Here is a 114,701-nt window from a genome sequence, read left to right as displayed (position 1 = left end):
CGGACCTCGCGCACGGAGAAAGCCTCCCTCTCGTTGCGCGGGTCGTGGAGGGGGAGGGGGGTGGGGGGCGTGCGCGACGAGCTAATAAAATGTAATGGAGCAGATGAGCCGTGCTCCGTGGTGCCCTGTAAGCCTGATTCCGAGAGTCGTTTTCGTCGCTCCGTCTCTCTCGCTCCTACTCGGGACGCCCCTGAGTGCGAGAGAGACGGAGCGAGAGAGCGACTGTCGGAGTCAGCGCGCTGCGAGCAGAGCAGCGCGGGCCGACGACCGCCCAGACCGCCACTCGGCTAAGCGATATCGTGGGAGCGCATGCGCAAAACGGAGCGCGGCGTTCGCAGCGGACTCGCTGGTTGAAGCTGATAAAACGAATCCGAATGCAAGGATTCCTATGTGAGGAGTCACTGTTGAAAAAATTCAGATCGACAGTATTCATTGAAACGGTGTGATGGTTCAGTCAGAAAAGGTCGACTCTGAATTCGATACAATGGCGTGTGCCCGCCACCGGCCAACTGCAGAAATGTAGAATGTACCAGTCAGAGGAATCGAACCGAACGTCGCAGAAAAAAAGGTCCGCGTTATTTCTCCACATGGCTCGGTACGCGGCGTTACGTTTGCTGGGAAAGAGCGCGCTGAAATACAGCCGCAAAAAAGGCGAGTCTGTCACGCTCGGACTGAAGAGCTGAAGTGGCCAGGCTGCGGTCACGCGCATCCACGCACTGCCGTGCCGTGCCGTGCCGCGCCGTGCCGCGCCGTGCCGCGCCGTGCCGTGCCACGCCGTGCCTCACCGTGCTGACATTCACCTTTCTGACGCCCGCCTCGCAGTCAGGAGGAGGGGGCGGGGCGCTGCAAGCTCTGCAAGCGAGAATCCTGAACCAGTTGGTATTCCAAGCGCATCTCGCACTCCATATCGGCGGCCGCCTCGTCGGTCGGGCTCCAACTAACCGCCCGCTGCATATGCCACCACCTCCTTACTTTTTGTCGAATTTATTTTATGTCAACGCTTATAAAACTGATAAAATGTTGTCGGGGAGTTGTCAGGACTCGAAGACCAGTCTGCGGGGTTGGTGACCGCTGCCTTAGTGCTCGTGGCCGCGGTGAACTTTGATCTGCGATGGATCTGATCCGATACCTAGCACGGATTTTGAGCAACCTGATCACCGTGTGTGTGATTAAATTTGACTTTTTGTTTAATGTGCTGCAGGAAAAAGAGGACATCAGCACATTCCCAAAATGAAGACGGTGCAACCTTTTCCATAAAGGCACCTGCTCTTCATTTGCATGTTTATGGCCCGGTCAGTCTGACGCCGTTTCGAAACGAATAATTGGAGCTTTACTGCCCGAGCATTCCCACAGGACCAGGACCAGGCCACGGGCCGCCCGTCACCATGGCAACGGCGACGCTCAACGGTCGACCCCTCGGATCCCTCGGATATGCTTTTGAGGAAAAGAAATGCTCTTGGGAAGACGAACTGCTCTCCGTGAAGCGACAAGCGCCGCCCACATTGGCAACCAAACGAGCATCACCTCCCCTCTCGCCCGATGTCGCTGCCCTAGCGCTGGTGGCCGAAATCTGAACTACGACGGCAGTCGAAGAAGAACAGCTGGGCGGGGTATCGCGTGAGTGCTGCCAAATGGCGCTGCACGAGTGCCGAAGTGCCGATTCTTGATATGATGTGAGGTTCTTTTTTATTTCTCTCTTTCACTCTGGTTGAGTGTTGAGCTGTCATGTAAATATGACCGTTTTGTGGGTCGTGCCCTGAACTCTCATGTGTTGTGTTTGAGTGAATGTGTGTCTGCTGGGGGAGGCACCCCTCCAATGGAATTATAATGATCTTTTTGTGTGTCACAGTTCATTGTGATTCTACATTGTTGTCTGCTTTGAGTAAATAAATAGTTCCGTATTGGCAAATACTATTTTGAGTCTACATACTGTATATTTGCAACGCTTTATGTTGCTAATTAGAGTTTTGTTCCACAGTCCCACAGTTATAAAGGGATTATATTTAATTGTTTTGCTTCTGTTTACATGAAGCAATTCCCCAAGCCTTGGTTAATTTTCATTCACGGCGTGAAAACTTCTCTCTTCATTCTAGTGTTTGGTTCAAAACGGAGGGTTGTCTCCCTATTATTTTCAGTTTAGTTTTCCGCCAAAATTAGTTGAGTAATGTGTCTTATGCCAAATTAGCGGAAACATCTAAATTTAGAGGTAGGTATTGTGGTTGATGAATTGTTTTGAGTTATTGAATGCAATTGTTCTGCACTGCAAGAAAAAGTGTGAATAGTACAACAAATGTACAACAAATACTGTACAATAAAAGTACAACAGGGATTGTAGAAAGTACAACGAGAATTGTACAAACCACAACGAGGCCGGGACTGCCCAGCACTCGTCATGCCGGTTCCATTGTACTTTGTACAACAATTGTTGTACTTCGAAAGTACAACAAAAACCTGATAAAAAATTTGCCAGAAATTTGTGTACTTTTGTTGTGGTTTTTTCCTGCAGTGTGCACGGTTCTGTATCATTGTGTTGTTACAGTGTTGGTGCACTAGATGCACATATGGCTTCTTGTGATGATGGTTTTGATATTGTAAGAGAATGCTGCTCTTGGGCAGAAGAAATGCTCGTAAGCAGAAGAAATACTCTTGGGCAGAAGAAATGTTCTTAGGTAGAAGAAACGCTCCGAGGCCGAAGAAATGCTGTTGGGCAACCCAAGGCTGTCCATGGATCCGCTGTGTCGCTTTGCATTCAAGCGATAATGGTAATGACACCGGCGGGCGTCACAAAGAGTGTCCCGAGCCTCATCAGCTGACCGCGGCGTGTTTAATTAAGAGATAAGGCGGTGTGCCTGGCCGTGCCGTGCCGCGCTGCGGAGTGGCGTGGCGTGGCCGCGGTGAGGGGTGTGGTCGGCGACGGCCTCGCGGACACCTTTACTGCGCCGCCCGAAGCCGCCACAGCCGACAACCGCAAGGGATCGTCATCGGAGCCCCCAGCCAAGCGGGCCAGCCAGCGCGGCGGCGTGGCGGCCCGGCCGAGTCGGGCGGCGGAGTAAAACGGGCGGACAAGTTTTACACCTGCTTCACGCCTCACGACGACGGCCCGGCGTGACCCCGCAACCCGCCACACCGCGCCGCACCGCGAAGAGCACCTCGCCGTCGTCAATCGGGTCAAAATAATGAAGATCGAAGCGCGCCGCGGCGTGAGGCAACTGAGATGGAAAAGTCGCCGGTCACGTCGCGGGTTCGAATCCTCGCGCGAAGAGGCTTTTCTTTTTCGCGCGCGCAGATCCGCGCTGACGACACCGCCGGCTCGCCGCGCCACCGGCAGTGGGAAGAGGCTACTTGTTGGGCGGGGCGCGGGGTCGCAGATAACAGCCCGGTCGTTCGTCGCGACCGGTTATTGCTGTCAGATCGGAATCAGGTCAGTTGCATCCAATCGCCGGCAGTGGAGGGGAGGGGAGGGGGAGAGGCCGCGGGCTTTGCCGCGCTCGCAAACCGCGCCCACCTCGCCCACCGCGACGCGCCGAATTCCTGCTAAACAGAATGGTTCTGTGCGAGCCGTAAGGAGACAAAGCCCCTTCGACGGCCACTTCGACGGCCACCTCGACGGCCACTTCGACGGCCACCTCGACGGCTACCCTCGACGACCTCCTCGACGGCCACCTCGACGGCCACCTCGACGGCCACCTCGACGGCCTCCTCGACGGCCTCCTCGACGGCCACCTCGGAGTAGCCACGCTTGTGGCCTGCCCATCCGTCAGGGCGACACGCCAAGGCCCGCGGTGCGAGTCCTGCTCGCAGGCCAACGCTTGAGTGGCACGCGTCGCGCGGCCGCCGTGAAACGTAGACGGCTGATTTGGTTTCGCGTTTCGTTCGCAGGGGCGGGGGAGGCGCCGTGGGGTGGTGGGGCCGGGGTGCGGTGCGGCGCGGCGGGGCGGGGCGGGGCGGGGCAGCCTGACCGCGGCCTAGCTCGGATTGTGAAATGGATGCAGTCCAGTTGCCGCTGTAGGTGTGGAGGCCCCGTAGGCCGTAGGCTGTAGGCCCTGCAGCCGGCTCGGCCAATGGCTCGGCCCGGCCGTTTCGTGTGCATGGTCACGGCGGGTCACGGCTCGCCCCGCCGGGGTGGGGGGCTAATCACGAGCTGCACCGCCCGCCCCACCCCGCCCCACCCCGCCCCACCCCGCCCCACCCCGCCCCACCCCGCCCCACCCCGCCCCGCCCCGCCACAGAGACAAAGAGATGTTCGATTAGGGCGGGCCGCGGCCGGGCCGGGGTCGCCAAGGACGCTCTGATCGCGGCCGGACGCGTGCCCGTCGAGGTAGCCGACGACGACGAGGTGGCCGTCGAGGTGGCCGCTGAAGTGCCCGTCGACGCGGCCGTCTGCGTCTTTCGCGTCCCGCCTGCGGTCTAGAGGGCACTAGGCGGGTGCCTCCGGTGCCTCCGGTGCCTCCCCGTTCCCCTTCATCCGGTCGGCTGTCCCTGGCCGTCGACGGCTAATTCCGTCCGTCGGCTCGACAAACAAGCAAAAACAAGGCGCCGTGTGAGTCTTCCACCCACAGCCGAAATAAAGGATCCGGGACAGTCGAACGCTCCCACCGACATGCAAAACAAGAGCACGCCGACGGCGGCGTCCCGCATGACCTTGAAGCCATGGCCCGCCACGCCCCACCCTGCGGTACCGCTGCTTGCTTAGGTCGTCGCAGAAGTTTGGCCGACATTGGCAACCTCCAATAAATCGACGTGTGTTGGGTAGATGACGAAAATGGAGAGGGTTTGAAGCCACCATCAGGGGTCTAATCCCAGCCATCATAGGGAGCGCAGGGAACTGTTAGTTTGGTTCAGGCCTCGCCTCGCCACTGCTAACTGAGCCGGCGACTTCCCATGCTAGCTGCTGCACTGCAAAGCCTCGGCAAAGCCGCGAGCAACGCCCTGCCGCCGCCCCTTGTTACTCTCTTGTTCGTCCACAAAAATGGTTGGGCAACTAGCGGCGACCATATCTCAACACGGCTTGCACCACGCCGAGGCGACTTCAAACGGCATTCGGGTATCAGAGCGGCTCGCGGCACGGCGGGGCGCGGTCAAGCTGCTCGGAGTGACTTGCGGGACCGTCGCGCGACCGCCGGGGCTGGCGGGGCTGGTGGGCTGGCGGGGCTAGTGGGGCTGACCGAAGAGGAGAGCTGAACATGGTAAACAACGCCGTGCTTCAGAAGGAGAGACGCCATCCTATGTAGGCACATTTTTTCTATGTTCTCGACGAGGTGGCAGGCATTTCCCATCAAATAAGGAGCCCCCCCCCCCGCATGTCGGGGTTCGGTGTGGCAGGGCCGGCAGGGCGCCGGCCGGCCACGCAACGCGACGCAACGCGGTGACACGTGCTTGCGCCGCCGCACGCCGCCTACGTCGCTTGCGCTAGGAAGCATAGAGACTCGCGACCCTGACCACGGCGACGCAAGGCCCGGCCCGGCCTGAGTCGCTTTCGTCGATCTGTCTCTCGCACTCGTGGGGCGTGGCGTATTGGTGCGAGAGAGACAAAGCGACGAAAGCGACTCTCGGAATCAGTCTGCTGCCTCCGACAGGCACTGCACCCGCTGACGCAAGGGATGGTCACCGCCATGCCGGCCAAGCCGGCCATGCCCACACGGCAGCGGGCCCGTCGTATTCGCGACAAATAGAGCAAAGTGATTGGACCGCATTCCGCCCCCACCTGGCGCGGCCAGCCGACGGCCAGCACAGTCACTCTCCGAACGGTGGCGCTCCCTCTGTCTCTCTCGCACTCACGGATCGTGCCGCGAGAGCGAGAGAGTCAGCCGGCCGTTCGCCAATGACGTAACGTCGCGTGGGTTAGGATTAGGACAAGGATTTGAACAAAGTGGCCCTATTGCCTTCGGCCGCCGGGCGGGGCGTGTGTGTTCACGGTGATTGTCATTTCAGGGCGAAATAACGCCTCGAACTGAAGGCCGGCGCACCTCCCCGACGTGGCCGAGGTGGCCGACGCGGTGCAGAGTTACGCGGAATGCGCGGACACGGTCCGTCCTGCAGACTGAGAGTCGCTCTCGTCGCTCTGTCTCTCTCGCACCCACACGGAGCGAGCCATGAGTGCGAGAGAGACAGGGCGACGGAAGCGACTCTGCTGATCCGTCGTCGCGCCGTGCCGCGGCTGCCTCTGGGTGTCGGCTTACACGGCCTGCTCCAGGACGGCGTCCTGGACGGCGTCCCGGACGCCGCCGCGGTTTTAGAGGTCGATTCCCGCGCCGCGATCCGCCGCGCACCAATGACACGCTTGCGACACGGAGCAGATGATGACCCCCTGATTGTCGCACGGCGGTCAATGGCTGCCGCCGGACTGATCTGACCAGGAAGCCCAGCCGGCGTGCAGGCTGTGTCGTGCTGGAACGAGCGTGGCTGTAATGCGAAGTGCAGCGCGGCGCGCGGCGCGCACCCGTGCGGGACGCTGCCAGACCGCCAGCAGACTGACTCCGAGAGTCGTCTCTCGTCGCTCTGCCTCTCTCGCACTCATGGTGCGTTCCGTATACGTGCGAGAGAGGCAGCGCGACGACGGCGACTCTCGGAATCAGTCTGCACACGCTGCCAACCTGAAACCTAATATCGGTCAGTCCATCGGCGCCTAGCCGCGCCGAGCCGCGCTGAGCCGCGCCAAGCCGGTCCCATACAGGCGCCCCTGACGGCCCCGGGGGACGCAACCCCCGTCAGCGAGGTGGACTTATCGGCGGACCGCCATTAAGAGGAACGACTGCCCGAGACCGCTTTAAACGGACGCAACTCTGCCTTCGTTTTGAGATCCTCCCGAAGAACATGCGTCATCACACACATGGTGGAGCTCGTGGTGGAGCCATTGCAATATAGTTCGATTCGAGTCCTATTTGTGGAGGATGAAGCTCAAAATAGGTCTGCGTCGCACCGGCAAGGCAGTCCGCCTGCGAAGCTCGAGATAGGCCGACACGCCGTACACGGGTGCCGACGGGTGGCCTACCTCCCAGGCGATCGGCGGTCTTCAACTTCGATCTTATGCCGTTTCGGGCCGGGAAACAGCCACGCTGGCGCGCCGGTTGTCGGTGTTTGTCGCGAGTCTCGAGGCGAGTCTGGCCTCCATTCCTCCGAGTGACGCTGCAAATTCGCCCGGCGCACGTTGCTCTCAGAATGCCTCTGCACATGCGACGCCAGCAGACTGATTCCGAGAGTCGTTTTCGTCGCTCTGTCTCTCTCGCACCCATGGGTCGTCCCATGTAGCCGTGAGAGAGACAGAGCGACGAAAACGACTCTCGGAATCAGTCTGCAGCAGTCTCCGCTCGGCTCGAATTCGATCCCTCTAATTCGACGGGGGCATCCTCAGGCCGCGCCGCTCCGCGCCGCTCCGCGCTCTCCCGCACTCGGCGGCTTAGTTCAGCGCGTTAAACTTCCTTGCACGGTCCGCCGAGCCACGCCGAGCCCTCGGAGCGGAGGAGCGCCGCGTGCAGGCGGCCGCTGCCTGCCCCGCCCTGCCCCGCCCTGCCCCGCCCTGCCCCCGCCCTGCCCCGCCCTGCCCCGCCCTGCCCCGCCCTGCCCCGCCCTGCCCCGCCTGCCCCGCCCTGCCCCGCCCTGCCCCGCCCTGCCCCGCCCTGCCCCGCCCTGCCCCGCCCTGCCCCGCCCTGCCCCGCCCTGCCCCGCCCTGCCCCGCCCCCGCCCTGCCCCGCCCTGCCCCGCCCTGCCCCGCCCTGCCCCGCCCTGCCCCGCCCTGCCCCGCCCTGCCCCGCCCTGCCCCGCCCTGCCCCGCCCTGCCCCGCCCTGCCCCGCCCTGCCCCGCCCTGCCCCGCCCTGCCCCGCCCTGCCCCGCCCTGCCCCGCCCTGCCCCGCCCTGCCCCCCCCTGCCCCGCCGCCGCGCACCTGTAGTCTCATTCCGCCCTGCTGTCTCTCTCGCTCTCGCGGGCGTGCCGAGCAGAGCCGAGCGGGTGCGAGGGAGACGCAGCGGCCACCTGCCGCTCGGCCGGGCTGCGCCAGGGCTGCGCCGGGCGCATTGTGATGACACAGGCGGGATTTATTGGGCGGCCCGCTCCGAATGTCGGCCGGTGCCTCGGCCGGTTACTTCACCGCGTTGACGGCGGGCATCGCCACGGCACGGCCGCGCCACCATTACCCCCGAATTAAGCTTAATTTTCACTTATGGGCCGGCCGTAACGTGACGGGGCGGCGGTGGCGGCGGGGAAGAAAGGCTTCCCTTTCACTCTCTGCGGCGCGGCGCTCCGGGCTCCGCGTCGTGGGCGCGGCTGGAGGTCACCGCCGCGCCGTCGCCGCGCCAGACCACCGAAACGAAGCGCTGCTTCCTAAACGCGCCGCGCCGTGCCGCACCAATGCCAGGGCCAGCATGAGCGCGCTGCGATAATCAGACGCGTTGCCACGACTCGGCGGTACTACACTCACCACCACCAACCTAAAAAAAATTAAAGAAAAAAATTGGAAGAGCCGAAAACGAGATTATCATGGTAGCCAGCGTAGACAGAGAGGGAATCAATAATACGACTCCTTTCTCCGCGCTCAGTCGGGGCAGGAAGCTGCGTGGCCCTGGCCGGCCGGCCGAGTAGGGCGATGGTCATGTCAATGGCGTTTGAAGAAAAACGTTCACGGACTAGAAGGGGAGGCGGGCCGCGTGGAGGCCGCCCGTTCCTGCTGGTTCATTCCTTCCCGGCACGGCACGCCGGGGCACGCCGGGGCACGCCGAGGCACGGCACCCAGGCGACACGTGCAGTCTTACGCAACGGACACGGATTTCAGACTGTTTCGCTGCATTGTGAGCCAGACGGTCTGTTTGAACCTTACGCTCTTTAGGCTTCTACTTGAGTCAAATTCATAATGGTACCACTGGACTTTCGCCCTTTTCAAGCCATCAATCCATCGGCACCGTCATGAGTTCGACTTTTGATTCGAGTCCTGGCCGGTCCTTGTTCCTGGAGGACGGCCCCTGTCAACGCGAGCGTAGGCGACGCAGCCGGCGGCAGGATTCCAGTGACACACTGACTGCCTGGACGCGGCAGCGAGGCGGCAAGGCATGCGCGAAAATCTCTTTGGCACGCCACTGCGAGGAGCTGCGATGATGAGTTTCCCGCCGTTTGCCGAGCGCTGTTTGCTCTTTCCTGTCCAGACAATGCTCCGGGCGAAAGCCTTCGCCGCCACTACCATCGAAGGCAGTGGGGCGGTCCCACTCGTCTCACGACGCGCCTGCACTGCTAAGAACGAGCGGGGACGACACCCCCGTGGAGGGGGAGCGAGTGGCCGGGGCGCGCGTGTGTGCGTCTAATAAACCACTCGCTGGCTCCAAGTGCGCTTAACGGCCCCGGCCGCTCGGGCACCACTCCGACGGGGCGTGCTGCACCGGTCAGCAAGTCCGTGGCGGGGTTGGGGCGGCCCGGCCGGTCGGCCCGTATGGGGTCCAGGGCGTGGACCGAGCCGTGGACGCCAACAGGGTCACCTGGTCACAAGACAGCGCGGCAGCCAGGCGGCAGCCCCGTTCGGAAAGTCCCAGGCAGTCTCCTGCAATTAGCCGTTGCCTAGCCAGAAATCACTCAACCAAAAGAAGGAGTATTAAACGGTTTGGTCATCAGCGTTGCCGCGCCGAAAAATGATTTTTCGGGACGCCCGGCGGGGATTTTGGCCCCGGTTTGGCGGCTCTTTCGCCACACCGGTATCATTGCGTGCAAGTCGCCGGCAAGTTGGCGGCAACGTGCTACTTGCAAAAAAAAAAGCCGCGGAAATTAAGGACTCAGAAGCCAACGCCAAAGAGTTCCGAGGAAGTGCCTACCATTGGCGTGTCTATGAAGGACCCACGACTGACCAAAGGGGGACTGCGTTAACACAATGGCGGGCAGACCGCCGACACTCGAAGACCCCGGGTGCCACGAACACGAATAGGAGAACGAAAACAAAACACTAATCGGCCGCCAAGGAGCCAAGTCCCAGCATTCTCCCACCCACGCATGCACCTGCCGTCGACCGAGCCGTAGACTGGTTCCGAGAGTCGTCCTCGTCGCTCTGTCCCTCTCGCTTCCCAAGAGGACGCCTCATGAGTGCGAGAGAGACAGGAACGAATCTTCGGCATCAGGCGGCTGCATCGCGGCGACACACGTGACGAGACGTGACGAGGCGTGACGGCGTTCGCCTAATTGAGGGCCTATTGGGTGCAGCGGTGACGCAAGGCGGGCGTGCGTGCCGGAGGAAAGCGTGTCCACCGTGTCACATCCTGCCAGGCCCAGGCCACAGGCCCAGGCCACAGGCCCAGGCCACAGGCCGCACCATCCCGCCATCCCGTCCGGAGCCGAGTCGCGCCGAGTCGTGACTCCCGGAGTCCCGGAGTCCAGCGCAGACCCATTCCGAGAGTCGCTTTCGTCGCCCTGCCCCCTCGCACTCATGCGCCCCGTGTAGGTGCGAGAGAGACAGAGCGACGAAACGGACTCTCGGAATGAGTGTGCTGGGGCCGCGGACAGGCCGCGCCGCCGCCACCGCGCCTTCCGCGCCTCGCGGCCCGCGTCCGGCCGGCCGGCCGGTGACGTTGTCCGGTCCGGCACGCCGGCACGCCCCGGAAAAGGGCAGGTCGCTGGACGCGCGCGACGCGTCGCGGAAGGCGAGGCGGGGTGCGGGTGGGGGCAGAGTAACTTCTTCTCCGCGCCGTTCGCTGTTGTCCGAACTTAGAACGGGTGGTTCAGAAGAGTCGTTTTGTCGCTCTGTCTCTCTGGCACTCATGGGGCTCTCCGTAAGGGTGCGAGAGAGACAGTGACAAAGGTTTTCTGAATCGCTCGGCCGGTCGTGCGAGCCGCCTCGGGGCCCTTCATTTCACCCGAAAGGGGATCGACGCTTTCAAGGTCGTTGCAAGGCCGCCCCGCCCCGCCCCGCCCCGCCCGCCCCGCCCCGCCCCGCCGCGCCACTTACTGCAGTAGCTCGCAGGGCCGGGCACCGCGAGGGCGGAGAAAGGAGCCGCAGAAGGTTTTCGATTTTGACAGCGCAGCCGCACGATAAAAAGGAGAGCGACACGATGACGCACTTCCGCTTCGCAAAATTTGTTTTCGCGCCGAAAATGAAACGCGAAATCAAAATACGGTTCGGCAACGCGGCGGAGATCGCTCTCGTTAGATCGCCATTGTTTGCTCAGGCGTAGTTCGACCCGCGACCCGTGCGGGGGCGTGGCGCGGCGTGGCGCGGCGTGGCGTGGCGTGGCGTGACGCGTGAGCCACAGCGTTGCGTGGGTGCCCCGTTATGTATGATTGTCACTGAGGCCATACGTTGCCTGTCCGCCTTAGCCCGGCCAGCATTCGGCTTGCCATTCGAACGCGGCGAATTAGTGCGCTCACACACACACACACACACACACACACTAACGCGTGCGTGTCATTGAGATCTGGATTAGGGACTCGTGTCGAAAGGGGCTTGCCCAACGCCGCGGGCTGTACTTGAGGGGGCCGCGGAGGAACAACAAAGAGGAAGATGGCAGTGGCTTCGGCCCCTTCGGCCGCGCGCTCGGAGTCCGCCACTTGCTGGTCAAGTCAGGCGTCGTCGACGCCTTCTCTACTTTCGACCCGTTGTTGTTCTGTTGTCGTGTCGCGCTGTCGCGGCTCTGTGTCAACACACGCGTCACACGCGCGTGTCAGAACAAATTGGGAGTTTTCCCACCTCCACTGAGGGTCCAGCTTCGGGTCCCACCCTGGAGGAAAATCAATTTGACCGGTTATGAGTCATAATTATTGCGACCGTCGGGTGCTGCCAAAGTGACGTCAGTGTTACTCGCGGTGCGGCTGTCGCGGCCTGCCTGGCGGCCCAGCCTTTGCCGGTCGGTATGAGTTCCGGTAGCACGCGACGTGACCACCTCTGCTGCCAACCGTCGCGTGGGGGAGGGAGCCCATGAGCCAAAACCACTTTCAATCACGCGAAAACGCTTTTCACCCCATCGGGCGCTGATTCCGAACGGCGGTTTCGTCGCTCTGTCTCTCTCGCCGCACGGGTCGCCCTTCGGGAGCGAGAGAAACAGAGCGAGCCGATCGGAATCCGGTCCACTGCACAGTGGGTCCAGTGGGTCAGAAGACCGGTGGAGGCGGCCGAAACCCCGAAGGCGTTTTGGATGCTCTCCGAACGAGTAATCCTGGTGGGGTCACACGCTCAGTTCAAGTCCGCGACTCTGGCGCTGGAAAGAAGTCAAGAGTGTTGGCCGCGTCCACACTGTCTGGCGCCGCACCGCGCTGCACCGTTTGCCGCCAAACGGAGACTTGAACGCGCGTGGCGGTGCTGAGCGCTCGGCCGGCCGGTCGCTGGTTATCATGGGCCTAATGATGGGCTCGGTGGATCGCGCCTTCGCCCCTCGCCAGCCCTGGCCCTCAGTTTGGAGGTGACCGCCACCACGCCGCCGCCCCGCCGCGCCGCGCCCCTGTCTCCGCGGGCCGGCTAGCCAGCCCGGGCTAGCCCTGCTAGCGCACGGGGACTGGCTGAATTTCCCTTCACTGGTGGGGGCGGCCACGAGGCCCGCGGCCTGCCCGCCGCCCCGGCGCCGCCGCGTCCCCCTCCCCCGTTTATCAGCCAGAGTCCCTGCCAGCCTCCCCCCTCCCCCCTCCAGCGTGGCGCGGTTATAAAGGGGCCCCGGCGCTGGGCTCGGTTTATTCTCGAACGACCGGCCCCGGCCGCCACCGCGTGTGTTGTGCCGTGTGTGTTGTGTGCAGTGACAGTGTGCCAGTGCTCTTGGATCGCAGTGCTCACAGTGCCAGTGTCTGAGGACCGCGCGAGGACCCCGTCGGCTTCGACATGAGGAGTATTCAAATCCAGGTGAGTGGTGACATGGAGGTGGCGAATGTCGTGGAGATCCTCTGAGATGCGCAAGGATTTTCTGGGAACACTCGTGGTCCCACTCGGAGCTCTGTCATGGCGTTTTCGGTGGAAACCCAGAGAGTTAACGCGTTGGACCTGTAGGGTCTTAAAGCCCTTAACTTCCATCCCAGTGCTACGCATGGAGCGGGTACCCTGGTCGCAAACCCAAGTGGCCGTTTGCTCGACTCCGGCTTTGGGACGCCCTCCTCAATTTGTTGAATTCCCCGAATTTCGAGGTGGCCATTTCCCGCCCCCGCCTGGAATGTTTCAAAACTCGAGTTAAGTGCTCCGGCGCAGTAAGAAGACCAAATTGGGATGCCCCATTGAGGACACCACTTCACTCTTCTGAAAAAAAAAAAAAAAAAAGAATCCGTAACAAGCCCGCGGTAATGGCGGGCCCTGAGTCAGCACCCCGCGGTGCAACGCCTCGGCGCGCCGCCCCGCCGCCCCGCAAGGTCGCGTCTAATGATAACTAGAACAATGCCTCGTAAAATTCGGTCACTCTCGGTCAGTCCTGCAGCGAGGGGGCGGGGCGTCGACCCTGCTCCAAATAGCGGAAAAGTGAAACCGAAAACGCGCCCCCGCCGCGCCTCGAACCGCCACCGCATCGGCCAGCGCGATGATGTCATTCAGAACACACAGGCGCATTTGCTTCCGACGACGGCGGCGGGACTCGAACCCGGGCCGCCGCGGACGGGCGGGACGCGAGCGGCCTGGATTAGACTCCCGCCGGCTCGGGTCTCTTTTTCGACGTGTAATTCTGCCTCCAAACAAGTTGCGCTGCCGAGGGAGTGGCCGACGAGGGGCGGGGCGGGGCGGGGCGGACAGGTTGGCGATGTGTTACAGTTACACGCGGGCTGGTCAGGCAGGACCACGGCGACCAGGGGGAGGGGAGGGGCAGGGCGAGGCGTGGGAGGGGGGAGGGGGGCTAGGCTGCGGGCTTGGGTGACGTAACGGCATAATGAGGGAGGGTTCCCGCGCAAAGCGGCAAGGACCAGCCTTGTCCTTCCCTCCCGTGTGCATTCCTGCGTCTGTGTGCGTGCGCCTGTCTGCGTCTGTGTGTGTGTGAAGAGGAAGGCGCGCCTACCGGCTGCGTCGTGTGTGTGTGTGTGTGTGTGAGTGTGTGTGTGAGTGTGTGTGTGAGCCTGCCTGTGTGTCAGTGTGTTGAGGCAGGGCGGAAGGATTTATAGAATACTCACGCCGTCGGTGCGGCTTGTGCGAACAGCGGCGCGTGTTATTCCACGACGAGCCAGGTTGGCAGGGTGGGGGAAGGCTTTCAGACGAACAAAGGTGATTTCATTTCCAGGCAGTGGCGTCGGCCAATCCGAAAGGAGGGACGATGATTGAAAATCGACAAAGGCTGTCAAAGTGGCCGCCGGATTGCGGCAGGTCCTTGAGGGGCGCAGAGGATATTCATGACGCGTGTGTGACGGCGACGCGCGCACAATGCGCTGGTGTGGGCCTCTCGGCCTGCGGGCCTCGGTCGCCTCGGTGGAGCGAGTGGCGCGTTGCCGTGAGCACCGTGGGCACCGTGGGCCAGCAGGCCTGTCCGGAGAGGCATGACTCTCCACTCCGCAGTTCCGGGGACCTCCAATCAAATCGGTCCCGCAGCCGAATGATTCCGAAGATTGTTCAGGGAGGTTTCCGTCCACTGGTGGGAGGCCTCGACCAATCAGAGGCCTCCATTCCTGCCACGACAGGCCCAAAACCTCCCTTGGCACCGCAGGGCTGCTCTTTGAGCAAGCCATCCATCGGCCCCGCCGAGTGTTTGGCGGCAGGCCTACGCGCCGATCGTGCCAAGCCGAGGCGCGTCGTGTCCGGCAAGCAGCCTGCACTGTAATCTTCACACCCCGTCATCTGCATCCATAAACTGGAGCGCGGTGGAGGGGGCCGGGAAGTTCCTCCTCGTTGTTCCTGCTGCCTCACTAATGCCCCGCAGTAGCCTCTGCCGACCCAATTCGAGCATTGTCGGGCGGCAGGCAGGCAGGCTGGCGCAACGCGGCGCGACGCGGCGCGGTTCTCACGGCGGTTCGAGTCCCATTGACACCTTTCTTTCTGGCCCGGCCGGGCCGGCCCATGAGAGCGCTGCCGCGACGCGCTTCCCCGCTTCCTCCGCGACACGTTGTGCTGATAGCGACCCGGCGACGGCCGAGGCGGCGGCCGTGGGACGAGGGGGAGTGCTGCAGGAAGCGGCGAAGCACAGCCTCTCGTTGCATCGCATTGCCGGCCGGCGGACTGGCCATCGTCGTGGGACTCGCAAGCCCGCCGGCCTCTATGACGAGGCGCAGGACATTCCAGACACAAAGACGAAGGGCCCGAGTCCTGGAATCCTGGAACGGCCTGGCGGCCGTGCTGGCGGCAGGGCTGGCGGGCTGGCAGACTGGCAGACACACAGCGCGCAGCAGCGGCGCATGGCGATGTTGAACCGATGACCTCTTGCCGAGGCGCGCCCCCGCCAGCCCGCCAGCCCGCCTGCCCGCCTGCCCGCCACGCGACAATATGCGAGCGGCGAGCCTGGCAGCAACTTCTCTATACATTGTGTGTGTATGTGTGTGTGTGTCGCGGCGGTGACCGCGTTGTGGTCACGCATGTGTGTAACGTGGCGGGGGTCAGCGGCGCGGCGAGGTGCGAGAGGCTGTCGAGAAACACTGGCGTTTCCCAAGCGAGCTGAAGCAGTGCGTCGTCGCGGAGCCTCGTGGAGCGTCCCCTCCCCGCTCCGCCCGCGCCGAGGCAGAGACCGCGCAGTGGGCCAGAAGACCGGTGGAGGCGGACAAAACTCTAGACGCGTTTTGAGCTCCAGAGTCGCTAAATGGGACTCGAACCGAACGTGTGACCCCAATAATGGATTGTTCTCCGAAGGAGGAATCCATTGGTGGGGTCAAACGTTCGGTTCGAGGCCTGTTTAGCGACTCTGGAGCTCAAAACGCGTCGAGAGGTTTGTCCGCCTCCGCCGGTCTTCTGGCCCACGGTGGGCCGCCGAGGACAGTCCCGGTCGTTATTTTCACGTTGTGCCGACTGAAACAACGGCGGCGTTGACGCGGCCGCCCCTCAGACGTCGACCCCGGCGACGGCGTCGCGCCAAAACGGTGCTGCGTCGGCGGAGAAGGCCTGCCCGCGGATGGGGGCGCCGAGGGCCGGCGGCCTGGCCGCGGGGATGCCTCGGCAAACTGATTTATACCGCCCTCGGGCTGGGCTGCTCAAGCCTGGAGGCGGCCGAGGCGATGCGATGCGCTGCTGGTGCGACCCTGATTCGCTTTCACCGTCCTCGGCTGTGCTGTGCTGTGCTGCGCTGCGCTGCGCCGCCGAGTGGACGGGACTGGACTCACCTTTCGAACGCCCCGTTCACATTCACCGCGAGGACGTCTCGCGAGAGCGGCAGCCATCCTGGAAACTGAAATAAAAGGGGGTCTGCGACGGCGAGCCGAGGGCGGCCCTGGCGTTATGCTGGGCCGCGACCCGCCAGCGGACCGGCCTGTTATTGATATTAGATCGATTCTTGATTAGCGCAGTGGCGTGGCGCGCCCGGCCTGCGCCGAGCCCCGGTCGACGGCTCGGCCGGTCCTCGGGGCCTTGGGCGCGGCTCTCGAACCCAAGGCGAGCCTGCATTGTGCCTGCACTGTGAGTCCCAACCGCTCCAACGCACTTATGACGCAGAAAAATCATAACTCGTTGCTCTGCCCCCGGACCGCCGCCAACGCCACGCGGAGCACGGCGATTAAACATGGCATTTTGCAGTGGCGCCGTTACTGCCACGGACCCCAAATTTACTGCCCGACATTTCGTCTTTCGTTTTCTTCCACGCGGCGCTGCGTGGCGGCGCTCTGTGCTCGCCGCGGCCGGCCCGTCCGAATCGTGAAAACAATCTGCCCCTTGCGCAACGGCGGCCCGCGCCGCCCCGCGCCGCCCCCGCAGGGCCAAGGCCAAACATTGTTGTTGAATCGGCCACTTAATGCGTGCTTTTTTTTCGCTGGCCGCTCTAGATTCCTCGGGACCGGTTGGGCGGCGTGCGTACCGCGGCGCGAGGCGAGGCTTGGCGCCCCCGTGCAGTGTTTTCGTCGGCCTGGGAGTGGGAGAGAGAGAGAGAGAGAGAGAGAGAGAGAGAGAGAGAGAGAGAGAGAGAGAGAGAGAGAGAGAGAGAGAGAGAGAGAGAGAGCGGCCGTTCGGACAGTCGGCCGCCCAATTGCGTCAGCCGCCGCCCAGCCCTGTATGCACGCCTAACGAAGTGTCGTCCGATCCGGACTGCACACCGGGAAGCCGAAGCCGAGCCGACGCCGCGCCCGCCACTGCCAGTGGCTTGGCTTGGACCACACTTGCGGCCAGGCCGACGGCCAGGCCGACGGCCAGGCGGGCCACGCCACACCCTGCGGAAGGCATGCCGAGCGGTGCCAAGGGGGCCTCCCGCCTGTCCCGGCCTGTCCTGGCCGTCGACGCGGTGCTGCGAGGGGCCGGCCGTCACGCCCATGCAAGGCGCAAGGCACACTATCGTCAGCTTTCGCCGCCGCCTTGCTTGCCTCTGCTTGCGAAATGGGCGAACACATCCAGTCCTTGAAACGGGCCACAGACCTGCCGGGCTCTTGTTTGTTTTTTCCTCGCGCTCCTCTCTTCACTGCCAATGGCACGGCGGTGCGGCGGTGCGGCGGTGCCGTGTTTGGCGCGTCCTCGCGGACAATGGGAGATAAAGGCTGCCGAACGAGAGTTACGAGCGGCAAGGCCTTAACACACTGCCCCTGCCTGATTGGGCCCAAATGCGCAGTGCGCGGCAATTGCCACTCTGCCACCTTGCCGGCCGCACAGTGGGCCAGAAGACCGGTGGAGGCGGACAAACCTCCACACGCGTTTTGAGCTGCAGAGTCGCCGAACAGGAGTCGAACCGAACGTCTGACCCTGCCAATGGATTCATCGTTCGGAGAGCAATCCGTTGGTGGGGCCGTTCAGTGCGAGTCCCATTTAGTGGCTCTGGAGCTAAAAACGTGTCCGGGGTTTTAGCCGCCTCCTGGGGGCCGCCTGGCAGGCAGGCAGCCGCCAGACAGGCGTGTGTGCCCTGGTGGCCTACCCCGCACTTCGCAGGCGCTATCCGAGGCAGCCGCCGACACCCGCCATTCCGGCCTCTGCCTTCCTCGGACGGGACTCGAATCAAGCCCGCCATGGTGCCTTCAAACGAGGAACCCGTTGGTACCATCACGTTGTTGTTGCCCGATTGGCGGCCGATTTGAGGAAGACAAAGCTAAAACCGTGAGGCGGGTAGACTGATTCAGAGAGTCATTTTCGTCGCTCTGTCTCTCTCGCGCCTATACGGGACGCTGAGTGCGAGAGAGACAGAGCGACGAGAACGACTCTCGGAATGAGTGTGCTGCAGGCTCGCTTCGGCCGCGGATCGTCCGTCACCACGCAGCGCAGGAACACGCTGCAACCCGACTGCCGCTACACTGGACGTGTTGTAACGAGGATCGTGAGCGATCCGCAGCAGGCTCGCAGGCCACAGGCGTGGAGGCCCAGGCCGGCCCTCGCTGCAGCCTGCAGCCTGCATTCTGTTTTGCTCCGCTATCCTGGCCGCGCCGTGCCCGTTCTGTTTTGCTCGGGTGTCCGTGCGCCGCCGCCGTGGCCTACACTGCACAACGCTTGATCGCGCGGCGTCCGCACACGCCGCGCGGCTTTCCCCGCGTTTTTGCCTTTCCTTGTCGCACTCGACGGCGAGATGGCCAAACACCGTAACGAGCGCGAGGCATGCACGGCCCAGGGAGGAAGAGAGTCGCTGTGGGCTGCCGCCTGGTTGCCGAAGGACCGCGTCGTCGCACAGTGGGCCAGAAGACCGGTGGAGGCGGCCGAAATCCTAGACGTGGTTTCGGGCACCAGAGTCGCTAAATGGGACTCGAACCAAAAGTGTGACCCCACCAATCGATTCCTCGTTTGAAGAGCAATCCATTGGTGCGGTCACACGTTCGGTTCGAGCCCCATTTAGCGACTCTGGAGCTCAATACGCGTCAAGAATTCTTGCCGCATCCACCGGCCTTCTGGCCCACTGTGCGTCGGTCTTTCTCTCTCGCACTCATGGGGCGATCCCTGCGGTCGGGAGAGAGACAGAGCGATGAAACGATCCTGGGGAATGGGCGGCATGGTGCTGCTCGGGTCACCCGTTCGCAACCCGCGCGCCAAATAGGAACAATTGGCTGGGTGTCGGGCCAGGCCAGGCCAACAGGCCAGGCCAACAGGCCGACAGGCCGAGTTCGTGGCCGAGGCCCTGCCGCCCTGCCGCCCTGCCCGAGCTCGCGGCCGGCCGGCCGATATTTCGTAAGGCGAATTAATTCTAATAGCCCCTGGCGCCGCATGCCGCAGGGCGCCGCGGGGTGCTGCCGTGCTGCCGTGCTGCCGCTGGGGTCGCCGCGTCTTTGCCGAGTTTTGTGTGTGGCGACTGGCGAGCGGGCCGCGGAGCCGGGCGCGGAGCCGAGCGCGGAGCGGGACTGTTTTGCAAAATCGGGGAACGGCTGGCCTCGCCGTCGTCGCCGGCCCGCTGCATATTTCTCACGACGCGGCAATTATTTTTCGGCGGAGTCCGTTTTCGCTGCTGTCTCTCTCGCACCCGTGCGGGACGCCCCATGAGTGCGAGAGAGACACTGCGAGGAGTCAGGGGGAGCCACGCGTCGGCGGCGTGCCGCTCGACGTCCTCCACGTCGATCGCGAAGCGGGAAGGGCGCCCGGATTTAAATTTACCTCCAAAACGCGCGCAGAAAAAAAGATTTCTCCCAGCAACCTTGCGCGCCGCCGCCGCCACCAACAAGCACGTCAAGGTCTGGGTGGACCACGACGAAGGGAAAAGGGCAGCCACGGCAACGACGTCAACAACCAGCAGCCAGCGTTGTCCTTTGCGCCCCTTTATGTAACGCGGAAGGGCCCAAGCCGGCCGAAGCGGATTGGGTCGTGAGTGGCCGCGCTGACCGCAGGCGATTGTTCTATTGGAGGGGTCACACACACGAAAACCGCAGAGCGCGCAGGGCCGTCTGCCTCGCCCGGCCCCTCCTCGCTTTAATGAGTCAATCCCTCTTCTTTTTTACCGCCGTCTTCCGGCGAGAGAGGCTTTCTCATTACACTGGCCACTGTGTTGTTGTTACGCTGTTAAAAAGATTACTTTCCAAACCGTAATCATTTAGTTTACTGGTTGTTTTTGTCGACTAATGGATGCAGATGTAAACACGCGTGCAGCCCTCAAATTGTTTTAAAATTGTTTTTCTTTATTTTTGTGTGTTTCGAGGAAAATGTTAACAGTGTTGTTTCCTCCCAACTCATCAATTAGTTGGCCGGCTTGGTCACGCGAGCAGCGCCCCGCTTACCCGTCCGCACCTGGCCCGGCTCGGCCCGGCTCGGCACGGCACGGCACGGCACGGCACGGCACGGCACGGCTCTCACTACTACCGGTCGGAATCACTTGCACTCTCGGCCCGTTATTGTTGTTGTTGGTTTTGTTGCTGCTGCTGGTGATGGCGCCGCGCGGCTCCTTCTACCCGCGTCCCGGCCTTGAGGAGGTCGCCGCGGCGCGCCCCGCCCAGTGTGGGCCCCGCCCAGTGTGGGCCCCGGGGGGCTGGCCCTTGGCCTGGCCCGGCTGCCCTGCCTCGGCCCTGCCCACCGCGGGGCGCTGCGAGTCCCGTCCGGTGCCGTCCCCACGCCGCTCGCTGGGTGCTGGCCGATGCTGGCGCTGGCTGTGGCGACACTGCCTTGTCCTAGGTCCGGGACTGCGACTGCTTCCGAGAGCCGTTCCCGTCGCTCTGTCTCTCTCGCTCCTCGACGGCACGCCCCATGAGCGCGAGAGGGACAGAGCGACGAAAACGACTCGCAGTCGGCAGGGGCCTCGTCCGGCACGGATGCAGAACAAGCGGGGCATTGTGCGTCGGCGTGGCGGCACGCTCGATCTGCATACGAACACGGATTTCTCTGTCTCTCTCTGCGTCGGCGCACGGACACGCTCTGCAAAACGTCACGACAAAGTATACAGAACGAAATCGGCATAAATGTATTTTGATGCGAAAACCGAACAAATTAGAATCGGCAGTGGGTGGGAATCGAACCTGAAGCCGTGCGTCACTCGTTGCGCTGCGCGATGATCGATCTGGCGGGTGGACGCTCCTGAAAGAAGGCAGCCCGACACTGTAATTGCGTCGCCATGGGAACGGGGACAACGCACCAGTGCAGCACAGTGCAGCAGCAGGCCAGGCAGTAGACTGACTCCGAGAGTCGCTTTCGTCGCTCTGTCTTTCTCGCACCGAAAGGGACGCCCCATGAGCGCGAGAGAGACAGAGCGACGACATCGACTCTCGGAATGAGTCTGCTGGTGCCGCGGTGTGGCGGTGTCGCGAAGGCGAGGCCCAATCCGCCAATTTATCTGCCTGGGGCACTCCCTGCTGCACTGGGAATGTCTGGGAACCGATCGCCGGATGGGCAGGCCTGCAGGCCGGGCGGCCGACGGCGACCTCGACCCTGGCGCGAGGTGCGCGAACCAGTTAGCTCATACTGCACCCACGTCTCCCACGCGGCACGCGGCACGGCGTGCCGGAAGCACCGCGGCGGGGCGCGGCGGCAGGCTCACTCCGGACAGTGGTCTCGTCGCGCAGCTGTCTCCCTCACTCTCACTGGGCGCCCCCCAGGGGTGGGAGAGAGACAGTGGTCGGAGGCAGCCCGCGCTGCAGGGCGCGGTGCTCACGTCCGACCCCTGGAGCTACGCTGGAGCTGCTGGAGAGAGAGATGGAGAACCGGCGGTGACCTCACGCTAGCCAGCGAGGCGATTGATGGCCAGCGCTCTGTCTCTCTCGCGCCACCACGGGACGCCCCGCGAGTGCGACGGAGACAGTCAGGACGACCCTTGGAATAACGCGGCCCAGGAAGTGGCGGTGGTCTCCTACAAGAAGTGCCCCGCGGACGCGTGGGCCGCCAGGGGCACGCCGCACGCCGACGACGCCAACAATGGCTTGGCGGCGCACTCGCCGGCGACCCTGCATCGCGGCCACCCCTTTTTCCGCGGCCGCTCATGCGTGACGGCAGCACGGCCAGCACGGCCAGCACGGCCAGCACGGCTAGCACGGCCAGCACGGCCAGCACGGCCAGCACGGCCAGCACGCCGCTTAGGGCAGCCAGCAGCAGCAGCCGCCTCCTTTCGAAGGTTCGTTTCGTCGCTCTGTCTCTCTCGCCCACATACGGGACGAGCCATGAGTGCGACAGAGACAGAGCGACGAAACGAACCTTCGGGAGGAGGCGGGAGGCCTTGCGCCTAGATCATCGCGCCGCCGCTGCTGCACCTGGCCACGCCCTTTGTCTTCGTCTCCTTTTCGGCCCACTGAGGCAACCGCCAAGACTGATTCCGAGAGTCGTTTGCGTCGCTCTGTCTCTCTCCCACTCATGGGGCATGCCGTAGTGGTGCGAGGGAGACAGTGCGACGAAAACGTCTCTCAGTCTGCAGGGCAGCAGGTCGACGGCAAGGTGCGGACTGCCGATCGAGAGGCCGAGTGTGGCGGTCGCGTCTCGCAACGAGCGCCATGTCTGCAGACGGGCCTGGCCGGGCCTGACAGGCAGCAGCTCCTTCGCGGGCGGCGCGGCGGCGCGGCCACGCCCGCCGGACCTATCCCGTCCCATCAGTGTACCCGGGCGCCGCTCGCACCATCAGGATGCCGCCCTGACTTTAGCGGGCCCCGAATCCCAGCCGGGCAGCCGAGGCAGGCAGCCGAGGTCGCGGACCGGTACGGCGGCACGGCAGCCACGGTTCACTGAATGAGTGAGTTGTGGGGTCGCGGGGAACACCGCGCCTAACCGCGCCAGCAGCGCCGCGCCCATTCAGCGGGCTGCCTATTGGAGGCTCATTCCGAGAGTGTTTTCGTCGCCCCGGCTCTCTCGCACTCATGGGGCGGCCCGTACAGCTGCGAGAGAGACAGAGCGACGAGAACGAGTCTCGGAATCAGTCTACTGGGACCGCCGCCTTACTCCATGATCGTTTAGTCGCCCTGCCTCTGTCGCACTCATGGGCCGTCCCGTGGCGGAGCGAGAGAGACATGGATCGGGGGCGGCCAGGATAGTGTGGTACACAGGAGCAGGCCGCGTGGGAGGCCGCGGCTGGCGCCTCATAGCGCCCCGGCAAGCCGCCAGAGCCACCCAGGACGTTGGCTCGTTGGCTCACGAGGTAAAGTAGTGGCTTGTTGTGATTGGGCGCTAGCTCCTCCAGCGAGGACCGGTCGTCGAACACGCGCCGCACACACTCACACACTCGCACACACACACACACACACACACACCAACACTAAGACAAACACGTAGCGAGCACACGCGCGGTGGGTACTCGGCTCAGCTAGCGCGGGAAGGTAATTATATTTGCGTTTGAAGCGCATCGGCCGTCCAAATGCCACGCTGCAGCCTGCACTGTAAGGACTGCAGCTGTGCCGAGCTGTGCCGAGCTGTGCCGCTGGATTGGCTGGACGGCTGGCCGCGGTGGCGGTGCTCGCTGGCGGTGCTCGCTGGCGGTGCTCCCCGCTTGCTCCCAATCACATTGCCACACTGCCAATAAAGCAGAGCCAGCGGCGGAGGCCGGAGGCTCGCGGCTTGGCGTCGGCCAAGATTCGCCGTTTAACAGATGGACTAAAAAGCTTGCCGCCTCACTTCCAATTTCGAGGCGATACAGTTGCCGCGTTGGCGGATCCGTCGCGGAGCGGGCCGACGGCATCGCGCCTCCAGTTGCACAACGAGCCGAGTGCGCTTGTGTGTGAGTGTGTGTGTGTGTGTGTCACCTCCTATGCTAGCCCATGCCGGCCTATGCCCAGCTCGTGACCTGCTTTACACACACACAGCCATGCGCGGCGCACTGGAGATACACACGAACACACTCCACGAGTGCAGTGGGCACAGAGAGTACGGCATGCCACGCCTCTCATTCAACGGATCCTTATTAAACCGGAGCGGCACTCACACACACAAAGACGCACGGACCTACGCCAAAACACACCGACGCACCCACACACGCACGCATTCGGAAAGGTTACGGCCGCATCGATGGGCCGGGCGGCATGGCGCCGTCAACGTGGCCGACGACGTGGCCGACGATACGGCAGCGCGTCCGTTCGACGTTTCGATCCGAGCGGAGCAGTGATTGGATTGCATTGTCTGTCTGCTCCGGCCGATGGACGCACAGTAATAATATCCTGGCGAAAAGGACGACGACTGTGCGCGTCGGGCAATGCCAACGACGCACCGCAGCAGCCCCGCTCCAGGCGGATGGCGACTCTGTGTGTGTGTGTGTACGTGTGTGTGTGTTTTCCCTGTCTGGAATGAGCTGCCGGCGAGTGCATATTCCCATGTTGAGCGATGTGCCGCGCGCGTCCTTCACCCGCCGGGCGTGCATATGATGGATGGACGCCGCGGGGGAGGGGGAAGGGGAGGGGGAAGGGGAGGGGGAAGGGGAGGGGCAGTGGAAGGGGTCATGGGGAGTGGGCAGGGATTCGTGCGAACCGCACGGGAGGACTTTAAATATTTCGCGCGCTGGCTTGCGTGTGGCTGAGTCTCGGTTCCCTGGAAGCTGGAAGCGGCGCTGGAAGCGTCAACCCGTCATAGCCGCCCCGCCCCGCCCCGCCCCGCCCCGCCCCGCCCCGCCACGCGCCGCATGCAGCGCAACAACAATCAAACAATTAGCGGGATGAAAGCCTTTCTCCAACAATGCCACCGGCAGCATGGCAGCATCCTCCCTCGGCGGCGCGCCAGCACCGCGGCACGCTCAGGGTCACGCCCCTCCCCCCCTTTGCGACGGGCGCCACGACTCCGCCAAAAACAAGACCACGCCGGCGTGCCGCGTGAGTGCGGCGGCCGAGGCACAAGGCGGCGACGCAGCGACTCGGCATGCACCCTGGAGGAGGCCGTCGAGTCCGGGCCGTGACCAGCCCCACCTTGGGCCGCCGAGCACGGAGCGCAGCGCACCGCGCAGCACGGCGGCGTGGCGGCGTGCGCGCTCGCGCTTGTCCGGGTGCCGCGCGCGTCTCGCGTCCCGCCATCCTTGGCCGGCGTGTCTATCTAATCTATCCATCCGAGCGGGCCATCTCTACCCGCGGGCCACCCGGACCTCCGGGGTGTCGCGGGGGCGGGGCGGGGCGTGGCATTGACGGCTTCGTTAGTTTGGCGACCCCCCGCGGCCTTGGCGCTGTAACTTTACACCTCGAGGCGTCCAGGACCGCGGCGACACCCTCCCCGCCGCGCTCCCCGCCCTGCCCCTCGCCTCCCTTTCGCCGGAAGCGCATCCTTATCGCGGTCCTCGAACAATAGACACTTTGGCGCGGTAAAAGCTTTCGCATCATCGTCGCGGTGCCGCCGCGGTGCCAGTGTAGTGGTGCCAGTGGTGCCACCGGGCAGCGCTCCGCGGCCACGACCACGGCAGCGCGTCGCCGTGGTTACCATAACGTGTGTGTCAACCCGCGAGGGGCGGGGAAGGGGGCTTCATTTGGCCGGCCGCCGTTCAGGAAGCCGGTGTACCCCTTGTGCTGCGCGGCGCTGCAGCACGCGTGAACTCGCTTGGAGGGGGCAGCGTGAATACGGAAGTGGCCGCGAGTACGCCATAGGTTGCCGGCGTGGGACCGCGTCGTCGCGGCACTGTAGGGCCCTACGCTGCTGCCTGCGCCGCCCTGCGCATTTCGTGAGAGCCGGGAGCACGTCGCCGACGGCCGGGAAAAAGCGGATGTACGCAGGACGCAGTCCGCGAAGCCTGGGCAAGCCGGATGCCGGTGCGTGCCCCTGGGCCCCAGGGCCTGGGGGCGATGCGCGGATATCCGCGAGCCTGGAAATAAGGCGAGTCCGACGCTTGTCCATTGGTCCGCGTTCCCAGTGCCTCAGACAAAGGCAGATTTCAGTGGCTGGCTGCAGTGGCTGGCTGCAGTGGCTGGCTGCAGTGGCTATGGCTGCAGTGGCTGGCTGCAGTGGCTGGCTGCAGTGGCTGGCTGCAGTGGCTGGCTGCAGTGGCTATGGCTGCAGTGGCTGGCTGCAGTGGCTGGCTGCAGTGGCTGGCTGCAGTGGCTGGCTGCAGTGGCTGGCTGCAGTGGCTGGCTGCAGTGGCTGGCTGCAGTGGCTATGGCTGCAGTGGCTGCTTGCTTTGGCTGGCCGCGGTGGCTGTGCTCGGAACGAGCGCCCATTTAAAGGCTTTACGTAATCCTGGCCCTTGGTCTAGAGTCTAGTCTGCTCCAGTCCTGGGCCGGCACGTCTGACCCGAGTGATCAGGCCGCACGCCGCGCAGCCGCGCCCCGAGAGAGACCCGCAGTCGCGCAGTCTCAGCAGACTGATTCCGAGAGCCGTCGCTCGGTCTCTCTTGCACCTGTGTGGAACGCCCCACGAGTGCGAGAGAGACAGAGCGACGAAAGCGACTCTCGGAACCAGCCTGCAGTCTCGCCGAGCCCCGCCAAATGAAAAGTTTCCATTTGGACGTTGCAAAGCAGGCCGCGCACCTCGCAGCGCGCTCGCTGAGAGAGAGGGAGAGAGGCCCGCTTTGCATCTGAAACGTCGGGCCGGGCGCAGTCTCGGCACGTACTGTACTGGCTTTCGGTGACTCCACTGTACCGCGTGAGACAAAGCCCTCTTGAGGACCGCGGCACCGCGAGGCACCGCGAGGCACCGCGAGGCACAGCGGGTCCTTGTTGGTCCTTGTTACCGACGGGAAGGAGAAAGTCCAGGCACGCATGCGCCGGGAATGTGCGCTACGCGGTGTACGCGCAGGTGACGAATTTTTCATACCACTCGGCCTTTCGGCGGAGTTGGGAAACGAAGCGCCCCCCACGGCGGGCGGCGGCCACGGCGGGCTGCCCTTACGCGGCGCAGGGCTGGGCTGCCCGGGCTGGCCGCACATCTTCGGTTCGGCGAGCCGGCGTGCCAGCAAACGTGCGTTGGGTTCGGTTCGCATGGCGCCGCGATGCCGCGTGGCTCGGCGTTCTGGTCTCATGGTGCAGAACGGCGATGCAACCGGTTATGAATGCAGAAGGCTGGGAACACGGTGACCCCCGCTGGCGGCGCTGGCGGCGGAGTCCATCAGGCGCCGAGTCGTTACCGAGTGGTCAGTGCGAAGAGCATCGGCGCCGAGTGATGAAAAAAGGCAAGAACCTGCCGGGGATCGAACCCACGTCTCACTCGGCAACGCGTGCTCGTCGGCTCGTTCGTATTCCAGCGGGGTGAGCGATTTGCACGCGGCATGCCGTGCACGAGACACTGCTCATCATAGCGCGAGTGCAATCCGCGAGCTCGGCCATGCCTGCATCGGGCAACCAGCACGGCTTCGCGAATACCAAAACAAGACTTTCTCTCTCGGCCCTCGGTGGGAGTCGAACCCGAGACCGCGCGCGGAGCTCTGTGCGGAACGCGATTTGGACACGGCGGACCGCCATCCGAGCCGCGGCATGGCAAGGCATGGCGAGGCAGAGCTAGGCGACAGCGAGGAAGCGGTATTCGCGACGGTCCACCACGGTCCGCGGGGGGTCCAGTCCGAGGTCCAGTCAGCGTCCCCCGGACGCCCTGCCCTGCTCCCTACATGGAGCGTCGCAGATGTGTGTCCGCCCGTCGGCACCGTCGGCCAGCGACACTTCCTACAGCGAATGGACTGGTTGCGCGACGCGACGCCCAGGAAAGGAAAACAACAACAAAACTTTTTTTCGTGAGTGCAGGACGAGATATGGATCGCTAGCGCGACTTTTCTTTATGACGTATTACTGCGGACCCGCTGCGCTGGAGCGCGATAACCCAGCCTGCCCCGCCCCGCCCGCCCCGCCCCGCCCCGCCCCGCCCCGCCCCGCCCCGCAGGACTCGGCCAAGGACGTCGCGGCCACACTCGGCGCCGCCAACCACCGCTTTGCTTTCCTCCACGACGACGGCGACGTCCCCTCCGTCTCACTTCCGCGACGGCGCGCCGCGGCAGCCCGATGCTATCCACATTCTGGAGCGCGCGGAGCGTGGCGGACTCGCGGCGGACGCGGAGGAGGCCGGCAGGCTGGACGGCGTCCTGGACGGCGTCCAGTGGACACGGAGCCGCATTGTCCGCCCGTTGCCTCATCCTTATGCCATTGACTGGGCCGGCCAGCGCACGCGGCACGCCACGCCACGCCACGCCGCGGCACGTCGCGGCACGACACGCAGCGCCACGCCACGCCACGCCACGCCGCGGCACGTCGCGGCACGACACGCAGCGCCACGCTACGCCACGCCGCGGCACGTCGCGGCACGACACGCAGCGCCACGCCACGCCACGCCGCGGCACGTCGCGGCACGACACGCAGCGCCACGCCACGCCACGCCGCGGCACGTCGCGGCACGACACGCAGCGCCACGCCACGCCACGCCACGCCGCGGCACGTCGCGGCACGACACGCAGCGCCACGCCACGCCACGCCACGCCACGCCACGCCGCGGCACGTCGCGGCACGACACGCAGCGCCACGCCACGCCACGCCGCGGCACGTCGCGGCACGACACGCAGCGCCACGCCACGCCACGCCGCGGCACGTCGCGGCACGACACGCAGCGCCACGCCACGCCACGCCACGCCGCGGCACGTCGCGGCACGACACGCAGCGCCACGCCACGCCACGCCGCGGCACGTCGCGGCACGACACGCAGCGCCACGCCACGCCACGCCACGCCGCGGCACGTCGCGGCACGACACGCAGCGCCACGCTACGCCACGCCGCGGCACGTCGCGGCACGACACGCAGCGCCACGCCACGCCACGCCACGCCGCGGCACGTCGCGGCACGACACGCAGCGCCACGCCACGCCACGCCGCGGCACGTCGCGGCACGACACGCAGCGCCACGCCACGCCACGCCACGCCGCGGCACGTCGCGGCACGACACGCAGCGCCACGCTACGCCACGCCGCGGCACGTCGCGGCACGACACGCAGCGCCACGCCACGCCACGCCGCGGCACGTCGCGGCACGACACGCAGCGCCACGCCACGCCACGCCGCGGCACGTCGCGGCACGTCGCGGCACGACACGCAGCGCCACGCCACGCCACGCCACGCCGCGGCACGTCGCGGCACGACACGCAGCGCCACGCTACGCCACGCCGCGGCACGTCGCGGCACGACACGCAGCGCCACGCTACGCCACGCCGCGGCACGTCGCGGCACGACACGCAGCGCCACGCTACGCCACGCCGCGGCACGTCGCGGCACGACACGCAGCGCCACGCTACGCCACGCCGCGGCACGTCGCGGCACGACACGCAGCGCCACGCTACGCCACGCCGCGGCACGTCGCGGCACGACACGCAGCGCCACGCTACGCCACGCCGCGGCACGTCGCGGCACGACACGCAGCGCCACGCTACGCCACGCCGCGGCACGTCGCGGCACGACACGCAGCGCCACGCTACGCCACGCCGCGGCACGTCGCGGCACGACACGCAGCGCCACGCTACGCCACGCCGCGGCACGTCGCGGCACGACACGCAGCGCCACGCTACGCCACGCCGCGGCACGTCGCGGCACGACACGCAGCGCCACGCTACGCCACGCCGCGGCACGTCGCGGCACGACACGCAGCGCCACGCTACGCCACGCCGCGGCACGTCGCGGCACGACACGCAGCGCCACGCCACGCCACGCCGCGGCACGTCGCGGCACGACACGCAGCGCCACGCCACGCCACGCCGCGGCACGTCGCGGCACGACACGCAGCGCCACGCCACGCCACGCCACGCCGCGGCACGTCGCGGCACGACACGCAGCGCCACGCCACGCCACGCCACGCCGCGGCACGTCGCGGCACGACACGCAGCGCCACGCCACGCCACGCCACGCCGCGGCACGTCGCGGCACGACACGCAGCGCCACGCCACGCCACGCCGCGGCACGTCGCGGCACGACACGCAGCGCCACGCCACGCCACGCCACGCCGCGGCACGTCGCGGCACGACACGCAGCGCCACGCCACGCCACGCCGCGGCACGTCGCGGCACGACACGCAGCGCCACGCCACGCCACGCTCGTGATGAAGGCGGTGGCTGACACCTCGCCACGCCACGCCACGCCTAGTTGACGTCGTCGGCGGGGAGGGTTGGTTGGCGCGTGACGCACATTTGCGCATTAGACACATAAGAATCTTAAGAACGTTTACCCTTTTTTGGCACGATGGTCTCGTAAGTTTTGACAGGGTGCAACGCGCTCGTGCTTTCACTCGCTGGCCGTCCTGGCCGTCGTCCAGACGATCGGCTCATCCACGACGACTGTGTCACACGTCTTGCAGAGTGTGTGTGTGTGTGTGTGTGTGTGTGTGTGTGTGTGTGTGTGTTACTGCATAGCTACGGGAGGCATTTAGCAGCGAAACATTTCAAAGAAAGAAAGAAATGCTGCGGTGTGGCGTGTATTAGAACCTCTGACTGGAGCGGTGGAGGCTGTAATGCTCGTCGGTCGGTATGGTACAACCGCACGATGGGCCGAGCGTGCGTGTGCGTGCGTGTGTGTGCTTGAGCGGCGCTGCAAAGCAGGCTTCTACTTCTCGGTTTGTGGTCTGCTGGGCCGCTGGGCACTGCTCTGGGCAACGTAGTGCGGTATAGTGCGTTTCGTCCGCCCGTTTGTCCGTCTCACTGTCTGCCTGTCTCTGCCTGCTTCTATTTCCGGTCCGTGTGTCTCGCGCTCATACATCGCGTGTGTCATGTGTGCTCCCTGGGGTGGAACTCTCTCTGCACCGCTGGATCGGAGCCCCTGGAAACAAAGAGTGCACATAAACTTGGTTGCAACACTAAAAGGCCGTGGCTAGACGGCTCCTGCGCCCGCGCGCCCGAGGAGCAGCGCGGGCTTGTTCAAAATCTCGGATTCCCCGCCGCGTCTGCTCTTTTCCGGGACGCTTCTCTGGAAGTGGTTAACGCCCCGCTCGTTTCGAAAGCATCCCCAGCGGCGCGTGGCCGACGCAGCCCGCCAGTGGAGTGGACGGGGTGGAGCGACTCACCGGCTGTGCCGCGCGCCGCCGCGTCTCGCCGCGTCTCGCGACCCAGACTCATTTTTATGAGCAAACCAACAACGGCGAAATGTCACGTCATTTCCCTGAATGCGCCTCAAGCGTTCCGTCCCCAGCCGACCTGAAAATGGCGCCCCGCCCCGCCTGCTGCATCATTTTGTTCCTTCCCGCGCCGCCGCCGCGTCGCCTAAAGCCTAATCCTGCTGCATTATTTCCCTGCCCGCCACCGTGACGCCGCCGTTTAGTTAGCGGCAGTTTGGTTTGTTGGTTCGGGGCCGTGCCCGGCCGTGCCGCAAGGCCCGCAAGCCGTGCCGTCGCCTTCTGCTGGGACCAAGGCTGCGACGGAAGCGGGGAAGTTGTGCTCAGCTGCTTAGCCCGACTGCCCCGCCGCTCCGCCGCGCCTGGTTAGTGGACGGCACGGTGTAGAGTCCCTTGCACAGGGTGGACAGGAAGACAGAGACAGGGAGAGAGCGCCCGGGCGGCAGGCCGTACCGCCGCGCACGGCAGCCGGTGGGTTGCCTACACTGCACGGCGGCCGATGTGTTGCCTACACTGCACGGCGGCCGGTGGGTTGCCTACACTGCACGGCGCTCTCGGCGTGTCCCTTCGCGGCAATGTCTGCAATCATGTGGGTCGTGTGTTGAGGCGAGGCCAATCTGATCAAGACGCCTCAAGAGCCCTGCGCACGCTCACCCACACGCACGCAGAGACCGGCGCGGAGAGCCTCCAGCCCGCCGGGATCACGCCGCGACGCTTAAATGTCTGGTAATTGCGACCGTCGTGTCATTGGGGCGGCGTGACGCGGCGCGGCGTGCGTCACGGCGAATATGAATGTAGGCCGGGCTCGTCGCCCTGTCTCTCTCGCGCCTCACGCGGCCGCGCCCTGAGTGCGAGAGGGACAGGGCGACGAGGCTGTTCGGAACGAGCCCGCTGGGCACGGGGCACGCCGAACAGCCCGCGTGCCGCGGCGTGCCGTGTGTGAGAGAAAGAGACGGCGACGGCGGCCCGTGGGAGCGCGTCGGGGCTGCGCGCTGCGCGCTGCGCGTGGACCGGCCAGGCCGAGACCACTCTGTCCACGACTCATAATCACGGCGTGAGGAAACCTCTGCAGTCCGCGGTGCGCACCGGACAGCTCAGCTCGGCCCGCCGCGCCGCCATGCCGCCATACCAACCGCCACCATATCACGCGCGGCAATTTTTTTTCGCCACCACTTTTCTCGTGTCGCAAATCTGGCGTCCTTTTCGCCACGCCGCGCGGCTAATTGTTATTTGGGACAGGCGTGGCGCGTGGCCGCGCGGCGCCGCGTGGCACACTGTGCGCAGGCCGAGGCCGTGCCGAGGGGAAGCAGGGCCTCCATGCCGTGCAGTCGAGGAGGAATGGGAAAAGGGGGAGGCTGATCTTATGACTCGCATTCGCGGCGTGATGGACCAGGCGGGCACACTGTTCGTCACTCCGCCTCTCTCGCACTCATGGAACGTCTCATGTAGGTAAGAGAGAGAGAGAGAGAGAGAGAGAGAGAGAGAGAGAGAGAGAGAGAAAGAGAGAGAGAAAGAGAGAGAGAAAGAGAGAGAGACGGAGCAACGGCACGTTCTAAGTCAGTCTGCGGCAATCCCGCGCCATCCCGCGGCGAGGCGAGGCGGAGCGAGGCATCCCCCAGGCAGGCCCGCCGTGGCCGCCGTGTGTCTGCGTCCACCGTGAAGTAACAACGCAGACGCACTTCTTCTTCAGCTTGACGACTGCCACCAATCGAAGCGACCTACATCGCCGCGGGGCACGCTGCCGCACGCTGCCCACGCAACGCGCCGCGCATCTGTCGGCCGAGACTCACAGAAAAAGGGAGGACCCGGGTTCGACTCGCGCCCCGCCGCACTCCGAGTAAGGCTAAAATGCGTTTCTGTTTTGTTTTGCGCAGGTGGCGGTGGCGCTGCTGGCGCTGCTGGCCGCGTCCGAGGCGCGCCGCGTGCGCGTGTCGCGAGTGCGGCCCGTGGCCGCGGAGGCCGAGGAGGAGCTCGCCGACCAGGACGGGCTCCCGCAGCAGGTGCAGTACTACGCGGCGCCCGACGACCGCGCCGACACCAGGTCCGGGCGCGTGGTGCTGCTGCCCGCCGCCGACGCCCTCAACGGCCTCAGCCCGTCCGTGTACGCGGGCAGGTCGGTGACGCGCGCGCAGGCCCTGCAGCCCGAGGACGCCGCCGTGTACCGCGCCTCGCCGCGCGCCCTCAACGCGTCGCCCGCCATCACGTCCAGGGCGCACGCCGGCAAGGAGCAACACGCGAAGGCAAGTGCAGCCGGGGCGGCCGGACCGGCCGGCGAGAACGAGAGCGGGGCCCCTGGCAAGGTTAGTACGAGTCGGAGTCGTCGGAGTCCGCGGAGGCGCAGCGCGGCGTGGCAGAGGGCGCTTTACTGTGCTTGTTGCAGTGCAGCAGCGGCCGCCCCGCAGTGTGCACCCTGCTCCTGGACGCCGACAAGCGCGACAAGCCAACACGACAACGCGTGCCTTGGTTGCTGCTGTACAGTCCGGGGGCATCCCTGCTGACTGCGTCTGGTGTTGCAGGCCCCGCCCGTCCAGACCATCCGCAACTACAGCAAGGTGAACGATGACGGCTCCTTCACGTTTGGCTACGAGGCCGCGGACGGCAGCTTCAAGGAGGAGACGCGCGGCACCGACTGCGTGGTGCGCGGCAAGTACGGCTACGTGGACCCCGACGGCAACAAGCGCGAGTTCACCTACGTGTCCGGCAACCCCTGCGACCCCAACGCCGTGCAGGAGGAGGAGCCCCTGGCGGGCGCCAAGGACGCCGAGGCCGACTCCGGCGAGGAGAACATCCCCGCCAACTTCCCCAGCCGCTCCCTGCGCCCCACCCTGTCGGCCCGCCCCGCCCGCCCCGCCACCACCCTGTTCCAGCAGAGCTACAACCAGGTGGGCCTCGCTGCCGGGGATCCCGAGACACCACCAACAACATTGCACCCTCACGCTAACTTCTTTGTTGTTTCCAGGACTCTGAGGAGGACATCGACGACGACGACCTGCCGCCCGCACCCGTGCCCACCCGCGCCCGCGTGGTGCGCCCCACCCCCGCCCCCGCGCCCACGCCGTCCCCCGCCCGCCCCCGCCTCATCGTGACGACCCAGAGGCCCACGACGCCGCAGTACCAGTCCCCGACCACGCCGGCGCCCACGCACGCCGTGCGCATCACGCCCAGGCCCTACTCCAGCACCACCGCCGAGCCGCCGGCGACCACCTACCGCCCCCAGGCCCAGCAGGTAGGGCATGGGCCGACCAGGCCGACCCTCGTGTCGAAACAACACGCAGCTTTCCGATTAAAACGGCGCGGCGCGGCGTCGAGGCCGACCCAGCCGCCCCGCCAGGCCAGCAGGCAGGCCAGCAGGCAGGCCGTCAGCCAACGCGGCCAAAAAAAATCCCCACACGTGAGAAAGTGCAAGCGATGCGCCGTGTGTGGTAACGCGCGAGGCGTGATCGGCGCGACATTGTATCATGGCCGTGTGCGTGCGTCAGTGTGAGTGTGTGTGTGTGTGTGTGTGTGTGTGTGTATGTGTGTGTGCGTGTGCGTGAGCGCGTCGCGTGAGTGTGAGTGGCCTGGATGCTGCGGCACGTACGGAAAGTAAATGTCTGCGACCGGTCAGCAGAGCGCGGCAGAGCGGGACCCACGAGGCGCTAAGGACCCACCTGCAGAGCGATTCCGAAAGCTCGTGGTATCGCTCTGTCTCTCTCGCACCAACACGGGTCGGCCCATGAGTGCGACAGAGACGGAGCGACGACACGGGCCCTCGGAGTGGCGCGGCCGCCCCGCAGCCCCGCACGTCCTCGCTACGCTGGCTGACGGCTGCAGCGCCACGCACCGCCGACTCATCACCACGTTGCTTGACCCAGGACCCGGGGGGCTGGGTCCGAACAGTGCCCCATCGCCCTGTCTCGCTCGCACCCACGGCCCCCCTGAGTGTTGCGAGAGAGACCCCCGGCCGCTGCTCGGCCGCCGCGGCGCCGCGGGCAGCGGGCCGCTTCTGCTTGGCACGGCGGTCACGCACGCCACGCGCGATTCAACTTTCACACTCGGGACGTTTGTTTCGTCGCTACCGATGACCCTCGCCTCGGGGATGGGCGAGGTGCAACGCGCTGTGTGGGGCCGCGAGGCTCACGCCGTGAGGCGCCGGGCCGCGCGCGGCCAACGCCGCCAGCCGCTGCTTTTCCTAGAACGAGACGCCCAGCGGACTGATCCGGACTGATCCCGAGGGTCGCTTTCGTCGCTCTGTCTCTTTCGCGCCCATACGGGACGCCCCATGAGTGCGAGGGGGACAGAGCGACGAAAGCGACTCTCGGAATCAGTCTGCTGGCCGATCTAGCACCGCTGCCCCGCGGCCGTGCGGGCATTGGCGGCAGTAGCCGTAATAGCGGAGCGGGCCGCCGCCGCCGGCTTGTCACGCCACGCCACGCCACGCCGCCCCGCGACGCCACTGCTCCAGATACACGTTGTGTCGATAACCGGTTTGGAGTGGAAATTGGACCACTTTTCGGAAACGCCGCATGACGCAACACGTAACGTGCGCGACTGTCGGTTCGTATATCCGTCCGGGTCGCGTAGCGCGGCGCGGCGCGGCGTACTTCAGCACGCAGTTCGCGGCGGTGGCGATGCTAGTCCGTAGCAGACTCATTCCGAGAGTCGTTTTCGTCGCTCTGTCTCTCTCGCACCCATGGGGCGTCCCGTAAAAGAGCGAGAGAGACAGAGCGACAAAAACGACACTCGGAATGAGTGTGCTGCGGGCTGCGCGGCGCTTCGCGGGCTTTGCGCAACGCTGTGGGAACCCGCGCGGCGGCCGCCGTGGCGGTCAGTCGGGCACGACAGTCAATATGTAGAATATGGCATGCTGGACATGGCCGCTGCAGACTGATTCCGAGAGTCGCTTTCGTCGCTCTGTCTCTCTCGCAGTGAAGGGGCGTGCCGTATAGGTGCGAGAGAGATACAGCGACGAAAGGGACTCGGGGAACCAGTCTGCCGGCCGCTGGGCGCGCCTTGCCGTGAGTGCGGGCCGTTGGCGTGGCCGTTGGCCTCCTCCCGCGCGTCCCGCGCCGCCTCATGCTCGTGTCTCTCTGCAGCAGGTGTCCGTGACTCCCCGCCCCACGCCGCTGAAGGCCTACTCGGCCGCCCCCATCCGCTCCAGCACGCCCGGCACCATCGACTTCTCCGAGGAGCTGCGCAAGTTCCAGCTGGACAACAACGTGGTGGCCAGCACCGAGCGCCCCGGCACCGGCATCAAGAGCTCCGACCCCATCTACTCCACCGAGCTCGTGTTCGACCCGCAGTCCGGCCAGTACAACACCGTGGTCTACCAGTCGCTGCCCAAGTCCCAGCCCCAGGACATCAACGCCGTAAGTGTGCTGCCCCGGAGAGAAAGCAAATGACACTAAAAGCGGCCGGGCTCTGAACTCGCGTCTCCTCGCAGGTCCAGCGACACCGCCTGCAGCCCTACGTCGCCCAGCAGCAGCTCGCTCCCCAGCAGCTGCCGCACCCGCAGCTCCTGCAGCAGCAGCCGCAGCCCGGCAGCCTGTACCAGCAGCAGCTGGTGCAGCAGCAGCAGCAGACGCTCCTGCAGCAGAGCCAGCAGCTGTTCGCGCAGCAGCAGAGGCAGCTGCAGCACCAGCGCTCCCTGCAGGCCAGTGCCGCCAGCGCCTACCAGGCGCCGCGCTACCAGCCCGCCCAGCTGCAGCAGGTGTCGTCCACCGCGGCCCCCGTCAGGCTGGCGCCCGCCCCCGCGCGGTATCCCGCCCAGGTGAGTGTGGCCGACCCAACGCACAGTGGGCCAGAAGACCGGCGCCGGCGCGCACCGGCGGCCAAAGCTCCCAACGCATTATGAGTACCAGATTCGCTAAATGGGACTCGAACCGAACGTGTGACCCCACCAATGGATTCCTCATTCGGAGAGTAATCCATTGGTGGGGTCACACATTCGGTTCGAGTCCCGTTTGGCGACTCTCTGGAGCTCAAAACCCGTCCGGGATTTGGACCGCCTGGCCCACTGGGCTACGCCAGGCTACGCGCTGCCGCGCCTCGAAGTGCCGCCCTTGACGGCGTGCGTTGTGTTGCAGCCCGTGCAGTACGCCGCGGCCCCGGGCCACAGCAGCGCCCCGCAGACGCAGTTCTACTACGTGTCGCCGCAGGACGCCGGCGACCAGAGGGCGGCCTTGGCCGCGGGGCAGATCGACGCCTTCCTCAGAGGGCACAACCTGAGCTTCTAAGTCGCGGTGCGCGTGCCGCCCGCGCCGCCGACCGGCCGTGGGTCGCCAAGGACTCCTTGAGCGCGGCGCGGTGCTGCAGTACGGCCGCAGCGTGGCCGCGGCATGGCCGTCGCCAGCGCGTCGGTGTTTTTACTACAAGTCAGAATTATTACTGGACTCGTCGCCATGTGTATATTTAGTTAGTGATATTGCTCCACTGTGCCAGAGACGAACTTGCCTGTGTAAAGAGACCAGCCAAAGACAAAGGTCGGCCTCGCGGCCCTCCAACGACTCGCGAAAATAAAGGAATAGGCGAATCCCTCACGGCCCGGACAAGAGTTGTCTCAGTTCGCGGAGCATCACAACCAAGCGGACTGAAAGGAGTTGACATTATTTTTAAGGCTCCTTGTTAATTCTTTTCAGGGGGCGTGGCGTTGTCTGCGCCCCTTCTCACGTAGTTACCTCAAGAGTAATTAATAATGTTACAATGCGGGAAAACAACTTTCATCTTCGGCGAGTTGAGCCATGAAAAATGGCTATGTACTTTTTTCATTGCGTTTGTTTTTAATTTTTTTATTATGAAAGATTTTTTGGTACATTTTTAGCGAAATTGCCGAAGAGGAACCAGTTGTTGTTTCCCGAATCCCTTCGTACCGTCCACGTACGGACGCCAACGGGTGTGTACCAGCTATATGAACTGACGAAGACGTATTATAACGCACAAACCGCTCTCTTGCACTTTTTTTTAAACACCCCACTGTACAGATACCAAAATGCAGATGCACTTTGTACTCGGGAGTGACTGAGAGCCTGCGTGTGAGAGTGTGTGCGTGAGTGTATGAGAGACTGTCTGAGTGTGCGCGTGACTCTGTGAGTGCCTGGATGAGTGTGAGACTTACTTGTTCGCCGTTGCGTCGGCGCAACGATGCAATGATGCAATGGCGTTGTTTTTACTTTTACAAACTGTATAGATGTTAAGTTAAGACTTTTATAAAATAAAGCCATTATTTACAATTAACGTGCTCGTCTTTTTCTCACACACTCGTTCTCCGTCCCGCCACGCGCCGAGGTATGCGGGTTGCCTATGCAGCCGGTCACAGGCGCGCTGCGTGCCCGCCGGTGCCCGCGTCATACCGGTGCTCGGGTAAACGCTCGAGGTATAAAAAATGAACACGCAATCCTCGTTCTCCTTTTGTATTTGGTATTTTATTACAAAAAGGAAAGCACAACAAGCTAAACAAGTAACAAATTGGCCACCGCTACATTCGAATCTCCGGCCTTGACGCGACCCCAGGACGTTCATACGCCCCCTCGTTACATGAATTGCGAGGGAGCGTTGAAGTGGTGTGGGACAGGTCTGAAGGGCCGAACAATTTACGCTAAACCACTATACATCAAAGTATCAATACACAATGGCAATGTTCTTTTAATGAGCAAAGGTCTACGACAAACATCAACAACATGACTATATAACTCGGTACTACGGGCTAGAGGCGGTCCAGGCGGGCCCGGCAGTCCCCACCGCGGACCCTTGGCTGCCGATGACTAGCAATGACTAGTTGGCCGGAACGTTTGACAAACGGCCGCGTTGGCTTGTTGGCCCGCGCGTGCTTGGCTCCGCGTTCCAGACGCTGCTCCAAGGAGCCTACTCTATTTACAAAACTATGTGGAACATCACACTGTGAATCAACAACGTATATAAAATATATAAGTAAAAGGCAACAGTCTTCGAAAACGACCAAATGGCTGTTTGGTGCGCTTTCGGTTGCGTATCAAAACTAAAATAATATCACTCACAAAAATGAACTGGAAAGCATGAGGCAACTGCTAGCCCGTCTTAACACTAGAAATGTTTTTGATACATACCAACAGTGAATATCAGTTTCTATAGGGCATATTTTACAAGTATTACATCCTAGTTATGGTGCTCCACAGCATAGACTCGCAGGGCAAGTCGTGAATACTTACTAACACGTACTAATCTAATAAAATATTTTTGTCTGTAGGCGTTCCCGAGGAATGATGTAATCCCAACCGTCTCCAGGAATGAAGGTTTTTTATCTATTTTTACAGCCAGCTGACAATTTCTACGTAAATAAATAACAATAGTAACAATCTAAGTGAACACTACCGACTTTTTACAACGATACCAAGGCTGTCGATCTGCGGTAGCCACTGCCTAGGCCGAGCGGCACTTTAGCCTAACTACGACGAAAGGTACACATTAGCACTTTTTCCTAGGTTCTATTCTTTCATCTAGTATTGGTACACGCTATTGGTTCTACCACTTAAAGTATCTGTATTCAATCAACAAATATAACACAAAAAGCGAAACGAAAATCTGAGTGTGGTGCGCTACTGAAGCAGATTAAACGAACGAGTGTGTCGAGCACGCGGCATCGACTCGATCCTGGCCGTCAAGTTGGCCCTCAAGTAAGCCGTCAAGTTGGCCATCAAGTTAGCCGTCAAGTTGGCCATCAAGTTAGCCGTCAAGTTGGCCATCAAGTTAGCCGTCAAGTTGGCCATCAAGTTAGCCGTCAAGTTGGCCATCCAGTTAGCCGTCAAGTTGGCCATCGAGTTAGCCGTCAAGTTGGCCATCAAGTTAGCCGTCAAGTTGGTCGTCACATTGGCCACCCGGTTGGCCGCGTCTGCTCGGTGCACTCCCGGTGGCGATGGGACGCCGCGTCCGGGACGCCTCGCGGCGCGCCTAGACGTCCTCTGGCTCGGCGGGCTCCGCCTCGCACGTCATGAGCCGCAGCCGCACCTCCTCAGGCGACGACCCCACCGCGTCGTGCGGCAGCGACAGGCTGCCGTTGACCGCCATCTGGTGGTCGCGCCACGGCGTCGTCAGGTACCGCATGCGCTGGGCACGAGAGCAGGTTAGTGACTGTTCAAGTTGCTTTTGTAGGTGAATGACGCCTCCGCACTCTGGAGAGGGGGCCAAAACTCTTGACGCGTTTTGGGCTCCAGAGTCGCTAAACTGGATTCGAAACGAACGTGTGACCCCACCAATGGATTCCTCGTTCGGAGAGCAATCTATTAGTGGGGTCACACGTTCGATTCGAGGCCCATATAGCGACTCTGGAGCTCAAAACGCGTCTAGAGTTTTGGCCGCCTCCACCGGTCTTCTGACCCACTGTGCTCCGCCGGGCTCCGCCTCCGCGGCGCTCCGCGGCCTACCTGGCAGAAGGTGCCCGGCGTGGTGAGGAGCTTGAAGGCCGCCACGCCGGGGATCATCGCCACGCTCGAGCCCGCAATCAGCCAGCCCAGCACGTTGGCCCAGGCCGGGTAGATGTAGTCCTCGTACGTCAGCGGCTCGTACCCGATCAGGCCGTACACGATGATGAACTGGAACGAGAGCCAAGTTTTGACAGTGGCGCGGCCGATGCGGGCGAAGCCGGGCAAGGCAGACACCGACGCGGCCTACCATAAGGAACAGCGGCGCGGCGAAGCGCCAACAGAACCGCCAGTAGATGCCGGGGGCGAAGCCGATCATGTCCTTGATGTCGTCACAGAAGCGCTGCGTCCCTGCGCCGCGGAAAGCGATCATTTCGTTACAAAGTCCAGAAGGCTTTCCTGGAGGGTTCGTCGCCTTTGGTCTTGGACTTCAGTTTGCACTCACCGTAAATCCACGAAATGGCGATGGTTTCGAAGAGCACGGCGAACAGCATGGAGTACCCCGCGGCGTACCTATCCAGCAGGTGGAAGAAGTAGAAGCCGCCCTGTCGGAAAAAGCAAATTTGGTGCAAATTTAGAGCCAATATACAGCACATTTAGTGCCAATCTAGAGCCAATATAGAGAAAATTTTGAGAAAATTTATCTCGAAGCAAGGCGTGGCGCCTAATACGCCTAAGCAGTTTTGCACTACTTGCCTGTGAGCAGGACGCCAGCCCCACGATGAAGTACAGCGTGAAGAGGCACAGCACGAAGATCTCCCGGTGCCTGCCGATGAGGGGGAACTCGTCGCTGAGCGCCGTGATGATGGCCTCGGAGCCGCCGAACTGCCAGACAAACCACACAAAGCAACAGGCGCGGTAAGTGAACACCCCCGGCGATACCCCTCGCGCAGCGCGGCGGCGGCGAGCCTCGGCGGCGCTACTCCGGGCGGCGAGACGCCGCGCCGCGAGAGACTCCACCCACCGAGCTGTCCAGGCCCAGCGTCAGCAGCATCATGAAGAAGATGAGGGCCCAGAAGATGGAGCCGGGCATGGTGGAGATGGCGGCCGGGTACACGATGAACACGAGGCCGGGGCCCTCGGTCGCCACGTCCTGGATGTTGCGGCCCGACACCAGCGACATGTAGCCAAGCACCGAGAAGATGACGAAGCCGCTCACGAAGCTGGTCGCCGAGTTGATGAAGCTGGTCAGCAGCGCGTCCCTGAGACGAGAGTCATGGTAAGACGATGGCGTGTATTTCACGGGTTAATATTCCAAAGGGTCGGGACTCACTGGTATACGTTGTTGTGGTACTTGTTGTAGGAGGCGTATGCCAGGAGCACGCCGAAGCCCGGTCCGAGAGAGAAGAACACCTGCGTGGCGGCGTCCACCCACACCTGGAGGCAGAGGGGACGCCGTCAATCCCCCGAGGCTCACACAGAGCGCCCCCTTCGGCCAACCTGACCCAACTGGTCTGGCCTATTTGACCCAGCGAACCGCGGTTTTCAGCCTTTTCCGGATCAGAAGAACCGGAAAACCGCAGCATAAAATTATTGCGACCCCACCGACGAAATTGAAAGCAACTCGTCTGTACAGCTGGATTTGGGGCGCAGACGGCAGACGGCGGGCGGCGTTTGGCGCGCGTCGCCTTCCCGTCCACGTCCATGGGTCCATGACGGCGGCACGGCGGCCGTCCGCGCGGCCGCGCACAATGCTGGCTCCACCGGGCGGCCCATTGTGGGGCTCCTCGTCCTCGCCACCGGCAGCGCCACCGGCAGCGCCACTGGCAGTGGCGGCGCGGAAACAGCGTTTAGGGCGGGATTCATATGCAAAAGTGTCGCACTGTGCCATTCGGCCGCCATTCGCATCCCCTCGCGACGACTAGCGACTCGCAGCGGTGGCCGCGGGCGACTTTCGCAATATGAAGTATGCCGCCTCGGAAATATGAGGCGCGGGCCACGGCCGGGGGAGGGGGAGGGGGTGGATTTACACGGAATATCCATCGCGCTGCGGCGGGCCTCGGCGGGCCGCGGCGTGACCCGCATGCCGAGCGACCTCAACAAGTGGCCCGGTGTGTCTGGGCGCCGTCACGCCGTCACGCCGAGAGGGAGGGGGTAAACGGGACACACCTTTACTTTTATTTTACGATCGCCCTCACGGCGCCTCGGCCGCACCATGGCTGCACGCCGCGCGCACTCACACACCGCGAGTCTGGAGTAGCTAAGCCCCGGAGGGGGTAACGAGTCACTTGCCTCCGGTTTCGTGATGGCCGAGAAGTTGGGGTTGAGGTAGTACTTGATGCCCTCCGCGGAGCCCGGCAGTGTGACGCCCCGCACCAGCAGGATGGCGAGCACGGCGTAGGGGAAGAGCGCGGTGAACCACACCACCTGCCACGCGGAAAAAGTAACGTCGTTAGACACTGCGAAGTGGACCGGAAGAGCGGCACCGGTGGCCAAGCTGTACAGGACTCGAACCGAGCGTGTGACCCCACCATTGGATTCCTCCACTGGTGGCATCAGACGGTCGGTTCGAGTCCCATTTAGCGACTGAGGAGCTCAAAGCGCGTCCGGGTTTTTGACCGCCTCCACCGGTCTTCTGGCCCACTGTGCACTGTGCGCTCCGCGGTGCTCCGCGGCGAGCGCCTGGCGGGTAGGCAGTCCCGCCGAGTGTGCGACGGCAAGCCTGCCGCCCGGGCGCTCGCCGAGGCTCGCCGTCAGCAGTGGCGTTGCACTGACCTTGCCGGAGGTGGAGATGCCCTTCCACAAGCTGAAGTAGCAGATGACGTAGACGGCCAACAGGCACAGCGCCATGTCCCACTTGATGTTGCCCAGGTCGTGGATGCCGTTGGAGTGCTGCAGCTCCAGCACGGCGCGGCTGCAACACGGGGCCGGTGAGGAGGACGCCGTCGAGGCCGACTTACCGGAGTCACGGTGGTGGCTCTGCTCACTTGAAGTACTCGGAGGCGGCGGAGGTGTAGTGGATGGAGGGCGCGTCGTCGCCGGTGCGGTTCGTGGCGGTGGTGGGGGCCGGGGACGTCGTGGACAGGAAGTAGCGGGTGGTGGCCGTGGCCGCGGCCGCGGTGGTGTTGGTGGCGTTCAGGGCGTCGTCCTCCCCGCCCATCCACATGGAGCGCTCCAGCTGCAACACGCAGAACGCCCTCAAGACCCTGACGGGACACACGCTGCCGCACGCTGCAGAGGTGGAGAGGATGGCGTACCGGCCTGCAGTACGGGGTGTTCCAGGGGTTGTCGCACGTGGTCCAGGGCAGCAGCGAGGTGAAGGACGCGAAGAAGAAGCGCAGCGCCCAGGCGATGATCACGTTGTAGTAGAAGTCGACGTAGAAGGCGATCAGCGCGACGGCGTACCCGATTCCTAGCACGGGCACCACACGGTCAGCACACCGGTCTTCGCATTTTTGTCGCACCTTTTCCACTTTTTTTTCTCGCGAAAAATAATTGTTGCCGTGGCTGCAGCAACTGAATGGCAAGGCGGTCACGAAGGCCTCGCCCCTTCAAGCCCAGCCCGGCCCAGCCTGAGAAAGGCACTAGTGCATGCGGGCCAGGGTGTGGTGTGGTGGCGTGGTGGCACGGCGGTGCGCTGGGGCTGGGCGCTTGAGCGAACCGTAAACCAGAAAAATGGGCAGAACACACGACTAGGGCAGCAGAGAATGGGCGCGTATAAGGGGCGAGGAGGGAGAGAGAGAGGGGGAGAGAGAGAGAGAGAGAGAGAGAGAGAGAGAGAGAGAGAGAGAGAGAGAGAGAGAGAGAGAGAGAGAGAGAGAGAGAGAGAGAGAGAGAGAGAGAGGATGTGGCAGTCCTAGGCCCTGGGCCCTGGGCCCTGGGATTGGAAAGAGAATGCACAATGGGCATAAGGCGAGAATACGTAGCGTGGAAGTGGGCGCAGAGCGGTCCCGCTGGAAGAGAGAGAACGAAAAGGGAGAGGGAAGGGGTCCTCACTTATCTCAAATCAATTCTATAGTGGTCCCTGTCCCGCCGCTGGTAGTGCCAGCAGGGCTAGCGGGGCTCCGGCCCACCACCAACATGGGGGGCAGGATGGGCTGCGGGTGGGACGGGAGGAAGCTTCCGGCGCGTCAGAAGCCTCCCCAAGCAGATCGCGGGGGGAGGGGAGGGGTGGACGGAGAGAGACGGGATGAGTGGAGGAATTAGGGGGCGCGACCGAGACAGCGGCCCGCCCAGGGCACCTCGCCGTGCCCGCCGCCGTGTTTACACCGCGAGATCCCAGCGAGAAAGCTGCTCTTCCTTAACACAACCGCGAAGGGGGAGGGGGAGGGGCGGTGCGGCAGGCAGCGGCAGGCCGGAGATGAGCTGGTGGTGTCGGCGTTGACGACAGGGCGCGTGCACGACGCGTGTCTGACGCGCGCACGTCAAGCAGTGCCCGCTCGGCACGTCGATGCCTGTCGAGTCGTGGCCGCCGATTGAGACTTTCAGACGCGGCGTCGTCCCTCGCAACGATCATCGGCCACTCCGCCGTGGCCGCGTCGCCGCGTCGCGTCGCAGTCGCAGGCCGAAATGACGAAATGACGAAATGAAAGGAAGGCCGCCCTTCCGCGAGGTGGCGCTGGAAGGGCTGGAGGGGCTGGAGGGGCTGGAGGGGCTGGAGGCCCGAGGAACGATAATGGTCCGCGCGGGTCAGCTGTTGCTGCTCCCCGCCCCGCCCCGCCCCGCCCCGCCCCGCCCCGCCCCGCCCCGCCCAACCCACCTCACCCTTCCCGCCACGCCTCCCTTCCCCGCCTCAAATCCCGGCCGCCACCGCCTCTCCATCTTCACCCTGGTCTGGAGTTCCTGCAGAACATTGGAAGGCCTTGCCGCGCATCCGGCCCGGCAGCCTTGCCAGAGTGGGGCGCGGCGGGTGGGGCGGGGCGAGGCGGGGTGGGGTGGGGGAAAATCAGAAAAGGGTGCCGCGACATGTCCGAGAGGGAGGCCTCCGCGTGCTGCGCGATGCCAGGACACCGCTACGTTCCGTCGTCCAGCCCGTCTTCCAGCCCGGGCGGGCTGCACAGTGGATTTGCCAGAGGACCGGTGGAGGCGGCCGAAACTGTGAACGCGTTTTGAACTCCAGAGTCGCTAAGCGGGACTCGAACCGATCCTGTGACCCCACCAATGAACTGCTCTCCGAACGTGGAATCCATTGGTGGGGTCACACGATCGAGTCGAAGCCCCTTTAGTGACTCACGAGCTCAAAACGCGTCTAGAGTTTTGGCTGCCTCCACCGGTCTTCTGGCAAGGTCTTCTACCTTTAAACAGGGGCACGATGCGGCCCCAGCAGGTGATGGAGCCCTTGCGGTGGAACTGGCCCAGGGCGAGCTCCATGTAGAACAGCGGAATGCCTCCAATCAGCAGCATGATGCAGTACGGCACGAGGAACGCTCCTGCCAACAGAAACGGACACACATCCATAGAAATGACAAAAGTAGGGATTTAGAGTGTCGCGGGAAACGCCCCCGCAGCCCGGCAGGCAGCAGGGTGATAAAGACTAGCCGGTGTCTGTGTCGGGGTCCCCCTCGAGAGCGCGGCATCAAAGATAGGGCAGCCCCGCTCCCCGCGGTACGCCCTGGTACGCCACGCCCTCACCGCGGTACGCCCTCACCGCGCCTCCCCCTCCCTGCTGAGCCCTTAAGTCCCTCGGCCGGATCGCCGGGCCTCGACCACGCTGCCACGCTGCCAGGCACGGCCACAGCCACGGCCAGGGCCAGCAACAGGGCGGCCAGGGCGGCAGCGGGCCGTGTTATTCTTCCATCGGATTGCGGCCGGCGATAGCCGCAGAGGCCACAGAGAGCACCCCGCGGACTGCAAGGATTGCATGAATGAATTCCACAGCGCGCTGCGCAGGCCCCCGCCCCTACCCCCACCCCCGCCTCCACCACGGGCAGAATTACACCTCGAATCAGTGCCTCGGCTCGGCGGGCTCGGCTGCTGAGCGGGGTTCCCAAAGGTAATCACGGGCAATAGGGGATCATTTCATTTTCCAGACGGGGCCCGGCCGGTCGGCGGGGCAGCGGTGCAAGGCAGGGTTAGATCGGTTAGATTAGGCTGAAGAAGCTCGTCGTCGTCATCGTCATCCTGGAGGGCAGGCGGCGGCCCTGCTGCAGGAATCGTTATCAAGATTGTTACCTAACGTGTCTACCCCGTTCCCCTTTTCCCCGGCCGCCGCGCCGCGTACAGGTGGCGAGATGGATGGTGGGCACGCCCTGGAAGCCCTGGCGCAGGTGCAGGGCGCCGAGGCGTCGCCTCGATATTGCCTACAGCGTCTCCGAGGGCGTCACGGCCGTCAGGGCCTTGAGCGTGTCCACCGCGCGCCGCTCGCCCAGCACCCATCATGGCCAAGACGGCGGGCCGACCAGCGAGGCTGGGCCCTGGCGAGGCCCTGGCGAGGCCCTGGCAGGGCCGTGGTGGAAATGTTGCGGTTGCTTGGTGCTGAATCATACGCCGGGTGACGGGCTGGCGGTGCGTTGCTCATGGTGCTCGGGCGCGGAGCGGCGAGGCCGTGCCAACCCTTCCACTGTGTCGCTGTGCGCCGCACCGGATCAGCCACCATCCATCAGAAGGCCACCGGCGTGGCGCGGCGGGGAGGCGGGGGTGGCGGGGACGGCGGGCAGCCGTAGTTCGGCAAGGTATCCGTCGGCAGGGGCAAAAAGATGAAGGCCACGTCTGTCGGCGACGCTGCGTCAAAAGCCCCCGCGTGTGAAGACAAGGAGGCCCTAAAGGCAGGAGAGGGGAAGTGGTCCCGCCGGCCGCCGCCGCGCTGTCCGGAGAAGGCGCCCCACCCCCACCCCGCCCCACCCCACCCCGCCTCACCCCTCTGAGCCGGCGACTCAAAAGCTCTGCCAGCGGCCCAATTATAGACAGGAAACTGCAGCGCTGCTCCTTTCCCCTCTCGTTGCTCATTCCAGCACGGCACGGCCCGACACGGCACGGCCCAGCACGGCACGGCCCAGCACGGCACGGCCCCATCCCCCGCCGACGTTCGCGGCGCCGCGGCCGCCGAGGCCGTCGCAGGCTTGACGTGTGTTGTGCTCCACAAACTGGCACCTGATTTCCTGCCGGCCCGGCCGCCGCCGCCGCCGAGGTCTGCTAGAAGCTCTGCAGGGAGGCAGCCCTGGAGCAAAGCCCTGGAGCAAAGCCCTGGAGCAAAGCCCTGGAGGTGTTGGGGTGCGTCATCATGCCGCGCTGCCGCGCCAGGCCGTCCACCTCGCCCCCACTGAGACTCACTGGGGGCAGCGGGGCAGCTCGGCTGGTTCAATTTCCTTTCCCGTCTCATTTCTTTTCCTTGATGAAATGGCGGCCCGGCCATGCCTGGCCTGGCCGTGCCCGGCTAGGTGGTGCAAGAGGGCCTCGCCGCGCAGGGGAGAGGTCAGGGAGACGGGGAGGCGGGGTGTGGCCACCAGCCACCGAAGCGCCCTTCATGGAGGACGCGGGGACACACGACATTTCTCTCTGGAAAATCATCATTTGTCTTGCGATTCACTTAGCGATCCCGTCTCTGCGGAAAACCATACCTTCCCTTACCGCGGAGGCACATTCATTCACGACAGTGCGACATACCGAAGACGAGCGTGTGAAGCGCGCGGCAGTACCTGCCGCCCCCGCCCGGCCCTCGCCGTCCCCCGCCTGCCCCCGCCTGCCCCCGCCTGCCCCCGCCTGTCCCCGCCTGCCCCCGCCTGCCCCCGCCAGCCCCCGCCTGCCCCCGCCTGCCCCCGCCTGCCCCCGCCTGCCCCCGCCTGCCTCCGCCTGCCCCCGCCTGCCCCCGCCTGCCCCCGCCTGTCCCCGCCCCCTCACCGCCCCTCCCTCCACTTGGCTCTCGGGCGTGCAGCACCTCTCTCCGGCGCGCTCCGCCGCCACGCCGCCGTGCCGCCCTTTCAAGTGGGCCTCATTCGACACTTTGCTCTTGAAATCGAGTTAGTACACTTTAGCTTTCCGAGTCGGCGGGGTCGGGGCCGTCGGGGTCGTCGGGGCCGCGGGGCTTTGTCCGGCAAGGAGTCTCAAAGTACATTACCGCCGCACCGGCTTGGCTTTTAGGGGCCGGGCCGGCCTGGCGTGCCGGCGGGGTGGCGGCAGGGGGCGGCAGGGGGCGGCACTGCGTGATTGGGGGCCGCCGATACATTGCAAGTCACGCGCCACGTGTCACTCGACGCCAAATCATTTTCCGCGGCCAGCTTCCCCCCCCCTCTTCCCCTGACGATTCGCGATCGCCGGCCCAATTTGGTCCCACCTGGCCGCGCCGCGCTGCCGCCCCGGGCCGTCGTCGATTACCCGCAGACTGACTCCGAGAGTCATTTTCGCGGCTCTGTCTCTCTCGCACCTACAGTGGACGCCTATCAGTGCGAGAGAGACGGAGCGACGAAAACGACTCTCGGAATCAGTCTACAGGAGAGTGATTAGCGCGACGCCATGCGCCGCCGGGCCGCACAGCGCCCGTCTAGACGCCTCCCCCTTTCCCCGGGTTTCATTATATGACGCTGTGCCAATAGTAATTGAATCTCCGTGATGCAGCGCGCCCGAAAAATGAGATGGGGACTGCTGCAGCATGCTCGGCGTGGATCGAGGCCGCCGGCTCCAGACTCCAGCCGATCCGACTGCAGCTCGCTCCAGGACCGCCAGGACCGCCAGGACCGCCAGGACCGCCAGGACCGCCAGGACCGCCAGGACCGCCAGGACCGCCAGGACCGCCAGGACCGCCAGGACCGCCAGGACCGCCAGGACCGCCAGGACCGCCAGGACCGCCAGGACCGCCAGGACCGCCAGGACCGCCAGGACCGCCAGGACCGCCAGGACCGCCAGGACCGCCAGGACCGCCAGGACCGCCAGGACCGCCAGGACCGCCAGGACCCTCTCCTCGCATCGCCGCGTCCCGCCGCCGGCCAGGGATAACGTGATTCCAGGGCGATTATCAGTCCATCAAGGACACCCTGCTGGGGGGGGGGGGGGGGGGGTAGTGCGCGATGGGCTTTGCGTTTACGTGGCTAGTCCGCGGAGTGACGTGAATCTGACAACAAAGGCGGCGGCGGTGGCCGCGCGCCGCGCCCTCCAAAAAGAGAAATGACATGGAAGAAAAAAAGGGAAAATGAAAAAAAAAAGGCGAAAAAAGGCGAAAAAAGGCAAGGAGGGCGCCCGGGGAAGAAAGGGAAAATGGAGAGCCGCATTGTGCGGCGCGCCGCACTTTGGGAAAGCTGTTACTGTTCTAATGACAGCTAAGGAGGAGCGCGTGTGAGCGTGCGTGTGGGCGTGTGTGCGCGCGCGTCGCGGCAAGGGAGAGACGACGGCGAAATTTTGGCGGCACGGACGCTAAATAGACAGGGCGGTCCAAGCACGAGCCGCAGACGAGACGAACAATCGAAAGTCTTCCCGGAACGCGCGACGCGTTTTCGCACATCGAGGGCTGCGCTTGCGCTGGGCGCTGCTACTGCCGCGCCCCGCTATGCTTCGCTATGCTTCGCTATGCTTCGCTATGCTTCGCTATGCTTCGCTATGCTTCGCTATGCTTCGCTATGCTTCGCTATGCTTCGCTATGCTTCGCTATGCTTCGCTATGCTTCGCTATGCTTCGCTATGCTTCGCTATGCTTCGCTATGCTTCGCTATGCTTCGCTATGCTTCGCTATGCTTCGCTATGCTTCGCTATGCTTCGCTATGCTTGTTGTGCCTTTCTCTCTCTCTCTCATCAGAGCAACTTCCGCATTGTCATGCTCACATTTTTTTGCGCGCTTCTTTTTTGAGCCGGTCGTGAGGAGAGGAGCACGCGTGTCGATGACAACGCCTTTGTGCCCCGAGCGCGCAATCGGAGGGGAGGGGGAGGGGGTTGCCAGTCACTCAACACACGGCAAGGCACCGCCTGGGCCCCACGGCCTACCGGCGGAAGCGGCTTGCAAATCGAGTAGGGGACGGCGATCCAAACAGGAACCGGATCAAACAAACCCCGACCACGTGGCCCGCGTTCCACGCCGTTCCTCGCCACCCTGGAGCTCAGCGTCGTGGGCAGCGGACCTTGGGCCTTGGAGCCTCGCTTGGAGCGGCGCCACCACCGCCAAGGCCAAGCCCGTCAGGCCGTGGTGCTGTGGTACTCACCGCCGCCGTTCTTGTAGCAGAGGTACGGGAATCTCCAGACGTTGGCCAGGTCGACGGCGAACCCGATGACGGACAGCAGGAAGTCCACCTTCTTCCCCCACGTCTCGCGGTGCTCGCCGCCCGGGCCGTTGCCGCCCCCCGCGCCGCCCCCCGGCCCGGCCCCGCGGTTCGGCCCCCGCGTACAGCGGGCCGTCTGCATGGTCACGGCCTGCAAGCTTGCCTGCAAGGCCCCCCGCAGCGCCTGAAACAGAGAACGTGCAGAGAATGGAGCGAATCGCGACCCTTTTTGTTGCATGCCTTGCTACGGCGTGCGATTAGCGGGGTTGGTTTGCGAACCAAATCGGTCTCAAAATGGATGCTCAAATGGGGTTTTCTGTCTCACAGCTCTGCTCGGCGCGGCCGGCGGAGAGAGCAGTGAACCCCGTGGGGGTAGGCAAGCCCGCTGACAGGGCTGCCGCCGGGTCTGCCCGCCCGCAAGGCGCCCTCGCTTCCACTGCGGCCGGAAGACGACAAAAGCATTCAGGACGCATTATTTGTTCGGGTCACTGGACTGACTCTGTACTTGCATGGTGTGACGTCAGACGTTAATTGCAGTTCGGGAAACAAAAGTTTTACGTTATGTTGTCAGAAGTGAGGCCGCAAAAGCTCGGTCTGGGGACAAAACGCGTTGTCCACACTGTAAATGTCTTACGGTGAAAGGCTGCACTGGTGGAGATTTTCTCCATAATACAGTACCAACAAAATTCGTCAAAATAACTATAAGGTACAGTGAATTCTCGATGGTGTTATGGAGTCAGCTGCAGCACCATAATATGGAACATTTTCACCATAATATGGAGAATCTTCACTGTACAACATTTAGAGTGCACACAGTTCCGTCGGATCGGCGTCAGGAATAAGGACAGCGGGATCTAGCCGGACCCGAAGAGTGCTGGCGCCGTGACACATTGGGGCTCGAGCAAATCTGAGCGAAGGTCGATGGATATCCTAGCAAACCCGAGAAAGCACCGAGCAACTCCGAGCAAGTACCGAGCAAGTCCCGAGCAAGTCCCGAGCATGTCCCGAGCATGTCCCGAGCAAGTCGCGAGCAAGTCGCGAGCAAGTCCGCTCAAATGTCCCACCGAGCAACACAGCCAAAAAACGGCCCCAACCCTTACAACAAGGCCTTCCGTGGCTCAGGAAGCAGTTCCAAATGTATCAACCCATACATTTTTGGAAAGGTGAGATCATGAGGCAGACGACTAAGCACGTGACTTTGCTCTCAATCCATTTGCCGAAGCAGGCTTTGAAACTGGAGGAACATGGACAACAGCAAAGTATGCCGTGTGTAGCCACCGTTCAGGGCAGCCAAAACACGCCCGCGCCCGCGACTGACGCCGGAGTACGTCGTTTATACGACCTCTTTTTGTCCGACCTGCCGAAATTCGTCCAACCTCCTTCCCTCTTAAATTTTTGCGCGACCTATTTTTGTCCGACCTAGACTTCTCTCGCATCGCCATTTTTCCCCCTCACCACATGACAAAACAAAACAAGGTACCCAGAACGGAGTTATAAAAGCCACTCTCTTAAAAATTTGGTTTAAAATAAAATTTTAAAAATTGAACCCTACGACCCCCTTTCCCCACAAATGGGGTTTGAGCCGCCTTCTTAACTTCGGTGTTCGGATGGGAACCGGTGTATCCAGGCTTTAAACTGCTACCGCATAGTTCAGCTCCTGTAGGACCGCTATAGCCGTCCACACTTGAAGGACCGCCTTATGAGGGTAGCCGGCGATCGTAGGGTGACAGAGATAGAGAGACAGAGAGAGATAAAAAATGACTTTGGTGTTCGTCACTGGCCTGGTGCTCCCGTAGTACCCCACCGGGGTGTCCGCCGGATCATCAGGCCACATTGCCACGTTTCCCTCACAGTATCAGCTCCCATCTCACTCGGCGAGCCACCGCTGGTACAACGAAGTCATACGCCACCCTTCCCAGTCGGACGATGGCCGACCGCCGAGAGGTTGTATATATACCTCACGGAGTGAAAAGAGTTACCACTGCGAGGAAAGCACCCGTCAACGCAAAATGGCGAAGTCGGAATGTGGTCCGAAAATTGTGGACACAGCGGGAGCCGATCCCTGGTTCACAGGGTTGGGAGACCGACGCCCCTACGCTCTCAGCCACCGTGGCTCACGGAGGCTAGGTGGTAATGCGGTGTGTATGAAGCCAGATTTGATTCGCACCGCACTGAAAGCGTGCAGAAAAGAGCAAAGAATGGGCGAGACTCGAACCGCCAACCTCGTTGTTACTAGATTTGCTCGAGCCCCAAATGTGTGACGGGCGGCGCGGCTCGCGGCTCGACAGGGTTCGGCCTCGGCTCGGCATACTGGGGCAACAGAGGCACTTAGACACGGCGTGCACGCACACCACGTCAAAGGGCACCCGGCGCGAGAGCCAGCCAGCTAGTCAACCAGCGAGCTGAGGTCCCGGCCGCCCCGAGCGAGACACTGCCAAAAATGGGCCGCCCGGCACGGATTTAATGTAATGATAATAATAAAATCCGGCGCGCCGCCCGCCTCTCGGCACTGGAAAAAGGGGAGGGGGAAGGCGTGCTGGAAAATTGGTCGCTGATGGGCCAATCAGCGAGCGGGGCAATCGCGGCGGCGATGAGGCGTGGTCCGGATTTAAACCGAAAGGCCGAAGTAGCGCCCCGCGTCGCCCCGCGTCGCGCGCAACGAGGAATCGGCCGCATCTTTGGGGCCTCTTTGGGCCTCGCCAAGCGAGGCTGCAGACTGATTCCGAGAGGCGTTCTCGTCGCTGTCACTCTCGCACGCTTACTTGACGCCCCATGAGTGCGAGGGAGACAGAGCGACCGACTCAGTCTGCCGACCGCAGCGCGCGTGTTTCTAGTCATCCGATCGAGCCCTGTCCCATGCTGTCCCAGGTCTGTCCCGGCCTGTCCCACGTGCGCCCAGCCAATGGAGGCGGGGGCGGCGGTCGCCTGGACGGGACACCGAGTGGGGCGTGATGGAGTGCACCTGACGGAGGGCTGGGCTCGGCGCGGCACGGCACGGCGCGGCACAGGGACTCACAGAGGTGGCGCAAAAGACTGCTTTTGGCGTTCAAACTTCCAATTAGCGATGAGGGCACACTGCAAACACAACAGCGCAACGCGCGCGATGTCACATTCCGAGCCATCCACTCCGTCGTGATCAAAGGCTGCAACACCTTGCCGCGCCCCGCCCCGCCCCGCCCCGCCCGTCAGCGCGGGGCCGCGTCCGGCAAAGGGGACTGCTTCTCCATGCCAAGCGGGGCGGCGAGACACAAAGCGCGCCAAAGGACGCGCAGAGTCCCGGATTCCGCGAGTACCAAAGCACGCCGATAGAGGCACGCCGAAGCACTCCGAAGCTCGCCGCGCCCTTCGCGAGCGGACTTCAGACTCCCGATCCCACTTTACAGCGCAGGGTACTATTGTGATTTGCAAGCGGCTGCTGCTGTCGCTGCTGTCGCCAATCTAACCCCTGCGCGCCAATGCCGTCACGGTCGTCACGGTGCCGAAGGGGAGTGGCAGCAGTGACGACGCCGTCACGCCGCGTCACGGACGGGCTTTGCGTCGCTTTGCGTCGAGCCGCGGGACTTAAACGCAGCGACCTCCAGCGAGCACTCCGAGCTCCGCCTGCGCGCCCTAACGACACCATTACGAACACCGAGAGTTTTCACGAGTTGTTTCTTCAAGATCGGGTTTGGCCCAAAAACCAATCTTTTGTCTTTTTGAAATGAAGATCGAAAACGCGGCACTTTTGGCGGTTTCCACTGAACATCACTTTTCATTTGTAAAAACAGTCCCGAACCCAAAACCATTTCCTAGACAAATGACGCTCTACTCCCCGTCGCCCCAGCAGCCCCAGCAGGACGCTGCCCGCGACACTGCCGCACTCACCTGCAAACTGCTGCTGCATCTATGTCCTGCGAGCCGAAGCCGAGGCCGTCCATGCCGGCGGTGGGGTCCGGGCGTCGCCCTGGCAGGGCCGGGTCCACGGCGCCATCCACGGCGCCATCCACGGCGTGCCGCTGCGTGCCGCTGCGTGCCGCGCGCCTCTCAGCTCCCGGGGCGTCGGCGGCGACCTGGGCGTGCTGGGCGTCCTGGTGTGTGCCTGGGGCCTCCCTCCTCCGCAATGAGGAGCGCGACGTCGCTCCGCCTGCCCTGCCCCTGCCCGTCCCAGCGCCGTCACTACGCGCAGCGCCGCGCCGCGTAGCGCAGCGAGTCGCTCCGCCCGCGGCCCGCTCGGTGGGGCGGCCGCGCGGAGGGGGCGGGGGCGGCGGGGTGGGAGGCCTACTCGAAGGTGGGGTGCGGGCCGTGCGGGCAGGGCCACTCCAACAGGTAGGGGACACGATCACCGCATAATAGACTCAACTCTATACTGCTGCCCTGCCCTCGAGCCCCGCCCCGCCCCGCCCCGCCCCGCCCCGCCCCGCCCTGTCACTCCATGAAAGCGCCGACCGCCGCCGCCGCCGCAGCGCAGTGGGGTTGGAACGTGCGCTGAAAGATGGGGAGGCGGCGGCGCGCGGCGGCGCATGACGGCGTGCCGCGCGGCGTGCAGTAGCAGTGTGGGTCCAGCGGGCCGCCGGCCCGGCCATCCCGGAAGGCCAGCACTGCCAGCACTGCCAGCACCCAGGACGCAGCCCCGAGCGGGCCGGAGCCCCGATAATGGTCCTTGGCTCTCCTTGAAGGAAACGAGACGAGGCCGCGCGGGGCGGCAGCGGCAACAGGCCAGCTGTCGACTGATTCCGAGGGCCGCCTTCGTCGCTCTGTCTCTCTCGCACTCGTGGGGCGTCCCCTATAGGTGCGAGAGAGACAGAGCGACGAAGGCGGCCCTGAGCCGTCCGACCGCCCGCCCGGTGTGGCTGGCGGGGCCGCGCTGCAGCCGTGGGAGCGGCCGGCGTGACGGCGATGGCGGCGCCTGCATGGACTGCGAACTGCTTGGGGGATTACGGCTTAGGGGATTAGCGGGCGGTACGGGCCGGTGCGGGCCGGCTGCATCGCTTTGGCGCCGCTTTGGCGCCGCTTTGGCGCCGCTTTGGCGCCGCTTTGGCGCCGCTTTGGCGCCGCTTTGGCGCCGCTTTGGCGCAAGACGCGGTAGTTGGTGCGGAACGGCGGCGGACTGCGCCGTCTCGTCGCGCTGCGCCGGGCCGAGGCCGAGGCCGGGCCGGGCCTTGAGGCCGGGCCTTGAGGCCGGGCTGCTGGCCGAGGACCAGCGCCACTGGACCAAGAGTAGGGGCGAGACAATGGCGAACGGGGGGAGGGGCAGGGGCAGGGGGAGGGGCGGTGGGGGAAAGTGTAGGCTGGGCGGGCGGGCAGGGGCGGCATATGAAAGGGCCCCAAGTGAAAAGCTCGGTGCGACTGCCCCTTCCCCTCCGTCTGGCCAGGCGGGCCGGCCAGGCCCTCGCCTCGTGCGGAGGGTGGCGGAGGGGCGCCGCGCCGCGCCGCACCACCTGCTGCTACTCTGGAGAAGACCCGCAAGGCCGTCCAACTCCATTCTCGTCATTCTCGTTGCAGCTAAAGGGATTCGCCGAACAAGGCCTGCAAAAAAAGCGGGATGGGCCCACCCTGGGATGGGCCCACCCTGGCCGAGTGCGGCAGGACATCGCGGGGAAGGGGAGTCGGAAGGTAGCGGACACAGGTACGGCGCCCCCACGGCCCACGGGGAAGTGCTGCGGTGGCGCCGGTGCGGAGAGGAGAGTGGGAGTCATAACTCTTGGTGGTGATTCTGATATCATAAATTGTCTGGCAGTGCGCGGGGTGCGGGGCCTTGCGCGGGGCCTTGCGCGGCCGAGGCCGCCGCGGAGTGGAAGCTGCCGTGCTGGGCCGTGCTGGGCCGGGCACTCGACCGGCACGGCGACGGCAGAGTAAAGCAGGGGACTTAGTGACTTAGCGCGCGGACAGGGAGGCAGCCGGAGGCAGCGCGAACGCCAAGTCGTGGGGAGAGGAGAGAGGGTGGAAATTGGCGGGGCAGAGATTGGGCGGCGACAACGGCGGCCCGGGCGGCGTGTCATATTCTGCGGGCTAATTCGATGACACGGACACGAGCAGGGTGGCAGGGTGGCGCGGCACAGCACACTGTGACGAGCAGCGCGAGCAGCGCACGGCTCATCAGGGAGGCCAACGCGATTATCGCCATCTTTATCCCGACACCCCAGCTAATGACGCGCTAATCGGCTGGAACGGAGCCGCCGCTCTGCCTCTGTCGCACCCCTGCGAGACGCCGGCGAGTGAGAGAGAGAAAGCGAGGAGACGCCGTTCGGAATGGGCGTGCTGAGCAGCGAGAAACATGCAGAAAAGTGTTGGAGGCTGCTGCTAGCCCAAGGCTGCGCGTGGAGAGGGCGAGATCACGGCGGATTGGGCGGTAGCCTTGAGGGAATAACCAAGAACCATGGACCAAGGACCACGGACCAAGGACCAAGGGCCAAGGGCCACCGACCAACGGTCAAGGGCCATGGACCAAGGACCAAGGACCAAGGACCAAGGACCAAGGACCAAGGGCCACCGACCAACGGCCAAGGGCCACCGACCAAGGGCCACCGACCAAGGACCAAGGGCCAAGGGTCACAGACCAGGGACCAAGGGCCAAGAACCAAGGGCCAAGGACCAAGGACCAAGGCAAGACCAAGGACCAAAGGACGACGGACCAAGGGCCACGGACCAAGAAAGGACCGAGGGCCACAGACCAAGGCCTTGCTCTGCCGGAGGGCGGCCCGGATGCCGCGTCCGCACGGCCGGAAGCTGCCCGCGACCCTCTCGCGCCCCGCCAGCCAGCAGCCACGTACCACTATGATCTAGAATCCCGAAAACGCGGAAAAAATTCAGAAAAACGAAAGTGCTCTGATTTGGCTTCCGTGTGGCTGAAACTATCCTCGAATGTCCATCTGACAAGAATCAAGTCAAGAAACACCTCGGACGGTCGCCTCCGACTAATGGGAGGCTCCCAAAGTTGACAAATTTGTCAAACTTGACTAAACGTTTGTTGACGTTCTTCGTTGAGGTTCAGTCCGTCCTCGATTTCCCTGGGAAGGCGGGTTCGAACCCTCAAACCCTATATACCATTTTAAAGGTCTTTTTTCAGGCTTTCTTTTGCATTATAGGGTGTTTTTTATGTGTCATTCTCGGATTAATGGCAAAGCCGGAAAACTTCTTTACACAATTTGGCAAAATTGGTAAAATTCGAATTTTTGCGAGAGCCGGGATCAAAATGGCTGGGTTTGGCTGGGTTCTGGTGGTCAGTTTTCAGTTGTCCGGTCACCATAGTTTGATAATCCATCGGCAAATGCTGCGACCACCTGCGACCCCGGGATTCTATAGCCCTCAAACATGGGGTTTTTTAAGCTTTTTAAAGACAAAATTCCGTCCGTGCCTGCTTTTTCTCACACATGGACACATACATACATGGACGGCTTCAAAAGTGCTATCAAGGACATATCTTTATTTACTCTTAGTTCATACCGGAAGTGAACTCAAAATCACCGGAAGTGGGCCCAAAATCACAGAAAATAGGCAGAAAAATGCTGAGATTGAGATACGTGAAACCGAAAATGAACTCAGGGACATCAGAAGTGAGTCTGCAGGGTGCAAATGGAGACTCGTTGCAACTTTTCCGCAGTGATGTATGAACATGACGTAAGGTATCAAGGAAAATGCGGCACTATTCTCACTCTCAGAAAAGCAGTTTAGAAGAAATGGAAAGGAAGAACTCAGTTTTATTCCAAAAATAAATTAAGGCATGTGCCTTTTAGAATAACTTTTTTGTTATAAGTTTGTTTTTGTCGCTTTGTTTTGTACATTTTGTTTTAGACATTTTTTCGGTTCTATTCTGTACATTTTGTTTCGTTTTATACATTGAATGAAATTCAACTGGTTGTGGTAAACCGTGTAAAATTCAAATATTTAATTTAAAAAATAGAATGGCAGAGTAAAGTCGCTTCATCGTTGTGTTATTTCTTGCACAGCCCTTCTTCTTTTAACAAAGTAAAGGTCCCAGACCTCGAAACTAGTGCCAGCAGCTCTTTACCCGACTTCGATTATCTTCAACAGCAATATTTTCTCAATTTTTAGTCTTTTTAAGCTTTTTCTGCAGTTTCTTTCAGAGGCACGTCACCATAGCTCAAAACTAATGTCAGATTCGGATTCCCCGACCCAAAATACCTACTAGAGAGAGATTTCAAGGCCGTAGGAATTTTTTCCGCGTTTTCGGGATTCTAGATCATAGTGGTACGTCGGCGAGGGTGGAGCCATCTGGGCGGCGGGGCACTCGGGCAGCGCGGGGTAGCGACAGCGCCCCTGCGACACCGCCCCTCGGACAGGGGGTATTTCCCGAGAGACTGATTGTGAGGAATAATAGGTGAACGATAGCGGCGGGATCATGTACCTTCGCGACGCGTAATCACGCCTGTCGGCTTTTGTTTTTTTGTGTCTGGTGTGCCCTGTGCGCTGCGTGCGGCGAAGTCAGTGTTGTTGTCCTCTCGGCAACAGCTGACCGGGCAGCCTTATCGCTGGCCCGGCCGGCCCGGCTGCTGGGAAGACCCCCCGCGGACCGCCGCTATCAGTGCATGCCATTCGGAGACAGCGACAGCCGGCGACAGCGCCCTCTTACTCAACGAGTACTATTTGCGCCACTGCGGCGCCGCGCGGCAGGGAAAAGTGTTTGCGGTGCTGCAGTTGTTTTGTTGTTGTGTTTAGCACTATCCCGAGGGCTGCGCCATGGCCGCGCCTTATCCCGAGGGATTGAACTCGCCCTGTCCTTATCGCTCCCGGCCGGCCGCCAAAGAGAGAGGGAGCGCGACGACAGCGCCGCCACACGCAGCCCCGCCAGGGTGCCCGTCGAGGCCCCCGCCGAGGCCCCCGTCGAGGCCGGCGGCCAGTAGACGTCCAGCCGCGAGAGGCGGAGGAGATTGAACGGGAACAACAAACAGGGACAACACAAGCAGTGACATGTTTCGCGTGTGCGGCGTGCTGCGGTCGGCGGGGACCACGCCGATGACGACCCTCGGCGGCATCCTGGGCAGCAAGGGCGGCCTATGCGTCGCCAGGACGGCCAGCTCCGCCGCCAGCAAGATGTTCCCCAAGGAGGAGTTCCAGTCCAGACACATCGGGCCCCGGGACTTCGAGCAGAGGGAGATGCTGGACTTCCTCGGCTACAAGGTGAGTCGGGGGTTCTTGGCGATGCCAAGTGCAGGCTACCGCATAGTGGGACACAGGGCCGGTGGAGGTGGCCAAATTCTTGACGCGTTTTGAGCTCCAGAGTCGCTAAATGGGACTCGAATCGAACGTGTGACCCCACCAATGGATTGCTCTCCGAACGAGGAATCCATTGGTGGGGTCACGCGTTCGGTTCGGGTCCCATTTAGCGACTCTGGAGCTCAAAACACGTCTAGAGTTTTGGCCGCTTCCGCCGGTCTCCTGGCCCACTGTGTCCTTAGGTGTTGTTTCTCATTTCCTCTGGTTCGCAGTCATTGGACGAGCTGACCGACAAGGCGGTGCCCGCCAACATACAGTACAAGAAGAAGCTGGACATCTCCGAGCCTCTGAGTGAGTACCGCGTCAAACTAAATTTGAGCTGCAGCGAGCTGCAGTTAGTTAGAGCCGGTCAGATCTACTCGTTGGCCGCGTTGCCGTGACCTGTGACGTGTGCGGATTCCGAATTGTGGCAATAAATTTATCTCGAAATTGAGCAAGAAAGTAGTATCTCGTCCCAACCGATAAGCCTTACGCGACCGCTCAGTGGGTCATCCCGGGGTCACGATTAATCACCTCGATACAAATCTGTTGTTGGGGCGCCGCGCGGCGCGCGCGTTTCAAACTTTTCGATCAAACTTCTGCTATTCTGGCCTCTTTTCAGGCGAGTATGATCTCATCACACGCATCCGCGAGGTGTCCGAGAAGAACGAGATATGGCGCTCGTACATCGGCATGGGGTACTACAACTGCTGCGTGCCGCACCCCATCATGAGGAACATCTTCGAGAACCCCGGCTGGTAAGTGAACTAAGTGCCTCGCGCCTCGCGCTCCGAGCGCCGCCAGGTGCCGGCATAGGCCGCGGGAACGCACCGGCGCGGTCGGGTTGCCTAACCTTCGCGTTGCAGGCGCTCCACCCAGAGCATCATCGTCGTCGTCGTCATGGCGGTTAGCGCGTAAATGACTACCACGTTTGCTGCCCATCCAGGACGACCCAGTACACGCCGTACCAGCCCGAAATCGCGCAGGGCCGCCTGGAGAGCCTGCTCAACTTCCAGACCATGGTGTCGGACCTGACCGGCATGGAGGTGGCCAACGCGTCCCTCCTGGACGAGGGGACTGCCGCCGCCGAGGCCCTCAGCTTGTGCTTCAGGTAAAGCGAGAGAACGAATCCGCTTCTCGCCGCGGGCTGGACTCGAACGCATGACCGACGGTTGGATTGGGCAGGCAGAACAAGCGGCGCCGGCTGGTGCTGTCGGACCAGCTGCACCCCCAGACCGTGTCCGTGGTGCAGACGCGCGCCGACTCGCTGGGGCTGGCCGTGGACGTGGTGGACATCAACGAGGCCGACTTCTCGAACCGCGACGTGGCGGGCGTGCTGATCCAGTACCCGGACACCAACGGCAGCGTGCACGACTTCACGGCCGTCGTGGACCAGGCGCACGAGAACGGAGTAAGCGCGATCAATTAATATTTTGACATTTTGAGGGCATTTTGAGTAGTGCAGACACGTCTGACCCGACTGTGCCGCCAGACGCTGGTGGTGATGGCCACGGACTTGATGGCGCTGACGCTGCTGCGGCCGCCGTCCGACATGGGGGCGGACATCGCCGTGGGGTCGGCGCAGCGCCTGGGCGTGCCGCTGGGCTACGGCGGGCCGCACGCGGGCTTCTTCGCGTGCCGCCAGTCGCTGGTGCGCCTCATGCCCGGCCGCATGATCGGCGTGACGAGGGACGCGAGCGGCGGCGACGCGTACCGCCTGGCGCTGCAGACGCGCGAGCAGCACATCCGCAGGGACAAGGCCACGTCCAACATCTGCACGGCGCAGGCCCTGCTCGCCAACATGGCCGCCATGTACGCCGTGTACCACGGGCCGCAGGGCCTCCGCGACATCGCCCTCAAGATCCACAACATGACCCTGGTGCTGGCGGACGGCCTCCACGCCGGCGGCAGCGAGGTGCTCAACCCGCTCTTCTTCGACACCATCAAGGTGCGGCCCAAGCTGAGCCAGGCCGACGTGGTGAGCCGCGCCGCCGAGAAGCGCATCAACCTGCGCGTCTTCGAGGACGGCTGCCTCGGCGTGTCGCTCGACGAGACCGTCAAGCTGACCGACGTGCAGGACCTGCTCGCCGTCTTCGGCAGCGAGGAGACTGTGGACAGCGTGAGTGTGAACCCCGCTGTGCATGCTTTGCCTTGCAAGTGCCGCTGAGTCCTCATGCAAGTAACGTTGTCTGCAGCTGCTGTCCCAGCCCGGCGCGGGCACGGCGGGGAGCATCAAGGAGTCCGCCTTCCGCCGCACGTCGCCGTACCTCACGCACGCCGTCTTCAACTCGCACCACTCCGAGGCCAGGCTGGTGCGCTACATGAAGACGCTGGAGAACAAGGACGTGTCGCTGGTGCACTCCATGATCCCCCTCGGCTCGTGCACCATGAAGCTGAACGGCACCACCGAGATGATGCCCTGCAGCTTCCGCCACTTCACCGAGATCCACCCGTTCGCGCCGCAGTCACAGACGCGCGGATACCAGCAGATGTTCGCCGAGCTGGAGCACGACCTGTGCGCCGTCACGGGCTACGACCGCATCTCGTTCCAGCCCAACAGGTAACAGGGGGCGGCCGGGCTGGTGATGAAGGCGGAACACATTGGGTCAGAAGACCGGTGGAGGCGGTCGAAACGCGTTTTGAGCTCTAGTGTCGCTACAAAGACTCGAACCGAGCGTGTGACCCCACCAATGGATTTGCTCTCCGAACGAGGAATTCATTGGTGGGGCCAGACGCTCGATTCGAGTCCTGATAAGCGACTCTGGAGCTCAAAACGCGTCTAGAATTTCTGCCGCCTCTGCCGGTCCTCTGGCCCACTGTGCGGGGGATGGACGGCGTTCTAATTCGTGGCCTCTGTGACCTCCAGCGGCGCCCAGGGTGAGTACGCGGGCCTGCGCGCCATCCAGAGCTACCACGAGAACCGCGGCGAGCAGAACCGCAACATCTGCCTGATCCCAGTGTCGGCGCACGGCACCAACCCCGCGTCCGCGCAGATGGCAGGCATGCAGGTGGAGCCCATCAACGTCTCCAAGGACGGCCTCATCGACATGGCGCACCTCAAGGCCAAGGTGGGCAGTGAGGGCCACGATTCCGGAGAGTAGTTTCGTCGCTCTGTCTCTCTCGCCCAGGAGATGGCCAACGAGTGCGAGAGCGACGAAACGACTCCGTCGGAATCAGTCTGCAGGTCCCGTTTTGACGCGTAGGTCGCCTTGGGCGGCTCTGGGATAGATAGCAATAACACGCCGTCATCGGATACCAGGTGGATGAGTTCAAAAAGGACCTGTCGTGCCTGATGATCACGTACCCCTCCACCAACGGCGTCTTCGAGGAGACCGTCGCCGACGTGTGCCACCTGGTGCACGAGCACGGCGGCCAGGTGTACCTGGACGGCGCCAACATGAACGCCCAGGTGGGGCTGTGCAGGCCGGGCGACTACGGCTCCGACGTGTCCCACCTCAACCTGCACAAGACCTTCTGCATCCCTCACGGCGGCGGCGGCCCCGGCATGGGGCCCATCGGAGTGTGAGTGGACTTTTCATTTTGATGAGCACTTCGCGCTCCCCTGAAGTTTAACAGCTTTGACTGTTCACAGGAAGGCGCACCTGGCTCCTTTCCTCCCCGGACACCCCGTGGTCAACATGGGCGGGGACGAGCGATCCTTCGGGGTCGTCAGCGCCGCGCCGTACGGCTCCTCAGCCATCCTGCCCATCTCCTGGGCCTACATCAAGGTGCGTACAACTGAAAATTGATGCTAACTGCGGTCTGATTCAGAGGGTCGTTTTCGTCGCTCTATCTCTCTCGCACCTAAACGGGACGCCCCACCAAAGCGAGAGAGCGAGAGAGACAGAGCGACGAAGACGAGTTTCCCGCTCCCCTGCCACTCCCCTCCCCCGTCAGCCGCGGCGATTGGCTGACGGACGTGAACGGCGCTCGCCGCTGTTGCATTGCCGCTGCCGTTCCATTGTGTTGTTACCACGACGTAGTTGGACGTGTTCGGTGCTTCTGAGGAACATGCAGGACTCGCGTCTCAGTGATTATGCACTTGATTTGAATGAGGCTCTGGCCCGGAAGCTTCTTATAGTAGATTTGAGGCTCAAAAGGGAGGGAATTTTCCCAATGCTATTTGCGGAAAGGGCCCGCATTCCCATTGTACCGCGACTCCTCGCCCTGTTCCATCAGTCGGACCCAAAGGCACCTGACTGGGAAAAGTATCATGCTGAGTGGTACAGAACTCTGGTGTGTGCCGCCGAAAGACGAGATTATGTTTGATAGAAATGATCACGAGTGTAAGGTAGAGTTTCTTTTCGAACGACACCTATCTTTTGTTTGTTGTGTTTGCTTTCTCATGGAGACTCCATGGTTTCGTGCTCCGCCGATATATGTAACTGTTTTTTGTTTTGGCCAATATAGACTCGCCTAAGGCCACTCAAAGGTGCTTTCTCATGGAGACTCCATGGTTTCGTGCTCCGCCGATATATGTAACTGTTTTTTGTTTTGGCCAATATAGACTCGCCTAAGGCCACTCAAAGGTGCTTTCGCATGGAGACTCCATGGTTTCGTGCTCCGCCGATATATGTAACTGTTTTTTGTTTTGGCCAATATAGACTCGCCTAAGGCCACTCAAAGAAGAATCTCTCTCTTTGTATATAGTGTCATAACACATTTTTTCAATGTCGTTTCAGATGATGGGGCCCCAAGGCTTGAGAAAAGCTACTCAAGTGGCAATATTAAACGCTAACTATATGAGTAAGAAACTAGAAGGACATTATCCAACATTATTCCGAGGTTCAACTGGTCTTTGCGCCCACGAGTTTATCATTGATGTTCGAGAACTGAAGAAAACCGCCAAAATTGAGGCAGTGGATATTGCTAAGCGACTTATGGATTATGGTAACGTTTGTTTGTATTTTAAATGATATTTTCTGTTTTTAGTGGTGGGTTTATGCATTGTTTAGTGTTTAACATTTTTGCCTTTTTTTGAAAATCAGGTTTCCATGCTCCAACTATGTCTTGGCCCGTAGCAGGTACTCTTATGATCGAACCAACAGAATCAGAAGACAAGCTTGAACTTGACAGATTCTGTGAAGCTTTAATATGTAAGTAAAACAGCACTCAACCAAAAATCAAAACTTCATAACATTTTTGAAAATTATATCATTTTGTTTTGTGTTGAAAAATTACAGCCATTAGACAAGAGATTCGAGAAATTGAGGAAGGCCGAATGGACACTCGAGTGAATCCCCTGAAAATGGCACCTCATACTCAGCAGCAAGTTATAAGCAGCGAGTGGGATAGACCGTACCCAAGGGAACAAGCAGCTTTCCCAGCGGTAAGATTTATTGGTCATTTGTTGACTTATTTATTTACTATACATTGCTCTAGAATCTTGAAATATTTATTTTATTTTTGCAGCCATTTGTTCGGGCTGAAAACAAGATCTGGCCTAGCGTCGGCAGAATTGATGACCTGTATGGTGACAAGCATCTAGTTTGCACATGTCCTCCAATTTTGCCAGAGTTCAACGCATAATCTTTTTCTTTTTGTGATTTTTTTTTCTTTGAGTACCTGAAAAGCTGTTTGTCTTCACTAGATCTGCCTAGTAGCCTCTATCATGGAACTTTCAATTTTCTACAAACCTCTTATATCTTTAGGACATGCTTTAAAGACTGAGACTGAGAGTGACTTCATTGTACATAGTAAGAATTCAGTATGAGCTACGAAATTGGTCACTGTTGCTGACAACGTGTTTAGTTTTAAAAATTACTTCAGCATCTCGCGTATGATTAGAATCATACTCCTAGTGGATAGGAGCTGCATTTTAATTGCAGAATATTGAAATTTTATTTTAAATCCAAAGTCTTTTGATATAGTTTGGTAGTGTATTTAACTTTTAAGGCATTTGTCCAGTTTGTTCTTGTTCACATTTTCATACTTCGTATTTATATTTGTTTCTTTATTTATGTATGTATGTCTTTATCAACTTCATTAAAGGTGGTAACTGAGCACAACTTTTCAATTGTGTTAGTTTGAATGATCTTGCAGTGGTTCCCTTCGCGTACATCAAGGTGTGCACATGTCGATGGACACGCCCCATCCCCATTCAAATATCCGCGCCTATCATTCCATTCATTCATGATTCGGCTGGGCTCGGCCTCGGCTCGGCTCTGCTTCGGGGAGCTTCGGGTTGTCGACCCGACAGCGACAGACACCTCTTCCCTCTCCTCCCCTCTTCTGTAGTAGTAGTCCTGCGACCGGGTACCGGTAGCTGCTCTTGCTTCTATTTCGCGTACGATTGTACGTTTTGCCCTATTATTCTCGTCCCAGCTTCAACTTGAAGACCATGGAGTACCCGGCGTACTCATCCTACACGCCGACAGCGCGAGGAACCACGCCCCCTCACCTTTATTTGGAAATTGCCCGGAGGCTTGTGCGCCTCGACGTGACAGACGACGACCAGAGAAAAAGAGTTGTGGAGATTTTGAGCCAGGACAGATACCAAAACCTTCCCGAGCTACCGCTTCTCTTCGCACTGTTCCACCAGACGAAGCCCAACGCACCCAACTGGGGACAGTTCCACGCTCAGTGGTATCAGACTTTAGTGACGGCGGCCATGCCAAAGAAATGAGGGTTACCTTCCAGCTACCCAGCTGGAGACGAAAAACGAGCACACACCATGCATTGCCCTGAGTAAACGTTTCGCGAGGGTAAGGAAGTGTGCTTCCTTGAATTTTGTACAAGTCTATTGCCTGACATTTCTGTCATGTTTATAGTTTTCTGCTGCCTTGATTAAGGCTTGTCATTGTTTACGTTTAGATTTTGCTTCAATTCTAATCATTCTTATTCCTTTGTAGACGACGGGGCCCAAAGGTTTGTGAAAAACTACCCAAGCTATGTTAACAGACGTTAATTCTACGAGTAAGAAACCGGAAAAACCTTATCCAACATTCTGATGCTCAGCTGGTCTTTGCGCCTATGAGAGATCCCCATTGATGTTTGAAAACTTAATAATACAGCCAAAATAGAGGCATAAAAGAGACTTATAGTATAGATTAGCGTAATGGTTTCTTCATTTGTGATAAACTTCTGCATTCAGTTATGCATTCTGTACGTTTTTACAATCTTCTATGATTTCTCTTGAAAACCCAGGTTTCTATGCCCAATTGTGTCCTTGCCTGTAGCAGGCGCCAAGTAGATAGATTTTTATTGTGATTTCATTTTCTGCGTGTACCTGAAGATCTGTATGTCTGTGCTAGACGCATGTAGTTGATCCCAATTTAAACTGATCTCTTACCTGAGGACATAAGTACCATGTAAGACTGAGAGTGATCTTTTCTGTGTAGGAAATGAGCTTGCAAAGAATGTTGTAGGAAAAGTGGCACTGTACCCTTGCAGGTTGGATTGAATTTTTCTTTTCCTTTTCCTGTGCATGTTTTCTTTCATGATAGGTAATCTGCCCTCAAGAAAATATCATAAGCTAAAACAGCATTCTTTATTGTAGTTTAGTGAACTTTCTATATAAATCTGTACATAATCATTCAGTTCTTGTTCTCATTATCATATTATTTATTATTCAGTTTTTTATTGTGACTATTATTATTTGTAAATATCCTACAATATATCAACCTTAAAACAAAGATGTATTGCTAAGCAAGGCATTTTAATTTTCATATGACTGCTGTAAAATAGGTGGTAACTGAGCACAAATTCATTTAAAGTGGAAGCTTAACAGTAAATATATTGTTACGCTGTATTACCATAATACTAGTTTTGCTTGTTATTGATTTCAAGCTGATTAGTATTTTGTCCCTAGAGAGGTTTGCAGTTTGCAGCTCATGAAAGCTTGGATTTTCTAGTAACATAGTATTGTAATATCAGTATCACAGAAAATTCAGATTATGTCTGATGACACTGTCAAGACTTGATTTGTGTTAATGTGTAGCTGTCTTTCATTTGTACAACTTTGAATGAAGCCTAGTATCATTCTCAGAAAGGAATGAAAAGTATTGTAATGCTGGTGGGTGAGTTCAGCCAGCAACATGTATAAATAAACTTTGAAAACAGGACATGCTTCTAGTGACTAGACATTTTGAAACCACAGCAATTTTCCCCATGTTTAGAATGATCACAAAGTTCTTTTCTATCAAGTAAGGATGAAATGTACCAATGGAAGCACCATATTATCTACTTGGTCAGTTCTTGACTCAATCATGCTTGTGGCACCTATTGCCACTACATTCCTGAATAGTGACAGTATATCACCAGGAAGATAATCTGTAAAGTAAAAGGAGGCTTATAGCTCACATTGCAAAGAAATCCAATACAAATATTACAGTGGTGCTCACCAAAAAATATGAGAAGCAATGTTACAGCCAGTTGAGAAGTGAAACATGCTATAGTTCCCTCAACAGTGCGATTTGTTCCTTAAGGAGAAAAAAAAAATCAATTTAAAATTTGCTGTAAATAAATTAGTCAAGTGATGAAGCATGGTGGTAAATGGCAAGGACAACTTACCTGGCCACTTGGTGGATCCAAAATTAGATCCAATATAGCTGGCTGCAGTGTCCCCAACACCTATTGAGAGTAGCCCAGACAAGTAGGGCATTAGATGCGCTGCTTCTATTGGGATATTGCCCAAGGGCGACAGCCATAGGGGAGCTGCCATCCCAGCTAATAGATAAAGTGGCGTGAGAGCAATCAGAATATCCTTTTCATCACCATACAAGATGAAACCATTTTTCAATATATCTGATAGAGGTGGAATTTGTAAAATTCTTGCAGCCTGAAATATTAATTAATTTATTTTATTGCAATGTCTAAGTTGTACTTTTCTCAGCACAGAAAATGCTAAGGCCTTACCTCTAAGACAAGAAATATGGCAAAACACACACCACTTGCCAAATAAATGAGATCTGGTACATTTAAAATACCTAATCCAAACACAACAACTGCTAGGAGATGGAAAAGTTTCCGCTGGGAAGTGGAAGCTTTTTGTTCCCACCGAACTTGTCTATGAACACTTACTGTGGCGGCAATGGAGCAAATTATCCACCATAAAAATATATTGAACTGAAAAAAGAAAAAAACAGCACAATGGGGTTTAGGATACATAAAGTATCATTAAAATGAATTTACTAACTAATTTTTCATTTAATACTCACAGTGCCCTGGTCTCGAGTAATATTCAAAACAATCCAAATGAATGGACTTCCACCCAACAATAAATGCAGGCAGACAACTGTGGTAAGCACAGCTAGACTGAGAACAACATAAAACAAGTATGGTTCTCGTGTCTCTGGGGATGCCACTAAAACTCCAAGCATGAGCAATACACTCAGCATGCCCACCTGTGGATGCAAAATTGCCTTTATGAAGGGAGTAAAGTTGGGGAAATGGGTTGAAGTGAAACCATTCTGCAAAAATACCTGTAAAATAACAGTTGATATATCATAGGAGGTCTCTTGAGAGATATCCATTTCTGCTAGCAGTGGAACGTGTGAAAATGCCACGTGGCAGAGATTCACTGCCGAGCTGTACACAAAAATAATTAAACAGTGGACCACAACCACTGCTTCTCCAATTGTAAAGCATGACGGAGCAAGTGTCAGAAGTGTTGGCAATCCAGCAAGAACTCCATATGAACTCATAACTCCTCCAAGAATGCTTAAAATAAAACCTGCAAGAGAAATGACAAAAATATTAGTAAACAAGGATAAGATGTATGTAAAAACAAATGCTGAATAAAAAATAATATAAACACCATAGAAAACAAAACAGAAGACAAATACACTATTTTAAAAGTGAAGAGCGTTGTTAGAAGAAATGTGGGCTATGTATACTTTCTAATAGAAAATGGGGTACACAAGCAGTGTTAGAACAAAAAGTTACTTTCAAAGCGATTCTGAAAGTGCGTTTAAACAAAAAACAAACTAACTCATAAATGCAAAATCGCGAAATTTCCTCACCTGTTAAGATATGAGCTGTTCTACTCAGACCACAACTTTTCCTAAACCATGTATTCTCTCTTTCAAAGTCATGAAAGTTGTGGCTATAAACTGGAAAGATTGAGTTGCTACTATTATTGTATTCAAATTATTTTTAAGAAATGAATTGACACACCACAAACTATCTTTTGTATTTAAAGGAAGGAATCGCATTGAGAGCAAAGCTTGACATGATACTTGTTGTATATGTTTTCTAGAGTAAATACTTCTTTCCTTGATAAAAAATTCTTGCAAGGACTTTGTTGTGATGTATTTGAAAAGGATTAGCTTACCGTTCTGAGTGATAAGCAAAAAGAGAAGAGTGCCGACAGCAGGCACCCCTAGGTAGGCATTATGGATTCGATGACCAAGTTTTGGAAGAAATCTCATGAGATACAGGATGGTTGTTACTAGAACACCGCAACTAACGACTGTTGTTGCAAAGTAAACATGAGAGAGCGATGCCTGTCCTCCAGCGAAAATCTGTTTTAGTGTGCTCACTAGCAGGGCTGTAGGAATAAGTGGCACAACCCACAATCCTGCTTCTGCTCTTGGCCTAGAAAAATGAAACACAAAACAATACAATGTTCTTAGGCGATAAAAAATGCAAGTGAACGACATGTAATTTCATGTGATTGAAACATGACATCTCACCTCAAATTATAACCACAGTTTTTGAATGATACCCTTATACTCTTACAGAGAGTCTTATATTGGCAAAAAAGATCCTCCATTGTGGTGTGCGTTTGCCTCTGCTGCAGCGTCGGTGAGGCCGGTGAGGCTATGCGCTATGTCAACACTACTATGGCTTGAGTGTCCGAGCCATTCAAGAAACGTGTTAATAAGAACCTCAAAGCCGTGGACTTTGAACCCTTTGAAACCTCCCACGAATTATCAGCATGCTGAGGCTGCCAAACGTGATAGAGAATAATCAGGAAGGGAGCGCATGAAAAGTGGATGGGCTCAAAATTGCCATGGTGCGAATTCCCTTCTGCTACTAATTTACATTACTAGCAGCAGCAATAAGGTTTCAAAACCTTTGCTCTGCCTGTCATTGAACAAGCAGTGAAATAAGCATGAGATACACTTCTCCAATTAGTTTCTTTTCAGCGTACAAGGTTACCGCGGGAGAAATTATTTAAAAAGAGCACCGTATTGTAAAACAAATTAACAAAGTGAAATCAATTCCCGGCGGAAAAACATCGTCTGCTGGCCGCTTAGCGGAAGCTTTAGAGTGGGACTGGTGGCCCATCCTGTGCTGCGCTCTGGTGGCGTTGCACTCTACCATACGCTGGCGATACTCCGCACGCGAGCTCCTCTCGGATTCCCCTCAGAAAGTTTCTCATACTTCAGGGCCGGTTCTCCAGCCTAGAGAGCCTGGATTGGCTCTTCTCAAGTCCAGTTGCAGAAAAAAAGAGAAAATTTAATGCTGGTCTCTTATCGAACCAGCGTTCCACACCAAAGGCTTGAGTAAATACACTTAACAATCGGATAACACTAATGTTGTGCCCACTCCCAGGAGCTGTGGACAGGCAGTGCAGGCGAGAAATGCCGACACACCAATTTCCAAAATCGATTTCTTGCAAAGCGAGAGGCGCACTATTATCTGTAGGACCAACAGCAACTGAACCAGAACGAACTATGATTTTTCTGGTCACGACTGACTTTGTCTCAGTGGCGTGAGACGTAATCAGGCAGCTGATATCAAAATTTCAAATTACAAAATTTTAGGTTGACATTCAAAACAAAGGCAATTGTAATTTTGAGCTGAAATTTGGTCTTAGAAAACTTATAGCTTGCTCAACGTGCTTGGAAAATTTCTTCGAAATCGGTGATGTATCACCTGCCCAACCCCGTTGGACCCCACGGAGTGTCCCTTGTCATTCCCTCCGCCTGCATGTAGGGAATGTTGAATTCTGCAGATGGTCAGGTTGTCTAGCTTGAACATTCGAGTTCAGTAACGTGCATCGTATCAACTGCGATAAAGGACAATTCTTGCGGGTTTTGGGTCGAACCCGCTGCCAAACATTTTAGCAAACTCGTCAGTCGGGCGGCCAGTCCAATGGCCGGTTCTGAAGAGAAACGAGAAAAAAAAGCAAAAACAGAGAATAATCCAGCGTGAGTGTTCGTCAGCAGTGTTCGTGCAGTTCAGCCGAAATAATGACTCAGTCTACTTGATGACGAGTGAGTCGACGGCCACACGAGACTTGTTTGAGTGTGAGTGAGACAGTGAGGCACGGCGTGGCACGGCCAGACACGGCGCTGGCGCCGGGGAGCTAGGCCACCCGTTCGGCACGCAACGACCCCTCCCCCTCCCTTTTCCTACACTCGTAATTGATTTTCAATTTATGGAGGTGATCGGAGAGGGCGAGAAGTAGCCATGCCAGACTTCTTGTTCCCCGTCACCCTCCGACCCCGTCCACCCTGGACTCCCACCATGTCACATATACATACAGCACCGCACCCCTACCGGTGAAAAAAAAAAGACCCTCGACCCCCTGTCAAGCTATCTCGAGGGACATGCAGATGATCACAGCAATATCAGAGTATGCACGAGAACCAAAAATAAAACGTTCCCAATCGAGGATCTTTACCATCGGTGTACTGTACGATGATTGTGAAAGGCGCCAGTTATCTGGACAGTAGATGGCGAAAATATTAAAAACGCGTTGCGCTTTCTGTCCCAAAGTTAAATTGGAAAGCAAAAATAGTTTTGTCTTTAGGCTGTGCCCCATGCGGTTAGATGCGTTTCTAAAAATTCCAGGGCCGAAACGAAAAACGCCCAGATTGAGGGGACGATGGTTTCCAGGACTTGGGGAAAACTGCCCTCGAAGACCAAACAAAAGCGGCATTCTCGAAACGGCAAACGGCAGTGCTGCTGCTACCACACGACTAAGGACCCTTAGTCGTGTCTGCTGCCTGCGCTGCTTGCCCAAGAAGTACAGTCCCATTTCCAATCAGGATGTGACACTGAGTCTCGTCCAAGGCGAGGCCGCGGGCGAGGCCCAGCTTCTGTTCCCTGCTCCGCGCTCCGCCGGGCTCCGCCCCGAAGGATGCCCGATTGTGCCTTGTGCCGTGTGACGGTTTTCTTGCATGCAGAGCGAACCAGGGCAGCCTTGGCGGCGGAGCAAAGCGCGCGTTTCTACGCCAAGGCGGCCCAGGCGGCCCAGGCGGCGAGGCAAGGCATGGCCGCAAGGCCCAGGTATACGTCTTGCGCACCTTTTGTTCGCAAAGCTGATGTTTCCGATCAGGAAGAAAAACGCAATGCGCGCTGCGAAGCTTCGAGGCTTGAGGGCTTCGAGAATGGGAAAATGGGTCTAGGGCTGCTGGCCGTCCCCGTGTCCCCGTCCCGTACACGACCCCGTCGTACCGCGACGCGAGGGAACGGCCCCGGCCGGCCCCGGCCCTTTGTCGACGAGCTGGGCGAGCTGGGCGCTGAGAGGGATGAGGATTCGCTTTCCGATCCGGCCGCCTTGCCCGCCTTGCCCGGCATGGGGTGCTGGTCCAGGCACTCCAACTCCAGGCCCGCGGTGCCGCGCGGTGCCCAAGAGTGCCCGGGACACCCTCGGGGACACCAGGACCATGACCCGGCCAGGTGTCGGGCTGTGCCGGCCGCGTCTTGGGTCACACCCCTCCGTAATGCGGCAATGCGGACGGAGGAGCGGAGGACGCGGGGAGGAGGCCAAGGAAGGGTGCCACGCCGCACCGCGGGGCCGCGAGGCGGCGCGGGGCAAGGAGACCGGACGCGGAGCGGGCCGCCGTGCCGCTGCCGCCGCGCGGGAAGGGAAGGGGCGGGACCAGCAGGCCGATTCCGGAGAGTGCTTTGTCGCCCCGTCTCTCTCGCACCCTACGGGTCCTACGGGTCGCCTCGTGAGTGCGAGAGAGACGGGGCGACGAGGGCGCTGTTCGGAATGGGCCCGGTGGCGGGGTGCGACTCACCTTTCGGTTTCACACGCACCACCCCTGCGACGCCGCGCCGCGCCACCCCGCGTGCACGGTGCCTACACCCTGAATGCCCTGCCTGGCCTGCCTGGCCTGCATGCACCACCCCGCCACGTCATCACACGCCTCGATGGGAAGGCCGGCGGGCCGGGGAGGCTTTAATCGGGAGGATTTTCTTTCATTTCCCTCCGACGCTCTGGCAAAAAATTAAAAACTCATCCGCTCTTCAGTGTGGACAATCTGTGTTTCGCCCGCTGTGAACTGCCAACCCCTGCAGTGCCTCCACGAGGACGCCGTTGAGGTAGGCAGCGACGCGGCGTGCGCGCAGGCTGGGTTGCCTATCCTCCGGGCCGTGGCGAACTCGCACGCGCTCACGCGCCAGCGGGAGGGCCTCGTTGAGCCTCAGGGCGGACACTCGCGACATTGCAGCACCTCGACATTCAACCCCCGCCGGGCCCCAGGACCCTGGATCCGCCCCTGACGGCCCTGAAGACCCTGTCTCTCAGTCTTTCAACAGGCAGCAGGATCGGGAGGATAAAGACTGGGCTGGCTGCGCGCTGGCTGCGCGCTGGCACGGCGGTGCTGCGGTGGGTCCGGGGCGGTCCGGGCCACGGCAGCTGCTGCAGCGTGTCTTCTTTGTTGGCCGCCTGGCTGTCCGTTCGCCAGGGCTGCGTCCGGGGCGTCCATGTGCGGCGTCCCTGGGCCTGCAGCACGGTGCCGCGCGGGGGACGCGGGCCGCCTGGGACGCAGCCCCAAAGGGCCGGCCGACCTGGCCCAGGGACCTGGCCCTGGCATGCCCTGGCCGCCTGCTGCAGCCTGCAGTGTGCTGCACATGCCCTGGGCTTTTGTGCGGGCCCCGCTCGCCCCGCTGCAGCACGTGCTCGCCCCGTCTCCCTCTCCGTCTTCTCTCTCCCTCTCGCAAGGACCATAAATTTTTAGGAGCTTTAATCAAAGGATTTAACAGGAGCGACGCGACGCTCGTGCAGCGGTCCTTTTCACTATTCTGATGTAAAACGGCCCCTTTCCGCTCTTTCGATAGAGTCCTTTAGTCCTTGTCGCACACACTGCTAAAAACGCCGCTGACGAGCGTGAGGGCCGAAGGTGCCGAAGGGCTCAACCCGCGCCTCTCTTCTTCCTTCCGACAGTCTTCCGACCTTTCGACGGGATGACTTATTTATATCTGTGGTCCTGCGCGTGCGGCCGGCGGGCCGGCATGAGATAAGGACATGCCCCGATGTGCCCCGATCGACCAGACTTACTATATTTACGCAGCGCGGCACGTCACTGAGCCCCTTTGAGGTGTAATCATCATTTTGCAAGAGCGACCTTTGGGCGAGTGTGCTATCTCGTCCTGCAGGAAGGAAGTGTCGTATAGATAGACAGATGACGAATGCCAAATTTAATTCGAGACTGTGCAAAGTGCAACTGGCACCATTTTCAGCGTTAGTGGAAGAGAAGGGTCTGCTGAAGGAAATGAACGGCGTTGGCGTGCACCGCGTTATCGTGGTCCGAAGGGTGCCGCCGGGCTCCTGCGAGTGTGACCCAGTTTCGGACCGCGCAGAACGGAGTTCTGGTCCAGGTACTTGGCAGTGTGCCCTTGAGAGGTGCCTTATCGAGTCCTATCAATGCTGGCAATGCTGTGACGACACACTGCGATACGGCAGCACGTCCGGCTGCGTCGCTTTACAGTTACAGTGTGGGGCTCAAGTCGAGTTCCGGGCTGGCCGCGAAAGGCCACTGCTTCGGCGGGCCAGAGAGGCTAAGAGAGGCCGGCCGGGCAGGTCGGGTAGGCCGGCCAGCGCCTTGGCCTAGGTCGCGTCGCGTACCGAGTAGACGAGTACCACGGCCGCGCCGAGCATCATGGCCTAGCACTACACGAGTACAGTGAGCACGTGCAGCGCGGCGCGGCGGAGGGTACCTCCTCTCCTCTCGGCAATTTTAGCCTCTCCCCTCCTCCTGCGCTGCGGTGCGCTGCGCCGGCTACCCCGCACAGCGTCAGCAGGGGTAGCAGCCCCTCCCCTCCCCTTCCCCCGCTCCCCCGCCGCTACCGATCCGCCGCGCCGCCCTCCCCCCGTTCCCCCCGCTCGCCGCGCGCTCGGCGCCGCCCGAAGTCCTGCCGAAGGCGCGGCCAATGGCGCGCCGAGTCGCCACGCCGCGGTGCCGGCCGCCGGCCAATGGGAGGCCGTCATTCAAATCTGCCGCTGCGCGCGAAGGCGCTCGGCGACGTTCGGCTCCGTTTGGATCCCGACTCGGTCCCGACACCGTCCCGCCGGCGAGACGAGCGAGGACCCATGCGGCCAGCGAGCCGAGCCGGGCCAAAATACGAGGAGCCGCCCGCCCAGTCCACATTGCTTCGGCAGCGAGCCGACCGAACACTTCGCCGCGTAGTCACAAGAGCTTTTATTTTTATACAGTGATCGTTTTATTACCGGGGAATCATTGCCAGTCCCACGACAGTGGTGTGCCGTGTGCGTTTTTATTTATTTCGACAAACTTGGAATTAAACCTCCTGTGATGCCCGCGAGCAGTCTGTTCGACATGGATCGGCCCGTGAGCGGAGCGCTGGAGGACCAGCGTGCTCTGCACTTGGCGTTCGAGCTGTCGCGCCTCAACCTCGCCAGCGATCACCACAACATCAACAGTGTTTCGGACAGCCTGGATCAAGTGATCATCCCAACGGCTTTCCCCGAGGAGACTCGAAGCAAGAAGAGTCAGAATATGACGGAGTGCGTGCCTGTGCCCAGCTCGGAGCACGTCGCCGAAATTGTCGGTCGACAAGGTAAGTTTCGCCAACTTGTCGGCAATGTCGGCCCCTCGGGCCCCTCGGGGGGCCTTGTCATGGACTCAAGTGGTGTTCGCCGACGTGCGCCCGCGAGTGTCAAGAAGCAGTGCACCTCAGGACAGTGACTAGTGATTGAGTGATAGTGCAAAGTGATTCCCTATCGATTGGACTAGTGTGAACCTGTGCGCCCCCGCCGCCGTGCCCCATCCCTTGCCCCCTACCGGGCCTGCCGGTGTCGCGGTTTGTCGTGGCGTCGCAGACACCGGAGTTGTTTTCGCGACACTGGACTTTTGTTTACGGCAGCGCCGGCATCGTTTGGCGTCTGCGGCTGTCGGGGCTGGCTGTCGTCCGCCGGCCGAAAGAGCCAAGTGACATTTTGGATGTGATGCGGGGCCCTTGCGGGGCTTGCGCGTAGCGCGTAGGGCCGTGACATGCCGGGGGCCTGTCTTCCCTGCCCGTCTCCCTGCGCCGCTCGTAAAGTCTGGAAGTTTCCACCGTTTTCTCCGAATTTTAGCCGGTGGCGCGTCACGTTCTCCCCGCCGGCCTGTAGAGCGCCTTGCGAACGTTTCGACTTGGTGACTGTCACGACAGTGCGCCCCAGGGGTGTGACAGTCTCGGCGTGACGGCGCGTGACGGCGGCCGGGCTCGGCTTGGCGCGTTACGCCCGCGCCCCGCCACCTCGGTTGCCGAATATCGGGCGCCGCGGTTGTTGAAGTTCCTGGAATCGGCCAGCCTGCCGGCCTGTTGTGTCTTGTCCCTCTCGCGGTGTGCCTGCCGTGCCAGGGAGGCGCAGCGGCGCAGCCCGAGCCGAGGCGTCGGCTAGCCTCGGTGCCGCATGGGGCCTGGGATGCAGCGACCACGCCGGCCACGCACCGGCCGGCCCCGCGCCCCGCACCGCGCCGGCCGGCCGGCCGGGCGGCTAGCTTTACTTCACTTCTGAGAATCGCTGTCGGCCATGGGACTGGCGGCCGCTCCGCGCGCTCCGCGCCGCGTCACAACGTCGCCGCGCCGGTGTCACACTTTGGTCCCTTATCTGTGTCGGCGGCGTGACGTCACGAATCTTATGTCGAGTACGACGTACGCCCCCTGGCGGCGGGGAGGGGGCCTCGGGCATGGCTCCGCATGGCTCGCAGGGGCAGCTGCTGGCGGTCGGCATCCTCCTGTCCTCTAGCCGACTTCTCACCGGAAACCCCTCTAAAACGAACCTGAGACGAGCCGAGCGCAGCCGAGTCGAGGCAAACTCAGCCGAGCCGGGCAGAGGCAGGGCGAGCAGGCAGGCAAGCGAGCGGGCGGCCGGGCAGGCAGGCAGTCAGGCAGGCAGCGACGGGTAGATGGTCGGGCGGGACCCGGGCAGGCTGGGCCAGGCTGCCGCCGCACAGACGAAAAAGAAGAAAATACTGCAACAAAGAGGCTGTAGACCAGACCAGCAGATGTCGAGTCCAAGTTGGGGGTTCCAAACCGAACCGTATAACTCGGGGCCGGGCTAACCTCGGCGTCGAATTTTTCGTTTTGGGTTATGAGGTGACTGGCCCCTGCCCCGACCCGGCTCGCCGGCCGGCGTCTCGTGTGAACTGTTTTCCAGGACCTGCCGTGCCAAATGGTGCTTGGCGGAGTCCTTCGTCCTGGCGCGGCCCTCCGGCCGCCTGGCCGCAAGCCGGGCTGCCCATCGGCGGCGCGTACAGGAAACGTGCGCCGAATAGTGGCAGGGGGCGTGGGGGCGTAGTTTCTTGACGCACGTACGTGACAACAACTTCCTCCGGCTCGGCCTGCTCGCCCTATCTCCATAAACCCGCGGCTGACACCGCCTCGTGCGCCAGGCCACCGCCAGGCCAGCGTCTTCTGCTACCTGACACTGCGATAAGCCCATGATATTGTTTTGATGCGTCTGCTCACGTGCTCGCCGTCCACGAGTGCACGCCGCCGGTGCACGGCGACCCTGTAATCCTCTTACGCCCCGAGGACCACGATGGCGGCAGTCCTTGGCGGCGACACACTGTATCTGGCGTAATCCTGGGCCTTTAAGTGAAACGTGTGGGGTGTCGCTCGGGGCGTAATGAAGGGGTGCCTGTCGAGGGAGTCGTATCCTGTGGCGTGGGTGCTGTCCTGCTGGCCGAACAGTGCACTCCCCCGGGCCGCCCCATGAGTGCGAGAGAGACAAAGCGACGAAGGCTGTCCGTCCGGGTCGGTTCGATTGATGTTCCGGGCCCGGCGCAGCCCGGCGGCCCGTTTCACTCGTTTCGCTGGTGTTCCTCGTAATCGCCGTCTTCTTTGCGCCGGCCTGGCCTGGCCGGGGTGGGGGTGGGGGAGGGTCGCCGTCGGCAGATGGCGGTGCGTGGCAGTCGGTGCATCCTGGGGCCGTCCTTTGTGGCGTTGGCCAGGAAGTGCGGCATGCAGCCCCGCAGTGCGGGGGCGCCTGTAACGACGTTATAATGTCCGGTCGACAGGTGGGCCGCGTGCGCCGCCACAGTGCGCCGCCCGGCACCCCAATTCGGTGGCCGAGGACTGTGACGCCCCGCTGATACACCGCAGTTCGATCGCCAGGATGTGGTGGGCTAATTTTTCTGTTTCGGTGGCGCGGGTCGCGGCCCGCTGGAGTCGCTGCGGTCGCGGGGCAGACACACTGGAAGGGGTTGCAGCGGCGGCGCGGCGCGCGAGCGGTCGGGCCGGGACTGCACTTGCGCCGCGTTGGGCTAGGTCGGGGCGCCGCCGCGGCGCGCAGTGCTTTGGCTGGCGCTGGCTGCGGGCGTGGCGCGGCGTGGCGCGGCGCGGCGGCGCTCTGCCGGGCCGCTGGCAGAAAGTCGTTTCGTTTCAATGCCTTCATACGAGGTTCAAGGCTCAAGGTGAGGTTGCCGCCGCGTGGCCGCGCCTCGCCACGGCCGCGACGTGCCGCGCCACGGGGGCGGCCAGGCGAGGCGGAGCAGCCCGTCGTCCTGGACCTGTGGCGTCCTGGACGACAGCCTGGACGATGTGGGCGCGCGGTCGGAGTGTTCGTCGAGGTGTCGACGACGGCGGCGGCGGCGTCGACGCCGATACTTTGTCCGCGGGGTGTTTGCGGTGTCGCGCGCGATTGTCTCTCGGAATAGATTCGCCCCTCCCCGTCCGCGGCTGCCGCGGCGCGGGGCGGCGCGGGGCGGTCCTCGCGGAACGTTCATCGACCGCGGCGACGCACGCTGCCAGCCCCGCCAGCGCGGCCAGCCCCGTCCCCTCGCAGCCGACGCGGCGGTGGTCCGCGGGCGCGTTTCGGGCTGCATTTGGTGATTTGTGTCGGGCTGCCCGGGAGCTGCCTGACTGGTCTGGCGGGGCACTGGCGGGGCACTGGCGGGGCACTGCCGCGGCAGGACGGGCCGGGCCGGACGGCCACGCTAGACTGGCTGCAGTGGCGTGGAGGAGCGGTTTCCCTTTCTCAAGATGCTGACCAAGGTCGGGCCGGCCGGGTCCCTAGGCCGGCCAGGCCGCCAAGTCCGGTGCGTCTGCCTTGCTAGCTGGGTGGTTAAGCGCCATAAAAAATGCTAAATGTGCAAAACATGCTCGGAACGATCTGATTTCGGAAATCGGTAGATTTGAACCTCCTCTTTCAGATTTGAGTTGTAGCCAAACCAGGAAACCGCGGGAACCCACTCAAAAAGCGGGTTGCATATTTGCCGGGGGCACCGCCGCTTTTGCTATTAAAATCCATTATAAATCCGAAACTAGACGACGCAGCGTCGTGGTAGAAACGTCGGGGCGTCTAGGAGACATAGAGGAGTAAGTTCGCGTTGGTTTCAGCCCTCTGACATCAAAACTCCGACGTACAGGATCGATTAACTGATTGGGCATTAACGTCAAAAATAAGAAATTCGCAATTTACTCGAAAACTTTCAGGTTCAATGTATGAGTTATTGGGCACCAATAGATGCACCCTTTCCTCAGCTATCACGTGAGCACTTAAAAAAGTGGGGTCGTCGCTTTGGATTTCGAACGGCAGCGCTTTGAACGCCGCGTGGCGGGGAGCGCACGGCCCCGCCGGGCCGTACCGCGAGTTGCCTACCCGACACCCCCGTAAGGCGCCATGTTAAACTCGTCCCTCGATAACTCTTTCCCTAATGGATAAAAAACGTGCCTATGCGGTTACAAACCTTTCTTTAAGCCTCGACTAGCCCCGTGCCGAGTGGCTTTACAAACGGAAGATTTGCTGTACGAACTGTGTCGTGCTCGCTCCTGGTCCATATTGGCCGGTATAAGTGAAATGAATGTGCAAATGTCTCTTTTGCAATGCCACTCGGCACGGGGCTAGTCGAGGCTTAAAGAAAGGTTTGTACCCGCATAGGCACGTTTTTTATCCATTAGGGAAAGAGTTATCGAGGGACGAGTTTAACATGGCGCCTTACGGGGGTGTCGGGTAGGCAACTCGCGGTACGGCCCGGCGGGGCCGTGCGCTCCCCGCCACGCGGCGTTCAAAGCGCTGCCGTTCGAAATCCAAAGCGACGACCCCACTTTTTTAAGTGCTCACGTGATAGCTGAGGAAAGGGTGCATCCATTGGTGCCCAATAACTCATATATTGAACCTGAAAGTTTTCGAGTAAATTGCGAATTTCTTATTTTTGACGTTAATGCCCAATCAGTTAATCGATCCTGTACGTCGGAGTTTTGATGTCAGAGGGCTGAAACCAACGCGAACTTACTCCTCTATGTCTCCTAGACGCCCCGACGTTTCTACCACGACGCTGCGTCGTCTAGTTTCGGATTTATAATGGATTTTAATAGCAAAAGCGGCGGTGCCCCCGGCAAATATGCAACCCGCTTTTTGAGTGGGTTCCCGCGGTTTCCTGGTTTGGCTACAACTCAAATCTGAAAGAGGAGGTTCAAATCTACCGATTTCCGAAATCAGATCGTTCCGAGCATGTTTTGCACATTTTTGGTCCTTAACCTCCCAGCTATGCAGTCCGGCGGCCCGTCTCCGCCACTCACCGCCGTGTCATCGCCGCCACTACACTGCCGCCCTGACGGGTCGGGAGTTTTTCCAGCGGCGATTACCGAGGGCGCGTTGGTAATAGCGCACTGGTCCTAATAGAGTGAGTGGCGCTGGGGGGGCGGCCCTAAGCGCCCTGCCGGGGGCGTCCTGCGCCGTTTGCGCCGTCGTCCAGGGGATTCAGTTGTCCCGGTGTTTTATCGCGGTCCCCGGGGTCCCCGACGTCCCCGTCTACCTGCGCTGCGCGCGCTGCGCCGGCCGGGCCGACCAGGCCGTTATCTTCTTGTCGGTTATGGGTCGTGTCGCTTGTAAACGGGGCAGTTTGAGTGTGACCGCCGTGAGGCCCCGTGCCGGCCGAGCCCCATCCATTTTTGTTTACAAATGACGATGTGACGGTGGCGCGCCAGCGCGATCTGGTGGTCTAATTACGTACCTCGGGACTGGCCTAAAGCCTAAAGGCGAGCCTAAAGGGCATGCGGGGCGTGGCGCGGCGTGGCGGCGAGGCGCAGGCAGGCACGGTAGGGCCCCGGCACGGTTGGCCCGTCCCATTCCGTCCCTGTTCCTGGAATGTCCGATGCCCCGCCAGCCCCCTCGAGGGCCCCTGCAGGCCCCCGAGCCCCAGGCCCCCGAGCCCCGGGCACCTCGGGCAGGGGGCCGCGCGTAAGCGTGCAGCTCGGCGAGGGGAGGGGGAGGGCCTCGGGGAGGGCGAGGTGTGAGTGAGAGAATTTGTTGAATCGGCCTCTAGGTATCTTATCGCTGGTGCTGGCCGTGCTGGTGCAGCCGGCGCGCACGCTGGCCGTCGGCGCCGTCGGCCTGCCTGGTAGTGCCAGCACGACTCGTCCTTGCTGCAGGTCCTCCAGTTCGTCCTTGGCGACGGCGGCAAACACGATCTGAGGCTGGGGCAGACTGGCGGCGTGGTCTGCAAAGGGGGCCGCGCCGAGGGGCCGTGGGGTGTTGGCTTTTGATAACACGGGAGGGCGCTACGCGGCTGCGCGGCTGCGCGCTCCGCCGCGCCAGACTGAGTGAGCTCCGCGTCGTCTCGGCGACGTGACCGGCATGCTGCTGGGTCTTGGTGGCCGTGCGTCCATCCTCGACGTGTCCGCCGCGATGCCGCCCTCGACGGCGACCTTGGGGAAGGTCCGGGGCGAGGCGGGGCGCTTCCTCCTTGACATGTCACGTGCATCGACGGGCCGATGAGGGTCCTGGTGGTTTTGCGGCGCGCGGCGCGTCGAGGGGCCGACGGCACGCCGGCCTCCTCCCAGAGATGCTGTCGCGGCGCTCCAGTGCAGGCGCTCCGCGGATCGAATGCGACGACGGGGTCTCGGCAGGTCGTCGTCCACTGCGGTGTTGAGTTTCTGCGGCGCAGCGTCGCCTCGTAGATGTGGATGTTTACCGCGCGTGAGTTCCGACGCGCTGGAAAAAGCCTTTCGGAGGGGGCGCTTCATGCTTTGTGGTATTGCCCGCAGAAACGGGGGGGGGGGGGGGGGGGGGGGAGTGGTCCACCGAGTCCACGCCGAGTGCGAGTCGGCGCGCCGCGCGGACGGCCAATCAGTGGCTTTGCATCTCCTTTATTCACCCGAGATGATCTCCTTATTAGCGCGCCGCGGCGCATGCCGAATGAGGCTGTTTTTTCCAGCGGCGTGGCGCGGCGTGGCGCGGCGGCAGCCAAGTCGTGTATATGCGATGCAGGCGAGGCGATGCGGCCGGGATAGCGCCCCGACGCTGACGCCGCGGCAGTCGCGGCACCGGCAGCGCCCTGCAGGCTCATTCCGAGCAGTGCCACGTCGCGTCGCGCTGTCTCTCTCGCACTCGCGGGGCGCCCCGTCTGGGTGCGAGAGAGACGGCGGCGAGAATGAGCGAGCTGGTGGCCGCGGCCACCACCCTATCTCTCTGGTCGCCATGGCAACACGCTCCCTCCCCTTGGACCCGGCAACCCCTTGATCCAGCGCGACAGCTGACAGGGACGGCTCGGCGCGGCTCGGCGCGGGGCCCTTAGTTGACGTCCTTGATGTCGGCGGCAGAGGCCCTTTTCGCCCCGACCGGCCGGCGGCAGTGCCGAGCGGCAGGGAAGTCCCTCCGGCGCGGGGCGTGGCTGCGTGGCCGGGCGACGGCAGCGCTTGGCGCAGTGCGGCCGCGGCGGGAAGCTGCGTGGCGGCGGGGCGGGGCGGGACGGGGCGAGGGCGCTGTGCCCCGCTGCGCTCGCACTGCCGCGTGGCGCCGTGCCAGCGCTTCCTTCCTTTCCTTCCTTCCGTTTGATCCTGGGCGGCTTGGCGGCTGCCATTTGCGCGCGTTTCGGCCGTTCGGCCGTTCGGCAGGGTCGCTGCTCGCTTGTTTGCTGGCCGGCGCGCCGCGCTGCGCGGACGGACGGGTTCCTTTTGCGGATCGCCCAGACGGGACGCCCTCCTGGCCATGCCGGCCGTGTGGCCGCGCCCGCCGCGCCGGTTTTGCGTAATGCCGTTCAACACTCGACTTTGCTTTTATTTTTGGGACGTACTTCCGGCTGACCGGCACGGCGGACGGACACTCCGGGCGGCAGCGACTTTGCTTTGGGCAGATTTGGGCAAGGCCTGCAGCTCGGGTTACGGGCGGCCTGGGCCACGGCCTGGGCAGAGTCCTTTCGGCCGCTGGACCAGTGGAGTGGTCCGGAGCGGCAGCGGGGATGCTGGGCCCTGGCCAGTCATCGTTTTGCAATATGCTAAAGACCGTGGCGTGTCCTGTCGCCTTGATTGGGAGCGTCTGGCCGTCCTTTGGTTCGTCCGGCGCGGCCGGGCCGACGGCCACCTCGACGGCCACCTCGACGAATACCTGGCGTCTCCGCCACGCTGCCACGCACCGGCTGCTCTGATTATCCTGAATGGCGCGCCGGGACAGATTATCGCTGTACCGGATGTTCATCGCGCGTCCTGGCTGCCCTGGCCGTCGGCCCGGCGGCACCTGCGCGGGCCGGGGCCGGGCCGGGGCGTCGTCAACGGGCACCTCCGGGGCGGACGGGGCGGCGGAAATCGGATGTTGGCGCGCGGCGTGCCGGCTGCACCACGCGGCCCCACTTGATGCTCCTGTCCTTCAATGAGGCCCTCCTGGCCGTGTCCCCGGTGCGGCCGCCCCCCGGCTCACGCTCACACGCATATTGGGGCCTTTGTCTCGGGGTCTTTCTCATGGCCCCGCGCGCCACGCAGCCGCGCCGCCATGCGCGCACGTTTAATTTTATTGTGCGCCCGGGGACGGACGGGACCTGGACGGGACGGCGGAGGGCTGTTTTTGTTGGTTATTTTTCCGCCGCTGGAGAGTCTCCTTTTTGATCGGGGCATATTGTCCGTTGCTCGCTACGCGCAGGGCGGCAGGGCGCGCGGTGATGCGTGTCGGGATTAGCATAACAGTGGGGCTGGTCTTGTTACCGGTGGTCCATCCCCGGGTTCGCGGGTTCGAATACTGTACGGAAGGCGTTTTGTTTTTCGCGCCAGGTGGACGCCTATTTACCTCGCTTTGTGCCGGCCGGCCTAAATTAGCGGCACAGGCAAGTGATTTCGGACCGTCTGGCCGATTGATTGGCGGCCTGCTCTGCCTCTCCGCCGTGCCGGCCGTGCCCCTCTTTTAAATACCAAAGAGAGAAAAATGCTCGTCTGCTGGAGGCGGAAAGGGGCAGCGCTGCCTTCCTTTGTTTGGGCCGCCTTGGCCAACGAGAACATGATTTGCGACCTTGGGCGATCCACTAAAGTCCGGAGGGTCTTGTTTTCATGTGTGACCGCGCGCGAAAGCGTGTTTCGTTGGTTGCTTGGCTGGCGGGGCGGGCGGGGCGGGGCGGGGCGGGGCGGGGCGCGGCGGGGCGGGCGCAGAGTGGCGGGGCATGCCTCCACTCCCGCCGGGTCTTGGCCTTTCCGTCTGCATTATGACCGCAGTCGGTACGGCCCCGGAGCGGCCCGGCCCGGAGTGCCCCGGTTGGCCCCACTGCATGCTGCATGCCGCAGCGTGGCCGCAGCGTGGCCGCAGCTCCGCCAAATTGCATCCTCCTGCTGCAGGCCCTGCTGCAGGCTCTGGGGCTCCAGAGGCTCCGGCGGGGCAGGAAAGTTGGGGCCGGCGCTGCCGATGCGCGGTGCGTCGGTCCGTCCTCGCGACATGATCGCCGTGCTCGCGACTCGGAGTCGGCGGCGGCCCGAGGAAGTGGCGGTAGCCTTGTCCTTGGCGTGCGGTCGGTCGGGCCGCGCGTCTTTTTGCGCGGCCCGGCTGGCCCGGCTGGCCGCGTCGTGGACGTGTGGTGCAAGATTAGAAAGTGTGCGAGTGTCCTGGGGGCGTGGTGCGGGGCGGCCGAGCGCGCGGTGCGGCGCGGCGCCATCCCCGTGATGCCCCTGGTGGGGCCCTGGCTCGCCATGAGCTGGGTCGCGCTCGGCCGGCCAGCCGTCTGTGTCCTGTCTGCCTCCGCCACGCCCCGCCACCGCCATTCCTTTACCCCGTCCAGCCCGGTGCGGCGGTACGGCGATGTGGCCGGCAGACTGGCGTGGCGCGGCGCAGCGCGGCCGGCCGTCCCAGGGCGATCTGGAAGTGATGTTGTCTTTGTTCTTGGCGAACTGGACTCGGGCTCGCGCACTCTGTCACCGCCCTCCTAGTTTGCCCGGAATGCCGCCCTCGCCCCGGGCCGTGGCCCGCCGTGGCCCGCCGTGGCGAGACTGGCTTTTGGACCGGCTTTGAGACAATACAGGGCCCCGATTTGGCGTCATTAGCCCGGCCCCCGACGCGTCGGCGACGCCGCAATGCCGCAACGCCACACGCTTTGACGTGCTGCTGGGAATCGTCGGGCGTCGCTTTCGCCCTGGTCCTCGAGTCCTCGGTCATCCCGACGACGGCCACCTCTTCCTTTGTTCGCGCCGCCGCGACGCCGCCGCGACGCCGTGGCGACGCGCCGCGTGTCCTCCGCGGCATTGGTGGCGGCATTGCCTCGGTCACGGCTGCGGCGCTGCGGCTCGCCTCGCTCGCTTTGCTGCCTCGGTACAACACTTCTCGTCCTTGAGATTACATGGCCCTGGGCTGGGTCACGGTGCGCCGCGGCCTGCCTGCCTGCCTGCCTGGCCGCCTGGCCGGCGTGTCCTGCGTGTTGCGGCTGGCGTCTGTGGGCCATGAAGCAAGCGCGCAGTCGGCGTATGGCAGACCAAGCCGGCGGGGCGCTTGGTGGGGGCGTCGCGGCCGGCTCGGCCCCCTTCCGCCGCCGCGCCTCTGCCCCGCCCCGCCCCGCCCCGCCCCGCGCCTGGTTTCGGCCGTGAACCCCCCGCTGTACGACGGCCTGGCCGGCTCCGCCGCCGGGCTGGGGCGTGGCGCGCCGTGGCGGGCCGTGGCGGGGCACGGTCTGGCAAGCATCCTGGGCCGTGGCGTTTTGGCGCGAAGCAGCGCGAAGTGACCCGACTGTGTGCTCGCACGTTGACTCGCCGCACCGCCACGCGTTACGCCACCATGACTGCCATGAGCGTCCGTTTCCGAAATAAAATATTTGCCGGGTGTGCGTTTTTTCGGCGGCCCGTTTGGGCGTCGGCGGGTGTCGGCTTTACGGGGCTCAGGCACGGGCCCCAGGGCTTAGCGCCGCCCCACGCTGCGCCTACACTGGCCTCGCCGGGGAGGGTAGACCTGCCCGCCCGCCGGGCCCCCTCCCCGGCAGCCCTCCCGGCCTTGATCGCCTGGAGGAGGACGCAGAGCGGATTAGCGCGTCTTGGCTTTTGTTCGGGGCCTTGGTTTTTGCGGAAACGGATTTGCTGGCCGACTCTGGGAACGACGGGAGAGAGGCGGCCAGGCATGGCGGGCATGGCTAGGCAGCAGGGGCCAATTTGAGGGGATTTGAGAGCGGTTTAGGTGTGAGTGTGTGGGTGCGTGTGCCCCTGTGGGTGTGGAGCTGCTGGAGGTGTGGTGTGCTCTTGAGCTCGTGCTAACGGTGGCCGTCTTGTTGTTGCAGGTGTGTATCCATCCTCGCCCTGGCCGCCCTGGTGGTTGACGTGAGTCCGGTGGTTAGTGTTGGGCCCCGAAGTGCAGTGGCCCCGTCCGTCTCCCCGCCGCCGGGCGTCCCTTGCGAGCCGTGCACGCCATGGGGGTGGACACGATGGCGGTGTTCTTTTTGGCGTGGAGGTTCCTGGCCGGACGGCGTTCGGCCGCTCCCTTTTCTACGCCGGCCGGCCTCCGTGCCGCGCCGCGCCGTCCCTCCGCGTTCCTCGGATATCGATTGCCTCCACCCCCGGGCTGCCCCGCCGCCCCCGCCGCCCCCGCCGCCCCCACCGCCCCCGACCAAGGGTGGCGTTGTCCGTCTCTGTCGCTCTGCAGCGCCGCGCGGAGGCTGGAAGGTACCCACCCTCACTCCCGCCACGGGCCCCAACATCATTTCTAATTCACGACGGCGAGGTCCTATTTTTCTCGGCCGTCCACCGCGCGCGTGGGTCTTGTTCGCGATGAGCGCGGGGCGACGCGGAGGTGGCGGCGGGGCGAGGGGGTGTTGGTGATTTGCCTGCCTCCCTGGCCGCGTCTCTCCGCGCCGTGCTCCGCGCGCGCTGCCTAGAGACCCTCCCTATCGGCGTGGTGCCGCGGAGCAGCGGAGCAGCGGAGCAGCCCGCCGGGTGCGGTACACTGGTACACCCACAGTGCGGCGTTGTTGCCACGTCTGCAGTCAGCTGTCGCTGGGCTCGACGTCCTGGCCTGGCGCCCCGTTCGCCCCGTGCCTTGGGCCTCGCAGGCGTGGCGCTGAGCAACCCCCTCGAGCCTCGCGATGCTCGCGCCCTGCTCGCGCCGAGCCAAGTGGCACTGTAGGGCCTGCGTCAGGCTTGGCTTGGCCTCGCCTCCAGTGGCGGTTCCAGCTCGTAAAGATGGACGGATTAGGGGGCGTATCAGCTGGACGTTTAACATTTGTAATAAACCGCGGGCCGGGCGAGGGCGGGGTGGCGCGCGGGGCACGCGGCGGGGCGGGCGCACCTCGGCGCACCGGTCCGGGGTGGCCGGGGTGGGCGCAGTGAGGCGTGGAGGCACGTGTGCCCCTGGGTGCTCTGGAGCGGAACGCGCACCGCTGCCCCCTCGGCTGATATTTTATGGACAAGTCGTCGCCGAAATGTTGGCCAAGCCGCGCAGGCGGCCGCTACAGTGTACGTGGCGGTGTGCGGAACTTGGAAGCTCCAGAAGGGCGTCGGTTATTGTGTAACTGGTCTGACGTGTCTGACGGGCAGGGCAGGTCGTTGGTCGTTCCCCGGAAGGACGGGCCCGCTTCCTCTGCGGTGTGGTCGCCCGTCCCGTCTCCCCCGTCAGCAGGCCTGCCCGGGCCTCGGCCTGGGCCTGCGGGCGAAGGGAAGGGAAGGGCTTGCTGCACTGCCTGCACTGCCTGCACTGCACTGGGTCGCACTCGCAGCAGCTCTTGCTCCTCTTTTTTTCGGAACGGGATTATCGACGGGCTGCTGTTTCTGCGGACTGAGAGTCGTTTTCGTCGCTCTGTCTCTCTCGCACTAATGGGACTGTGTGGGCGAGAGGGAGACAGAGCGACGAAAACGCGTCTCAGTCTGCAGCAGAAAGCAAGGTGCTGGCGGGGCTGGCGAGCCACCCCATGCGGAGCCCTGGCAGGGCTGGCAGGCCGGCCGTGTAGTGGGACATGCCTCGGGGACTGGCGTGCTGGCGTGCCGCACGCTGTGGGCCGCGTGCGTAGTGCGGCGTAGTGCGGCGTTGCCGAGTCGCCTGGGGGTGCCTCGACACGCCCCTGCGGCCTGCGCCACCCTCGCTGCCGCTGCACTGCCAGGCACCGAGGCTCCGCGCTCCGCGGGCTGAGCTCCCCACCCCCCGCGCGTTGCTGCGTAGTGCTGCAGTGCGCGGGGCTGGCGCTTGCCCGGCAGGCCGACGGCAGGCCGCGGAGAGAGGCCGTGCCGTCGTAGCCATGTCGACGGGGAGGCTAATTAGCGGCCGAGAGTGATGTTTAATTGTGATGGATGCGACGGGGTGGTTCGTCAGTTTGGTCGCTTCGGCGGAGGCGCCCCCCGGCCGTCGCCCGGGCCCTAGGCCCTGGGCCGCGCGTAGCCGGGCGTCACCAGGAAGTGGCGGTGCGCCAAGAGGGCGGCCCGGGGGCCCTGCCGTAGCCTGGCGTAGCCTCGCGCCGGGCTGGCCCTGCCGGTGCGGCCCGGCTCGGCCTCGCCACGTGGTCGCCGCGCAAGGGGCAGCCCCTCGGGCAGCCCTGCAGCCTCCATCGGGCTGGCGAGGGCGCGGCAGAGCGGCAGGGGCGTAAAACTTGTGATCTCCAAGGCCCCATCTCGGGCAGCGCCAGCAGCAGCCCCCCGCTCGCCCTCCGCCTCTAGCCAAGGTCTCTCTCCCTCCCCCCGCTGGGGGTTGGCTGCTTGACGCCGAGGACGCCGGCGCTGTGCTACGCCCCTATTTTCATTTCTGCGGCATAGAGAGGGGGTTGGTCTGGCAAGGCCATGGCGCCATGGCCTCGCTGTTTGTCTCTGGGTGGGGCCGTGGCAGGCCGTGGCTGTGTGGCCGCGTCGCACCGCGTCGCACCGCACCGCCCAGGCAACAACGCTGGCGGCAACAACGCAACAGCGCGGCGCTGTTTTGTCCCTTTTGGCTTGCACGTGTTTGCCCTGGTCATTTCAATTTTTAATTGGTCCCCGCGTGTGCGTGCGTTGCCGCCGCGCGCCGTGCGTTTTGTTTTGTTATGTCACGGACGGGTTCTGTCGGTACGCCCCACGCGTGCACGCGCACTCACACACCTGCAGCGCGCTGCGACGGCGGACCGAAGACTGGCCGGCGCCTAGTGTAAGGGGGCCGTCGGACTACGTCGGGGACTACGTGCCCCTCGCGGCGGTCAATAACTTGGCGGCGAGTGACGCCGGGCCGACGCCTCTGTACACCGAGGCCTCCTTCCGAACAGTGTTCCGTCGGGCTGTGCTGTGTCTCTCGCACCTCTGCGGAACGCCTCACGAGCGCGAGAGAGACAGGCGCGGGCTGGGCGGGCTGGGCCTGGCTTGCGGGTGGACGCGGCCTGAGTCACCCACCTCCCGCTTGGCGTGCTTGTGCTTTCGCAGACGCAGATGGGCCGCATGTGGGGAGGAGGGATTCCTACATCTGTGGCGTGGCGGTGCGCGGCGGGGCGCGGTGCGTCGGTGCCGACGGGCCGAGGGAAGGTCGCCTGGTGGGACGGGACGACGGGACGGGGGAGGGCCTGCACCGCCTGCACCGCTGCACCGTGCACGTCGCCGCCGTGGTGCCCCTGGGCCGCTGCGGCCTGCGGCGTGCCGCTCGGCGCGCGCGAGGCGGCTGTGTGCCAGAATTAGTCAAATTTGGAGCGTTTCCAAGACGGCAGGGCCGGTGGCCGCCCCGGCGGCGCGGCGGTGCGGCGCTCACGCATGGGGCGGTGTCGGCGGGGCTGCCGCTGTCAGCCCGGCCGGTGCCACTTCCTCGTCAACGCGCCGCCGCGCCCGGCCGCGCCCGGCCGCGCCCGGCCGCGCCGCCTTCAAGCCCCGCAAGTGCACGGCGGCGAGTCAAGGCGGTGTCCGGTCCTTCGGGGCCCTCGGGGGCCCTTCGGCCGCCTTTGGCGACCCTTCCGCCGCCGTGGCCGCGGGCCGCGGGCCGCCGGAAACTTGAAATTGTGTTGAATTGTGGGCGCAATTGTTTTGATGCCGCTGCTTCCTGCGCGGGCAGCGGGCACGTTGCCGCTCGCGGGGCCCGGGCCGTGGGCCGCCCCGCCCCGCCCCGCCCCGCCACAACGCCCTCCTGGTCCTGGCGGTTCGTCGCCCTGCGCGGCGCAGGCCGGCGGGCCGGCTCGCTCGGTGCTATCCTGGTCCCCCCGCCCCGCGGCGTGGTGCACTGCGAAATCAAGTGCCGCCCTTCGGCCCCTTCCCCTGTCTAGCCACTAACGACATTAGCGAGGTGCTCGTCGTAGCGGGCCGAGAGGGCCGAGGGTCGATATCGTTGGAGAGGCGCGGGAGGGGGAGGCACCGAGAGAAGGGGACATGGCCTGCTTAGCGACGTGATGAGCTTTAAACGAATTAGTTGATTTGTCCTGGGCTTCGGCCCTGGCGGCCCCGGGCTGGCCCGGCCCCTCTTGCTGGCTGGTCTTTGACTCTTGAGGGCACGGCAGCGCGATGGGGCAGCGAATTGTCGCGCGGGGCTCGCTGTGCTCGCTGCGAGGCCTGCAAGTGGGGCAGAGCGAATTGAGGGTGTGTTGCCCCCGCCCGCTACGCGCCGCCACGCCCCGCCATGCCGCGCTCGCTGGAGGCTCTTGTTTCCCCTCAGCAACCCATTTCTTGTTCCTTCTTGTTGTCGGCCCAAACAAAGTGCGCGGCCAATGAGGTCTGTCAGGCCGCTGTGCTTGTTGAGGGATTCCTGAGGGGGTGGGGGTGGGGGGCACTGCAGTGAATACGGGTTGGGGGGGTTTATGGCCGAGTGGGTGTAAATGCACAATGGCCGCGTCGCGGTCCTTTCACCCCCAGTGTGCCGAGCCGAGCCGAGCCGAGCTGAGCCGAGGCCCTCGAGTGGAGAGCAGATGGGTGGAGATAGTGTCCTTCTCATTACAGCAGCCTTGAGTGTTGCGAATGTTGCTGCGGCGGTGGCTGCAGCACTTGGGGTCTTTACCTGCTGGGGCCCCGACGCGGCCCGGAGAGGGCCCCCCAGGCCCCCCAGGCCCAGGGCCCTTGGGACCGAGCGGCCCGCAGGCCGGCTTTTTGGTCCGGACGGCTCTGGTCGGAGCCACAGCTAAAATATTTGGGATTGTTGTGTCGCACTTGGCGCGCGGGGGTGGAATGAACCTCGGCCGTGTGTGGTGGTTCGGACTGTTGTCGAACTGCTCGGCCTCTCGGACCGGAGCCTTTGGCATTCCGATCGGTATCACCCCCTCGATTTCTCCCTCTGGCCGCGGGGCGTGGGCGGGACGGGCAATTGGAGGTGTGATGCCGGCCAGCGCGTTCATCACGCACTCTATCCCGGCGGCTGCATACGGACTTGACGCGAGTTTGTTTTTTATTTTCGGCGAGAAATTTGGTCGCGCGCTTCGCTCGCTGCTCTTGTGCCTGCACTGCGGGACTGCGGCACTCGGCACTACCTGGCCGACGACGACCGGCGCGACGGTCGAGTGGACCCGCAGCCCGCCCCGCCCCCGCAGCCCCGCAGCCCCGCAGCCTCGCCCCGTCCATTTCTCTCGAGTTTTCCTCAGTGTCGGCGGCGCTCGGAAGCATTTGATTTGCCCCTCCCCCTTGTTCGATCTGATTGACGTGCTCTCGCCTGGAAGAGAGAGAGAGAGAGCGCGCGAGAGAGACGGATTTAGAGACGGCATCATGGCGGAGGGCTATTTCTGGCGCAGGCGGCAGGCACGGCCCTAAGGCCCATGCACTACCTACGGCCTGCACGGCCCACGGAGCCCCGCCGCCGCCGCCGCCGCGCACCAACACGTGGCCGTACCCCTCTTCCTCTCGAAATGTAGAGCAGCTCAAATTAGTCATGGAGACGAACGCGTGGAGGCTGCGGCGCCGATAGTGCCGATAGGGCCCGTATGTGTCATGAGGGCCCGCAGCCGCGTGGCCGCGCAGCGCGCAGCCCAACCTGTAGCGACTGGGCGCCGCAAGGGCATCCTCGCACGCACACACACACACACTTGTTCGGCCCGCATATTACTCCATCCCTTTATTAACTACTCCCCAACCTTCCCCGACCTGTCCGCCACCTGCTGTAGGCTGCTGTAGGCTGGTGCCCTGGCAGAGGGCGACTCCCAGTTTATGGGATGTTGGGAGGAATTCATGAAAGAATCGCTTCACATGTTGATCTCGTGCCGCCGACCACATTATCTTTTATTTGTTTTTGTTTTTTTCGCCCCCCCCCTCCCTCCCTTCCCCCTTCCCTCATTGGGTTTCCTCCGCCCGAATCAAATTGCAGAGTTTGGGCCCCGCAGCCGTGGCCGGCGTGGCGGCGCGGCGTTGCGGCGCGGCGGGCGTGCGGCAGGTGGTCTGTGGTGCTCCTTGCGATGCTGTTGGCCCGCTGGATGGCCGGGCCTGGCGTGGCGCGCCGCAGCCGTGCCGCAGCCCGGCGGCCTTGACAAAATCATTCTTTTGTTTTTCTCGTTTTGGACGCTGCGCTGGGCTGCGCTGCTCTCGTCCGCGGCCGTTGACTTTTTGGTCGGACTGTGTTCTTCTGCTGCAAGCAGAAGATGGTGGCGTGGTTGCACCGGGCGCATGTGCGGCATGGCACGGCGGCCGCGACGTTGACCCCCAAAGCCCGCTAATTCGCTGCTCTCCTTTCGTTGCTACAGTGTACAGTACGACGGCGGCCTCCGTCATGGTCTGGGAAATGCTTGGGCGGTCGCGGCACGGCGGCGCGGCGGCGCGGCGGCCACTCGGACGGTCAATGGCGCAAAGGAGGCGTCCATGGCGGCGCGGTGGCCAGCCCAGACGGCGTGTTGTGTGCCCGGCTAAAAATGGGCGATTTGGGGACTTCTCGCGCATCGCGCATAGCGCGCCCTGAATGGGCGCCGTGAATGGCGTCTAATGCCCGTGTAACACCCTCATCGTTGTCAAGGGGAACCCGTTCGGCCCTGATGTAACGCTGGGAGCGACAGAGAAAGAGAGAGAGTGAGAGTGATGAGAGCGCGGGGCGGGGCGGGGCACCCAGACGGAGTTCGGCCGTGAGCTTCCCCCGCCGGGCGCTGCGCGCTGCGCGGCGTGGCGCGGTGGAGGTGGCGGCCGGAGACCACCTCAAGACCAAGTGCAAGAACACAGGATGCGTCGCCGCCAGCCTCGTCCAGCGCCGCTTTGGCGCTGCGCTGCGCTGCCCCGCGTGGCCCCGCGTGGCCGCGTCGTGGTGGGTTCGCTGCATTCGTCGCGACGCGTCGCGATGTGTGACGGACAAGGCCCTTCTTGTTATCCACCCATCCGATGCAGCCGAGCCAGTGGAGCCAGCACACTGATTCCGAGAGGCGTTTTCGTCGCCCTGTCTCTCTCGCACCGACAAGGGACGCGCCGTGGGTGCGAGAGAGACCGCCCTCGGAATGAGTCGACAGTGCCCCGTGGATGTGCGAACAAAAGCGCACGGTGATTTGTGTGCAGCAACTTGCTCTCTTCGATCCTCTGCCCCCTCCCCTCCACCGCCTCCTCCCCCTGCCTCTGCCCCACCATGCGTATGACGCAGTCCTGGGTTGTTTGTCCGTGGCTCGCTCGCTCGCTCTGCTCGGTTGGGTTTGTCGACCGAAAAACCTCGACTTGCAGAGAGCAGCTGCGGCCGTCTGTGGTAGGACCCAGTGGTACCCGTTGCGACCAAAAAGGCGTGGGAACTTTGAGCCGTGCCGCGGCATAGCGCTGCTGGGGCTGGGCCATGGGCTGGGCTTTGGCTTCTCGGAACGGAGCGGGGTCCTTTGGAACAATAATGGTATTGCATTGCGCCTTGCCTGCCTTGCCCGATTGGCGGTTTTCGCGGCGCTGCTGTCCGTCGCCCGACGGCTCGATTCGTATGCTCGCCCGAAGCCGTGGCGAAAGTGAGCCGAGGTGGCTCGCCGCCGCGGGGATTCGAACCCGGGTTGGTTTGCGGGCGCCGTGCCATGTGTTCTTTGGCACGGCGGCGACGCGGCGTGGTGGCTTTTTCGTCTGCTGTTCCCTCTTCAACCCTCCCACGTGGTCTGTGCAGCGCCTTGCCGCAGCGCCAGACGCACGCCCCAGGCAAGCGAGGCGGGCCGAGGCGGCCGAGGCGGGCCACGTGTTCCGTGTCTGAAATGTTTGGGCCGGCGCGTCACGGCGCGGTGCAGCGCGGTGGTGCAGCCGGCACAGCATCCTGCCCTGCCGTCTCTAGGTCTGTCGGCCGCGCTGCCGTCGCGGCGTCTTCGCGGCCAAGTGGTTTGCGATCCGGCCCCACTCAATGACGGTCCCCGGAGTCCCTCCCTTTGTCCGCCTTTGCCTCGGCACCGCCTTGGCCGCTACCTGGCCGGCCCGCTCCGTCCGGCTCGCCCTGCACGCCGTGCACGCCGTGCACGCCACGGTCCGGTCCAAGGACGTGCCAGCGAGACTAGCGAGTGTGTGTCTAATGGTTGGCCGTTGTGTGTTGCAGGCTGCAAGATCAAGGCTCTCCGCGCCAAGACCAACACGTACATCAAGACGCCGGTCCGCGGCGAGGAGCCAGTGTTCGTGGTGACCGGCCGCAAGGAGGACGTCGCCAAGGCCAAGCGTGAGATCTTGTCTGCCGCCGAACATTTCTCTCAGATTCGCGCTTCGCGCAAGAACAACCTTTCGGGTCTGGGCGGCTCTGCCGGTTCGCTGTCGCCCCCTGGCCCGCCGTCACACGTCCCCGGCCAGGTGACCATCCAAGTGCGCGTCCCCTACCGCGTCGTAGGCCTGGTGGTCGGCCCCAAGGGCGCCACGATCAAGCGCATCCAGCACCAGACCTCCACGTACATCGTGACACCATCCAGGGACAAGGAGCCCGTCTTTGAGGTGACCGGGCTGCCCGAGTCCGTGGACGCGGCCAGGCGGCAGATCGAGGCCCATATCGCAGTGCGTACCGGTGCTTCGGGCTCCATGGGCACAGAACTCTTTGAGGACTCGACAGATATGCTGACGTCCCTGTACTCCTCCCCAGGCTTGAACAACCTGTTCAACACCCTGGAGCCCAGCAATCTGAACAGCCTCAACAGCCTCATGAACAACGCCAGCACCGAGGGCGGTGTGGTGTCCTTCGCTGGCCTGACCAGCTCGACGGGCAGCTCGGGTGCCTTCTCGTCGGCCGGCTCTTGCTCTAGCTCTTCGTCCGGCTCGACCGGCGGCGGCAGCGGCCGCCTCAACGACTTGGTCAACATCTGGAACAGCAGCAGCGTGGACCGCGACGAGGGTCTGGGCGAGTCGCCCTCTTTTGAAAGTGCCATGCCCAGTTCCAATATCTGGTCGTTCCAGGCGGCGTCGACGACCGCCTCTGCCAACTTGGGCACGCCCCTCGGCACCGACCTGGTGTCCCGGCCATCGCCGTCCCACTCGGCCTCCCCCACCGAGTCCCTGCACTCCCTGGGGAGCCTCGGCGGCATCCTGGGCCACGGCCGCAACTCCCCCACGAAGCGCGACTGCATGGTGTGCGGTGAGCGCGAGGTGGTCGCAGCCCTGGTGCCCTGTGGCCACAACCTGTTCTGCATGGAGTGCGCCAACGGCGTGTGCGACTCCTCAGAGTCCAACTGCCCGCAGTGCCAGCAAACGGTCTGCCAGGCAATCCGCATCCGCTCCTAAGTCGCCTTTCTCTTATTTTTCTCTTTTTTCTTTTTAAATTATTTACGACATGAAGAGTATTTAAATTTTTATGTTCTGTTATAAAGACTGTTTGAATGTTTTAGTTTCTTTTTGTTTGTCGTACAGTACGCACTATGAAAATTTATTTCAAACGTTGACATTGTAGCTACTCGTGCTATAGTGCCACTTTCCAACCCCACAAGGAGCGGAGTGGATCATTTGAATTTGAACATTCAGAACGAGAGATACTTAATATATTATCTATCTACTATGAGATATTTTAACAAGATTTAAGAATTTTGTATTTTGTGTAAGTGTGTATGTATGAGTATTTAACCAATATGAAAGAATACCTATAACAAAACATGTTGACTAGACTATCTCTACTACTGAGATTTTCTTTTATTTCTTGTAGAGTTTTTTGTGTGGGATGAGGCCTGCAGAATGTAAATTGTTTATGTATTTAATTACAAATTATGGAAAATATTTATAGTGTCAGCTCTTAGGCGGCCAGAGGATGAGGTACCGACTCTCCCGGCTGTGATTCTGAAAACTGCCAACGGCTGCGCACAGTGGTGCTGCCACAATTGTCAGACTGGCCACAGGGGGGCAAACTCTAAAGACAAGACAAAAAATATTCAAATAAGCTTGTGATTTGACTGTTTATTGTAGGTACCTATCTTAATTTGTCAATCCTAGCCACAGCGAATAGCAGTGGGGTGACCATTCCTTGTTGTTGTCTGGATGTTTTAGAGTAATGAGACATATCCATGTTGTTGGTATCTGTTGTTTGTTTCTGTTTGTGTGTGATATATGCATATAAGTTATTGATAATAAGAGTTTTAATAAATTATTATTCCCTAGTAATAAAGCTGAGTAATAAGCCGGAGGCGCTCTAATGACAACAGTTGACGCCACTCCCTTCTTTGCTCTCTCGGGCACTAGTTCTTTGGGCAGGACACAATTGGCTAGGCTCTTAGTTTCTTGGTTTTTTGTTGATTGGTTATTTTTAATTTATTTCAGGTTATGCTCAATTTTATTTTCTATCCTCTCCAAATCAGAAATGTCCCTCGGTCCCCACAGTCAAAAGCCTGTGGGCCCCAGATCGCCAGGAAAACTGTGTCTGATTAATGATTACGATAAGATATATTATTTTTTTACCTTAAACGGAATGCCCTTTTCTCTGGTTCGACTAAGAGTTGAATGCCTCATTGAGTTCAGTATTGTTTCTTCTGTTCGACTTTATTGATCGATGTTCATATATTAGATTGTATTTTTTTCTATAGCCTCTGTTTAGCTGTAATTTATCGTAGACTATAGTCACAACAATAGCGAAAAGTATTAAAAGTTCATTATTTAGTTTGTAAAATACTAAGATTTTTCATTTTATTTTTTTACATTTTCAAAATAGCTCATTTTGTAAATATGTTTTAAGCTATTCATAACTACGTACTTAACTCCATTTCATATTGTGTGGACTCATACCCACATGCTGAAACAATGTTTTAAAAGTCCTTGCTATTTATATTTTCAAAGGGATTGCTCGTCACTTAAATGATTGAAAGACTGTTTACTGTAAGTCACACATTGGGGTGTGACTTTATTTTGAAATTGATTTGACGAGCCCTGATCGAAGCAAAGCCCGCCATATAGCCTTGCACAAGTCAGATTCCCTCTTTGTTTGGCATCAGCAAATTATTTGTGGCACTATATTATTAGTTTAATTAATGTTGCATCAAAATGAATATTTAAAGCAATAGTCAGTCAGGAAACTGGCTGATATTCTGTTACTTCTATCCCTTTTTTTATCGTATAAAGATGCCCCTTGTGGGTATTTTAAAACCGTTTCATTCTTCCTTGTCAAGTTTGCACAACTTAAAGAGTTCTAGTATAGTGTTTTCTATTTTATTATGACCCTATATATATATTATCAAACTATATATTATATATATATAAATATACAATGTAGCTATAAAAATGATAAAATATTATTTTTATGTTAGTCTGCTCAAAAGAAAGGCCCTGAGTGAGTGTCTTTTTGTTTCTTTGCGAGTGCGTCAACCGTGAGTATGAATCCTTTTTTTTCTACTGAGTGATAGTCTAGTTGTCTTCCTGGAGGCTAGATCTCTGCTGGCGCGGCGGCCGCCTGATGTTCTCTATGATGTTCTCTATCTGTGGAACTAACTACCACTGCAATAATCACCGATCATAAGTAGTTGTGGATGGTTTCTACTTTTGACACTACTTTGTAGTTTTAATATTGTTCTTTTTCAACAAAATCCTGTAATCGAAAAAAAAAAATTAATAATATTGTATGTTGAATTAGTTTTTTCTATTTAAAACTTTGACAAGGAAAATCCTTTCCCTTGCCCTCCTTGGAATCTATATGAAAGAATATAACGCAAATAGACTTTGTTGGTTAGTGAGCTCGCTTTCGGGGCCCAGATAGCCTTGCCGACTATTCTGACTGAAAGGTGCAACTCTCTTGAGGTCCAGGCCTAATGTATGTGTTTTTGATGTAAAAATAAATGAATGGAAGTACGTCGGCAGAGGCCCGCTCCAACAGGCGGTCAAACTGCTGGGGGTGCTGGCTGGAAATTAGTACTTCATCAGTCGAAGCCTGACTGTTAGACAATGATTGCCGCTAAATCAATGAAAAACCCAATAATTTGAATTTTTAAGCAATAATTAGATTACTTGAAGGCACCTCAGCAGTCGGGCCTGTAGTATCGGTAGAAGCAAAGATTTAAAAACATGCTCATTGAGATATTTATATACTTATTATAATAAAGAAATTTCTATATAGTGTTTTCCATGTGAGAATGAGTGAGTGGATGTATGGGTGCAGTGCTTCGGAAATCTTAGCATTTTGGGGCGCCCTCGTCGGGGAACGGAAAGAGAGGGTGTCTAGCAAGCGCACGCAGTGTTCCTCCGGCCTGGACGCTGGGGTAGTCAAATTTGATTTTAATGACCATGCATCATTTGGTTTCTATTGTGATTTTTAAATAAATTGGAACTGTAAATTCAATTGTCTGATCATGGCACAGGTTTTTCGTCGCCTGTAAGTTTTTGAATTGTGACGAGTTTGTTAAATGTTGATTCTAGTGAAATTTGTTTGCGTGCCTTTCTAGACGCCCTTGCCGGGCAGGGCTGGGCCAGTGTCTCGTGCCTGCATGGCAGGACCGGGACACAGCCTCATGGCAGCGGCAGACTGGTTCCGGCTGGTCTGCCCAGCACAAGTCGCTTCAAACGTATACTTTAAAATTTTAAGTCGTGAGACAAGTCTGCCAAAGGTTAACGTAGATGAATTATGCTAGGTTATTATTATTTTGTCATGTTTCCTGCTCTAGTTTACCTGCATTTTTGTATGAAGGTTTCTTGCCCCAAAACCCATTAAGAATTTCGAAGGATGTGCCATGCCTGATTGTTAGCCTGTGGGGAATGAGACGGATGCTGTTGGCAAGCACATTTTCTCTATTTATTCTGGCGCCGTGTTGGTGGCGTCGGATTGCAAAGACCAAAGACAAAGATCTGTTTAACTCTACTTACTGTTTACTTTCCATGTGTGAATCAATCGGTGTGTTTCGAGCCATTATAACTCCGCAGTAACACTCTTTGCTCTCTTCAACACCATATCAAAGCTTACTGTGATTTCAAAGACTGATCGTGTGTTCTGAAAACGGGTTATAAAATCGACAAAAAAATATTAAAATTGGATGTGTTATCACAGATTGAAACTACAGATTTAAAATTGCATTTATGTTAACTAATGGTCTCCTGTTCCGGCTCGACGTAGCGACCGATTGAATCGTGCCAACAGCATCGAGGCGGGCCACTCATTGGCGTATGGCGTCTCTCTCCCTTTAGCAGCACCTGTTGCACTCTTTGTAGTTTTTTTATGTAGCTCAAAATTCGAATCACAGTTACTTCATATTGCCTGCTTCTCATGTTTTATTAAGTGTTGCACTGATTTTACCCTGCTGTTCCTGACATGTATCAACGGAACCAAACGCGTGCGTGTTTGCCGCAGTAGTGCTCTGTATCATGTGATTCTTTAACTCTTTGGTGTATCAGTCTTAGCAGTTTCTTGTGTTCGATAGTGAACACTTAACCGTCATCACTTTTGTAATTTCGTATTTGTAGAGCTTTGAGCAATTATTATTTGTCTGGCTCGTGATCTGTATTTGGCGCGTTTTTATACTTCTTGATATTTAATAATCGTTAATTTTTGTTTTGTTTGTGTGAAAAATGGTTTCTAGTGATGTTCACCTTGCTCCATAAGATCAAAACACTAGTTAAATCATCTGGACTGTTATTGAATCTTTTATTTAATTTTATTGTTTAAATGTTGCGTTGAGGGGCGCGGGGCCGCTCCTGTTCTCCCTCCTGCCTGCGAACCAAAAAAAAAAAAAAAAGAAACCCGATTTGCTCAAAAAGACAAAGCCAGGAAGCAGCATTCCAGGGCAGGATGATCCCCTCCCTCGCCTGTACTCACCCCGCGCACCGTGCCGGCCGCGCCATGGCCGTGCCATGGCCGCGACGAGGAGGTGGTGCCCTGCCCTGCCCGCCCTGTCTCCGCTGCCGGGAAGCATTTATCAGGGAGTGGCGTGGCGCTGGCTTCGGCGCGGCCGGACCAGAGTCTCGGCCTCTCGGCCTCTCGGACCGGGCGGCGGGCTTCGTGCGTCACCTTCCAGGTGGAGGCCGCGAAGCGCGTCGCGCGGCCCGCGGCAAGGCCCACGCCGGCAGGGAAGTCCCTCTGTGCGGCCCCCACCCCTCGCACGCTCAGGCTGTATTTCGTTTCCTCCCCTGTTTGTCTCCCCCTCCCCCTCTTGTTTGCTCATCCGACTTTTGATTTCCTTTTCACAATCAGGGTTTTGTGTGTCTGTAGTATGAACCGGAATCGCGCATACAAGACTTTTGTTTGTTTCCTCTCAAAAGTGTATTTATCTCTCCAAAGAAGTAATAATAGTTGTTCCATGCTAAATTCTTTCACATATATTTTTATTATGAATGTTTTAATGCGTATGATAATCCAAACAAAGTGTATTTTAAACTGGATACCTCTCTTTTTTTTCTTTGGGTAAGAAAAGTACTTAAAAGATATGTTAATTTTTCATTGCCGATATTTTATTTTGAGACTTGTGAACTTTGATTCACTAGTAATTATTCTTTAGATCAATAAATTATTTGTAATGTGAACCACCGCTTCATCAATTATCCTTCTCCATTGAACTAACTAACACCCACACTTAAAAATGAGAAAATGAAAAACATCTCACAAAGTTGAGTGACTGAAAAATGACATAAACTTATCTTTTAATAAACTAAATCAATATTATAAAAATTAGTGCTTACCAACTAACACTCAAAATATGATCTGTAAACAGAAAACACTTATGTGGTAAATAACGATAATCTGCCTTGAAAATAAAATTTAAAAGGCGCAGTGAAACACTAAAGCCGAAAAGGCAAGGAATGCAATTCTCAGCCCCACGAGCTTCAAACACTAAAGGTTCGAGAAATGACCTATTGTGGGGAAAGGGGGTGGGGGACTCTGAACGAATCTCGCTGATCTAGCGATGCTGCCTGGCCGTCTGTCGGCGCCTTGTGCACGAGAGCAACAACCCTCATCGTCACTTCACACGCAGGTTACGCCACGCACCACGATGTGCGTCAAGAGACGGTCATTTCGTCGATGTGCAGCAGTGCAGCCTTAAAAACCAGACAACCCTGTGCCTTGTCCCATCGAGCCTCACGCGGCGGCAGCGCGGTCCCAGGTCCAGGTCCCAGTGCCACTGCACTGCTGGGCCCCAGCACGGCGGGCGCCTGCGGGCCGCGGCAGGCAGCCGGAGCGCGCGGCTGTGCAGTGGGTGGCCTGCCCGCTAGGGGCCCGCCCGGCGCGCGACGCGACGAGCAGCGCGCACCAGCAGTCGCTGTCCCTCTCACAGTCCTACGGGACGCCCCACGAGTGCGCGAGAGACAGCGACAGGAGTACCGATCGGAATGAGCCCGCTGGCTCTCGTAAGGAGGGATCTCGCAAGGCGCGAAGCGCGAGGCCTTCCGGCGCGATTATTCCCTGGCATTCCTCGCGACCCGAGGGGCCGAGCCGAGCCGAGCGCGCCCGAGCGGACCAGGCCCGCGGCCCGCGGCGCGTCGTAAACTGGTGACTAAGACGAACACGTTGCGATACTCACGCTCACGCATTGCGAGAGAAGTGAAGTGCCGCGGCCCAGTACGTATAGTCCGCATAGTCCCCGCTGTGGCTGCATGGCGGCTGCATGGCGGCTGCATGGCGGCAGCCTCGTCAGCCTTGTCCCCAGGGCAGGGCGACAGGGCCCCCGAGCAGCGCATAGCGCCCCCAGCACAATGCCGCGCGGAGCGGTTCAGAACATCAGGTTGTCGCTCTGTCCCTGTCGCACGCGTAAGGAGAGCTCAACAAGTGCGACAGAGACAGAGCGACGAAACGACTCCTCTGAATCGCTCGGCAGGCACAGCCATGGCGCAGCCCAGCCGAGCGCCCCGGCGGCCCCGATGCAACGCGTCAAGTAGGCAATACTCTTCTTGTTGTGCGCGCGGCGCGCGCAAGCCAAGCCATACGACGACGACGCTGACCTGCATCCACTCATGCAGATGCGGGTCGGTAGCGCCGTAGCGCCACGCCGCGCCACCGCCGCCTTTCCTTTGACACGCGAGTGTGTGTGTGTCCACTCGTAAAAGGGCCGCGCTAACGCCACCGCCGCCACCGCGCTAACGCATTGAGCGTGACAGTAATAAAGACGGCCTGCATGACGGCGACCGGCGAGGCGACCAAGCCGTCGGCATGGCTTCGTCGTTCGATTTCTCCGCGCAGGCATAAACCGCGCACGCTGGAGGGAGACGGGATAAAAATTGATGCGGACATCGAGGAGAAGAAGAAGAAGGAGGAGGAGGCAAGGCGCTTGCGGATTCATGGGGCAAAGTCCCGCGGCGGGCGACGGCTAGCGCCGTGCCGGTCGGCCGGCAGGCGGTGCCAGTACCAGCCAGACGCGACGAGGGACGAGGACGAGAGGGAAGCCCTGCCGGCCCGCCGGCCGGGAAGGCGAGGCGGGCGGCGCGGCGGCGGTCTCGTGGTTTCAGCCATGTCCGCACAGGACGACAGGACAGACTGCATCCCCGCCGAGTTTGATCAAACTTTGCCGCCGTGCGGCGAGCCGCGGCGAGCAGTGGACACGTGAGTGGTCAGGACGCGGTCCTGGTGTCCACCCCCAGGCTGCGGCCCACGTGGCGGTGGCCCCGCGCAGCGCGCAGTCACGACGCGGCGGAGAAAGAGTCGCCAGACTCCGAGTATTCGAACCCGGCCCCCTCTCCTCTTTCTCTCCGTCTGGCCAAGTGTTGCTGGGAGGGGCGTAAGGCACGGCTCACCTGACTGCGCCGCTCCGCTCGGTCCAAGGGACCCGCCTCTAATTTTCTCAATGAAAGAGCCAGACCGTCTCTTGCTCCTTTTTCGCCTTTGCCTTCGTTTTGGCCCCGGCCTGCCCGGAGCGGCATGGCTGTAGCCGAGGCTGTAGCCGCCCCGCCCCAACGCCAGCCCATGCCAGCCCATGGCCGGCCACAGCATTGCTCCAGTACTCCAACCATCCGTGAAAGTGTGCGGCGCTCAGGCTGGACCCGCCTGGACCGGGACGGAGGCAACTTTGGGGCTTTTGGAGCACGCACCGCCCGAAGAGGGGCTTCGTTTTGAACTTGCCGCGCAAAAACGGAACGGGCCGGCCTGATTGGCAAGTTGGGGCCCTTCGCGGCAACTGAAGGGCCATTCAGGAGCGGAGGGCCTATGGCCTAGCCTAGGCCAAGTACCCCTTTCGCGGGGATATTTTCGGCCTCCCGGCGAACGCACTCTCGCACTCCAGCAGCGGCAGCAGCGGCAGCAGCGCCCCGAACGCGCATTGCGGCGCGTCGGCGCGGTCGGCCCTATGGTGACCGTTGCGGCAAATGGGGTCACTTGCGTCGTAACCTCGAGGATTTAAATCTCAATACGGTCTGGGCCGCAGGGCGGGGGCAGGGCGGGGCAGGGCGGGGCAGGGCCGAGGCAGGGCCGGAGGGCCGCATGTGAGCGCAGTCTGGGCTCTCGCTGGCGGTGCTGGCGGTGCTGGCTGCGGCTCGGCCAATAAGAGAAGAGCCATTAGGAAACCTCGGCCGACGCGACGCCCTCGTCGGCCTCCTCCTCCTTCGACCGGGGGCACCTTTCCTCGCCTTTTGCACAACGCCGTGCCCTGCCGCGCTCCGCGCCCTGCCGCGCCCTGCCGCGCCGTCTCGTTCGGTTTCGCAAAAGAAACAACTTCTCTCCTCTGACCACGGCAAGGGCTTTCTTGTAGGTGGCCCACTTGCGGAACTGCGGACCTGCGGACGGCGGAGAGCCTCGGGAGTATTTTTCCCGGGCCGCCTGCCTGCCGCCTGCCTGCCGCCTCGCCCGGCCTGGCCGGCCGTCCCCTCGGGGTCCCTGGCCGTCCTGGCCCTCCCGGCCCTGGTGCCTCACGGCCTAACCGCGAAGACAGTAAAGAACATCATTTCGCTAATTTATGCCCCTGTGTGCCTCGCTGCCTCGCCGCCACCGCGCTGCCCTGCCGCCACGCTGCGCTCACGGGCGGCTCTCGGGCGGCGCGCTGCACGCGACGTGCGTCACGGCGTCGCGGCGTCGCGTCGCGGCGCGGTGGGCGGGCCGTTTCAATTTCAGTGTTTTGGGCCCTTGTGGGCCCTGGTGGGCCCTGGTGGGCCCTGGTGGGCCCTGGTGGCCCGGACGGATGGCCCGGACGCAGCAGCTCCCCGGAGGGCCAGCCGCCAAATTGTCACGACTCACATCACGCTAAGTGGATCGCCCTGCCGTGCAGGGCCTTCGGCTTGGCCTTCGGTGCCATCCGCGCCATCCGCATTCGCAGCAGACTGGTTCCGAGAGCCTCTCTCTCGCAATCATGGCGTGTTCCTTTTAGGTGCGGGAGAGACAGAGCGACGAAAACGACTTTCGGAATCAGTCCGCCGGCAGAGTCGCGAGTGCGCAGCGCCCTCGCGCGGCGATTGCGTGAAGCGAGACAACGACACCCTCCCGCTAGCTCTACGCTTTACGGGCGGAGGCCGGAGGGACGCATGCACATCACGACGATCACGGCCTGCGACGCCTCGTCGCTCTGTCTCTGTCGCACCCACGGGGCGTCCCGTTTGTGCGACAGAGACAGAGCGACAAGGCAGCGTTCGGAATCAGACTGCAGGTACTGTAGGAATCGCGTGTCACCGCTCCATTCACGACCACGACGCCGAGGTGAGAGTGCGCAGCAGTGCAGCAGTGCGCAGGCAGGCCGCAGAGTGCACGCGGACGATGACGATGACGGGACAGCCGCGGTGGCCGCTGCAGCACCACGACGCAGGACGTCCGGGATCGCCTCCTCGCCGCCGAACAGTACTTTGGCCACCGACAATCCTAGCGCGCTGTTCCTTTTTCGGGACGTGGGCCGCCCGCCCCGCCACGCCCCGCCCCGCCTGCCGCGAGGACGCAACGCGGCTATCGAGACAGATTAATGTGTGCCGTTTTCACCAAAGGCATCGCCATTCGCCGCCGGTGGCCGCGCCGCGCGGTCCGACTGGTCTGTCCGACTGCGTCTGACTCATTTCGTCTCTTTGTCTACCTCGCCACGCCGCGCTTTGGCGCGCTTTGGCGCGCTTTGCCGCCTCGTCTGACCTCTATAGCGAGGTGCTGACCGGTCCGGGGCGAGGCTGCGCGGCGGCGCGGCGGCACACAGACACAGGCCGCAGGGCGGCCCCGCGGACCCGCGGACCCAGACGCGACGGGTGCGGAGCGGTAGCGGCGCGGTGGGGGGCAGAGGGAATTGAATTATTCTCTGAAGGCCCTTATTGATATTTCTCGAGTGTACGTACCTATTGATTTATTACAATCGCCAAGATATTTTAGAGGTACTTTTGTTTGAAAATGTTGATGACGTATTCGATTTTGTTAGTCGATGGGGCATTTCAACGCTTTCCCAGAACGGAAGTAAGAAGAACGAAACCAGAAGTTAGAAATGACGCTTTTAGTGAGAAATCCACGCGGAGGACGATCTTCAGCTCGTAGATTTCTCATAACAGCGGCCGTTTCTAAGTTTTGTTCTTCTTACTACTTACTTCCACTCTGAGAGGGCATTGGAATAGACGACTTGAGCTAGGCGAAAGAAGAGGAAGAAAATACCTTCCCGAACATGGCGGCCGGCCCCTCATTGGTCCTAGCAGCCGACGGCGGCCGTCCGCCATGTTCGGGAAGGTATTTTCTTCCTCTTCTTTCGCCTAGCTCAAGTCGTCTATACTCTATTGAAACTCTCTTATGTCGTTCATATCACTCGTAAATATTTTTCGATTTGTCTGTCAGTGTACAGTCACAGTCCCCTTCGACTCGGAGTTGTTGTTTTCACCTCGTGGCGCGGCGCGGCCATGACGCGGCCGCCGGCCGGATACCGGTCAGTTTCCCGCCAAAAGCGTCCCCGCAGCAGCGCGCCGAGCGGCGGCCGGCTCAACTAACGCCCCGCCGGCGGCCCGACGGCGCGAGATCCGAAGGCGTGCGCGGCGCGGCGCCACGCGGTCGGTCGGTCGGTCTCGGTACCAGTTGTACGAGTACCTCCCGCCGTCGTCACCTCTGGCCAGCCGGCGCGGCTCGGCAGGGCTCGGCAAGGCCTTGATCGGCTCGAGGGCGGCGCGGCGGGCGCGGCGGGCACCGCGGAGGTGAGCCTTGAGACGGTGTGATGATGACGGGGTCGTGCGGGACGGGAGGGCGTGGCAGGCGGCTGCCCCGGGGCCGCGCCGACCGGCCCCATGCCCCCGCAGCGGCCCGCAGCCCTGGCCGCTGTCCGCTACAAGGAGGGCCCCGGGAAGCCACATGTGCGCGACGCCCGGCGACGCCGCTGAACGATACGCCGGCTTCCCCTTCCTTCCCTCCTTCCTCTCCCCGCGCCGCCGGCAGCCCGCCCAGCCCAGCCCGGCCAGCCCGGCAGGTCCAGGCTCACGTGTTCCTTCCGGATCGGCCGGACTTGTCGGGACTTGTGTTTCACGCGCACGTACGCGGTGCGCGCCGTTTTGCCCGCGGTATTTAGTTTCGCGCGGCTGACCGAGACACCTCCCGATCAGATTCGCGCCGAAGCCCTCCACATCCACATTACCGCATGAATGGGAAAAACGAAAACAAACAAAAGCACGTTATCGGCGCTCCGCGCCGTAGACGGATGGCGGAAGGAAGGGCTGGCCAGCGGGCTGCCACGCCGCGCCGCTATAAACGTAACTCATTGTCTTGCCGAATGACCCAACCGATCCGTACCGCCCACCCGGATCAGGGGATTCGAGGGCGTTCTCGGGGAGAGGGGGGGGGGAGGGGGCGCCAGGAGGGCCACGGGGCGCAGGGCACCGCTGGGCAGCAGACTGATGCGCCGAAAGTCGTTTCGACGATCTGTTCTCTTGCACTCATGGGGCGCCCCGTACAGGTGCGAGAGAGACAGAGCGACGAGAACGACTCTCAGTCTGGGCGCTCCGGTGCTCATTGTTGGCGTTCCGCGCGGCAGCGCCGGGCAGCGCCCCGCAGACGAATGGCCGTCCGACCCCCGCCCCGCGTCTCGCTGCGTCTCCCCATCATGATGGGGTTGATCCTGGAGGGCGGCCGCGGGGATTAGATGGGACGAGGCACGCGGGTCGCTGGCGGTCGCTGTCGTACTGCGGAGCATGGATGAATGTGTGGTCGCAAACTGGGGATGGGAGTCGAAGGGTTGGCAAGCGGTGTTTCTGTCCGACCGCTTCACAGACAGTTTAGTTCCAGACTGGAAAGTTGTGGACAGCTCTGGTCGCCGCGGCGCCGCCCCCCCCCCCCACGCCAGGTTGTTTCAGACTGTCGCCAACCGCACGCCGCACACTGTTTGTGGAGCTGGGGGCCTCGGCTGTGGCCTCGGCCGCCTCGCCGCGTTGTGTGCGATGGCGCTGCCCGACGGCATGGGGGCGGCCCTAGGGGCGGCCCGGACCGCAGGCCGGCCGGCCAACCGGGCCAACCGCCAGCACCACTGCGGCACCACGGCACTATGAAAAATCGCGCGGCTGCGACGTGTATCGCCTTGCAGCAGACCGATTTCAAGAGTCGTTTTGTCGCTCTGTCTCTCTCGCACCTACAGGGGACGGCCCATGAGTGCGAGAGAGACAGAGCTGCAGAAACGGTCTGGGCCCGCTGCTGGGAGACTTGAAGGGGAGGACCGCGAGCAAGGCGTCGCGGCGACGGCGGCCGCGCGGGGGTAAGCACACTGGAAGCACGGCAACCCCGACGTCCACCGCGACGCCGCCACGCCGCCACGTCCCCGACGAGCTGCAGGCACGTCGCAGCAGCGCGCACAAAGCGCACCCTGCTCCATATGCATCCTGCATCGCCAAGGCGGGGCGGGGCGGGGCGCTGGCTCGCGTAATTAGACAGCGCACGGACTCAACAAAACAATTCACTTTATTTCTCAAACAAAAGCGGCCCCGCCGCGACGGTTAGCGGGCGAGGCGTCGGTTCGCTGGGCCCCAAGGGGTAGCGCGCCGCACAGCCCGTCGGCCCTGTGCGAGGCCCTGTGCGAGGCCCTGTGCAGGTGAGCGCCGGGAAATGCGCGCCAGCCCGGGCGGGGCGGTGGAGGCGGTGGAGGCGGTGGAGGCGGTGGTGTGCCTGGGGGCGGGGTGGCGGCGGTGCGGCGGCTCCAGCGCTCCAGCCCGGGCACGGAAGGGCGTCGACCGGACGCCGCCCCTGCCGCCCCTGCCGCCCCCAGCCGCCACCCCCTGAGTCCGGCCCCGAGCGCAGCGCGCAGCGTCAGGACCAGAGCGCTCCCCTTCGCCGCAGCCTCCCTCCTTCCACCCCGCCTCCCCTTCACCGTTCCCGTCGGTTCCCGTTCCCCCACCCCGCGCGCCGCCCCGCCATTGCCTCACCGGGAAAGAGCGCGAAGCACGGCGAGGCACGGCGAGGCACGGCGAGGCACGGCGAGGCACGGCGAAGCAGCGAGAAGCAAGGCAGCACGAGGCGAGGCCCGCGGCCCGCGCGATCGCCGCCTGGAAACCCTGGAAACGGAGCACAAAGAGAAAAGGAAGCCAGGAAGCCGGGAAACCGGCGCCAGGATATTATTTTGTGTCTGCGTCCGCACTCTGTCCGCACTGCGTCCGCACTCTGTCCGCGTCCCGGGGCACAAATCTTTGGCCGCTGTCGAGACGTCGAGGCGAGGCACCCCTCGAGCTCCACGCTGCGCGCTGCACGCCGCGCCCCGCTGCCGGCGCCACGGGGTCTGGCCACGACAACTTTTCATTTGTGCTCCGAACCCATAGAAAACGTGCGCGCCATTTCAGAGCGATCTCTCGCTGGCACGAGAAAACTCGAGCTGCGCGCGCTGCTTGCCGCGCGGAGTCGAGCGTCAAGTCCTTTGGCGTTCCAGCGTACCTGCCGAGCACACTGTGCCGAGCACTCCCCGGACGGGCCGCGGGCCGCGCGCACCCCGTCGCCGTTCCGCTCCCCTCCCTTCCAACGGCCGGTTTACAAAGGCGTCGCCGCGACGTCGTCCTGCGCGCTGTGCGCTCCACGCAGCGTCCCGCGGCCCCCTGCAGCCTGCACAGTGCTGCGGCCCTCCCCGCCAACGACGTGGAGGGAGGAAGGGAAGGAAGGGAAGGCAAATCCCTGCAACGGCGGCAGCCATCCCGCCTTGCGTGGCCAACTCAAGGCAGATCGCCCGCTCTGGTTTCAATTTGGAACTCGGCAACATCGCGGAGCGACTATGTTTTTGGTTTCTTCTTTCCGGCTGTTCCTTCGCAAAGTCAAGTTCCGGGCGGAGCCAAAGTGCCGCAGCAGTGCCGCCGCCCTGTGCTGCGCGTGCTGCGCGTGCTGCGTGTCACGGGGAGGCCGGGGGAGGCCTCTGATTCGGCTTCGGAGGGACTGGAGGCCTATAGGGTCGCCTCGTCCGTAAACCAGATCAAACGACCGTTGAGACACTATTCCTGCCATCGGCCTATCGCTTGGACTAGATTACCTTCCCCACTCCCCTCGCCTACACTGTTACCTCATTGGCAGCCAAGGAAATCGGCAAGTCGCCGCACTCCACACACACACACGCACACGCGCGCACACACACACACACACACACACCAACACACTCACACTCTCCATCGCCGACCCTCTCTGTGGTTTCAAAAGCGCGTTCTTCGATAACGGACCCGAGCACGAGCACTGCCAGCACTGCAGACCGCGGCGGGTAAAAAATTAAGAAGGAGAACGAGTGACCCGGCCGCCCCGCCGCTACTCCACCCGGAATAATGATGAGCGCGGCGCTTCCCGTTTCTAGATGCAGACTGAGAGTCGTTCTCGTCGCTCTGTCTCTCTCGCACCTGCACTAAGCGCCCGTGAGTGCGAGAGAGACAGAGCGACGAGAACGACTCTCGGAATCAGTCCGCAGCGCAGCACCGTAAATCTGGCTCGATATGAATTTGTCACACTCTAATGGTCGCGGCCTGGATGGAGGCGACACGAATTCGTCATGTAAATGAGCGCCGAAGGAGCGTCTTTAGTGTCTCGTTATTTGTCGCCAAATCAATCGTATTCCTCGCCCTTCTGGGACTGGTTCTCCCTGTCGCCGCGGCCGGGGTCCTTCTTCTCCCACGATATCGCCAAAAAGAACGAAAAAGAAAATTGATAAAATAAATATGGCAAACTGTGCGGCGCTGCATCGCATCGCGGCATCGCGGTCGACGGTGCGAAATGAATATTGCGCTGCGCGCCCGGCACGGCCCCGGCCGCGCCGATAATAACTTTCGGAAATGAAATATGCGCAGGGCAGGCTGGCCAACTTTTCGTCTGGGAACGTTATTCGCAGGCCGACGAAAAACACACACGCGCGCGCACACTCACAAGAACACAATCGATGCCCGACCCTCTCCGTTTCTCCGCCTCTTTATGGAATCGACAAGGCGCCGACAGAGTGCGCGGCTGGAGTCCAGGCGGTCCAGGACGCGGTCCAGGACGCGGTCCGGGCATCTGCCGGGGGCGGCGGGTCAAGTTGCGTGGTTTGGCCGGTTTGGCGGACGGGGAAGGGTTTCGGGGTTCGGGTTCGGGAAACGCGTTGCGTGGCCCGGCGCCATGACAGCGGCACCAGCTCCAGGCACGCAGGGCGGCAGGCAAGGGCGGCGAGGGCAGGGTGCCAACCAGCAGAAGAAGCGCCCTATCTCGGGGAAACTTGGGGAGGAGCGCGACCGGGAGTTTATGTGAGAAGAGAGGGACTCGAGGCTGCTGGAGAAGGCGGTGCTGGAGAAGGCCGTGCTGGAGAAGGCCGTGCTGGAGAAGGCCGTGCTGGAGAAGGCCGTGCTGGAGAAGGCCGTGCTGGAGAAGGCCGTGCTGGAGAAGGCGGTGCTGGAGAAGGCGGTGCTGGAGGAGGCGATGCTGGAGGAGGCGATGCTGGAGGAGGCGATGCTGGAGGAGGCGATGCTGGAGGAGGCGATGCTGGAGGAGGCGATGCTGGAGGAGGCGATGCTGGAGGAGGCGATGCTGGAGTCGCTGCCGATGGCGTCGCCGTGTCGGAATCGCAATGGCGGCGTACACAAAGCTGAAAGGCGACGCTGAGTGGCGCGGCGGGGCGGGCGGCATGGAAAATACGAAAAGAAGGGCGCGAGACGAGGATGGCGCTGGGGCTGCGGGGGCTGCGGGGGCTCCGAGGGCTCGGCGGGCAGGGCTCGGCCGGGGGGTGCAAAGTTGCGGATCAGTCCTTTGGGGCCCCGCGGCAAGTTTGCCGTTCGCGGCGGGGAGTGGAAGGGGGAGGGGGAGGGGGAGGGGGAGGATCGGGAGGGCGATCCGTTTCCGGGAACTCAGCGAGGCCGCGGTGATCCCCGGAATTACAATAAAGCCGCGAGAGCGTAAATAATGAAAGGGCTGGAAGGGCCGAAAGGGCCTGGAAGGGCTGGAGTACCGCGGCGCGTGCCCAGGGCCGCCAGGGCCGCCACATCGGCCGCCGCATCGGCCGCCACGGCCCGGCCATGGGCAGCAGCATGGAGTAGCCGCTGTCAGTCAATGAGTGTCGAGTGTGCGGTGTTTGTGTTCGGCTGGCCTGGCCAGGGCAGTGCCAGGGCAGTGCCAGGGCAGTGCCAGGGCAGTGCCAGGGCAGTGCCAGGGCAGTGCCAGGGCAGTGCCAGGGCAGTGCCAGGGCGGCCCGGGTCGGCCGAACGAGGGGGAACTTCTGTGCTGGGGGACTGGGGGATGCGCGCTACGCGACCGCTACGCGCAGCGAGGGGAGGGAGGGGGACGCCAACAGAACAGAACGGCACGGGACAACACAAGCCGTCTCACGATTGCGCATCAAATACTGGGCGACGCGAGGGGAGCCGCCGGGGTGGCGTGGAGGGCAGCGCGGTCGCCACTGGAAAGGGGGGGGGGGCGCAAACGGCAGGTATTATTACCGCGGTCTGCGGCGCGCTGGAGCGCCCGACGTGAGCGGCCCGGGGCTCCGAGGGGATTCCAGTATGTACTGGTATTGTATAGTTTGGTTGATATTTTTCGCGGGGAGGGGTGGGGGTTATGCGGTGGACGTGTCCAGAAGGGGTTGTTCCACAATGCTGCGACAATAGCCCGGCGCGGCAGGCAGCCTGGCGGGCACGGGCGCGAGCGGGTTGCCTGCCTACCCGGCGCTCAAAGCCCAGCAGCGGCAGCAGCAGCGCGTCTGGCCACTGATACTTCTCACTCTGTCTCTCTCGCACCGCTGCAGCTTCCTCCGTGAGTGCGAGAGAGACAGAGCGACGAGTGCGGGAGGCGGATTCGCTCGACAGACGGCGACCCCTGCCTTCTCGACGGACGCCACCCACTCTCATTGGTCGCACACCTTGGCGCGCTGCGCGCCGATTTCGCTGCCTCGACGACGGGGACCTTGGGCGGGTCGCGGAGCTCGTCCTCTGCAAGGCTGGCGGCGCGGCGGGCGCCGAGGGCAGGCCGAGGGCAGGCCGAGGGGCAGGCCGAGGGGCAGGCCGAGGGGCAGGCCGAGGGGCAGGCCGACGGGCAGGCCAAGGCCGGGGGCTCTGTGAGGGGCGCGCTGCTCCGCTGCTCCGCTGCTGCTCTGCGCGCTGCAAGCGGATTTGGATTTCGCAGAGTCGTTTCGTCGCTCTGTCTCTGTCGCACTCATGGCGCAGTCTCAGTGCAGCTCGTTACCCGCTGCGAACGGACTAATTGGACTCGCTGCGCGCCCCGTGCGCACCCCGTCCGCCTCGTGGACAACAAGTGCCTTTTCCACAGTTTTTCGCCCTCATTTAATTTACATGGCTTCCCGCCCAAATTGGAATGTCGGCGCGCAAAGCAGCGCGGACATTAATCACACTTAGCGAGAGGCCAGGTGGAGTACAGACGTCGCCGAGTGGGGGTGTACGCGCGCGTGTGTGCGTGTGTGTGCGGGGGTGAGAGAGCCCGCGTGTAAGCTTGCCCGGGGTGGTGGGGTCAGCGACGGTGCATAAAATCGCCATCACCCTTTGCATAAAAAGCCCCCATGCCTTGAGACAGTGTGCGCCGGCCGGGGGAGGCTGCGGGCGGGGCCGCGGGGCCGCGGGGCGGTTAGAGGCCCCCAGAGGGGCGCGCCGAGGGCCTCGCGGAGGGCGCGCCGCGAGGCGATACAGCCGAAATAGGCTTCATCAGGGAGGCTGTGGAAACACCGCCGGCTGCGCGACGTGGCCCGGGGCGCCGTAACGCCGCAACTGGAGCGCGCCGCGGCGGAGATACGCCGCTACGCCGCCAAGGACTCCAAGGGCGCGCGGAAGGACCAAGGGCGCGAGGAAGCTCGCAAGGCCGGCAGCGCAGCGCCACGGCGCGGCAGTAACTCCATCCCTAATGCCCGAACGGTAACACTAACGGCGTCGCTAATTCCACGCCACTGCAAAGCGACAAAGAGGAAGGAAGAATAAGCGCCGGGGAAAATCTGCTCTCTCCTCTCCGCGCCACCCACACTGCGAGGCCCCGCGACGCGTCGTTCGCGCTGCCGCCTCCGCCGCGAGGAGAGGCGAGGTTGATGCTGATGGCGACTCGCCCTCCACGCGTCCTCAGCGACAACACCGAGGCCTCGCGGCTCGTAAAAGGGGGAGCCCGCCGTCGGGGGAGCGGATGGCGAGGGGAGGCGGACATCCAACAAGGTTCATTTTCGGTCGGACGAAGTCCAACTCCTCAAGTGGCCGGGCCATCACCGTCCTGTCGGAAGTCGAACGAACAGCGTCGCGCAAGTTCGGCAGGGGCCGAAATGGCGAGGCGCGACGGTGTAGTGTACGAAGTACGTAGGGCGGAAGGGCTGCAGTAGGGCTTGGTAATGAAGGGGCGTGAGGCGAAGGGCCAAGTTGGCCAAGGCCC

The 114,701-nt window shown here is 61.4% G+C and overlaps 5 protein-coding genes across 10 annotated transcripts; 3 read left to right on the top strand and 2 right to left on the bottom strand.

The window, feature by feature from the left end:
* Positions 1-32,928: 32,928 nt before the first annotated feature.
* LOC117645935 (CREB-binding protein-like) lies at positions 32,929-38,032 on the top strand (the record flags this gene model as incomplete). The annotated part of the gene is made up of 8 exons (XM_034386506.1): positions 32,929-32,933; positions 32,979-33,120; positions 33,337-33,702; positions 33,780-33,860; positions 33,915-34,046; positions 35,896-36,168; positions 36,243-36,569; positions 36,886-38,032. Coding segments are annotated over 8 exons (1,476 nt in total), but the record flags the coding sequence as incomplete, so codon positions are not given.
* Positions 38,033-38,194: 162 nt separating this feature from the next.
* LOC117653746 (sodium-dependent dopamine transporter) lies at positions 38,195-54,250 on the bottom strand. Of its 2 annotated transcripts, XM_034399627.1 has the most exons (14): positions 54,173-54,250; positions 50,252-50,492; positions 45,426-45,560; positions 43,389-43,543; positions 43,119-43,309; positions 42,907-43,045; positions 42,424-42,558; positions 41,465-41,568; positions 41,156-41,393; positions 40,888-41,016; positions 40,637-40,736; positions 40,442-40,542; positions 40,195-40,362; positions 38,195-39,877 (listed from the first exon to the last, which is right to left on the bottom strand). In XM_034399627.1, the coding sequence occupies exons 2-14, from the start codon at positions 50,448-50,450 to the stop codon at positions 39,722-39,724; spliced, it is 1,950 nt and encodes a 649-aa protein (XP_034255518.1). In that variant the 5' UTR covers positions 50,451-50,492; positions 54,173-54,250; the 3' UTR covers positions 38,195-39,721. The 2 variants fall into 2 exon arrangements, with proteins under 2 accessions (XP_034255518.1, XP_034255510.1); XM_034399619.1 differs by lacking the exon at positions 54,173-54,250 and having other exon boundaries at positions 50,252-50,552.
* A 4,887-nt stretch (positions 54,251-59,137) lies between these two features.
* LOC117648455 (glycine dehydrogenase (decarboxylating), mitochondrial) lies at positions 59,138-65,516 on the top strand. The gene is made up of 14 exons (XM_034390962.1): positions 59,138-59,425; positions 59,734-59,812; positions 60,123-60,258; positions 60,447-60,611; positions 60,686-60,911; positions 60,993-61,619; positions 61,696-62,060; positions 62,367-62,568; positions 62,760-63,022; positions 63,093-63,228; positions 64,183-64,390; positions 64,489-64,596; positions 64,684-64,829; positions 64,913-65,516. Exons 1-14 carry the CDS (start codon positions 59,216-59,218, stop codon positions 65,027-65,029), a joined length of 2,988 nt encoding a protein of 995 aa, XP_034246853.1. The 5' UTR covers positions 59,138-59,215; the 3' UTR covers positions 65,030-65,516.
* Positions 65,517-67,519: 2,003 nt separating this feature from the next.
* LOC117648463 (dolichol kinase) lies at positions 67,520-70,725 on the bottom strand. Of its 5 annotated transcripts, none has more exons than XM_034390985.1 (10): positions 70,596-70,725; positions 70,135-70,388; positions 69,774-70,036; positions 69,463-69,552; positions 68,923-69,173; positions 68,659-68,844; positions 68,357-68,566; positions 68,012-68,279; positions 67,843-67,920; positions 67,520-67,771 (listed from the first exon to the last, which is right to left on the bottom strand). In XM_034390985.1, the coding sequence occupies exons 2-10, from the start codon at positions 70,212-70,214 to the stop codon at positions 67,641-67,643; spliced, it is 1,557 nt and encodes a 518-aa protein (XP_034246876.1). In that variant the 5' UTR covers positions 70,215-70,388; positions 70,596-70,725; the 3' UTR covers positions 67,520-67,640. The 5 variants fall into 5 exon arrangements, with proteins under 5 accessions (XP_034246876.1, XP_034246870.1, XP_034246883.1 ...); XM_034390979.1 differs by having other exon boundaries at positions 70,487-70,722; XM_034390992.1 differs by having other exon boundaries at positions 70,632-70,717.
* A 4,963-nt stretch (positions 70,726-75,688) lies between these two features.
* On the top strand, positions 75,689-100,762 carry LOC117648582 (RNA-binding protein MEX3B). Its single transcript, XM_034391149.1, has 2 exons — positions 75,689-76,201; positions 95,175-100,762. Exons 1-2 carry the CDS (start codon positions 75,937-75,939, stop codon positions 96,335-96,337), a joined length of 1,428 nt encoding a protein of 475 aa, XP_034247040.1. The 5' UTR covers positions 75,689-75,936; the 3' UTR covers positions 96,338-100,762.
* The last annotated feature ends 13,939 nt before the right edge of the window (positions 100,763-114,701 follow it).

The sequence above is a fragment of the Thrips palmi genome, unplaced genomic scaffold, assembly GCF_012932325.1.
Source record: "Thrips palmi isolate BJ-2018 unplaced genomic scaffold, TpBJ-2018v1 HiC_scaffold_10, whole genome shotgun sequence".
In the NCBI taxonomy this organism is placed as follows: Eukaryota; Metazoa; Arthropoda; class Insecta; order Thysanoptera; family Thripidae; genus Thrips; species Thrips palmi.
Note: the sequence above shows the minus strand (reverse complement) of the source record. Positions and strands in the feature narration are given on the sequence as shown.

What these genes read in the sequence shown, in the direction of transcription:
- LOC117648455 (XM_034390962.1), top strand. Translation starts at nt 59,216, where the DNA reads ATGTTTCGCGTGTGCGGCGTGCTGCGGTCGGCGGGGACCACGCCGATG. An exon ending in GCCCTCAGCTTGTGCTTCAG is followed by an intron (nt 60,612 to 60,685) that starts GTAAAGCGAGAG and finishes TGGATTGGGCAG; the next exon opens with GCAGAACAAGCGGCGCCGGC. An exon ending in ATTCTGTGAAGCTTTAATAT is followed by an intron (nt 64,597 to 64,683) that starts GTAAGTAAAACA and finishes GAAAAATTACAG; the next exon opens with CCATTAGACAAGAGATTCGA.
- LOC117653746 (XM_034399619.1), bottom strand. Translation starts at nt 50,546, where the DNA reads ATGCAACAAAAAGGGTCGCGATTCGCTCCATTCTCTGCACGTTCTCTG. An exon ending in ACACCCCGTACTGCAGGCCG is followed by an intron (nt 43,310 to 43,388) that starts GTACGCCATCCT and finishes TGCGTGTTGCAG; the next exon opens with CTGGAGCGCTCCATGTGGAT. An exon ending in GCCGCCTCCGAGTACTTCAA is followed by an intron (nt 43,046 to 43,118) that starts GTGAGCAGAGCC and finishes CCCGTGTTGCAG; the next exon opens with CCGCGCCGTGCTGGAGCTGC.
- LOC117648463 (XM_034390985.1), bottom strand. Translation starts at nt 70,214, where the DNA reads ATGGAGGATCTTTTTTGCCAATATAAGACTCTCTGTAAGAGTATAAGG. An exon ending in TTACTCGAGACCAGGGCACT is followed by an intron (nt 68,567 to 68,658) that starts GTGAGTATTAAA and finishes TTCTTTTTTCAG; the next exon opens with TTCAATATATTTTTATGGTG. An exon ending in CCATATTTCTTGTCTTAGAG is followed by an intron (nt 68,280 to 68,356) that starts GTAAGGCCTTAG and finishes TTAATATTTCAG; the next exon opens with GCTGCAAGAATTTTACAAAT.
- LOC117648582 (XM_034391149.1), top strand. Translation starts at nt 75,937, where the DNA reads ATGCCCGCGAGCAGTCTGTTCGACATGGATCGGCCCGTGAGCGGAGCG. An exon ending in CGAAATTGTCGGTCGACAAG is followed by an intron (nt 76,202 to 95,174) that starts GTAAGTTTCGCC and finishes TGTGTGTTGCAG; the next exon opens with GCTGCAAGATCAAGGCTCTC.